Source organism: Microtus oregoni, unplaced genomic scaffold (genome assembly GCF_018167655.1).
Source record: "Microtus oregoni isolate MIOR12 unplaced genomic scaffold, Mior012 000005F_ref0000423, whole genome shotgun sequence".
Taxonomy (NCBI): domain Eukaryota; kingdom Metazoa; phylum Chordata; class Mammalia; order Rodentia; family Cricetidae; genus Microtus; species Microtus oregoni.
The window spans coordinates 10,146,908-10,291,086 of record NW_024543064.1 but is presented as its reverse complement, the minus strand read 5'-3'; the positions used below and the strand labels follow the sequence as shown (position 1 = coordinate 10,291,086).

The 144,179-nt window shown below is 45.1% G+C and overlaps 2 protein-coding genes across 12 annotated transcripts in view; both read right to left on the bottom strand.

Moving 5' to 3' along the window:
- Kazn (kazrin, periplakin interacting protein) overlaps nt 1–7,478 on the bottom strand; it is a 912,767-nt gene extending 905,289 nt beyond the window's left edge. For 3 of the 5 annotated variants that reach the window (XR_005974328.1, XM_041651457.1, XM_041651458.1), the window contains exon 1: nt 6,602–7,478. Coding sequence is in view for 3 of the 5 variants with exons in the window: in XM_041651457.1 (XP_041507391.1) it covers nt 6,602–6,692 (91 nt within the window). In the remaining 2 variants the exon portion in view is untranslated. The remainder of the gene's footprint in view (nt 1–6,601) is intronic. The other 2 variants (XR_005974329.1, XM_041651462.1) reach the window with 1 other exon arrangement.
- A 25,431-nt stretch (nt 7,479–32,909) lies between these two features.
- On the bottom strand, nt 32,910–138,637 carry Prdm2 (PR/SET domain 2). Of its 7 annotated transcripts, XM_041651272.1 has the most exons (10): nt 138,538–138,637; nt 115,830–115,903; nt 103,515–103,629; nt 101,911–102,014; nt 89,425–89,577; nt 83,602–83,728; nt 65,101–65,211; nt 55,888–60,292; nt 37,831–37,977; nt 32,910–34,826 (listed from the first exon to the last, which is right to left on the bottom strand). In XM_041651272.1, exons 2-9 carry the CDS (start codon nt 115,836–115,838, stop codon nt 37,854–37,856), a joined length of 5,148 nt encoding a protein of 1,715 aa, XP_041507206.1. In that variant the 5' UTR covers nt 115,839–115,903; nt 138,538–138,637; the 3' UTR covers nt 32,910–34,826; nt 37,831–37,853. The 7 variants fall into 7 exon arrangements, with proteins under 7 accessions (XP_041507206.1, XP_041507208.1, XP_041507209.1 ...); XM_041651274.1 differs by lacking the exon at nt 89,425–89,577; XM_041651275.1 differs by lacking the exon at nt 115,830–115,903 and having other exon boundaries at nt 138,538–138,631.
- Between the last annotated feature and the right edge of the window lie 5,542 nt (nt 138,638–144,179).

Genomic DNA, 144,179 nt, shown 5'->3' with positions numbered 1-144,179 from the left:
TGCATAGATCTAACTGAAGACCTGCTTCTGTCTTCTTGGTGGGCATCTGGCTCTAGCGTAGACATCGAAAGGATACCCCATATAGCTCAGCTGACCCAGAGTCAGGAGCTCTCCCTGCTGTCTGGAGTCCTGTGGTTTCCAAGGCTGATAGGACTGAGGTCAAGCAGAGACTCCAGAGATCCAGTATAGACTGTCCTTCTGAGACTCACTTCTCACGCTGTGTTCAAGATCAAGACTTCTGACTTGTTCTAGCCCCATGGATCACCTCCTCCCACTGTCTGCCCTGAACCATGTCACTTCTGTTGTCCCTTAGACTAGCAGAGACTGGTGGCCCAGCTTTCCCCTGGCTTCTCTTCACTCTCCTCCTCAATCCAGTCTTCTTGTCAAGCATCTTGCTGTGTCCTTACCATGGCTTGCTGAGAATGACTTCAGAAGATCAAAGGCAAGAATTTAAGGTTCCGAAAATCCCAGATTGCATACGGATCCCTGCTTGGTGGCTCAGCAGTCATCTTGGCTTTGGCTTTGTTCTCAGATGGAAACCCATTGGCGTGATCTTCACGTTAGTGACTCAGACCCAGGTTGTCCCCTGGACACGCTGCATTACTTCATGAGGGTTAAAAGGAAGACTATGTACGGACCTTGAGGAAGACACTGGCACAAAAGATGGGGGAAATGTGTGTCCCTTTGCAGTCAAAGCCTAGACACTGTGTCTGTTTTGTCTAGCTCCTACCTTGCAGGCTCACGACAATGGACAGGCATGGAATGGATTCAAAAGAAAGACATAGTCACAGACTGTACTAAAACCTGGGGTAGGTGACTCGCCAGGTCTGAATGTCCCTGCTGTGAGAGGTGGGGGACAAAAGGGGTGGACGGAATCCCAGTGCCACCTTGGGACAGAATTTTCACAGTGGTTAGAGTCTCACTTTGACAAGCTCCCCTACCTTAATGCTGACACCTTCAAGCCCCCTAATAACACTTACTGCTTGGCCGGTTGCCCTTGGTCACAGGGGAGCCCTCCTCACCCCTGTTTTGCCTATCAATTCCCATGTTAGGTTGAGTTTCACTCCAAAACCAGTCTCATTTCTAGGCACATGGTTGGGGGACTGTTTTCCCTCTAGTCTGTGAAACCTGCAACCACTCTTGTTTCCTTTGGGAAGAACTTTGGGTGCTCATCTGGCTGAGAGCTTTGCCCATACTGACGCTGTTGTCGGGGTAAAGTTTGGAAACACAAGCAAAGGAAAGCAAACCTAATTTTAGGAGCTACATCAGACAACGGGCCACACTGGGTCCATTAAAACAGTTCCTGCGAAAGGGATCAGCTAACCACGTCCAAAGGAGAGATCGATGGGGAGCCACGCCTACCAGAAAATGCACCTTCTGGGCCCCACTCCTCAGGGGACTTCCAGCATTAAGGAGGCTGACCCCAAGAAGGAAACTCGTAGTCACTTAATCCTTTTTTCAAAGATGAAGCCAAGGATGGTGTTGATGCCTGACTTTCCCCAACATGGACATTCTTCTTATGTTTCTGCCATACCCATCACTATTTGGTCAAATCTCAACCTTTCCCCTTGCCCTAGAGTGTTGCCATCAGAAACAAAGCGTAGGCTGAGCATGGTGGCACACATCTGCAATCCAGTCATATGGAAAGTGGAGAGAGGAGGATCAAGGGTTCAAGGCCAGCATCAGTCACAGAGAGTCTGAACTCAGCCTGGCTTCTATGAGATCCCATCTCAAAAAAAAAAAAAGAAAGAAAGAAACCAAAAGTGAGGAGATAGCAAAGCCAATATAGTGCTCGCCACACGAGCACAAGGAGCTGGGTTGAATCTCCACAGCCAATGTGAAAGTCCTACACACGGTGCTGTATGCTCATAAACTCAGTGTTGGGAGGCACAGCTAGGCGGATCCTAGGAGTTCACTGACAGTCTGACCTACTCTACCATCTGTGATCTCTAGATCAGTGAGTGTCTCTGTCTCAAAATCAAGGTAGATAGACCCTGAAGAAGAATGTACACAGGTACATACACCTGTACACACACACACACACACACACACACACACAGAGCAGGGGTGAGGAGGTCAACAGCCCTCAGTAAAAACACCCAAACACAGAGTCAGAGGCATGTCTGGTCACACACTCTGCAGGTCAGTGACCAGACACACAAGACACCAATGGCTCAGCCACACCAAATGAAGAAGACACTTTCTGTCTGTCCCATCAGACTTCCCCCAGCATCCTCGGTGCAATGTTAAAGAGCAATCAGAACGCAGACTGATGCTGGGTAATGATAGCCCACGCCCGATGGGAGTGAGGCCTTCTGCTCCCATCCGGAGGAGGCCAGGCAGGAAGGAGGGAACTTCCACCTACCACAGCTGAGTAGACATGCTAACCTCTCACCCACTGTAAGAGGCTCAGAGGAAACAGGAAAAGAACATCCCTGTGTGAGAGTTAGACATAATTGTCTCACACACACACACACACACACACACACACACACACCAAACCTAGCACCTTCGTGGGGTCAGGCATCAGGAGTGAGATGAAGGACCATGGTGAGGGGCAAAGGTACACAACAGCATCAAGCCCCCCTGCCCAAAGGTCCCCTCAACATCTTTGGCAAGACCTGACACAGTTCCAAGAATCTGCAGAAATGGTGTTTTATCTCTTTTGGTTCATATGGTGCTAGAGATGGAATCCTGGTCCCTGCGTGTGGTAGGCAAACACCCCATGACTGAACCGCCTCTCTAGCCCTTGACGCGGCCATTTTGAGCATACGATCTAGAATGAGGCTAACAGAGGTTTAAGTGCAAACTCATCCAATATCCAAACCTTAACTATTGACTGGGAAATAGGCTGTGAAGATGGGGCTCTAGCTCAGGGGCTATGGACCTGGACACATGTCTATATTTTCACGACGGCCTCCGCATCCATGTGACTGTTTCCTAAACCAGCAGTGTGATAATGGGCAGATGCAGAGGGTGTGAGGGAACAAAGGTAGCCTGCAACATCAAAGGTTTCCACAAGGAAGCACCAGTCAGAGCCAAGCTCCCAGGCCTGAGCAGGGTCTATGCCACTCTGTCACATCTGTTGCCCTACAGCCAGTGTCACAAGCTAGAGTCATCTGAAAAGAGGGAACCTCAATTGGGAGAATGCCTCCGTAAGATTGGACCACAGGTCCAATAAAAAGCCTGCAAGGCATTTTCTTAGTGATTGACGAGGGAGGGCCCAGCCCATGGTGGTCCTGGGTTCTATAAAAAAGCAAGCTGAGCAAGCCAATGAGGAACAAGTTAGTGAGCAGAACTCCTCTGTGGCCTCTGCATCAGCTCCTGCCTCCAGGTTCCATCCCTACTTGAGTTCCTGTCCCAGTTTCTTTCAGTGATGAACCATGGGTGTGGAAGAGTAGAGCAAATAAATCCTCTCCTCCCCAGGTTGCTTTTGGTCATAGTGTTTCATCACAGCAATAGTAACCCTGACTAAGACAGCAAGAGTCAGCAAAGTGCTTTTCTATGAAGAACTGGACAGTATTTTCAGTGGTAAAGACCACATGGTCTTGGTCACAGCTATTCAGCTCTACCACTGTAGCACAGAAGCAGCATGTACAGTATTTGAATGGGTATGTATGACTGTGTGTCAATAAAACTTTATTTACCAAAGGAAGTGTGGTGGGACAGATTTGGCCCTAGAGGTGCTGTATGCCAGTGTTTGCTCTAGAGTTTTGGAGTTTATAAAATTTATACAGCTAGCAACTACTGAACTGGAACTAAATGAATAAGAAGTCTATGTTCTTTCTACATGCAAGCCTGCCTTCATATAATGACTGGGGTTCACTGGGTCAGGATTATATGAGTCTCACTCAGGCCCAGTGTCACTTTTGTTGCCAAAAATCTACCCCCATCTCCAAAATCCTTGATGTTCACACACACACACACACATATGCACACACACACTTGTGCACACACACACTCGTGTACTCATGTGCGCACACACACACACACACACCATATCCTATTCACACACACACACCATATCCTATACACACACACACACACACACACACACACACACACACACCATATCCTATTATAGATCCTTACTACTTCATTCCAAGACACACCTTCTTCCCCTAAGCCTGACAGGAGTTACTTATGGTTGTCAACAGCTAACCAGCATCACCATCAGGGACATATCTTTTTGAGGTTACCATCACAGGCTTTAAGCATGTCTCCAAAGATTTCATTCCCAGCCGGGCGATGGTGGCGCATGCCTTTAATCCCAGCACTGGGAGGCAGAGGCAGGCGGATCTCTGTGAGTTCGAGACCAGCCTGGTCTACAGAGCTAGTTCCAGGACAGGCTCCAAAGCCACAGAGAAACCCTGTCTCGAAAAACCAAAGAACAACAACAACAAAAAAAAAAGATTTCATTCCCAAATGGCGTGGCTGTGAACCTGCAGGCTACCTTGAGTGTTTCCTTTGCCTGTGGGAATTGGTTAGGTTTTTTTTTTCTTCTTTTATTATGGAAAATAGTTTTCATCAAATAGAAGGAGGGTGGCCAGGAAATTGGCATAGTTAAGAAACCAGAGTGTCTCATTTCCTCAACATAACTTATTTTTACTGCCAGCCAGACCAGCATCCCCTGAGCCAGGACAATACCTCACCCTGTAGATACTGCAAGTCTTGGCACCATGGCGAGCACACGGGGAACACCTCAAGAATATATGGGGCTGACAGCTGCTGTTCCCTGGGGAACAGCCATGACTAACCCAGCTGCCAAGCTACGGAGTCGGCAAGTCGTTCGAACATACGTTCACATTCTCTTTTATGATACTGACTACAAATGGCTGGAGAGAAGTCAGGGCTTCTCTTTATCCCTTCCACCTCCTAATTTAGTGAGCTTCTTTGACTACAGGCTAACGATTCCTTCCTGTGTTCTTTCCGGGAGAGAGTCCTCCCTAGAGAGGACTAGCCACTGTTATTTTATCTTGCAGCGCTCTCTCGACATAAGGAGGTGGGGAGTTTGGGTGGTGTTTTATTTCTCTTTTTTTTTATTTTTTATTTATTTATTTATTTATTTTTGGTTTCACAAAGGAGACTGAGGATCTCATGGCCTGGTTTAGGTCAGGGTGCTTGAGAAGGAGGAAGGATAAAGCCCCAGGGGACCCAGGCACTTTAGAAATCTAATCAGCCTTACCCCAGCAACCTCAGAGAAGCAGGACAAGTCTCAGCCCTCCTGGAAGGAAGTCACCTTCCTAGATAAAATATTCCACAGACAGATGGAGGAATGGGAGTTTCTCAATCTCTGCCGTAGGGCAGACAGGAATGTTCAGCGTTTCTATTTCCTCCCATGGAGTTCACTGAGCCCTCCCTGCAGAGCAAGAAATCCACGCAAACCTATACAACGGTGCCCACCATGGACTAACTTATTTCACCTTTGCAACGACCCCATGCGAAGCTGCCTGGTATCCTCCACCCTACAGATGAGAAGACTGGGCACGGGGATGCTAGAGATCTTGTCTGAGGACAAGCAACTTACAACTTATAAAAGCAAAGCTGGAACTCCAACCTCGGTCGTCCAGCTCGAAGCCCGCACAGGCCACAAGTTGCTTCTCTGTGCATCCTGTCTTGGAAACGAGCAGGACTTTGACACCTCTCCCAAGCAGCACTCCTGAGAGCACAGGAGTCTCTCGGCCTGGGCGGAACAGGAAAGCCTGAGTCTAGTTGTTAGTTTTTGTACCTAGAGTGATATATCCCAGAGATGGATCATCCCAAGGTCCTGGGATCACCCATGAAAGTGTCCACATGACTCAGCCCGACTCCTAAGACAGTGGTCTTCCCAACATCTTCCTGAGACGCAAGGCAAAATACACAAATATACTTCAAACTCAGTTCTTTCCTCAATCAAAATATAAACAAATAGAAGCAGAGGAACAAGCACACGAGTTCTGATGTCGCACCTGAAGTATCATTTGTGGGCTCCCGCTCGGGGACCGTTCACACAGAGCCATCTACCCGTGCCCGACCTGAATTTGTGACCAATGCACACCTTAACAAGGTGGCTGGCATAGCTTGTGACTTCAGTGATGGCAACTCTCCCCTTCTTCTTAAAACACCAGACAGACCTATGAGCAAAGGCAGCCCGAGAGATCCCCTAGCGGAGTCAGGCGCCAGAGAAGATGCGATGTGGGCATTGAAGCCACTCCAACAGAGCCTCAGGCATGGCTGCTGCAGCACTTGGGATCAGAGGCAAGGGACAGAAAGGCAACTCGTCCAGGACTGACTGACAGTTGTCCCCAAAAGGTGGGTGCACTCAGCGCTCTACCTTATCTCTCTGGGCACAGCTCCCCTCCAGAGAAAACAAACAAAAAGAGAAACAGGGACTCTCGCTCATCATGCCCCCGGGGTAGCTTCAAATCTCAGAGTCAGGCCTAAAAAGTTAACCACTTAAAGTGACAAGTGTCAGCTATCACATCCCAGGTTAGTCTCACTCAGAATAACATGGAGAAAGATCAGACAGCTGTACATGCATGCGTGTGTACACACATACACACACACACAAACAGACCTCCACTACCAGAAGACTGCTTCCCATCCTCTGGCCACATCCTACCTGCTTCCATCAGCTGGCACTGCTGGCCGAAGACACGGGAGAAGGTTACCCGGCCCGTGGGGGAACTGGATGCTGTCAGCACGGTCTCCATGGCCGTAGGTCCTTGCTGTTGGTCTTGTGGCTGTGATGGGATGCTTGGTGTCCCACCAGCAGGATTTATCACAATCCCAAGAGCACTAGCAGATTTGGAGCCACTTGTCCCCTTCAAAAACAATGTCCTCCCCTCCAAAGTTTGCAAGGCGTCTTGCCCTCAGCACTCTGTTCTGTTTCTTGCAGTTTTTTCTCAGAGCCCAGCTAGGTGAGAAATGCTGATACCCTGAAGGTTCTGCAAGCCTGGGGAGCTGCAAGGCTTAGCTGTAGAGCCCAATTTAAGGTGCCCCGACTGGAGTTACTTCCTCTGTTCAGAAAAGGAGCCTGGATATGGATGGGCCTCTCCTGTGACTCGAGACAAATTGCTGCTCAGCCCTGGGCCACGCTGGCTAAAGAGGGCTCCAGTCCGGCTGCGTCCCAGCAACCAGTTACAAGCAAAACGCTGCCCAGGCTCCCTGGGGAGCTGGCCTCACAGGCGGCAGTCCTGGGCTCCTGAGTGCTGGCTGGATCTCCGTGGCTCCAGGGTCTTCTGGGTCCCAGGGACCGCTGCAGCCTGGGAAGATAGCAAGAGGTGTGCGCTGCAGCTTGAGCGGGCGCTCGGCAGCTGGGGGCCACCGTCGTCGCTGGCTCATCCTTCACTTCCCCAGATGCCTTTGCCGTTCAGTTCTCCGCAACCTGGCCTGGCAGTGGGAAGCCGCGGAACGACACATGCTGACAGAGCTCCTGCTGCATGCGACTTACTGCAGCGGGTGTCCCTAGCCCGTTTTGCTACCCCCTTTCCGTGGTGCAAAAGGGGCTGTTGCTTGGAGAGCTCCTGAATGTGGAGGGGAAGTGCTAACTCAGCCCAGCAGGCTCCAGGGCTGGAGTAACCTCTTCATGTCCACAGCCCAGGAAGCGCCAGACCTGGGACACGAGACTGCTCGCAATGGAATTCATAGGTCCATGAGAGGAGACCTGAGACATGCCATCCATTCCCAAGGACCCCGGAGGGAGAGAACAGAAAGAGGGGTGCCTCTCAGACACCCGAAGTCTTCCTGGGCTAGGAGCGGAATGTTCAGCCCCACTACTCCAAACAGACGGGCAGTTTGGAAAGAGGGGTGGGGAGAGGGAGAATACCTTTTACAGGATCACAACCACCACCTGGGTGGGCACTGGGTCTTAAAGTTGCCATCCCGTCGACCGACCACAAAATGTTTTAAAAGACACTGCACCCACCTCACTCTGATAGTTCAGTCAACTCCAGTACTGCTGGGATTGGCGCTGGCAGTCACCTGGTTGGGCGGAGACAGGAGCACCTGGAGCGGAGAGGAGCTCCAATCAGCCCCACCCCCACCCTACCCCAGTATGCAGTCATCTCTACACTAGTATCTGTTTTCTCCCAGAGAGGGCCAAAGCCTCTTCTGGAATGAAAAGTGCAGCTGCTTTTGTATACACAGGCCCTCTGACGGGAAGGAGCCTTTCCCATGTCAGCCCTTGGTTGGCAAAGGTGACTTAGCTAGGTGTTCGGGGTTACCTGGGAGCCAGAGGAAGCAATGAAATACGAATAGCCCAGATGAAGTCTGATTTCATGCCCATGCCTTTTTCTGTTTGTTGGTTTGGTTTTTGAGACAGGGTCTCACCGTGTAGAGCAGGCTGGCCTCTGCCTGCTAAGTGCAGGAGTAAAGGGGGGCCCCACCACTCCCAGCCTTGTCTTCAGGGGTCTTAAACGATTGACCGCCTCTTTTCCCGTTATAGACGAGGCTCTCTTTCGCATTATGAAATCACAGGACAACAGAGCTCGCTCTCTGTGACAGTGAGGGAGAGAGAGGGTCTAAGACAGCCACAGGCTGGGGTCAGAGGAAGAGTTAGACTTTGGTAGGAGGGGAAAGGGGCCACTTTCCGGGGACTAGAGTAACCATGGTGCTGTCTAGTACTCAAAGACATCAGGCTGTGCACTGTCCAGCTGGATAAATGGAGGCATTGTGAATAATTACCAGGGTAAGCCGCATGAGCCAGGACGCCTGGGTCTGCACGAGAGCTTCCCTAGCTGCCTGGGTCTTCCGTACCGAGGCATGGGATTTCACTACCCAAATATACATACAAATTTTAGCTCATGGAACGCTTCCAGGTACCGCAGAGTATCTGTGCTAGTTTGTTTTGGACTAATCCTGTGAAATTAATATTACCACACACCCATGTCTTTGACAGTAATTGCTCTTGGCACAGAGGAGCTGGGAAGTCCAACAGGTGTCATCCACGGGAGTTCATTGTTTTGCTTTGATCTTTCTTAATTACTAAACTCCCCCCCACCCAGCACTTCCCGGAAAGTGCTCAGGCCCTCTCAGCAAAGTTCCTGTTCAAGCTCTTGCCCATTCTTCTGGTCCTGTTCTGATCCTGGTTTTTCCCCTGTTTTACAAGAGTTCCCTTGTGAGTGCAGCACATTAAACGCTTACCTGTCCCTAGGCTTTGTCAATGTCCTCTCACTGCATTGCATCTACCTGCAGGTTTTTGCCGCTGGTATCCATTAGTGAGAAACAAGTGTGGACAGACTCACTGAGTTTTGGACTTACAGTCCAAAGACATTCTTCCTTACACCCGGGTCACAGAGCTAGCCTCTTTTGCAGTTTTACCTCTCATGATGTGATGGTCAATTTTAGTGATCATCTCAGCAAAATCTAGAAACGCCCTGGATGAGAGTCTCCCCGAGGGGCTGTCTAGATTGGGTTGGCCTTGTGGGCGTGTCTATGGGGAATTATCTTCATCACCTCAACTGAGGTGAGAAGATCCCACCCACACCATGGGTGGCGCCATTCCCTAGGCAGAAGAATCTGAACTGTATAGGAGTATGGAAAGGGTGCCATCTAGACAGCACAGTTGGTAAGGACACTTGTGCCTCAAAGCCTAACAACCCGAGTTCAGTTCCTGGGAAATGCATGGCGGGAGGAGAAAACCAAGCACCACGAGTTGTCTTCTGATCGCATTACGCCATGGCAGGTGCACATGCACACAGAGAAAAATAAAAACGAAAGTGAGAAAGGACATTGCAAAGGGGAGCAGAGTGTAGACGCGGAATACATTGATTCGTTGCCCTCTGCACTGGGGTGTAAATATGTTGTGACTAGCAGCTTCAGTTTCTTACCACTTTGATTCCCCTACCATGATGAACTGTAACCTGGGATTTGGCGCTGAACCTTTTCCCCTCCAAGGTGTTTTTTCCATGACATTTTGTCACAACAATGGGAAAAAAAAAACTAAGACACATACGGAGTGTTTTTAGTCTATGGGGGGGCCTACTTAGAGATCTGGTATTAAATAGTGGCAGGTTCTACCACCCCTAATATTATGAACCAATTTTCTTCAAACCATCTTTTTCTCTGCAATGGACTGAATGTGCCCTCCCTGCAGTGTTTTATATTAAAATCATAACAGCAAATATGAGGCTTCTAGAAGCTAGGGTACTGGGGAGGCCAATCAGATTCAGAGGGTGGGGTCCTTGTGAATGGGGTCAGTGCCCTTATAAAAAAGACACCAGAGATCTCCTTTGCTCTCTCCACCATGTGAACACAGTGAGAAGTAGGCCGTCTACCACCTTAGAAGAAGGGCCTCCCCGGAACCAGACCATGCTGGCACATTCAGCTCAGAGTTCCCATCGGAAGAATAGCAGGAAACAATTGTGGGTCTAAGCCACCCAGCCTGTGGTAGTTGACTGAGGCCCTACCGAGCCTGCCCCTCTGTGGCTTCAATATCATCATACAGCCCTATTTCAACAGATGTGGTATGACTTCTCTGCCATTCTATGGAGTTCAATACTGTGCTATCAATGCCAGCATTTTAAACCAACATTTCTGTGTATGTGTGCACATGTGTTCATGTGTGTACACATGTATTTTGTTTTTTCGTTTTGTTTGTTTGTTTGTTTGTTTCAAGACAGGGTTTCTCAGTAGCTATGGAGCCAGTCCTGGAACTCACCCTGTTGACCAGGCTGGTCTTGAACTCACAGAGATCTGCCTGCCTCTGCCTCCCAAGTGCTGGGATTAAAGGTGTGCACCACCACCACCACCCAGCTACATGCATGTTTGTTTATACACAGGGTTAATATCTGATGCCAGCCATTTGTTTTTTGAGACAGGATCTCTTCATTGACCCAGAATACAACTGTTCATCTGGTGTATGAATTCCATGTCTGCTGTTGCCATGATAAGATTCCCTGATAAAAGGCAACTTTGGGAAGAAGGGTCTAATTTTAGCTTACAGTCCAGAGGGGAGATAGTCCATCATAGCAGGGAAGACATGACAGCAGGAGCAGAAGACCTGCCTGAGAGTTAGGTGGTGATATTTTGTTTGTACTGGAATAAATAAAGCTTGCCTGGAGATCAGAGTGCAGAGCCAAGCCACTAGTTAGCCACAGGGCATCGGAGCTGGCTAAGAAGCAAGGAAGAGCTACCCCTATACCCCTATAGAAGGAGGAAGATTGTGCTAACAGAGAGGATCTTGGCACAATCAAGCCCTTTGTGACGGGCCAGTTTAAAATGCCATGTTACGCTGAGAAGGTTTGAAGGCCCACTTAGGACTTCTAAGGACTGTGCATTGGATCATGTCAGTGCACAGATCCACATTTCTACGCATTCCCTGGGCACCTTTTCAGTCCCATAAAATTCTAAATTGACTTTCCCTAAAGGGCTCTCTTGACCTTGCTTAGATTCAGCAACCCTTGAGAGCTAAGGACTGATTCCACAGGTCAAGGCAGGCTCAACAGGTCATCTGCTTTCATCTGCAACTCCTGGAAAGTGCGGAGAAGCAACTACAGCCCCGGAGCATGGACAGGGCAAGGTGGAGGGTCATCTAGAGTAATGCGATCCTGAGATTAGAATCAGCTATTTTATGATATTTCATTTCTCATAGGCGAAGAGTACTCTGTCAGTCTGCTCCAGGTGGGTAACAACACTGTGTGTTTATGGATATGTTTTAAATAAGGAAATTGTCATTGGGGATCATGGTTCTTAGAAGACCAAGGTGGAGCGGCTTCATCTGTGGCAGCCTTCATCCTTGTAGAGTGCCGGGAGGCGTAGGTCATCACATTAAGGTTTAGATATCAAATGTGTGCCGCCCCCACAAAAAGCTCATTCGCAGATTGAAGGCCTGTCTCATGGTGTCACTGAGAGATGATTGGTTCATGAAGATGCTAATATGTTCAATGCTCAACCTACTGTTGAGTTCATAGGTTGATGGGCTCTTAGGAGGTGGGGCCTAGTTAGAGGAAGTTGGTCACTGGGGGAGTGCCTTTGAAAGATTGTCTTGCCCTTCATCCATTCACAGACCTTGTTCCCTCCTCTCCTCTCTTCTTTTCTGTTGCCAGGAGGTCAGCATCTCTCTCCATCACCCTGTTTCGCCAGAGGCCTGAAAACAATGGGGCCAGCTGACCACACCTCCCAGCCTCTGGTAATTTGACCACAGACTAGAACCTCTAAAACCATGAGCCTAAATAGGCCTTTTCTCAAGTTGACCTGCATAGACCTGAGCCACATGTGGCAATGTGTCTCTCTGGTCTCTCTCCTCTTGTAGAGTGCCCAGTATCCCATCATGGGGACTCAACCCTCAGGACCTTTTCTAATCCTAGCCACATCCCAAAGACTTTCTTTGAACACCATAGTGAAATCAGGTTTTCATCCTCTTTCTCTCCTCATGATAAGAATTAAACTCTAACACAAGTTGGGGTGAGGTCAGGGGGCATGTAGCACATTCCAGACCTTTCCAGACCTTTGTGAGCACTAAAGAGAGGCTGCTGTACAGCAAGGCAACTGTACTATGAGCTCTACATTCCCATGTGGTAACAGATGCTCATGCACCTCTTCCCAGAGAGGAGATGTGGATTTAGAAAAATGCATGCGCTTTGCCAAGATTCCCCAACTGTGTTGCATGGCTGCGAGTTGGTCATTTACCTCCACGCCACATGGCTTTCCCACAAGCAACTGCCTGTTTCATTGAAAAGCTGTGTGACAGCCTAGCCACAGAGACCCCATCATGACTCTAGTTGTCTGGAAAATCACAATGATGAATGTCCCTTCAGATGTTTTATTAGCAAAATTCATATGCCATATCATTCTTCTAGTTAAAGTATATAGTTCCGTGGTTTTAGTATATGCACAACCAAGACACAGCTAGCATTAAGACACCGTGGAGGCGGGGGAAATGGTTCAGTCATAAAGTGATTGCTGCATGAAGACCTGAATTCAATCTCCAGCCTCCATGTGACAATCCAGGCATGGTGGCTGCCCTTGTAAGCCCAGAGCTGGAAGGTGGTAGCAGGTGGATCCCTGGAGTTCACTGGCTTGCTGGTATAGTTCAGTCAGCAAACCCCAGGTCCTACTAAGAGAACCTGTTTCCAAAAACAAGGTAGATGACTCCTGAGAAACAAAATACGAGGTTGACTTTGGCCTACACACACACACACACACACACACACACACACACACCCCTGCATACACAAGCGCATCTATGCACACACAAAATATGCTCAGACAAAAAAAGAAAACAATAGTCTTCTGTTCCTGCCCCCGACCCTCGGCTCCCTCCAAGCCTGAGAAGCTCTTACTTTTCCAGGTCTATTCACTTCCCTGATATGGATTTCCACATGAACAGAATTCCGTAATATGTACAGAATAATTATAAGCTTAATAATTATTAATAATTAATAATATTAATAATGATAATGTAATCAACTTCTATCTGTTTGACTTCCTCTGCTTAGCCCAGCATCCTCAAGGCTTACCCAAATTGGAGCATAGAGAAACACCTGACTCATTTTTATGAATAACTATAATCTATGTACGTGTGATGGTTTGAATGAGATCGGCCTCCATAGGCTCATACCTGGCTTAGTCCCCGTTTGGTGAAGTGTTCCGAAGGATTAGGAGATGTGGCTTTGAGGGAGGAAGTGTGTCACTAGGAGGTCAGTTCTGAGATTTAAAAACCCACACCCCTCCCTCCCTCCATCTCTGCCTGCTGCCCAGGGATTATGAAGTAAAACTCTCAACTACTTCTCCAGCACCGAGCCTGTCTAATGCAGCCAGGCTCCCTGCCATGATGATAATGAACTAAGCCTCTGAAACTGTCAGCCAGCCCCCGCCCCCAGGTGCTTTTTTTTTTTAGAAGAGCTGCCTTGGTCATGGTGTCTCTTCACAGCAACAGAACAGTGATTAAGACAGCATGCATGAACTTCTTTCTGAGTATCCTTTTGTGTGAGGATGGACATGCGGACATTCCACCAACTGACAGTCATGCTATTCATATAACATCATATCACTTATACATTATTCATGCTCTTGTGAACACTTACATCTACTTTTTGGAGCAGTCATTTCTTGTCATCTCCCTCGGGTATGTATCTAGGAGTGGACTCTCTAGGTCATGTGGTAATTCTATGTTTAGCTGCTTGGGGAACTGCCCACTTTCCAACGGCGTCATCGTTTTGCGTTCCTGCCAGCCGTGTGAGAGGGCTCGGATGTCTTCACAGCACTACCAAGGCAATGTCTTGATATGGGGCCAAGGACTAGGCTTAAAGGTAGCAGAGCCTGTGTGAATGGATGGATGGATGGATGAGTGGGCGAATTAGCATGCATGTACAGACATAAATAAACACATTCATAAGCGTTGAGAGAGCTGGAAGCAAGTGATTTTCTGTGTAGCAGGATGCCAAACCAGAAATGTGCACAATGCTAAGCTGGGAAGTTGGCCTTCTGACGGCAAACTTCCTTAGTTCCATCTCACACAAGAACCGGCAGTACTGAAGAGCAGACGGGGGAATGGGGAGAAGCACTGTGCCTACAGTCTCCAGCAACACCCCACCAAAGGTGTAACAGTCACCAAAAGAGAAAGGAGAGCTGGGGGTGAGGCCTCAAGCCTATACTCCCCATACACATCGGGGTATTAATATGTGTCAGTGCTTACAGGCTATATAAATTATGGTTATTCTCGATTATTATTTTATTCTATGCTAGTATGTTAATGTACTATAGTATTTTAAGTACATCTAGAAATAGAATACAGAACAAAAATAGCTTAGATATTGGAACAATGTAAATGATATCAGAATAGCCTAAGGTCCTTTCATTGTCCATTTTAAAAAGAAGGTATTAATTTATACAAACCCTTGGTAAGTCAGAGGCATACTTTAATCTCTTAGACATTGAACATTCTTTAAAAATTTGTAATCTTACCATGCTAATAGGAAAAATGAGTATAAAAAGAGTGTAAAAAATGTAAGGAAGAGAAAGCTGAATCACTAAGAAAGCTGGTATAGGGTCAGGCAGGGGTGGGCATCATTGTCAGCCAGCCTAGTGCACAGTGTTATGAAGCAGGAAGAAGAACACAAGTTCAAAGCCATCATGGGTTATGTAATAAGACCCTATTTCCAAAGATAGGATATGGGGTGGGGGTTAGAGAAGGAGAAGGAAGAAGTTGGGAAGGGTAGGGAGGGGTGAGGAAAGGTGAGGAGGGAAAGAGGAGGAAGAAGAAGGGAAGAGAGGAGAGGGAGGGAAAGAGGGGAGGAGAGGAGACTGAAGAGGAAAGGGGAGAGGAGAGGAGGGGAAGAGAGGACGGGGAGGGGAAGAGGGGGGGAGAGGAGACTGAAGAGGAAAGGGGAGAGGAGAGGAGGGGAAGAGAGGACGGGGAGGGGAAGAGGGGGGGAGAGGAGACTGAAGAGGAAAGGGGAGAGGAGAGGAGAGGAAGAGAGGACGGGGAGGGGAAGAGGGGGGGAGAGGAGACTGAAGAGGAAAGGGGAGAGGAGAGGAGGGGAAGAGAGGACGGGGAGGGGAAGAGGGGGGAGAGGAGACTGAAGAGGAAAGGGGAGAGGAGAGGAGGGGAAGAGAGGACGGGGAGGGGAAGAGGGGGGGAGAGGAGACTGAAGAGGAAAGGGGAGAGGAGTGGAGCAGGAAAGGAAAATTAGGGGAGGAGGAAGAAAGCTGTTCTATTGCTATCCGGTTGGCCAGAAGACAAACGGCAGCTGAGGCAGACTGAAGCACCCTTCTTCATAAAGAAACAACCCAACGAGCCTCAAAATGTGAAGCAAAACAGGAATGTATTACAAGGAAAATAAACACACAAGTGAAAAACAGAACTAACCAAAAACTAGACGATATGCTAAAACATTGAGCACAATTAGCACGTTGACAAGGGACATAGACAGATCATTTGTGACCACCGTTTCTTTTCTACAAAGAAAATGAAGAATGACGCCAAAAAAAAAAAAGAAGAAGAATAAAAGAAAATTGCTCATGTGCCAGACTAGTTCAAGTCTCAGAAGAGTTGTCAAAGGAATAAAGTACAAATTTCTGGGTTTTTAAAAGATTTATTTATTTCACTCTTATGTGTATGTGTGTCTGGCCTGCATGAATGTCTGGGCTCTATGTGAGCACAAATGCCTGCGGAGGCCGGGAGAGGGTGTAAGATCCTCAGGAACTGGAGTTACAGATTATTACAAACCACCATGCAGGTGCTAAGAATTGAATCCTGGTTCCTCTGGAAGAGCAGCCAATGCTCTTAAACCTCTGAGTCTCTCCAGCCCCAAAGGACAACTTTCTTAACCTAATAAAGAGTTCCACTAAGGAACACATCTTGATTGGTGATAAGTCAAGAGCCTCCACACAAGGGCAGAAGGAGGGTCAGTGGGAGAGATGAGACCCAAGGCTTGAAAGAGAAAAACGACCCCCAGCATTTGTTCTTGACATAATCATTGTAGAAAACTCACAAACTGGGAAGGTGGCTCAGAGTGTAAAACACCTGATATGTCAACATGAGGTCTGAGTTCACACCCCACATGTGAAAATCTGGGGGTAGCCATGTCCGCCTGTGGCCTCGGCACCAGGAGGCCGGCCACTGAACGCATACATAAGTGCAGATTCCCACACAGATACACACACCACCAACAGCAAAGTGAAGTGGTTACCCAAAGAGGCACAGATGGTAAGATGACAATAAGGGGTCTGGCAGCTGAGTCCCCATGACATTATGACAAAGATGCTACACCCAGTAGTGGGAGGGCTCCCTGCTGCTCAATCAGCTGGAAATCCTTATAGGAAGATGCGAAATCTGACTTCTCGGCCCTCACGACATAGACAAAAGTCAAAGTGGGTGACTTAAGGGTTCCCATGTGAAATCTAAGCCAAGCCTCTTGGCGATGATGGAAAACAGTTTTATGACGATGGAGCAGGCGACGACATCTTAAATAAAATATGAAAAGCACTGACCAAACAGAAAGACTAATAAGACCTCAAAGTTAAGAACTTCCTCTGAGGCTAGGGAGATGGGCTCAGCGGATAAAATGCCTATGTTATCCATAAGATAAAATAAGTAAGAGTGTGGAACTGAGTTCAAATCTCTAGCGTGCGCACACACACACATACACACGCAATGCCAAGCATGGTTGGTACACATCTGGAATTTCAACCCCAGGTAGGCAGAGTAGGAGGCTGCACCAAGCCCACCAGCCAGCCAACCTAACTATCAGTGAGACCCAGGTTCAGAGAGACACTGTCTCAAAAAACAGAGGGGGAAAGCAATCGGGGAAGACACCCCGTGGGAATTTCTAGCCTCAAATATGTATGCTACAGATGCCTTTCTACTCTCCTAATGTGGTCCCTTGATGATGAGATAAAACCGGAAACACCTATAACCAAGAAAAGATGCTGTCTGAGCTTTCTTTCTGTTACTGTAATAAAACACCCTGGCCAGAAGCAACTAGGGAAGGAAAGGGTTTGTTTGGTCTAGAACTCCCTTCATGACACAATCCATCATCGATGGAAGCCGAGTCAGGAACTCGGGGCAAGAACCTGGATTCAGAGATCATGTAGGAAAGCTGTTTACTGGCTCTCTCAGCCTCAGCCAGCTTTCTTACACAGCCCAGGACCACATTCCCAGGGAATGGTGGAACCCACTGGGCTTGGCCCCACTACAACAATGAACAATTAAGGCAGTTTCTTGCCAACTGCTTATGGGCCAATCTGGGCAATCCTTCCATTGAGGCTGTCTTCCCCAGTGACTCTAGGCTGTGTCGAGTTAACAGTTAATGCTAACGAGGACAGATGTGTACTCTTGTTACAGAAAGAATTCCTTCTGATCAGTAGGACAGGTAACTCTTACAGCACAGAGAAGAAACCTGGACAAGCACCTTGCAGAATGATGTGCCCCATCTGGTTCTGAGATGCTCGCCAGGGCCATGTTAAAGGCTCTTTCCACCACTTGGTGCTATTGGCTGGTGATGGGACCTTGAAGAGGTGGCCTAATGTGAGGTCTTGAAGTCCCTGGCATTGTGACCATAAAGGAGACTGTGAGACCTAGGTCTATTCCCTCCCCTCTCCCCTTTGCAATCTGTCCACAAGCTGAGCAGTTTTGTTCCATCGATCTCTCCTTTCATGGCAGGCTACCTCACAATAGGTCTGAAACAATGGGGTCAACCAATCATGAAGGTGCCTCCGAAGCCACAGCCGGGATAAAAACAGTCTCCTGATAAATAATTAACTACCTCAGGTCTTTTAATATGGGGATGGTAAGCTGGCTAACACATGGGTATTTAAAACAGACACTATGAAAGCAAATTAACGTAAGAATGGACTCTAAACAGGTACCCACCAGGATAGCAAGCATTCGAGATTGACATTGCCAGGTATTTGCAAAGGCGGAACACACTGGAACTCTATGTGGCTGGTGGAAATATACAGCAATCCCCTTAGGATACCGTGTGGCATTTAATGTTCAAGTTAGGCATCCCCCTATTTTGTGACCCTGTGTTCTAGCTTTAAGTGTCAGCCTGATCATAGTCCAGGGTCATCTGAGAGCCTCCGTTAAGGGACTGACCTGTGATCACGGCTGTGAGAATTGTCTGTGACAATTAATTGATGTAGGAGGGAGAAGCCCACTCTAGGTGGCATCATTCCTGGGTGTAGCCCTGAGCTGTATAAGAAGGGGCTGAGCACATGCCTTTGGGTGAGCCAGCAAGCAGCCTTCTTCCGCGTTTTCTGCCTCAACGCCTGCCCTGGCTTCCCTCAAGCATGGACTGGGATTTATAAAGCTGAAATAAACCCTTTCCTCCCCAAGTTGCTGTTAGTGAGTGTTTTATCACAGCAACGGAATGGAAGGAGAACACCGAGCAAGCCTTCTAGGTGTGTTCAGAAGAGAGCATGAGGACATCTGCCCAAGATTCCCGGAACCATTCATTATTCAGAGCGGCCTCAAGCCGGAAATGACGCAAAATCACTAGAGGTGCCCGATTCACTCCAGGTTGCCAGGGCTGACTTCCATGAGACTGTGAGGTCAAAATCACAGCTGAGAAACAGAAGGAGTTCATCAGAATCCAGAGGAAGGGCAAGAGCATGGCAGATAAAACGCACCTCCTCATATACCATGTTCCAGATGATAGGACAGCATGGAAATCACTGTGCCACGTGAGTCCGCCGTAAGCACTCACTCAAGTCCTGCCTGAGACCCAGTTCCTCCAGCCTTTAACCCCTCAGCATCGCAGCCTGAGAGAAACAACGGGAGCAGAGTGAGGTGTTGCTTTGCATTGGTCATGATGGTGAAGCACGCCCCCAGAAAGGGTCATCTGGCACCCAGTAGCTCAAGTAGGGAAAAGCACAAAAGGCCACGGGGCTCATGAAAGATGCATCCGGTACAGGTGTCTGCTTCCGGGCTAACAGCGTTAGCTGCTGTGTAGAGAGCAAACTGAGCAATTACCACTTTAATAGCACGCCAGGCGACACAGCCTGATCCCAGGGGGAGACCGGCTTATGTTTAGAAGTTCCCGTAGAGTCAAGTTCTGAATTCTGGCAGCCCTTGCAATCTTACCTCCTTGTCTGCTTAGAGCAGCCCTGGATTATGCCCGGGTAGTTACATTAAAACCTAGCGTAGTGACGTAAAAAATTCTGCAAATGAGTACACTACCATCATTTAGGTTTTTTTCCTATAGTCTGCATGTGGAGAGGTGTGAGTGTTGGGGAATGCTTGCCATTTTGTGTGTATTATAGTCACAGGCCAAGTTTCAGGAGTTGGATCTCTCCTTCCACCACGTGAGTTCTGGGGTGGAAGTCAGGTGGTCAGGCTTGGCAGCAACTGCTTTTACTCCCTAACACCTCAGTGGTCCCAAAATCTTAATTAAAGGCTGGGGACTGAGCATGGCTTGTCAGAGTATAGAGGGTTGAGCAACACCCCAACACACACACACACACACACACACACACACACACACACACACACACCAGGGACTGAAGAGATGGATCAGCAGTTAAGAGTGCTGGTTGCTCTTCCAGAGGACCTGGGTTCAATTCCCAGCACCCAGTTGAGTTGGTGGCTCACAACTGTCTGTAGCTCCAGTTCCAGGGAATCCAATATCCTCTTCTGGCCTCCTCAAATACTGCACCTGTGTGTTGTTTAGACATACACACAGGCAAAAGGCTTATGCACATAAATTAAAAATAAATACAAAAAATTATAATACCAAATATGGTGGTGAACGCTTATAATCAAGCACCTGCCTTTAATAGAGCAGAGATAGGTGGATCCCAAGGACTCACCGGAAAACCAGTTCCCAGCCAGTGAGATACCCTGGCTCAGAAAACAAAGTGGGAACCGAGGAGATGGCTCTGTGGGTAAAGGCACCTCCTGCCAACCTTGATGTCCCAAGTTCCTTTCCCCAGGGCCACATGCTGAAAAGAAAGAACCAACTCCTACATGTTGTCCCATGACCTTCACATGAGCATCCTGGCACATGTGTGCATGCACACAAGGAATAAGCAACTGCAATAAAAATAATCTTTTTTCAAATTAAGGTGGTAAAGGAAGTGGGGGGGGCATTTAATGGGAAAGACATTAGTTCCTTATACTGCAGCATACCGTGGGGACACATGTGTCTCAAAGCTCATAGCTCACTGCTACGTGAACTCTCCAAGTGGGAATGGGGCATTACTCAGTGGCTGACCTGCCCCACAGAGAGGTCAAGAACCGTCTCTTTTACTGTGTTTCCTTCAAAATTCCCTTGTGAAAACCCTAAACCCACCCTGTCTACCTTTGTGTGAGGCTATTTGGGGGGCAGGGTCTATCAGAAGACCATTAAGATTCATGAAGCCCTAAGAGTGGACCAGAGCCAACCATCTGACATCCTTATGAGAAGATGAAGAGGAGCAGAGGTGTCCCTGAACGAGACAAACATATGGAAGGGCACAGCAAGAGGTAATCACTGGCAAGCCAGAAAGAGCACTCCTCTGCAACTAGTCTTACCAACTCGGCTTTTCCTGGACTTCAGCCTCCAGATCACAGGGAGATACAGGCCTGTGGTGTATGCTGTCCAGTTAGAGGTGTTTGTCATGGCCCCAAAGAAGACTGACTGGCACAGTCAGCCATGCAAGCCCCTGACCTTAGAAGGACAGCCATGTCACAGAGAGCCAGTAACTTATCCCAGTTAAAGCAGAGTCCAGTTATGAATGAATCCCCTCTAAGCTGGGCCTGCCTGACCCCTACCTGCCACTGAAGACGACAGTCCTGGAAGGGTATTATTGTGGGATAATCTTTTTGTACACTGTGAAGATGTGTCTGATGTGGGAGTGTCATATATCAATCTGTTGATTTCATTGGTTAAGCAATAAAGAAACTGCTTGGCCCTGATAGGTTAAAACATAGGTGGGAGGAGTAAACAGAACAGAATGCTGGGAGGAAGAGGAAGTGAGCTCAGAGACGCCATGCTCCCCTCTCCCGGGCAGACACCGATAGCTCTGCTCTCTGAGGCAGACGGCGGCGATGCAGCCAGCCACCAGGTCAGACATGCTGAATCTTTCCTGGTAAGCGCACCTCATGGTGCTGCATAGATTATTAGAAATGGGTTAAGAGGCTGAAACTAATGGGCCAGGCAGTATTTAAAAGAATACAGTTTGTGTGTTGTTATTTCGGGGCATAAGCTAGCCAGGCGGCCAGGGTGCCAGGGACGCAGCCCCGCGGCTCATATTACTACATGTGTCTCCACCAAAGAAATTTCTGATTGGTTTAATAAAGAGCTGAGTGGCCAATAGTTAGGCAGGAGAGAATGGGTGGGACTTCCAGGCAGAGATAGAAACTCTGGGAAGATTCACTAGCTAGGCATGGAGGAAGTGGGACATAGAGTATGGAAGAGAGGTAATGAGCCACAGATTAATATAAATGGGTTAATTTAAGTTTTAAGAGGTAGTTGGAATCAAGCTTAAGATAAGGCCAAGCTTTCATAATTATTAAGTCTCTGTGTCATGATTTAGGAGCTGGCTGTCCAAAGTCTGGTTACAGAATCTTATGCCACTCACTGTAGACTGCTATATGTCTCCTGACCTGAGCTGGAATCACAGCAGCCTCAGATTCCCTCCTGGGCCTGTTTCCTCTAGACTTGGACTGTAAAGCAGCAAGGAGCCCAGTGCCTCCCTGAAAGGAGACAGGACGTCTCCCCAAGACTTTCATATGCCTCATTGTGGAGGGAAGGACCTCATGGAGACAAGGGAATCTGGGTGGGAGGAACACTGCATTAAAGGGAACGTTCATCCATCAATGCCCACCCTTGAAGCAGAGGTATTGGCGCTGCTCTCATTAGCCCAACCAGGGGCAACCCAGCTTGAGGCAATGAGGAATTCTTCCTTCCAAAGAGCTCCAGGCCGGTGCAGATTTTCACATGAACTAGAGCCAGCAATATGACACGCCAGAGCCGCCTGCCATCCCTTGAGGCACCCACAAGATCTACACTTGAAAGCGCTTTTTCCTCTTTCCCAATTTGAGCCCCCTCTTCCATCAGGATGACAAGTGACAAGGGCGGATTTTTCATGAGGCAGCGGCCTGGCCATCTTGGTCTTACTTCTTTTCCTAAATAATCAATCTACTGGGATCTCAGCTGCAATAAATGTCAGGTCATGATTTGTGACTAACGTCACTGCCAATTGGTTCTGGTGGCTCACGGCTGAGGCTGCTCCCACCTCGCTGCAGCAGAGAGAAATAAAATTCTCAAGGCCCTGGGGACATTTTTCTTCCTGTCACATCTCCACGGAGGAGGTTTGTGATTCCATTTAATCCCACTCCCTCATAGGAGAGAGCAGGTTAGTCAGGGCTGAGGATTTCCACGATGCTCAGTTGACCTTGAGATGTTCAAGGTCTCCAAACGGATGGAGAACACAGGGGCTCTGGTCTTAAGAAGGATAAATCCCTGGGGGAATGCTCTGTCGCTCTTAGAGACCACCAGGGAAGAGTTGGCAGTGTGGAGAAAGAGGAATTATGATGCCTTGGGGCCCCTGAACCTGCAGATGTCTTGTTTGTTTCCTCTTACTCCTTGGCACAGATAACCATGTTCCTCTTTATGTCATTCCGGCTTTTGCATTCTTTGTATAGTGCAGAGATCTGAACACAAGGCCTCCCCCACACCAGGCAAGCGCCCTCTAAGCTGAGCTACAGTCTCACCTACAGTCAATTTGTTTGATTTGTTTCGAGGTGTCTTCTCTGACCCTTGACTGGGGTGTGAACATTTCTCTGTGTCCTCACAGTTAATAGGATCTTGGGGCCTCACCCAACAGCATGTATGTCTGTTGGAGTCAGAGCAACTATTGGGTAGCTTTAACAAAGCGAGGACCAACGTCTACATAGACTCCAGAGCCCCACTGGAGACCCAGCTCTCTGTTCATGCACCTCTCTGTCACTTCAGCTCGACAAGATGCCTCAGAATATCTGTCCTGCAGACAGAGTTGTCCCATCTGCAGGTTTGTAAGTTGAAATCTTATTTGTCGAAACCCTGTATTTTAGTTAGTGATAAAAAACACCATGACCAAAAGCAACTTGGGGAGGAAAGGGTGTATTTCACTCACAGGTCCTTATAATATTTCATCAAAAGCAGTGAGGGCAGGAACTCAAGCAGGGCAGGAACCTGGAGGCAGCAACTGATGCAGAGGCCATGGAGGGGTGCTGCTAACTGGCTTGCTCCTTATCACTTGCTCAACCTGCTTTCTTATAGCACCCAGGACCAGCAATTCAGTAACAGCCCCACTCACAATGGGCTGGATCCTCTCACATGAATCACTAATTAATAAGATGCCCCACAGGCTTCCCTGCAGTCTGAGCTATGGAAGCATTTTCTTAATTGAGGCTCCCTCTTCTCGGATGACTTTAGCTTGTGTCAAGTTGACATAAAACTGGCAGCACCCCCTGCAAACTCTGACTCTATTTGGAGAGCAGGCATTTAAGGATGTCAGTAGGGCTGAAGGAGGCGATATGGATGGGTGTACCCTGACCCACAGGACTAGCGTATCCATGAGAAAAGACCAACCGCATTGTGATCACACACAGAGGTGACCATACAAGGATATGGGACCTAGGCAGTCATCTGCAAGGCCAAGGAGAGAAACCACAGGAGGACTCTACTCGCCATCACCTTGATGCTGGAATTCCAGCCAGCAGAACTGTGAAGCTTGTCACTTGGCAACCCACAGACTCCAGGGTCCAGGGTAAAAGCGGTCCACTAAAGCACCAGAAGTGGATGCTGAGGTAGAAGGAATTGGCTGGGCCATCTGGCAAAGCATCTTCTGAAGACTCAGGAGCTGACGTGCCTCATAGTAACAGGACAGGGTGAGGAGAAACAGGAAGCTTAGAACAAGTACCAAGAAGAAGAAGCAGGGGCAAGAGCAGTGTTTCGCCTGGTGGCAGAAATTCTAAGAATAGGAACACACGCAGGTTCCAGCATGTTTGTTCCAATCAGTAAAGACCACTTCTTTCTTCCCTCCCCCCAAGAGCCGTCTTCACCAGCTCAGCTGTGCCTTCTTGCAGCAAACCACCAGGAGCAGGACTGTGGACCATGAACATCCCATCCTAGAAGCAGGGGGTGGGTCATTGGACCCTTGCTTGAGATTCCAGCCACTCCTCCCCAGCCATTTGTTTAACTCTGTGAAGCTGTGATTCTTTGCCTGTCCAAAACACCTGATGGTCTAATAAAGACCTGAATGGCCAATAGCAAGGCAGGAGCAAGGATAGGTGGGGCTGGCAGGCAGAGAGTATAAATAGGAGGAGAACTCTGAGAATAAAGAGGAGCAAGAGAACAAGGAGAGGAGGACATCCGGGGCAGCCACACAGTCAGCCACAGAGTAAGAATGAACTAAGATATACAGAAGTGACAGAAAGGCAAAAGGCCGGAGGCAAAAGGTAGATGGGTTAATGAGTTAAGAAAACTGGCAAGAAACAAGCCAAGCTAAAGCTAAAGCCAGGTATTCATAACTAAGAATAAGCCTTCATGTGTGATTTATTTGGGAGCTGGGTGGTGAGCCCCACAAAAAGTCAAAAGAGGAAACCATCACACAGTAGAGTACCAATGAAAGCCTCCTTTCTCAGTTCCACAAGGCTGGCCCTGACCTGCTGCGTATTTGGCAAGGTTTGTCTGTAATTCCCATCAACATGATCATCCCACTTGGATACAGAGCACCAGGCTACAAGCAAGACAACATAGGAGTGTCCTGCCTGAGTTCATCTGAAAACTCAGAAAAAATCTGAACACTGCCCATAGTAGGATCTCCCATCACTAAAGAAACTGTAAAGGCAATGGCAGTCTAAGAGTTAGTTCACTGAGGGTCTTCTGTAGCTCAGGCTAGCCTTGATCTAGCCTTGTAGCCAAGGATGACCTAGAATTCCCGATTCCCCTGCCTCCACCTCCCTGGGCTAGAATCACAGTTGCACACTACCACATCTGGTCTATCTCTGCCCTTCTAGGACTGGAACCCACGACTTCATGCTTGCTAGGCAAGCACTCTAACAACTGAGGACATCCCTGCCCTGACAGTTTAAAAATCAGTATGGATACATCGCCACTAACAGTTTGTACCTGAGGCCAGGGTTGAAGTGCTTTTGTTTTTAAAAGAAAAATTTTCCAACAGCATGCTAATACAGATAAGGAAACAGAGGCACAGGAGGCACAATGGCACCCCAGGCCCACACATCAGTTGAGGGCACAGTTGTTGCTAGTGTTTATACCCAGAAAAACCTGGAGATTGGAGATTTCTTTATATTTTCTCTATTTTTTTTTTCAGTTAGTAATAACAAGCCCTCTCATTTAAATGGAAGCAGTGTTTTGGTAATGACACAGGAATTGACCCAGTGGCTTGGTGCTAGGGTGGGTTACGTGGGCGTTAGCAGGTAGGGCAGGTATAACTGAAGCCTGAGAAGTCACAGAGAGATGACCAGGTGGGCAGGCCGCACTCTTCTGGTCTCAGGATGGTCTTCTGTGCACCAACCCTGCTTCCGTCTCCTTGGTCGGCAGTCCTTCTTATAGTACTTAATAACACTCGGTTGTCGCAGAGCAGATGCTTCTAATGGCAGCTCTCAGGAACCCTCAGCAACAGCTGGATAGAAGCCACTCCTCAGCGTGTCCCTGCACAGGAAGGGAACTCACAGCTGGTGAAGCCCTTTCTTACCCGCAAATGGTTTTATTTTGCAACATCCTGCCAGCCATTGCCAAAACAGATCCTCTTTCTCATCCTTCTACCTAGGTCTTTGTATCAGATGGAGATTCAAAACCGAAATTAAACCCCACGCCTCAAGCAGGAGGCACAGCCACAATCCCGAGATGTAAGTGGCAGGTGTCAAGAGTCACTTGAATACTCTTTAAGAGTCCTAGGGCCCCACTTGACATCCAGTGACCTTCACATTCAAGGCAGGAGCTGCTTTTAAGAGCAGAGGAGAAACCGGCCCAGCTGCTGGGCTGAGGGCCAGCTGACCGTTGAGGACACACAGTCAACTATAGAAATCAAGCTGACCCAGAAAAGAGGGACAACATTAAGGGCGTTTAGACCTCTGCACGGGACTGCCACACAGGGAAACATGGGATGCCCAGGCACATTGGAACGTCACATAAACAGCTGTTATAGTGTAAGTGTGCCCTGTGTGATGTTAGGGGCATATTTGCATTGCAAAGTCTTTTCATGGTTTTCTAAAATTCACCCATCATTGGGCATCCTGTATCTTGTCTGGCAGCTGCTGTGGGAACTGTGAACTGTTTCTTTCTCTGGGAAGATACAGACAAATGTGTACTTCTGGGGCACCAACAGCAAACCCAAATACAATCCCACTGAAGTCCAACTTGGGAAACGAATGAGTTTATTGACTTTACTTACAGAACATAGGGGAGTGGTTCCTTAGAGAGGCATGTGTGGCCCCAAAGCAGCTGTTAGTATTTGAAAGTCTCACCCAACATAAACGGTGACTTTCCCAGAGCTGCCTTTATCTAGCCCCCCCACACACACCAAGCAGTCAACCTTCTGGTCTATACACACTAGCACCTCCCAAGACCTCAAGGCCATGTGCAATTTTGGACAGAATTACATACGGGAAGCTAGAAGGTACAAGAGGGAGTGATCAGAATCTCAAATGGGGGACCAGTGACCCTCCCCATACCCCTTGTTCTTGTGGTAATGCCAACAGTCAACAAGCCCAATCTCGGGGGTCTCTTGTGAAAGTCACAACTGTAACAAGGATGACAGTCGTTGCTCTCGGAGGACAGCCCTCTACGATAACAAAATACCTGCGAAGCAGCAACATTTATAATACAGCCAACCTCGGGCCGGGCGGTGGTGGCGCACGCCTTTAATCCCAGCACTCGGGAGGCAGAGGCAGGCGGATCTCTGGGAGTTCGAGACCAGCCTGGTCTACAAGAGCTAGTTCCAGGACAGGCTCCAAAACCACAGAGAAACCCTGTCTCGAAAAACCAAAAAACAATTCAGGAATAATACAGCCAACCTCATCTGGCTTTTGAACCAAAGGTGAGCATACAGAAAGTCTATACAGTAGCAAGGCCAAGGACAGAGGCCATGTACAGACGCAAGGACAGCAAGACCCAGCCCAGAGCCTTGATGAGCACTGGGCCAGATATTCTACCCAGCTTGGCAGCTGTAAACCAGTCATCTCCTCCTGTGCATTTAACAGCAGCACAACCAGGGCTTCTTTGAGGTCTCATGCTCGACACACACAGAGACCTTCCTGGCATCCTATGGTGGCTCAGAGGAACTACTAGGGCCAGAGGCTGCATCTGATAACAGGATACAGAGCCTATAGAGTTGATGTTTGAGAGAAGCTAAAGACTAGAAAATCCCAGCCGGACGGCGGTGGCGCCCGCCTTTGATCCCAGCACTCGGGAGGCAGAGGCAGGTGGATCTCTGTGAGTTTGAGGCCAACCTGGCCTACAAGAGCTAGTTCCAGGACAGGCTCTAAAGCTACAGAGAAACCCTGTCTTGAAAAACAAAACACAGACTAGAAAATCCCATCTGGGACCAGTTGCAAATAGGAGGCTACAGCCAGCCAAGTGGAGTAGGAGGGATCCTAGGGAGATTTAAGCTGAGAGCCATGTTGACTACTGAAGAAAAAAAATCATTAGCGGGAACAGAATTAGCTCACGCCATGGCAGAAGATTGCTTATCCATCCCTGTATATCTTAGTGAAACACAGCTCCTATGGCTGGGCTAGGAGGGCAAGGTACAAGTGGAAATTATTACTACTCAGACCAATAAACATACAGCAGCCAGACCACAACTGAGGGAGACAAGAAAGTTGCCTGGGGTGCAAATAGAAACATTCAGTTTCAGATTCCCTTGAGTTGGGAGGGTGAGATGGATCCGTGGGTAAGAAGTTTGCTGCCAAGCATGACGACCTGAGTTCAATTCCCAAGGCTCAAATGGTGGAGATAAGCAACCCCTTGTGCACAAAAGCACAAGATAAACAAATGTAAGAAGAACTATTTTAAAATAATTAATTTTCCTATGATTGCCACTTCTCACTCATAGCTCTTTCTGTGGAAGCTGAGTGGCAGTTGCCACCTGGCCAGGCATACTAGCACCAGCCTAAGCATCTCAGAAAACCTGCCCACATTCCCTGGCTGATTGTCAGAGTGTAAGGGACAGTCATAAAGGAGGAAGAGAAGGAAGATTTGATGTGGGATTCCCTTCTGTATACTGTGAATACCATTGGTTAATAAAGGAACTGCTTTGAGCCTATAGAAGAGCTATAGAGGAACAGAGCTAGGTGGGGAAAACTAAACTGAATGCTGGGAGAAAGGGGGCGGAGTCAGGGAGAGCCACTGCTGGACACAGACGCACTGAAAATTTGCTGGTAAGCCACAACCTGTGGTGATGCACAGATTAATGGAGAGGGGTTAAATTAAGATGTAAGAGTTAGCCAATAAGAAGCTGGGAACTTGGTGTGTTTATTGCATGCGACTGAACAAAGAGGCAGGTTAGCCAGTCCTGGTAGGGGTACATTGTAGGGAGCAGTTTCTGACTGCACTCATCCATGAAGAAGAAGCTGTGTATAGACCTTGGATTTAAAGAAACCCACCACAACCAAAAGCAACTTGAGGAGGATAGGGATTATTTCATCTTACAGCTTTGTACTCCATCGTCCAGGAAAGTTGGGACAGGAACCTGGACATAGGAACTGAAGTTTACTGGTTTGCTCCCTATGGCTTGCCCAGTCTGCTTTTTATACCATCCGGGACCACCTGCCCAGGGGTGGCACCTGTCAGTGGCTCCACCCACAATGGACTGAGCCCTCCCACATCAATCAAGAAAATGTCCCACAGATTTGCTCACAGACTAATCTGATGGGAATGTTTCCTCACTTGAGGTTCCTTCTTCCCAAATAACTCTAGCATGTGCCAAGTTGATAAGAAACCAGTCCACACACCATCTCTAAAGACACAGCAAACTCTTGGGGAAGAGACCCCGAGAAGCCTTGCTGCTTGGAGGAGACAGTTGCCGGTAGAGTTCTTAGACCTATCCAGCTGCCTGTAAGCAGTGCAAAGAGCCCCGGGCTTGCGGCTAAGTGAGCCATCACCCATGCTGGGGTGGGATTTTCGGAGATGCAGCTGCTCCTGTATCATCCTTGCTCCTGTAACCCCTCATTCATGCTCGTATTAGTAGCCTCATTAAAAGCCCATTAGTTCATCAGGAACAGCAATGGCTCAGCGCTTAATAACACCGGCTGCTCTTGTAGAGTACTGAGGTTCAAATCCCAGCACCCACGTGGCAACTCACAATCATCTGTGTCTCCAGTTTTAAGGGATCTGGTGCCCTCTCCTGGCCTCCCCAGGCTCTGCATTCATGTGGTGCACAGATGTACACAGATAAAACACCCACTTGCATAAAATAAAAAAAAAGGATCTTGACGCACCCTAAAATAAATAATATATATATATATAAACAACTCATTAGTTCACCAAGTTTGTTTAAATATAATCATTATTTTGTTCTGTCATGGGCTCCCTTTCTAGGATGAGTAAACTGTGTTGCATCTGTCCCTAGGGAAAAGTCTGTCACATAGCATTGCTATACCAAGAAATTGCTTCTGGTGCCCAATATGGAGATTGGTTGAGACTTATCAGCATCAGCCAGTGTTGCTGTGTCTCCTTCTCATCTAGGAAGCCCTGACAGTCAACTCCAAGCTCTCAAAACCAACAAGACAGGCTAAAGCTTTATCATGTCAAATGTCATCTTAATTAGGGTTCCTATTGCTGTGAAAAGACACCATGACCATGGCAACTCTAACAAAGAAAACATTTCATTGAGGGGGCCCACTTACAGCTTGAGAGGTTCAGTCCATCATCACCATGGTGGGGAGCACAGTGGTGTGCAGGCAGACATGGTGCTGGAGAGGTAGCTGAGAGTCCTACATCATCTTGCAGCCAACAGGAAGTCGACTGACACACTGGGCGGTATCCTGGGCATAGGAAACCTCAAAGCCCACCCCCACAGTGACACACTTCCTCCAACAAGGCCACACCCACTCCAACAAAGCCACACCTCCTGGTAGTGCCACTTTCTATGAGCTTATGGGGACCAGTTACATTCAAATCTCCATAACTGTTCTACTTTATCCTGCATAAAGTCTGCCAGCACGAAGTCTCCTGGCACGAAGCCTGCCAGCATTCTCCTTGCCACCACAACTGTGTGGCCCCAGAGTGAAGCTGATGTGGACTTAGGCATGAAGTCCAGGGTCAGGGGCTGAATGTATGAATTTCACATGAGGGGGTTCACCTTCACTTTCTCTTTGCTCCAGAGAGTAGGAGGTTGTATGTGGTGACCAACATCACATCTGGGTGGAAGTGGACATGGGATCAGGTCGAACCTGATTTCAAGGTATCTATGAGGTCTTCAGATGAGATTATCACTTCAGTCTTGGAGGATGTCCTCAGTCTGGCGGGGCTTGTCCAGTGTATGGGCAAATACATTGTCCATATTATTTAGACAAATCTATGTCTAAATAAAACAAAAGTGACCAGGAAGAACTCTGCCTGTCTTAGCATGAGCTATCAACCTGATCTAGTATAAACATTCTGCTTTTACAGAGTCTCCATTGAGTCGGTGGTTTTATGAGGCTAACCTGTGGACATGCGCACAAGCTATCCTCATAAATGACATAGGAGGGTCCCACCTACTGTGGGCCACATCGTTCCTGGACTGTATAAGAAAGCTATCTAAGCACGATCCTGCAAGTGAGCCAGCACTGTTTCTGTTGGCGCTTTAACAGATAACGCTTGCCTGGAGATGCACCAGAAGCTGGGGATTCGATGTGTTTATTGCATGCAGCTGAATGACAAGGCAGGTTAGCCAATCCTGGCAGGGGTACATTGTAGGGAGCGGTCTGACTGCGGTCACCCATGAAGAAGTGGTTGATACTTCCTGCATACACTGTCAACGTGGCTACTCAGACCAGGGAAAGGCCCTGCCATTCCCGGGAATCTAAGGCATTGTTGTCTTTGACATGGCTGCTCATGTCAACCACACATACATTCAGGATTTCATCCACAGCCCCTCTAGGCTTCATCTCCTCCCAAGTGCCCAGGATGATGGCTCTGTTTCTCTTTTAGACTGGATCGATCTCTTGTAGTCCAGGCTGGCCTTGAACTCACAGAGATCCCTCGTCTTCTGCCTCCCAAGTGCTGAGATTAAAGGTGTGTGCCACCACTGCCTGGCCTTTATAGCTAACTAGTGGCTAGCTCCGCACCCTGATCTTCAGACGAGCTTTGTTAAATCACAAACAAAACATCACCACAGCAGTTCTTCATGGTTCCTACACCAATTTCCATCAATGGGTTGTAGCCTAAAAGTTCAAGCCAAAAAACCCTATCCCACCAACTTGCTTTGAAACATGTGTTCGAACACAGCAACAGAAGGGAACTGGAATAGTACCCCCCCACACTTGAGGGGCTGATGTAGCTCACCTCCTCTCCTGCCCCAGTTCCCATAGGCACCCCCTGGTTCTCAGGCCCTTTGGACTCAGACTGAATGGCATCTCTGCAAGCTTCTCGACCACCCCCAGCTTGCAGACAGCAGATCGTGGTGCCTCCCTTTTACATATATGGAAACCTCCAATTTGCCCCATTTCTCTGGAGAACCCTGACGCAGCACTTCTGCCTTTTAAAAAGTAATCAAGTGAAAATATAGGACTCTCCTATCCTCAGGCAGATTTGTGCATCAGTGAAGATCTTTGCTCCTAACGCAATACCAAACATTGATCTGCGAACTTATGTAAGTCTATTGTATCCAAAACAAATTAGATCTCAATAAACAAAAAATTTTAAAATGTACTCTTAAAGGTATATTGGAGGGGCTGGTGAGATGGTTCAGGACTTAAGAGCATGAGTTGCTCTTGCAGAGGATCTGGGTTCATTTCCCAGTACCCACAGGTGGTTTACAACCATATGTAACTCCAGCTCTCTCTCTCTCTCTCTCTCTCTCTCTCTCTCTCTCTCTCTCTCTCACACACACACACACACACACACACACACACACAGGAGGAGGCTGTCCATTTCCCAGTACCCACAGGTGGTTTACATCCAGCGCTTTCTCTCTCTCTCTCTCTCTCTCTCTCTCTCTCTCTCTCACACACACACACACACACACACACACACACACACACACAGGAGGAGGCTGTCCATTTCCCAGTACCCACAGGTGGTTTACAACCATATGTAACTCCGACACACACACACACACACACACACACACACACACACACACAGGAGGAGGCTGTCCAGTCCTAGCACGATACGGGAACTTACAGTCCAGCAGAAGGATAAGGGACTTGGAGGCAGAGAAATCTTGCTTAGCACAAGGACACACCCACCAGCGGCCTCTATAAGCCTCTGATTTCTCTTGTTCCTAATTCAGAGTCTGCCCACCCCTGCTTCCCCAGCCCAGAGCAGGGAAAATGACCACGCCCACGCTTGTGTTTCACAATCGCTCTGCACTTTATTTGTTACGCTCTTCACATGGCAGATACAGAACCGTCTTCTGGTGTGACCTGGAACCGCGGTGGAAGACCTCCACTGACCAGGAAACACCACTCTTGACAAAACTTTCTCCTCGTTTTCCTGACAACCTGGGAAGTGTTGAAGGGTGACCCAGCACAATTTGCACAAGCAGAAAGACAGAGAGAGAGAGAGAAAATCCCCCATGAGCCAAGCAACATTTTCCAGAGTTTTCCAAAGTTTGGCTAAAAGCAGCTTGCAAGGCTTCGGGTTCGTGAGTTTTCCTGGCTGCCGGGAGAGCCTGAGATCCAGTCCGCGTGACCGGCTGGGGGGCATCTTGTGTCAGTGGGGTTAGCAACAGCCACGAGCCCATGCTTGCAAGGACTAACTGCAGGGTGTGGAAAAGGAAAAATTCCAGTAGAAGAAATAAAAGAGGGAAGAGCAGAGTTTAGCTGGGTGGGTAAACAGGAAAACTGTACCACTGGACAACGATGGATGTCTTTCTGCCCATGTGAGGGTCTCGAGGGAGACTCCTTCTCCTGGACCAGTCAGTCCCCTTACTGCAGCCGGTCGACTGATTAATTAAATAACACACGTTATAAAACTTTAAAAATGGAACATTTACAGTCGGGGCCATAAATACGTGCTTTGAAAAGTGTCTACATACATATTTACAGAGTTGTAAGATCAACCATAGTAGCCCTGAAAAAGAAAACCCCTTTCACGTATGACAACTCTCCCAAGTTCTGTCCTCCCACTTTGACATGGTGGGACCAGAATGGAGCTGAGGAAACAGCACCGAAATCGTCTCAGGCATCCTCTGCCCCAAAGGCACAAACCCCAAGGACCTCAGTGACCCAGGTCTGAACTCTGAACTCAGTCCCACGTTTCAGACTCCACCTGTCCACCAGAGCAGAGGGTCAGCAGGTGGTTTGATGGCATCTGAAGATCACCCATTCATAAACTCCCGCTTGGCTCTGTTTTCTTCACCTGTTCATGTTTTTCATTTCCCTTTTTATATTTTTTTCTTTGCTTCCCTTTGCAGCTAACTTGCACAGTTCAGATGCTAACAGCGTAGGAGGTCCTACCAAATGAGACAAAGACGGGCACAGGAGAGTCAGTCACCCCTCCACCTCGCAGTCCTTAACCACTGCTTCTCCTAATCAAGAGATGAGGTCTGAAAATGGGCAGAGTCTGCCTCCTGGGCACATGGGCTCTAGGGTTCCCTGCAGACACTTCAGAGCAGTGGACTCTAGAACTTCAAAGGAGGAAAAGACTTGAGAGCAGGCAGCTCCAGCTGCTCAGGGAGAAAGGGGGTTTCCGAGTGCGAGGGCCAAGGTTCAGGCTTAGCCCCGATGGATCTATATGCTATTTGCTATTGATTCCCAGAGACAGTGTGAGGAGAAGGTCGGTGAGGGAGGGGGCGGCATGAAGGGGAACTTGGCCTCCGAAAGGATCCCTCCCCACCCCTCAGGGCCAGACAGCTCAAGAAGCACAAAGCAGGGTGAAGGAACTCTTTAAAAAATTGCATAGAAGGAGATGCCCCTCCGGGCAGGATGGCTGCACCACAGAGTGTGGTTCTGGGCCAAGTCCAAGGATCATCTGGAGGACGACGTGACGGCTGCCGCCTTCCTGCTTCCAAGGCTGGGACCTTAGCCTGAAGACCACATGCATGTTCCGGCACACACACGTGGACACGCTCGCTCTCTCTCTCTCTCTCTCTCTCTCTCTCTCTCGCTCTCTCTCTCGCTCTCTCTCTCTCTCTCTCTCTCTCTATCTCTCTCGCTCTCTCGCTCTCTCTCTCTCTTGCTTTCACAGCTCGGAAGGTCAGTACTCTCTGCAGGGCAGAATGCTGGTCCCTTTGGCTTCACTGATTCCAGGTCACTTCGGGTGCTGAGGAGACACAAAGAGAACATGACAGCAGTGGCCACATACTCACTGCCTTCCAGGGCTGTTCATGGCTCCCCATCTGATTATTACACTAAGCAGTTTAATAAAGTATGAAAGACATATAGGTTTGATAAATTTTCATAGCATATATTGAGCATCATATGAAGATGCAGAATATGACGCCCAATCCACCCTGAGCCACCGTTTCAGGATATCTCCCCCCAGACAGCCATCATCCTGGTTTTTAACCACTTTAGATTGGTCTGCCCTTGCCTACCTCCCTGGCTTCCTTCTTTCCTTCCTTGTTGTGACACATTTGATTACACTGTGTAAAGATTCGGTCACTCTGGCCAGGTGGTGGTAGCACACGCCTTTAATCCCAGCACTTGGGAGACAGGCAGATGGATCTCTGTGAGTTTGAGGCCAGCCTGGTCTACAAAGCAAGTTCCAGGACAGCTAGGACTGTTACACAGAGAAACCCTGTCTCAAAAACAAAACAAAACAAACAAAATAACAGATGTCACTCTGATTGGTTTAATAAAAGCTGAAAGGTCAATAGCTAGACAGAATTTCCAGGCACGGAGAACACTGGGAAGAAGAAAAGCGGAGACAGCACGGGATGGAGAACAAGTTAGACACACAGGAAGAGGTAGCAGCCATGAGCCGTGGGGCAGCGCATAGATGAAAAGAGATGGGTTAATTTAAGTTACAAGAGCTATCGGCCAAGCTTTCATAATTAATAAGTCTCTGTGTTGTGATTTGGGAGCTGGCTGGTGGGACAGAGAAAGACTCTCGACAAATGGTGCCCAATGTGGGACACGTATTTTCACACCAGACCTGAAAAAAAAAAGGTTCCAAACACACAAAAAAGGAGCCAAATTTAACTTCGTACTCCCAGTCTCTCGTGCGGGCCGTGGTAAAGAGATGCATCTTCCAGCTGCTGCCTGTGGGTTGGAGCCACCAGTCTGTCATGAGCTAAGATGCATGATAATTTAAATTTTGCTCGTGCAAACAGAAAAGGTTACAGATACACAGCTAAGCAGATACAGGCAGGAAAATCACCTTTAAACGGGTTACAGTGTGTTCAAAAAATGTACATAGGCTTAAAAGAAAAGAAAGTGGGTATAGACAGTCTTGAAAATAGTTTATGAATAATAAGAAATTTTAGAAAATAAAATATTATAAAAGGATGAGCCACACAGAGAGTCTGGATCCTGTATGGTGTGGGGTTGATTTAAATGTCTTTGATGCTGACAAGCAAACAGCTGAGGGCACTGGGTTAGAAAAACTATCAAACACCAACCTATTTATTTTTAAAATGTCTTAACTTCAAAATGGAAGTCAAAAATATGCTACACTGGGGAAGAGGTTATGCTTTTGTTCTATAGAAAGTGAAAGGCTATGGACTCTTTCAAGGTTGATAGAGATCGGATTTGACTGGGGAAAGGCCCTGAAAATCCTGGCTGCAGACATCAAGAAAAAAAAAATGTAAAAAACAACAAGACAGGTGACTTCAGCTACTCACACAGAAAACAAACCCTCTATAACTGAACTGTGCGCCCTTAGTGCTGGGATTAAAGGTGTGAGTGTGTCAGCTACTCACACAGAAAACAAACCCTCTATAACTGAACTGTGCGCCCTTAGTGCTGGGATTAAAGGTGTGAGCCACCACCTGGATTTGTTTCTGTATTGATCTTCTGTAACCCAGGGTGGTCTTGAACTCCTAGATTCATCGCCTCTGTCTCCCAAAGCCTGGAATTAAAGGTGTGTGTCACCACTGCCTGACCGCTAGTGGCTTTAGCTTTGCCTCTGGTCTTCAGACATGATTTATTTATCAAAATACAAGTAATACAGCACTACAGTGGGGCTTCAGAGAGTGGCCTTTTCTCCTGCAGGGAGCAGCTCTCCCTCCCTGGGGCAGTCACCTACAGTCCACTGTCCATGGCGGAAGTCAGAGGACCACAGTTCTGATACACATTCTACCCTCAGCTTCCCTCTTGAAACAGGAGGGTGTTGACCCGTGTGTATCTTCCTGAGCTCAGATTCTGTGCCGTGGACTTTCAAACTTTCCTGCACCTGTGTCCGATAGTGTCCTACACTGAATCTCATCTCCCTGAAAGCCCTGTGGATAACCAAACCTATGCCATAGATCAGGACCTTTTGGGAACAATTAGGACCCCAGCATGTGAGGACATCATAAGAAGGAAGATACTGTCTACAATCAGAAGGAGGGTCCTCACCAGAACCCCGATGACAACCATCAGTCCTAAAGTTGTTTTTTGGCCTCCACACGCATGTGTACACGCACACACATGTACAATGCACACGGCTCTTTTCATTCCCCACCCTCCCGTATCTCCCACCCACCCCCTCCAAGTCCCTTTCCTATATTCGACAGTTTTTGTTTTGAGATCCAGAGAGTGTGACTGTGGGTTTGGAAGGCTCCACTAGAGAATTCCAATGGAGCTCACCAGTGGGTCCTCAACTGACAGTAGCGATTCCCCATTTGCAGAGCCTAGCAGTGACCGCAGCTTCCGCAGTGGGGTACACGGGCTGCAACCTCCCACCCATGGGTGAGTGTTGGCAGTCTGGTTTGGGCAAGCACATTTCCACTGACCTTATGGCTGGAACGAGTGTGCTACACAATTTTAAAATAAGCATCCTATTACCCGAGTCTGTTTGGGATGACAAAGCAAAATACCACCCAGGGGCAACTTCAACAGCGTTTGTCCCCCACCACTCTGGAGGCTGCAAGTCTCCATGCATACATATGGAAGTTAAAACTTGGAGAAATTGACAGTCAATGAATGGCAAGCTGGGGTTTGAACCTTGGTGGTCCAAGGTCTACACACTAAGCCATAAAACTCATGCCTGCAGAAGGCCCCATGCCAGCCTGGAGGGTCCTTGACATGCCATCTCCCCCACTCGCCCACCCAAGACCTACCTTGGAACCCACTCCCAGACCCAAGAGCAACCCAGACGGTGCCAGGGTGCCTCTGCCTCCTACCTGTCACAGAGCAGACAAAGTGCCTACTCTTTGAAGAAGGGTCCCTGGAACTGAGTTGCTGCTGCTGAGGTCTTGACCTTTCTGCATTGTCTGGTGATGTAGGGGGCTGCTGAGGAGGTGCATCGGGCTGCCAGGCGAAGACTGTAGCTGTATGGAAAGGAACAGCACGGGTCACATCAGGAACCAGCTGGGGTCTCTGGAATCACTGAAGGCACACAGATGTCCCTGCTGCCTGTATCTCCCAGGCCCAAGGATGATGGTCCTTCCTTTCATGCCAGGGGCGGGGTGATGGGGCTTCCTAATGGAAACGTAAGCCCCGGCCCCCTTGACATGGCAGAGCTTTGTGTGATACGGCAGCCTACTAATTGGAATTCGTTTTTTCTTTTTTTTTTCAAGAAAAGCTTTCTTTTGCTTCCCGCCTATTACTCCTCCTCCTCCTCGATGACTTGTGCTCAGTTGGGTTCCCGCCTTCTCTGGGAAACCTGCCCTCCTGGCCTCCTGTGAGTCCACCCCACCCTTCCCCCCTTGTGTCTCCCCAGGTTGTAGCACTCAGCACACTAAACAGTAGAATACAGGCGCTGTCTTCCTTCTGAGTACTAGGAGCCCAAGGTCACATCTTAGCTGCTCCCCCCCCCCCCGTTGGCTTAGCACAACATAGCAGGAATGGCTAGGTGTGCCTGTAACTCCAGCAACCCAGGAGGCTGAGGCAGGAGGCTGGTGAGATTAGGGCTAGCCTGACTTATATATAGCATATGGTGAAACTGTCTCAAAGTGAACGGATGGCTATAGGGTGCTCGCTTCGTGCCTGGGCGGTACTGGGCATTTCATGTAGACCAAGCATGCTGAGTCAGACCCTTACTATCTCAACGTCACAGAAGGGAAAACGGAGGCACAGGGAGCCTGCGGATCGTCAACTGTCTCTGTGGGCACAGAACACAGTGTGAGCAGGGACTGGGGAGATTGATGAGGTACAGACGGCGGAAGTGGGCAGGGCCAGCGCTTCTCTACTACTCCTGCTTGAAGCTGGCAGTACCTGGGGGGCGCAGGAGGTGAGAGCAGGGTTCACCCCGGAGCTGGCAAATAGGGGGGTGAGAGTCAGTATTCTTTAGCCAGGGTCTGGCTTTGGGAAATGTCTGGAGATTTTGGGGTTGTCATAACGGGAGGGGGCGCTGCAGTCTGCATATACTGGGCAATGCTCAGGATGTTATGAAACATCCCACAAAGCCCAGGGAAGCCGAGAGCTATGCAGCCAAAGACTAATACAGTAGCATCCCTAGCCACAAGGGATTTGCTCTAAGACACCCCATGCATGTTGGGCGCCGAGAACAGACAGTGCTGAGCCCAATACACACTCTGCTTGTTTCTGTACATACGTCTGTAGTAAAGTGTGACTTAAGAGACCAAATGAGCCAGGCCTGGTGGCTCATGCTTGCAACCCCACACATGGGAGCAGGAAAACCACATGAGTTTGGGGTCAGCCTGTGTAACATAGTCAGCTTAACAGCCTGGCTAGAATAAGAACTCTGAATGTTTTATTTCTCTTAATATCTCATTGCATGCTCAGCTTCCCTCTGAGAAGAAGCCTTGACAGCTCCTCTTTGGCACCTCTGTTGTCACTCTTTCTTATATATCTATCAAACATTTAAAACCAGCCCCTAGACTCTGAAATTCTGCAGGCCCCACCTCTCTCTCCTCCCAGGCAGCGGCAACCACAGCCATTTCCACAAGGGGGCGCACTTTCTCCCCAGTCCTGGGCATTCATTCACCCTGGTGTTTCTCAGCAGCCCACAGGAAGGGCCCTCTCTGTCATTACCCCCAAGTACATCTGGCCTAAAGGGAAGACAATTTCAGCCACATTCATATGGCCCCTATGAACCCCATATTCCTTCTCTCCTAGGAGTTAGGAAAAGCAAATGACTCTATATTCATCTTATAGATGAAAAAATGGACACAAGACACAAGGACAGGGGCTTTCTTGGGGTGGCAGGGCCCAGGCCTTGCATTCCCTGACTGCGGTGAACAACGGTAACCACCTCGACGTCTCCGGTGTCTCCCATGAGGACTGGGTAAGAGTTGTCTACAGGATAGACGCCTTGGTCCTGAGAGGTTGAATGCCCACGGTGTCTCTGGAACGACACTGTAGCGAGTTGGTCCGGTCGCTATGGATCTTATGAGTCTTGAGTCCAGCTGTAGGAAGCTACCAAAATTTACTCGGGGGTAAGCTTGGGAAGCTGAAGTCTGAACTTAGCTCTGACTCCACGCCTGTCACCTCTGACCTCGTCATCCTCCCCAGGTGACCTCATCCACATCCTCCTAGAGATGACCCCAGTGTCCAGGCCCAGACCACACCTGGATGTAGCCTGAGTCTCAGGATCAGGCACCATTTCCATGCAGAGGAGGCATTGCCTGAACATTTGAGAATCTCCTTAAAGTCAGGCCCTGACCTCTACTTGTGACACACCCCTCGTCTCTCTTTCTTGGTGACCAGTACTCTCTTGACATCCTGAGAGGCAGATCCATGGAGTCTTCCTGTCCCCTCTTCTGCTGCTGTCAGGGGTTCACTGTCCTCCCTCTGTCACCACCACAGACCACCTTTCCCTGGGTCTCCTGCAATGCTTCCTCTCAGGGCTTTCCGTGGCCACGATGCCTTCCCTCCAGCCTGCCTTCCCTCCAGCCTGCCTTCCCTCCAGCCTGCTCTGCTGTGATCTTTCCCCCAAAGGGCACACAGGTTATGACACCTCTTCAGGGCACCTACCCCTTGCGCCACTAATAGATGCAAATAACCTCCCAAGCATCCGGGCTGCTGCTCTACAGACATCCTGGGACCTAAAAAGGACCAGTTCCGTGTCCAAGGGAATTGGGTGCTAGGGCTCAGGCCTCAGGCTCCCAAAGGACCAGGTTCCTTCTCAGCGCCCAGGAATCCGTGTGAAAGACATCCAGGTAAGATGGACTGCACAGGAGCAGCGGAAGTGAGGTCAGAGGTGGGGCAAAGACGGTGAGAGGTGACGCTGGAACACACAGGAGTAGCCAGGAGCAAGGACAAGTCTCGGGCTGACAGCACCACATGAGCCCTGAGGGACTCAGTCTGCTTGTTTGTCCAGGGTGCCTCCAATGAGGTGACAGAGCCCCAGCGGTTGGTTGTCCTGGTGCTCAAGCAACACTGAGCCTTGGGAGCTAGGGAAGAGGTGAGGTCACAGAACCCAACCTTCTCCTCTCTGGTGCTTTCTCAGACACAAGGGAAAGCTGAAACCAAGGTGAAGGAAAGCTACAGCAAAAGCAAAAACTACAGAAATAAAATAAAACTCCAACAGGGGTGTGGCCCAGTCGGTAGAGTGCTTGCTTAGCTTGCTGGGAGCCATGGGTTCGAGTCCAGCACCACCTAAAACCCGATGCGCTGGTACAGGGCTGTCATCTCAGCACTCTGCTGGGGAGGCAAGACGCCCAGAGAGGGTCAAGGTCATCCTAAGCTACAGGAGTTCAAGGCTACCTTCAGTCACATGAGACCCCATCCCAAATAAATAAGTAGAAGATAGGCAATTCCATCAATAAATCATTAAAAAAGAAACCTTAAAATGGGCAAAAGACACCAAATCACTGAGCGAATGTCAACTATAAACATTGCTGAGTGGCATAGCAAAAGAACAGCATCTTCAGCACCTTCAGTGTCCAGATCTGGTGGTGTACACAAAGACCACTGTCCAGCACAGCAGGAGGCCTGGAAGCATAGGGTGTCACAGCCTGGCTCCCTGGGCTCATGTGCGCTATACATAACGCGCAAAGCAAACGAACACACAAGACTCCCAAGAACTTAGTGATCAAGTGATCACTGTGGACAGAAAAGAAGCCAAGGGGGGAGTCCTAGGGATGGTGGAGGGCGGGAGAGGGCCGCAGAGTAAAAGAGGAAGGCTTCAGATGTAGCTGTGTGTGAGCTGCCACACAGGGATCTCGGAGACACTTGGTCCTTACAGGGGGAAACGGCAAGTGCACCTGAAGTAAGGTGTGTCTAAAACACAGGCAGGTAAAGGGGAGCAGAGAGGAGGATCTTGTAGGCCCCAGGAAAATGAGAGCTTACTTGTCCGTGCCATGACAACTGTAGGTTTCCAGGGACAGAACTGGGGAGACCAGTTTCGAGGGACCTGATGCCACCCAGGCAGAAGAGATGGAGATATGGCCTTTTCGGACTGCTGGAGGCTGAGCTGTGAGAAGCGGCAGATTTGGACACGCTGAGGTCATGGCAGAGGGAGACATGGCCTCTGGCAATGCCAGGGTTGGACCCGGATATGAAGAGGCATGCAGTCTAGCTTAGCTCCAGAGTGGGATGTGTGCATCCTGCTGCATGGGGAGGGGACTCCAGGCACAGCCGGGACAGCTGGGAGCATATTCAACTGGAAATGCTGACCAGGCACCAGAGTGTGTCAGGTATGTGGCTGGCTGATCCAGGACCCAGATGAGAACATGCATCTCGAACTTGTCAGCACCTAGAGATGGAGGAGGAAAGGTCCAGGGGCCAAGGGTGCCATGGGATGTAGGAACAGCAGGAGTGAGCTGGGTCAAGGAATAAACTGTCTTGGGGACAGGCAGTTAACGGTGACCACCATTACGGTGTCACAACACCAAGCCCCAAACCCACCACGTGCTATCTCTCAGAGGCCAGTGTTAACCTTGGGAACAGGGATTCCACAGCTGGCGGAGATAAATGCCGGCCAGTGACTTCAAGAGAGGACTAGGGGGAAGCACATGTAGGCCCAGACTAGGTCATGGGAGCAGGGTGGGGACTTGGGTGGGAGCATGAGGGCATCTGCTGGGTTTCTGCCTGGCTTTCCCCTGGCTCTCACCTCTTATGCAGACTACATTGGGCCTCACTTCAGAGGTCTTACCCAACTCTATACCTGGCGTGGCACAGTTCACTGGGAAACCAGTACAGGATAGTCTCAGGGAGGCAAGGGAAGACAGGCCTGAGACTAAGCGGACATCCCCTGCAGACTGGACAAAGGAGCCATTAGTCACTTCCAGGAATGTCAGTCAGTTGGCATTGTAGGCCCCTCCCATTCACATAAAGCCTATTGGGCTGGGAGTCCAGAGATCGGGAACTGCAAGAACTATGCCCACACTCAGGCCTAGCTCTGCCTCTGAGGGCCTCCAAACGCTACCTCTCTCGCTCTCTCTGAGCCACAGGACACTCACCTACAAAATGAGTATTTCAAGCAGGGGTGGTGGTGGAAGAACATCCATGACCTACACACTGGGGGCGGGGGAGGGTGCTATTTTAGGTCCCTTGCAGGAGTTCCTTCAATCCCCTGTCCTGCAAGGCCGGGCTGCCATGATCTTGTTTTATGGGGTGGGGGTGGGGGGTAGAAGAGGTTCCACTTAGTGAAGGCACCGGCTGTCAAAGCTTACAGGGAAGCAACCAAGATTTGAACCAGAACCATGTTCTCCTAAGCCTATATGTACCCCTGATGCAGGCCTCACAGTGGTGGAGATGAAGTGTTCTTCGGTGTGGTGTTCCTCTTCCCTAGACATCACATGGAAACACTTGTTGGTGACAGCCCTTTGGATATGCGAGATATCGTTAGCACCTGTCTTTTAGAGATGAGCTTAGCCAACGATGTTTAAGATGAGGTCAGCACCAGGGACAAAGCAAGGCCCAACCCTTCACAGGATTTGCTGCTGTTGGTACAAAGGTTCTCATGAGCTTTGTGTGGCATCGGTGCTGGCTCCGGGACTCCAGAACTTGGCATCAGATGCCAGTGTTGAAGATGGTTCATCCCAAGAACAAGCCCAAGGCGGATCTTACAGAGCTGAGTAGCTCATGCAGGACTTTCTACTCCCGCCTCCATGGAGAAGCCCCATATCCCTGGCTGGCAGTGTCCCAGCCACAGGGCTGGCACCGTCATTGCAAAGGCACGCTTACCATGTGATTGCATGGGCATTAGTCAATGGGAAAGGAGCTGCCAAACAGCAAGGAAACTATGGGACGGGGGCCAGGTCCCGCCTTCGGCTTCTGTGCCTTTCCCCGAAGCCCTCACCCAGTCTGGCGCCAACCTCAACAGTTTAACCTGCTCCACACACTGGAGATGATGTGGCCTCAGGTCATCGGTCCCACCCTGGGCTGCTCCACCAGCTCACTGGGTGGAGGAGACCTTCCAGAAAGTCTCCTCCTGGCTGGGGACAGACGACCTGGCCCAGTTAGATGCTACTCAACTTGGAGAGCCAACAGTTTGCAGCTAGGTGGAAGTAGGTATAGAATGACACACCCCGGCCCCGCATGTGTCCTCCCTGATGCGCGCTTGCTAAAGGCATGCAGGGGGACTTGTTCCCTGGAGTTTAATATTCACCAAGAACTGTGAGATGGGTGTGCCAGTATTTAGGAGAAGGTGAGCACCTGGCCCAAAGAACAAGGACTGAAGCAGTATAGTCCTAAGGATGGCAGACAGCTCATTGTTTCCCCCATTTATCTGCCAACTAACTCACTGGCACTATGGGATGTAGCCGTGAGCAAAGATCAAACACTACACACATGAGAAGTTCTTCTCTAAGGAGATCAATCTACTCGGGGCCTCAAGAGGAAGAACATAGGGTTTAATTGTGTGTGTGTGTGTGTGTGTGTGTGTGTGTGCGCGCGCGCACGCGCGCACTCATTCGCACCTGAGAGCGTGCATGCAGCCTTAGGTGCCCTTTCTCTGGTGCTATCTACCTTGATTTTTTTTAAAACGGGATCTCTCCTTGGCCTGAACTCACTAAGGAGTCTTGGCTAGCTGGCCAGAAAACCCCTCTGCCTCCCGAGTGCTGGGACATAAGCAAGCAGCCACCTTGCACCTGTACTCGTGAACAATGCTACTTTCATTAATGACTCCTGGGAAGCAAACACTGGGGCTCAGGATTTACAGAAGCATCCAACTATAACCGTGGATTGCAGAGCGCTGGGGTGACACCACAGGCAAATGAGTCCCAACTGCGTCGTTCTGTCCACAGCTAGTGTCATAGCAAAGGGTCCTATTTTCTGGGAGCATTCCTACTGTCCCAGCACCTATGCTTCAACTCCTTAGGCAACAGGGGACACGTGACATCCAGTGACTGAGGAGACCTGTTTCATTCATCGGCGGCACCACGCTTTGATCCTGTCAGCTGCCTTATTATAGCAGCTCTGACTCGCAGGTGTGATGGGGACATCACTGGACTGTGGATTCAGGCTTTGGAAACATGTCCAAACACAGCCCAGTCAAGTGTGTACAGCATTGGAAGTCGACCAGAAGGTCCTTCCTTATTCTGGGTGAAAATCGGAAGACACAGGAGGAGTGGGATCCCCTGCAATGCATTCTGGGTGCCAGCGCTGGAAAGGAAGCCCATGATGCTAAGCGTCAGGACTAAGGTAGGCGATGATCCCAGTGTTGGGAGGACACAGCAGAAAACTGCAAGCCCATGTGGGTAGCTTAACTCCTGAGGCTTGCCTGAGGTCAAAACTTGCCTGTTAGAATTCAGGTCTGAAAAGAGCAAGTTCATGCACTAGGAATAAATACTGGTTCCGCTGCTAGTGGTCCCACAAATTGCCTAAGCCACACAACTGTCACCTACATTCAGAGGGCCTAGTTCAATCTTATGCAGACTCCTCAGCCTCAGCTGCCAGTCCAGGAGGGGGCGGCGGCTTGGCCCTACCTCAAGTGATGTGACATTTCTTTGACGCCTCTCTGAGGAGTGGATGGGGGTAGGGGGTGGGGTGGGAAGAAGATGGGGAGAGCAGGAAGACAGGAGGGAGAGGGAGCTGGGATTGGTATGTAAAATACTGTTTTAAAAATTAAAAAAAAAAAAAACAACAAAAATTCAGGTTCTGTGCTATGTACCACTGTGGACTGTGAAGGAAGAAGCCAAACTTACTGGTGCCTCTGAATTAACAAACAGTGCTACGCCGTTCTGCCAGCACAGTCTGATCAGCTGTTCCGGTTTGTATGCATGTACACGCGTAGGGAACACACATGGGTGCACGTGAAAGCCAGAGGACAGATTTGAGTGGCATCCTTAGTTAATTCTCATTGGTCTGGAGCTTGTCAGTTAGGTTAGAAAGAACGGCCACTAAGTCCTATGGAATCCACCTGTGTCTTAGGTTAGACTGAATGGCCACTCAGTCCTGCACCTGTGTCCGTTTCCCTGCAGGGTCTACGAATTGAGCTCAGGTCTTTGTGCTGAGCCTTCCTCCCAGCTCACACCACAAACCCTTACCCTCGGGAACTGCACACTGAGTGAGGCATTAACCCTTCGGCCAGGTTTGTCACCACATCGCTCTGGGAAGTACCCACGGCCTCTCACTGATCATTCCAACAGCTCCAAGAGTCACGTTTTAACCCAAAACCTCGGTAGTTTCATCAGGAGATCTTTGGGAAGTGGAGTAGTTCATGCTATAACCAGCCCTAACCACTTCTTTTTCTTCCATTATCCCACAAGTATTTTTTTTTTTTTTTTTTTTTTTGGTTTTTCGAGACAGGGTTTCTCTGTGGCTTTGGAGCCTGTCCTGGAACTAGCTCTGTAGACCAGGCTGGTCTCGAACTCACAGAGATCCGCCTGCCTCTGCCTCCCGAGTGCTGGGATTAAAGGCGTGCGCCACCATCGCCCGGCTATCCCACAAGTATTGAGTCTTTATAGGAGCTTGGGCTGGGGAGGCATGGCAAGGGGGGGTGCTGCACAAGCCAGCCCAAGGAATGATTCAAGTTCCTATTTCCTCCTCAGGAAAATGCAAAGGACAGACAGACGAGCCAGGGAATTCTAAGTTCTACCTCGGCTCTGACTTACTTTAGGAGAGTCCTGGACTTTGAAGCTGCCCCTGACTTACCAGTCACCAGTGGGCTATAAAGACGATGAGGAAATATCTGTAAAAGAGCCTGAACAATTCTCTATCCCAAAAGAGAGGGTCAAAGCAGAATGCAGAGTGAAAGCTGGGAGGAAAGTACATGAAGAGAAATAGATATCCTTTTAGGATAGAAGGGACTCACTCGGGAAGCCAATTCAAAGTCCCAGGGTGACGGTTCAGTATACTTAGAACTTTACATAAACTCCTCGGGGCCCTGGCACACAGTCAGAAATTAACGAGACTGGTCATACTCAGCAAAATACTACCCTCACCTAAGCAGGTGTCAGCCATAGCTCCGGATGTCATTCGGTACAACAGTTACTCCAACCACCACGCTTGGGTTCAAACCTAACGCCACTGAGGACAAACCACGTTAAAGACCTTCAGCAGCTTCCCCCCTCACAGAGTCCCTCAGTGACCATCACTATGGAAGATTGCTCAAGGGCATCCCACCCATTTCACAGGGAGTCAGTTCCTGAAATGTTGCCTGACAGTTATGTTACCTTGGTGGGTGTTAACAGTCACCAAGTTGCCTTCCTAGAAGTCTGTGTCACCTTCATTAACATTCACAGTTCATGGGTGGAGGCCTCACTCCACAGAGCAGGCAACCCAGACTTGGCCAGCAAATGCTCATTACTGACAGAACCAAGGGAAGCATAGTAATTCAGCTGGCTCCTCCAACTCCACCGAATCAGAAACAAGTTCTGGACAGTGACATGGGTATCAAGCCGTATCAGGCACAGCTATATAAATGAAGTGAATTTAATACAAAACAACCAGGTGGCTCCGCACTGCAGCCCAGCACAACAGCTTGGAGATCAAACTGCAAGCTGTGAAGTCCCCTTACACCAACGTGGGACAGGATTCAAATACTGTCATCTTTCCATCTGGGTTACCTGTAATGAGAACTCTGCTTCCCTCAGGTCCCACGAGAGCTCAGAGTGAGGTCCCACTATGAGGTACCCAGAAGAGTTGTCATACAACTCAACAGGACTGGCATACCCCAGTGGTCATCTTTAAGTCCTGGTCACAGGAATGCTCTCTGGCTCCACAGCAAGATACAGAATACAGCCGGACATCTGATGGCCTACACTGATCTTTTCTGATTAGCAGGAGCTAGGGGGAGGACATCCAGTCATCACATGGAAACAGAAGCCATCTGAAAACGCTCCTGCAGCCTAGCTGGGCTGGCGAGGGCTGGGCCTGATGACAGAGAGTGAGAAGAGGATGCTACAACAACAGAAACTAAAGCAACGAGGCTTAGAGAACATCATCCCAATAAGGAATACTTAAATGCATCCCCACAACCTAGTCAATCTGCTTTCCATGGAAACTGTCCCTAAGCACTGCATATGGAAGCCGACATACACTCTTGTTGCTAACCACATGTGCCTCAAAGTCTAGGATGCTATGAAGTGAGTCCTATTTAAAATTTACATTTATATCGATGCTAAGACTCAATAGATTATTAAAGTACAACTCCAAAAATACACAGTAAATGTCTGTCTAAACACTGATAGATTCCCGCTCATAATATAAACTTGCATGTCACAGTCCCAGACTCTGTGGCTACCCAAATGACATCAGTCTTGTTCCATCCATCCAACATCTCACCGAGACCCTATCACAGGACCCCTGAAGAAGCTGCTTCTTTGGCTGGCTCTCTGCTTTGGTTTGGTAGCTGAACACTAAAGTCTTCCATAAGATGTCTAGGCTTCTTGTAACATCTGCCTGGATTTCCTCTACATCAGAGGCTTGAAAATGACATCCAGCCAGCACAAGTGAGGCAGAAACCACAGTGCGCACAATATTACACAAGTATTTCCAAGACCCTCATGGCTCAAAATTAAATCTGATTTTTGGAATTGCATTAAGTAATTTAATGCAGTCACGTGAGCTTACCCCCATCTCTAGTCCTCAGGCTTAATCAGAAGTAAATGAAGCTCATAGAGACCCTTAAGGCCCTAGCACTCTATTAAAATGGAGAGGAGGGGTGCTGGTTCAGTTAGCACGACAGCCCACCACTGCTGGAGGAGCACCCCACACGCATGCACCCCTGTAATATGCATCAACACAGGCAAAACTCTCACACACAAGACATTCTTGAAATAATCTTTAAAACAATACCACAGGAAGATCTGACTGTGCATGTCAGACAGTTTGCTGAGGTGGGACGGGTCTAGACCAGCCGTCTTGGGGGTTAATACACAGCAGGCCATGGTCTGCTGGCAGTCCTGCGCCTGACCTAAGAATAACTATCCTGAAAAACCAATAGACAAGACAGGCAGACAGGTAGCTGTCAAACGCAAAGGGCATGGTGTAACAGACTTGTTTTTACATACATGAACTCGGTTCCTGCTCTCCAGTCAACCATTGAAGCAGAGGATAGCTCTGACTGCCTCCTCTGAAAGGAGCAGCAGGATGAGGGAGAAGGGGGCAGAACTAGAACTGCCAGCCAGGGCAGGCCTTCGGCCCTATCGTGGTCTATGTTTACTAACGCCCAAGTCTAGTGGAGAAGGTACCAGGATGGCTCCTGAGATCCTCAAGGGGAAAAGGGGAATGTGAAGGTAAGTGATGAGCAGCAGCTGTGAGGCGGAGGCCTGAGGCACAACCTCAAGGCTACGGCGTGCAGCAGTTCCTGCCTTCCTAACCACACCCACTCACAAACCCCAAGTTCTGTCCTAGAATTTTCTTCCTGTAGGACACTGTGTGCTTTTTATTTATAATTTTAAACACAGATGTCATCTTTACCCTCAACCTGGACCTTTCTACTATTTGGTATTTCATAGCACTGTACACTGAAGGTTCATGTGAGATTCCCCTCTGTATGCTAAGCTCACTGCCCCTGCTGAGTGGGCGTGGTTAGGACCAACTCCAGAAGGTCCTGGTATGCAACAAGGTCTGCGGCAGGAAGGCTCAAGGCACAGAGTGGCTTAAAAGGGTCCTCAGTCTGAGGAGGCTCCACACACCCAGTCCTGTGCCACCAGTGCTTTAAGTCCAGAGCTTAGGGCTCAGTGTCTTCTGGTGTGTATCCTACAGGATGGTCATATCCTGCATGTGGTTTAAATCCACAGACCCTAAAGGGATGAAGCTACACACTCAAACGTTTGTTTGTGGGCTGAAATTAGCCAGAACGTTTAAAGTAGAAACTGTCCAGCAATCCAGGACCTCATGGTCTACGCTGATGAGGGCTCGCTCTTCCAGTCTAGCATCAGGGAAGAAAAGCTGGGGCGGGTGTGTGTGTGGGGGGGGGGGGGGGGTCCTGCCAGAACTGGAAAGCCAACAGGCAAGACTGTTCTCCTCAGTCATCAGTCAGGTCCTTAGGGCACCTGCAATGTGGCCTGTGTATTCACATAATCCTCTCCATTTACTGTGTTCTGCATAAAGTCTCCTATAGACACCAATCTAGTCAAAGTGAGCAAACCTCACTACCCGACTGCACGCAACACATCCAAAGTGAGCTTGGACGTCATTAGCATTTAGATCTAAGTGTGAACATTTCCACTCCCCAGTCATCAGCACTCAGCAGCAAGCTGGTTGCTCCTTTCTCATCAATCAGCTTTGGGGACTATGACATAACACTCCAAATAGGAAGTATGACACCACAGGGAAGATCGCCAGGGAAAGACTCACAGAGGTCGCAAATTTTTGCTCTGCTTTTTGGGATAGGGTCTCACTATATAGCCTTGGCTGGCCAAGTAGTCCTCTCTAGTCTCTGCCTTTCGAATGTTGGGATCAATGATGCCACAGCACCACATCTTCCCAGTGTCAGAATTTCTGTTCATTCTGGTTGCTAACATACAGTGACACACCTAGACCAGGGCCTGGCACATTCTAAAGACGCAAAACCAAGCTAACTCTAGAAACTCTTGCCAGGAAGAACTTGCTACAATCCAGCTCACGACAGCCAGCACTAGATTTACCACCAGAAATGACGTGAGGTGCCTCTAGACAGTCAAAGGGACAGAAAGCTCTGGTCATTTAGCTTTTTAATGTTTAAAAGCTGTTTCAGTCTTTATGCAGACTACACAGAGGGTAAGTGGGACTGGAACGGAACAGCTCCTGCTTTATCAGATAGACATGGATGGCATGGCTTCTTGGGAACGCTTCCATTTGGCAATAGTACCCAAGGTTCCAGCACCTGTCAGAGCCAGGGACATCATGGAGATCAGAGCACATACCCCGCTGTTCTTTACTAGTGCGGGTAGGGCAGCATGCAGGTCAGCAACAGTCCACTCCTTGCTTTCTGCACAGTGAAAACTAAAATCCAGGAAACAGCACTCCCCCAAGGCTAAGTCACCAAACACTAGGAAAGGACAGGGTCCGATGAATGTAAGCTAAATGGACAGGGAGGGAGAGATGCTGCTTCTCAGGGTGCCTTCAAGATCTGGCTTCCTGGCAGGGCACTGCGGTACATCTGTGTGCTCTGGTGTACAGCGTTTACAAGAACAACTGCTGAAGGGCACGCTCCCCTCCTTCTCCCTGGGTTTGTTAGAGCCTGCCGGGTAGGTAGACAGGTTGTCAGGCCTGCGGTCCTCTCCCTAGAGGAAGGTCTGACAGTGGGCTCTAGGATACAAAGTGACAGAGTGTCTGGCTACTGGAAATGCCCCCTATACTTATGTTAAAGCCCCTGGAAGAAACACAAGCTTCTTTCATTCATGCCTGGGAAAACTATAAAAGTCAATCTGAAAATTAAAAAGCAGACAGCACAGATGCAGTTGAAATCTCAGGTAGCACCCTCAGTCCTTTGAACTGTTCTCACAATCTTGATCCAGCTACGTGTCTACCCTCTGAAAGGAAGCAACTGCAATTAACAGAACTCAGCTGATGCCGCAAAGACACGGGTGGGGAGAGGTCCCAGGCAATGGCTGACTACACAGATACACACCAAACAAGGTCCAAGTAGTCTGCTCCCCCTTATGGACAAAATACAGTCCTTTCACAAGTGTTTACAACGTGTTTATTGGTTACAATGATATAGAATGCATCATCCAATTTCCCCCTAGTTATCAGGTGTTTTAAATAACATGGAAAAAAAATCTTTCTTAGCCATCTAACAAGCAGAGGATGTATCCATTCTAAGAGGGCAAAATAGCAAACATCACTCTTGTATGTCTGTAATAAACTCTGTCAAGGCTACATTGGTTAAAAATCAATGAACAATCCCTTTTGTAGGTCAAATAGTAAATTTAATGTTTCCATTAGAATAGTCTTTATGGTACTCTGCAACAAGAAGCAATAAAATAACTAACAGCAAACTTCAGTACAGCAGACACTGTCCAGATTAACAATGTGAACAAAAATATAAGATGTAAATTACATTAATACAATTGAAGCACCCAAAACAATTTAAATAATTTTAAATATTTTATTTTTAAACGGCTACAAATGTTTTATACAGTATTTCAACATGAAGTCTCCTTAACAGAAATGTAACAAAATGGGAATGATAGTGAAAGGTTAAAGTGGCACAAATTCAAACAAGTATTAAACTACAAATTTTAAGAGGTAGATTACTTTTAAGGTTAAGTACAAAACACAGCATGAATAAAACGTAGCCATTTTCCACCAACTCAGTCATGAATCTGGGGGCATCAGGACTCATGGAGAAGTGGTAGTGATCCACTTCGGAAGGAAGAGGCCAACCTTGCTTTCAATCTACTGAGACTGAAGTGTAAGGCCTGGTGTGCTGACACAGACAGCTATACAGGCCTGGATGCTTTCCATACTAACACACTGCTACATAGCATCTCAAATCTAACAGTTCTAAACTGATGCCAGGCAGTGAGAGGAGAGATAAACAGGACACTAGCAGAGGCATAAAAAGGAGTCCATAGCCAATCTGGTTTCCTCTGCATTGTGCTAGCAATCTGCTTGTGATTTTTTTTTTTTAAAAAAAGGGCAAGGGTAGAGATCGGCTAAATGCCTCTCTGTGTAAAACACACGAAAGAAAGGCATCAAGGGGCCGGTGTGTAAGCAAGCATTTTGAGGTGAGTGCACCCGATCTGTTATCCCTGAAACTATGAGGACCACAGATGAAACAAGAGCACTTGCTTTGCAAGGTTCAGTTTGATCACTCCCTTATCTGTTCTCTGCCAGACTCAGAGCTGTGCTGCCAATCCGGTGACGAGGAAGGAGCCAGTCCAACTAGCCCATCTTACGGCACCCTTCTCTTTGGATCTCAATCCCCCGAGAGCCCAGTACACATGTGAGCACACCAAAGAGATGGATGTCTAACCCTAACCAGGGAAAGAAGCCTGCTGTTGTACAGCTTTCGAGTCAGCTTAAACTGGTCTTGCAAGCTGGGTAGAGTTCGAATCCTTTGCCGTAGTGCTTATCCTAAGTTGAGCATGTAATATAGTCAGTTAAGGTTTGTTTTGTGGGGGTGGGGGTTTTTCTACGGGAAGTTCCTAGAAAATAAGAAAACTGAAGATAAATGAGCACATTAAGACAACCTTATATGAACTGAGCATGTTAAAGAAAAAGGTGAAGTGACTCTAAGACAAATGTTGCCAAGACAGAAACACATACATGACTCTAATAGTTTTAGAAACACCACGCTGGCTCCCAAGATGTAGGGCTGTTTCCTACCCACAGTGGGTGAGGCTGTCAGGGGAGAGGGATACTTTGTTAACTCAGCACTTGGTATCTATCCCAAAGTTGCTTCTTTTCTAGCTTTCGAACTTCTGGACATTGGTAGTGGAGGATGGGGTGTTATGGAAAACGAAACATTGTTTAGATAGAGCAGCCCTTTGGATTACAGGGGGAGTACAGTAAAAGTCTGACTATTCTGGAAAGGAGTCCTCAAAGCATATCCAAAGGCAGCAGCAGGGCCCAGGCAGACTGTGCTACACACCCCGGGCAAGGCTCACCTGTTTTGTTTTGGTTTTGGGTGCATATGTGCACATGTGGTTTTGTTGTGAGAAAAGCATTTGGAGTACATGGCTTTTTACCCCCAGAACGGCATACCAGCTGGTGCTTCAGGAAGTGGTCAACTGATAATATGTGGATTCCTGTGTTCAACGCTGTGTTCTGGTTATGCATGTGGCTGGTGGCAGCCATGTCCATGAAAAACTAAAGAACCCTACACTGTCTTTCAAATAATTATGGTTTGCTGCAACTAACAAGCAGGCAGGAGTGAGTTGCAAGTTATGCAGAGCTGAGGACAGCAAATCACTGCCCACAGGAGCTCCATGAACAACAGTTGCTTGCATCATGGAGTCTCCTTTAAGTCAACTGAGAGAAACACTGGAACAGAGAACCACTGTCAGTAAATGTTCCTCCCTTGTCAGCATACAACACAAGCTTCTGAGAATGAACTCAGCCTAGCCTGTATGAGCCCTGAGTTAGAAGACAGCTGGTGTACATATGCCAGCAGCCAAGAATCCTACTGTTGTCTACATTTGCTATGGGATACTAATAACTAAACACACTCTGCATACACGCTCAGTCTTATGTCTAGACAGTCAACCATCATGTCCCATTGGACATTCGGTTTTTAATTGTCCAAAACAATTCACGAAGTTGTAGCCCCATGGTAAGTGCCTTGGATGATGCCCCCATTCTGCAAATCTGTCACCAGGGACATCTATTGCATCTCCTATGTTTTCATTAGCTGTTGCTTTAAGTGATACTTTTAAGTCAACTTTAACTCAGCAATGTAACTCTGTTAACTATCAGAATAGTTTAAAGTTTCCTGGACTACAGATACATCTGGGGGCAGCTTAGCCTTGAGGAGTCTTTACAATACCAGCGAGAGCGTGAGTGAACTTTATACTCACTCTCACCTTTTCACACATCTACTCCTGGAAAGTCTCAACAGGATCCAGTATGAAAGAGGAAAAGCTTTTAGAAAATACTAGAACAGGACATTCTAAAGCATCAACCACCTGGAGGTGTTCTTAAAGGTAACCCACAAAAATGATGGTTCAGTTATTTTCCGTTTGTGCAGAATTCCCAAGAACAGAGGCCAATAACAAGAAGAGCGTGCAGACAACTGAAAACAGTGCTTTCTATCCCCACAGCCAGCTCCACAATGCCACCTATGCACCAGTATGGTCAAAGATGACCAGATCTATAGCAACTAACACTCAGCATGTTTTGAAGTATCTTCAAAAAATTCCAATCATTCAGTCCTACAGTGAATTGTTGAAATCAGCCTTTGCTAGTACCCACTGTCTGGAGCTTTGTTTTGCTATGCTTCAAGGCACACGAGGACCAAGAACCATATGATCAGTCATACAGTGACAATGGAACTGCGTGCTTAGGTCTCTAAAACAAGTCATTCCACAGCTGTCCCTAATTTTCTCTGCTTCCAACACCCAGAATTATAGCCATGACAGCCCAGAATGAAGACAGGCCGCATATTAGGTGTCCAAGCATATGTCTTCTGATGGCCACTGACTGGAGACATTGGGACATTATTTGGGAATTCCAAGTGTATAGCAACTCAGCCTGAGAAGTCAATGTAACAGTTCAAACTAGGGCCACATCATCCTGTCTGTCCCTGAGAACCATTTCTAATACGGGGAGAACATGGAATAAGGCAGTAAGGTCAAGTGAGATGAAGTGAAACCTAATGTTACTGGGGAAGGCACTGAGCCTCAGGGCCACAGGGCCCTGCCTCCCTGCAATCTCAGTGCCGAGTCCACTCTTCTTGCCCATTAGAACCTTGACTGCTGGTCATACTAAGGCTGGAAGCAGAGGGCTGGAGGGGGAACATAAGGCATTTTTAAGATATATGGTATTTTATTTAAGCAATGTGGAACAAATTTAAATTTTAAACACTAGCAAATGGAAGCATTAATAATAAAGAGTCTTAGACATTAGCAACTATGCTTAAGTCACAAACTATTATAAGAGTGTACTGTGGTTGCTAATGGACTTGTGACCCACTTCACCCTAAGGAACCAACATGAGTGACATTAAACCACTGCCCAAGATATGAATTCAGAGAACCTTATCATTTCACACGGGGAAATGGGTTCAAGTTCCATCCACAAATTAAAGAAATGTACCACTTTGTGAGTACTAAGTCTGAAATAAAATGTATTTATTCATCTGTACAGCAGTCAAAGCAGCAAGGGTATACTACAAATTATGCAATTGCCACTTTGCTAAAAGGCTCGCGTCAACATTCTATAGGAGGGGAAACAAAACATCCTCCAGGCCGGCTACAGCTCTCCTGGCGGTCCTCACCTCCCCGAGTCTGGGCTTACCTCAAGTCCTTCAGCTCATGCCTGGCACTGCTGTCCTCTCTCCTGCTTTCACTCAGGTCCGCAGCAGCTGCCAGCTGAAGGCTTCTGGTGATTGGGCCCCCACTCCGCTCTCTAGACTTTACTACGAACCGGTCTGTTCTTTTCTTACTGGCCAGAGCAGTCTTGCTTTGTAGAACAGCTTTGTTCTTCTGCACTTTCAAGTGCAAGTTTCGGGAGGATTTGCTTGAGAGCTGAGCAGAATGACTCTTGGCAACAGCTTTGGATTTTTTGCCCTCAACATTAGTAACTTTGGCCATTCTTATAGGACTGGAGTTCCTCAAGGAAGAAGAACTTGCTTTTTTGGATTTGACTGAAGCTGCAAACTTGACATTCTGTCTGGATCTGAAGGATGAGGAGGGCAGTGAGGCTTGGGCAGGGCCTGAGCTCCGAGCTCTGGTCTTGCCCAAGGGTGCCTGTGTGCTCTGCATCTTAATCTCCGTGTCTGCGGTCCGTCTCCGGGGATTGCTGCTGTTGTTTCTGTCAATGCTGGCAGGTGATGCGTGACTACCTTTCTTAGACGAATGGGAAACTTTTCTTTTGGAAGGAGAGAGGGGTTTTTTAGGACAGCTGAAAGCAGCATGCTTATTCAGGCTGCCAATGTACGTGAACTCCCTGTCACAGTAAGGGCAGATATGCGAGGATACCTCAGCAGTGTCCTTCGGGTCTGTCTTCTGCTTTGCAGATCTGTTCTTCTGAAGGATCGCTTTCTGTACCAGCTGGTTTTTTTTCTTCAGTGCACTTAGCTTGAGCTTATTTGGAGACATTTTGCTGAGTTCAACATTGAAGCTCAGTCTCTTGGGCTGCCCCATCCGTCTGAAGGCATTTTTCCCAGGGTTGTCTAAAACCACCACTCCGTTTTTGGGTTGCACAGTTTGTTTCAGGGGCACTGGGTTTTTCTTAGGAGTGTACCTCTTCTTGTCACTTGCAGATGCACATGCCAGGATATGTTTATGCAGCTCAGGCATATTATCAACCCCCTTTCCACACTTTGTGCAGCGAATGGCAGTAGTGAATGTCTGTGGAATATTGTGGGTAGTGAAATTTGTGGCCGTTACGCCAATCCCCATGGGGTTTCGATGGTGGTACTGAAATGGAGGTGGTTTAAAGCTTGGGTAGTGCTGATTGAGACCAAGTCGAATGTCTGGATCTTTCGTCTTCATTCCAGAAGCCATTATTTTGATGGTTGTGTAAAGCTCTTCAGAGGAATCATTTAACTCCTCCTCTCTGGAAGTTTCCAAAGGCTCTTCTGGCAAATTCTGCATATGCTCCACACAGGCCTTGCTGGGGTCTGTGAAGTTCTGGGGTCTCAGGGTCCCACTTTCAAACTCGTGATGTGTGCACTCCTCATCTGGGTGGAGATCTCGTTGGTGCTGCTGTAAATTGCATAAGAAGGCAAATTCTTTCTTACATACAGAACACACGAAGATATTCCCAACTCCGTGAAGCAGAAGCCTATGCTCTGATAGATCAGTCTTCAGCTTAAAAAGTTGCACACAAAACTCACATTTGAAGGGCCATTCTTCAGCATGAACAGATAAATGCTTAGTTAGATCTTTAATGGAAAGAAAAGGTGATTCACAGACATTGCAAACAAAGCTTTTGCTGAATGTTTCATGGACAACACTCGGCCCACCCGTGGGCGGTGCCTCTTCCTTGGGTTTCAGACCTTCACTCTCTGACTCCTCCTGTTTAAAAGTTATTGCAGGGAGAAGTGCTTCCAGGTTGTCCCCAGAGGAAACCACAGACGACACTGCCGAGAGAGGCGGTGGTGAGGGGGATGTGGAGGAGCATGAAGAGGAAGAGAAGGAAGAGGATGAGGAGGAAGAGGAAGAAAGTGTTGGAGGACCAGGGGAAGCAGCAGACATGAGTGGCTCCACAGGAGGAATGGGAGAGGGTGAAGGGGACACTGTTGGGGAAAGAATTGGAAGGGGAGACTGGGCAGTGGCGTTGGAGAATGGAGAGGGACACTGCTGAGGTGATGCATCAGAAGAGGGAGTGGGGAGGGGAACATTTGGAAGGAGGGGAGGTGGTGGAGTGGCAACTGTTAACACAGGAGGGCAGGGGGGCGGGGAAGAAGGCTCTGTGGGGATCAAGAGAGGAGGCAGCTGACTCGAAGATATGGAGGCTGTCTGAAGAGAGGGTGATGAAGGGCCATCAACTTCAGGTGGGGACTCAACAGTAGGGGCTGAGCAACTCGAGTCAGGACCAAGTTCAGGATCTGGCTGCGTATCTAGGGATTTACAAGGACTTGGGCTCCTGGTCACCTCTGGTGTGGTTTCTGCAGGTAAGCTAACACCATTATATTCATTGAGAAGAACCTTTTGCAGCATGCAGGTGGTTGGTTTCTTCTTCTTTACGGCACCACACGCTGGTTGTGCTGAATGGTTCTCTTTGAATTCCTTGCCTTCAGCATCACAAGGCTTTTTATGCACACTGAGATCCAATACAGATTCCCATGGGACTGGAGTCTTGCTTGTACCCTCTGACTTCTGTTTGACTCCACTGGATAAATCCAATGGCTGTTGGTTGCACACACTGCTGAAAGGAGAACTGGCTGCCCATTCTTTTGTTAGTTTGTATTCGTCAAAGCAAGGAGGGCTTCCAGTGTCTCTCTCATCTCTCCCAGACAAGCTCCATGCTGGTGAGTCACTACGACTTTCTAATTTGGGTTTCTTGGAAGTCAGACTTGTGTCTGTCCATGCTGCTTTCCCATCACTTGGTTTCCCACCAAAGTCTCGAAGGGCAGGACTGTGCTGTGGAGAACTGGGTGGAGAGCTGGTGCGCCTCTTAAACCGACTCGAGGGCACAGGTAACATGGATGCAGGAGCAGATACACACACGGGACCCAACTTAGGGATCTCAGCTGCTGAAATCCCTGCAGGAGGAGTCAGTTTGTCCTGGGTCTGAAGGAGCTGCTTGAGCTTTGAAGACAAATAGACACCCTTCTCTTTATGGAAAGACACCACCTCTGTTGTTGATATGCTCAGAGGCAAACTTAAGGAACATGAGGGCGCTGTGGAGTCAGAATCTGCCTCAGTTTTAATTTTGGGGAGCACAGGTGGACTGGCAGTTCTCCGTTTCTTTGATTCACAATTTGTGCTACTGGGAGACTCTTTAGGAAGTTCATCGTTTACAGAGACCTGGGTACTCTTTATATTTTGAGTAATTTCTACCGCTACTGGAGCGAGCAGACAATCTATGCCATACAAGTGAGCAGAATTAGACTCCATCTCAATCACATCACAATTACTAGTGCTGTTGTTGGTTTGAATCTTACCATCAATATAGTAATTTAGGTTTTCAGAGATGTTGCTTGAAATGTCCATGATGTAAACATCATCAGCATCTCCTTCCTCCTCCGGCTCTGTGCTTGGTACATAAACATTCTGGGAAGGTGGTGCCTGCTCTGCTGGTGGGTGAGGCTCCTCCAGGAGTCCTCCTTTTCGACGGACACCTTTGGGAATCATGTGGCGTTCATGAACTCTGCGCTGATGTCGTCTCATATTGGTGTGAGTTCCAAATACCTTCTTGCAGTATTTGCATGGATGAAGTTCTTTAACTTCGCCGTTCTCTTCCACACTAGAAGAATTTACTATTTCCTGGGGAGCTTTTTCTGAGTTCAGTATCAGAGAATCTTGTCCAAGTTGAGGTGGACTTGACTCATCTTTAGAAGTGACATTATCTCCCTTGCCATCATCTAGGTCCTCTGAGGGCTGTAGTGTCATGCTGGGTCTCCTCTTTAACCCCGCTTCATGGCGACGTTCATGCCGCCTCCTGTTAATCTGTGTACCAAACGCTTTCCCACAGTACTTGCACTTGAAAGCATGATTGATTGTAGACATGTGGATGTGCATGTGACGCTCAAGCCCCTGCTTGGTTGCAAATTTTCGTTCACAATGCTGACATGGAAACATAAACGTCTCAAACACATCACCGTTGGCCTCCTCTTTCGTTCTGGGGATGTGAGGAAGAGGGGCCATGTCTGGAGAGTCTTCAGAAGTTTCATTTGAAATGCTCTGTGGTTCTTCTAATAAATCCTCTGGCTTTTCTTCACATCGTATTTCTGGCTCTTTTACAGAGCTTTCATTGGGTATGCTAGATTCTTCCTCCACATCTTCTTCCAACTCCTCTTCTTCCTCTTCCAATTCCTCCTCCTCCTCCACCTCCTCCTCCTCTTCTTCCTCTTCTTCCAGATCATTGATCTCACAATCTGTGACTTCTTGTTTCCCATCTGGCTCTGGCTGTGGTTCACAGGCAGGGAGAGGGGTGGCCACCTGTGGAACTGCATCCTGGTTGGTCACCTCGGGAAGAAGGGCTGGCTGTTCAGGTGCGGAAGCCAAAAGCCTCTCATCCTCTTCCTTCGGACCTAGGGAGCACAGGAGAGCAGAAGCACAGATATAAGACCACACTGGCTGCTGTGGGATCAACTCCTATGACTTTATTGCTGGGAGGCACTAAGATATGTCAGCAAGAACATCCCGTTTATAGGGGTGAGCTGGCTGCAAATCCCTTCCACTGACTTAACAAATGAAAGGGCCTGCTTAGGATGAGGAAACATTTGACACTTCAGGACAAGCAGATCCACAGGGTACTGAGCTTCTTTGTTTATAAAAACTATAGTGCCTACAACAGTATTGGAACAGTCGGTGTTAACTGTAAGGAAACTAGTTATAAATTAATTTCTCATGATTCAAAGAACCTGCTAAACCTATCAGGTTAGATTCTTGACACTGTACCTGAAGGATGGAACTAGAACTCATTCTAGAATGATAATAGTCAGTTCAAGGAAACTTCCTATCTCTTAGAAGCCTAATCCAATTGTTATGAATCAGGAGCACTTCACTAAAGAAAACAGCAATCTCCAAACACTTCTGGGTCTGTGTGCTCATTTCCACCTAAAGTAGACAGTCCAGAGGAGGGCTTGCTAATGAAGCCACAGTTGAAGAGACAAAGCAAACAAGCCACACAATCATCTGGCAGACAGAATGCATTGGGTAGAAGCAGCAGCAAATACATGAGCTCTAAATCATAATGGTACTAAGCAGCTTCAAGGTTGGGAATAGGCACCAGGAGATGAGACTAGAGGTAACCTAGGACCTAGAGATCATGAGAAGCTGGCCATTACCCCAGGTCAACAGGGAGGCGGTTCTAACGGAGAAGTCATATGGCTCCACTTTAAAGAGAATCCTATTGTTCACTAGAAGAAAATAGAAAACCTAGGTGGGCGAGGAAGGGGGTGGGCAAGAAGAGCTCTCTGCTCTAGGAGAGGTGCAGGATGGTGACATGCAGGTAGTAGGGTGAGGAAGGTGGTGGAATTAATCAGACCTGGGGTACATGGATTGTAAAAATGAAGCTGACAAAACGTGCTTATTGACTGGCTGTGGTGAGAAGCCAGAAGACTGCAGGAAACCGCGATAATCCTGCTCACATGTGGCAGAAACAAAGCATGAGTTTCCTTAGGATGAGCTAAAGTTTAGGTAATGTACGAAGTAGAATTTCATAGGAATCTCGAGGTCAACACAGAGGCTGGGGTACCTGCCTATACCCAAGTACTCAGGGGAAAATGGTTAATGAGCAGTGAACTTCAGACTAACTAGAAAGTGAACAGATAGGGAAGGACTATACCCCCAGACACTGAGTGGATGTGATGGCGAATGTCTTTGTCAGCCTGACCTATCAATCAGGGAAGAAGGAACATCAACTGGGAAAGTGCCTCCATTACATTAGCCTACAGACATATCTGTGAGGCATTTTTTTTGATTGATGGTTGATGTTGGAGGGTCCAGCCCACCGTGGGCAGTACAACCCCTGGGCATGTGGTCCCAGGCTGAATTAAAAAAAAAAAATGTAGCTGAATTTGAGACTTGAAGCAATTCAATAAGCCAGAGTTCCTCCTGCCTCGGCTTTTCTCATTAACGCGCCATAGAACATAAGCCAAATAAACTGGTTGTACCACCAAGTTTCTTTTGGTTGTTTTATCACAGCAACAGAACACAAAGTAGGATTGAGTGCTAAATGGCCTTTAGGCCAAGAAACAAGTCACAATAAGGAATGGTCCACTCAGTCCAGAGCTGCAGGATGCTGGGTAAATAAAGGACCAAAACTGGTATATGCCCCATTTGCCAACAGGGAGGTCTGGGGACCAAGAAAACAGCCACAGCAGAACAGTGAGGACAAATCCTCAAAGGGAAGGAAGGAAATGGAAAGACTACTAGGAGCTCTTTCAAGGTTTCTATAAAGGAAGAGGATGGGCTTGTAGGTGGAAGAGAACAGAAGACTCGTCCAGACCAGATCTTCTGCTACCGGGGTGAATGCTGGTAGCATGGTCCACAATGTCACCTGCCCAATAAGAAGGACCAACTGCTATGCTACTGAATTCAGCCTGTTCTCTCATGGTCACTCTCAGAATTCAGAAGACTGTAAAAGAGGCAGAGATATAATTTTTCTACACCAAGTAAACTGGCCAACTCAAGCTTCCTGACAGATCCCCATGAAGCATGCACAGTAGACAGCATGGGTCACCCCAGACTGTCAGGACCCTATGCCCTACCTCCCACACATATCCTAAGTTTACAGCAGGATAAAATTATTACCAAGGACAAGTTTTATTCTGGCAGAAACTACACACAGCAAGCAACGAACTATTCTACAATAAACTAATTGTCTATCTGGCATGAAGTGTGCTATGCAGGCTAAAGTCATCAAGGATGGAGAGGGAAAAGAATGGGATCATCAAAACGAAGGACAAAAAGCATCCAGTAAAGCACCTGAATGCAGGAAAGAGTCATTTGGGAAACTCAACTATGGGATGGATGAAGAGATGGACAAAAAGGCTTTTCTGAATACCGAAACTAAGGTGGGAAAGGTGCTGTTGGACCATAGGCTGAGACAGAGGCAGAAAAGAGCTGTCCAACTAAACTGTCAGGATGCAGCAGGCTGTCCACACAGAACCACTGGCGCGAGGAAATGCTCAAGGGTGGACAAGTGCTACAAGCTCTGCAAATACAGCAAATACAAAGGTAAGAGCACAAGTTCACCTAAGCACCTGGGCCTGGCCCTCTCATTATTTCCAAGAAACAGGGGTCCTACTTCTACCATCTGCTGCCTACCTCATTAGCAATAGGCTCCTGTTTCTAAATAGAAACCAGCCTTCTCTCCCGAAGACGCATTTCATATTTTCTGTGTGTTCTCAACAAGACGGGAGAGCCGTCAAAATGGTAACCTGTGTGTGGTTTCCTTCGTTTTAAAAGCTGTCTGCAATTAATCTGGTCTGACACTGCCTCAGCAGAGGTTCTCAACCTTCCTAATTCTTTGACTCTTTAATACAGTTCCTCATTTTGTGGTGACCCCTAACCATAAATTATTTCTTTGCTACTTCATAACTGTAACTTTGCTACTACTATGAATTGTAATGTAAATATCTAGTATGTAGATATCTGATATGTAACCTTCAGTGAGGTCCCACAGGTTGAGAACCACTGGTCTAAAGTAACAGGTGCACACTCTCAAGGTAGGCCCATAAAGCAGTATCTATGTCTTCTTGGTCTTTGAAACATAAGGGCTGGGAGACCTTGGGTCAGCAGCTGCACTAGGCAAAGAGATCCTCACACTGATCAGCAGTACCAAAAAATGAGCCTGAGCATCAAATGTCTTTCATGGTTTAATGGTACAACAAGAAACAGTAACTCTTACATTTTTCAAACTTTAAAATAAAAATTGTTTAGCATTATTTGTATTTTTCAAACAAATGTCTTAGCAAATTTGCTCTCAGAAGGCAAAAGTTAGATTTAAGACTGTAAAATGAACTCCTCTCACTTACCGCACTGTGTAGTGCATAAAGGGAGGTGTGGGGATAGAGGAAGTTCGCCTCTTTCTAGTTAGTTCCTTCTGGTTTAAAAATCACACTGACCTTCGACCTGACTCACTTGGCCGCCCTAAAGGTCACGTACACAACGAACCCAACCATTTCTGAGTTACAGAAAGGGCACAAAAACTGATTTTTTTTTTTTAGTGTTATCATCATCAACGGGGCAAATTAAGTGGCCATAAAAAGTATTCAAAATATTGATACTCCCCCCACATACACAAATATTTCTTGCAAGAGTCACAAGTCTATATTCTGAAATCTGTCTGTGTCATAATGAACAATCTTGGGCAAGCTCCTGTCTCTGTGAATTTGCCTGTAACTGAGACACATAAGATTCCCAAATATGGAAGCTCAGTTGTGGTGTAGGAAGTCCTTTTGTCTTTGTGTTGCAGGAATGCCATGGAGCTGCCAGAGTCAGACATGCTCAATCTTTCTTGGTAAGCCACTGCCACATGGGGATATACAGATTAATAGAAATGGGTTAAATCAAGATGTGAGAATTAGCCAATAAGAGGCTAGAACTAATAATGGGCCAAGCAGTGATTTAATTAATACAATTTCTGTATGGTTATCTTAGGGCTAAGCTAGCCGGGTGGCCAAGAAGAACAAGTGGGCCCTATCGGTGCAACACAACTGCATTGAGCAGGGAAAGCTGACTGCTATCATGAAAGATCTAGAATATCAATGCTCAGAGACGTCTATTGGGGAGGGATAACAGGATTCCGTGAAGAGAAACATAAAAGACATAAATCATGACCCAACTATACAAAATCTAAGGTATCTGATATTTGTAAGTAACTGTTTAATAAAAGACACACAAACATAAATAAGGTATATCATTAGGACAATTTCCTTAAATAAATAGTATCTGTGTAACCACTGAGCAGATCAGAATGTCACATTGCTAGTAACCTACAGCATCTTCATGGCTTGCCAGCCTAGCTTGTTATTACAGATTTGTTTTCAAAGCATTCAACACGCACACACACAATTTGTTTTGAAAAAAGTAAGTTTTTAGTCAGTCTCACTATATAGACTATATTGAGACCGGCCTGCTGCCTGTGCCTCTCTAGTGCTGGGATTAAAGGTTTGAGCTACTACATTCTTTATGAATGCAACTATGCAGCATGCCTTACTTCATTTTAAGGGGATAATAATTTTATTTTGAAGAAGATGTGGGGTATATAAAATTCAGTTTACTATACTTAAACTCAGATAGTTTTCTTGCTACTTGGGCCCTCTATAGTTCTTGAGATGAAAAGTTAGATGAGGAACACAGATACTACCAAGCTCTAGATCACTCTTACCTTCTGCAGACCCTCTCATGTTTGCAAAGATGGAATCTGGCTCACTTGCCTTCAGCTGCGCGGCCTGGGTTTTGATGCCTTTGTTTTTGTTCTCTTGGGATTTCTTCTTCCCTGAAACACAGCATATATCTATTTACTCATTCATTCACGACCACTCTGATCCTTGAACGATTATTAACTGAAGCAAAGTCAACTGTATTTACAGGCAATTCTAAAGAAAGCAATGGATGACTGACTATAAACACCATCAAATCCTGTCAGAGGAAAAAATTCGTAAGTTCTACATTTTTAGGCACTAGGTCCTTAGTTTCACAGCTGTGACAGCTATCAAATTAATGAACAATGTATTCTCAAATGTTACTAACAGCCAGGGTGTGGCGGCAGCATATGCCTTTACTTCCAAAACTTGGGAGGCAGAGGCAGGCAGATCTGATTTCAATGTCAGCCTGGTCTACAGAGCAAGTTCCAGAATAGCCAGAGCTACTCAGAGAAACCCTGGCTTGCCCCCTCCCCCCGCCAAGTTAATAAATATAAAAGAAACTTTAGAATCAATGAAGTTTGAAATCATATAATATGAGCAAAGGCATACTGGAGAGAAACAGTAAGGTATTACTTAGAACCTTTTGTTAGTTAAGATAGGATAAGCCGGAACTGCAGCTTCTACTTTACAAGTAAACATTTGTACTACATGATGAAGGATAAACATGGCTCCAACATCAAATGCAGAGGAATCAGGAATAACTTCAGCCAGCTTAGCCCGTATTTCATTACCATGGGGAGAGGCACACACAGTTCAGGAAATGCTAACTGCATTCTAAATGATCCCAAACCATAGAAGGCTAAATTAAAACATGGCATCTACTGAAAAGTTACAAGAAGGAACTGAATCCCCAAAGGAACACAGGTGAGACCACCGTAGGACTGACCCCAAACTGGTAGTCAGTCCAGGTGAGGGTCAAGCTCTTTCCCCAACACTTCCCTCTCTTCCAGCACTGTTCTCACTGTCCAGCCCCAAACCCCAGGGGAAAAAAAATGTTTTCTTGCTTTTCATAAACAAGCCTTCTACTACCTTTATATCCACCTCAGCTGAAGACAGACAGAAACCACCCATCATTGCAACACAGTGAAATCACATTCGACAGTCTCAACAACAGATGATCACAAGGGGAACGGTCAGCTAAAATGAAGACAACTGATAGCAGAAACTCAAAATGGCATAAAACAAAAGTACAGAAATCAACTATAATATAAAGTACTAACTAAAAAGATTTTGATAAAAATTTAATAGATAGAACAAGAAAACTACACGAAACAAGTCGTTTGTTCATCTTCAAAAGGAAAATCCTAAAATAAGTGCCTAAATCTTTAGCCAGTAAGAAAACAGGCTTGGCTTTGTTTTGTTTTGTTTGGGGGAGTCAGGTTGTTCTTGTAACTGTATGATTAGAAGTTCCTTACAGTATGCTCACATGTTCTTTTCCACCTGCAGCTGACATGGCTTGGAACACAAGCACACACGACCAGAAGAACCACCACTCTGGTGTGAACGGAAGTCAAAGGGCAGAGGATCATGGCAATGGTGACCCCATCTCCAGGTGAAGAATTATACTAATCAGCACCACACGAGGCAGACTCCCATCTCTACCTTACAGTGCTATAGCAGACACACAGGCACCTTCCACAGAGGGAGGGAGGCTCTTCGGACTCCCCGCTGGACTGACCTTACACTGTTAACTTCTGACAAAGGCTCTTGAAGGATCTGTGCTGAACAGAATCTGCACTCTTTCCCCTTTCAAGAGTTCATTATCCTCAATGTCTATGTCCTTCCTGTATGTGATGTTCAGTCTGAAAGAGTGAGATTAGTAACTCCAAGCAAAACGCATGCCACACACACAAACACAAATGACAATCTGACCATAGGATGCAGTAGAACTGCTCCACTGTCACAAGGCCAGCAGCAGAACCTTCAGAGAGTGCACTCAAAATTTAGGTACAGAGGTGTTTTTCTAAAAAGTACTACTAGTACTTAGTATAGTCAGTACTATCCCATGTCCTCAAGCAGGCTAAGAAATAGGTACAACCCTTTACTATAACTGTCTACAAGTTTTTAAACGGAGAACTGTAATTTCAACATGGCCTCTGCAATATGCTTCAGGGACATTAGAAATAAAGGCATACTGTAAAATTTACTACAAAAGCAGGAGTCAATCTGTTGACCAGAATACTTTGCCAAGGCAATTCAAAGATTTGACAACCCAAGTGCTGTTCCATGCCCAAGTAGCACAAGTAGAAATATGAAGCAAACCAGGCGTATGGAAAACATTAAATATGCTTCCATTATAATAGAACCTACAGTGTGATACATTCAAAATGTAGCTGTTTAAGTATGTGAAAGACAAATGCTATTTACATTGTATTCCCTGCCTTAAAAAAAAAACAAACACAAAACACCACTAAAACAGCTAGTTCATACACATGTCCATTTCTGGGCTCCTCATCAACAAGTTACTTTGTTTTCTACTCCCTGGTTATTCACCCTAAAGCCACAGCAGGACATGCAATCCATTGTGAGGACATACCACATGAGGACGAGCACCTCCTGAACCTTCTTCAGATGATGAACAAGAGCACACCACAGTCACAAACAGAGCAATTAGCCTGACTTCTCAAGCACAGCACAATGACACTCTCAGTCACAATTCTCTGAAGTACTCTGACCAGAGTACGTTTCACAGCACCTTGCAGGGGGGCAGGGGCACTCTACCCACAAGATTCAGCAACAATGCCCCCTTTCCCAGTGTGACAACCTAAAACTCAGACCACAGCAAAACCTCCCCTGTTCTCTGGAGGAGCTCTCTCAAATGTCAGAGTACTGGACTGTACCAATGGATTAGATTTGAGGTCACAACACACATACAGGAATCTGTGATCTAAAAAATTATGCAATTCTATAGATGAAAAATTATACCACCAAGGTAACTTAGTGAACAATGTGGCAACAGAAAATCTAGTAAGACTATCATTTATTCAGGGAGCTAGGACTAACATCTAAAGTTTCTCAATCAGAACCATTTATCAAGATACTTCTCCTGAGGTCCTCTGACTAGAAGAGATGAAGGGGCTACCAAAAAACCATATGCCTGTCCCATTAGAGTGCTATTTTATGAGAGAAACTGAAGGCTTGAACCCAGAGGAACAAATACATTTGTGACAAATTAATTCGGCTCCCACTTATTGTGAGAAACTGTTGTCACACACCAGCACTGTTGGACAGATGGGACCTGCCATGTTTCCTTAATCAGAGAAGTTCTCTCCAGGCACTGGGTTTCTGTCTGCTACATTAAAGAGATTACAAGAGAAAACACAGTAACTCATCAGAACTTCAAGGGGACAGAGGACTTGGAGCTTCTCTCTGAAGCAAAAGGTCCCACTGGGTGGTTGGCAAGTACACGAGTGCACTTACCAGGGGCTCCTGAAGGGTCCTACATGGCGCTACTGCCAGCTGGCTGCTCCACTTGGTCTAGACAAGAAAGATACAGGAAGGAAACATGAGGAAAGTGAAATGGAAATGGCTCCGAAGAATAGCATGAGGGACAATATCTGATGTGCTGAGGGGAAGGAAAGTGCACATAAAGAGGAAGAAAAAGAAGGCAAAGAGCAATTATCTACTACATCAAGTCTATCATATACAAAAAAAAAAAGTTAGTTGCTGAAGTTAGGATCAATGCATTAGGTTGTCGGGCCTGTATCATGCCTATGTTATGACACCATGCCCATTCCATCTAGGGGCCATTCTTCTAGAACTCAAAGTACCAACTCATGCCTCTAATATCATAGAGACACCCCTAAATCAGAGATGGGAGGTGTCTACCCAGGCCTTTCAACTACACACTCAAGAGCTAGAATTAGTGACGACAATCCCATTCAAAGTGCTCTTTGGGTCTCTTGCTGCCATCTCATAAGCTCAGTGATGGCTCAGTCAGCACATCCATCCCTAGCCTGATAGATGAAGCTCCTATACACTGAGCATAAGGGCAGCAGTTGGAAAGAAGCACTCTTCCATTTTCATTCTACCCTTACGTCACAAAGTATCAGTTAACCACACAGAACCCTGCTCGGAACCAGTATGATTCACCAAGGAAACAGGCGCTTCTAGTCAAACAGCTCCATATAAAGACACTCAACAGTTGTAATGGCTGCTTTCTTAGACAACAGACAGTCTTATACTGCTCGTACCCAGGGTGGGAGTTACAAAATCAAAACTGCTTAAGGCAGCACATGAATAATTTAACCTAAATCTGGCTTATGTTCTAACTATCTGAATAAACTAGACAAACAACAGGAAACTCTACAGAATGTTTCACTTAAAGATGTTTAATCAGCACAACAAGGAAGCACACCCTGTGTGCTGTCTCCTTACTGGGGAGCTAGCCATCTCTTCAGTATCAACAGAATTAAGACAGCACAGAGGCCATCCTCAGACTCTAATTTAGAGAGTCAGGACTGCCTGTGAGACTCTGAGGCTCAGTGAACACATCACAGGAGATGGGGGTGGGAGAAACTGAGCTGCTGTAGTAAAGGCGAGAACCACCATAACACCATGGAGCACAACTTCCCTAACCTCAAACGCAGCTCTAAACTTCACATTATTATATGAACTGCCTCAAGACACAACCCACCAAGTCAGTACCCAATCTGGAACTTCAAGTCCCATGCAATTTTCCCCTTCATCCTCTATGTTCCAGGAAGCCTGCTAATGACATTTTCTGGGTTCTAATTTCACATAAGACTCCTTCTGTATCTCAAGCAAATTAAAGCACTTACGTTTGTTATACTTTTTTTTAAATTTTTTACATTTCTATAAGAAAAAGCTAGCTGTGCACTGACTGAGGAACACTCAGGACATGGCTGAGATACAAGCTTAGGTCCCAAAAACCAGAAAAAAAGTTTACCTGAGAGAAAGCACCAAGTACATGCTCCAGTAAGACTGTTAAAGCTAAAACCCCCTTTGATTGTGTTAATAAGGTAGAAGAATAAATAGATAGAGGCAATGCTGAGACCTCAAATAGCCAGAGTTATTTAAGACAGTAGTGGGCAGGAAGCGACAAAGTATCAACCCTGTCTTACCCTGGAGGTGATTTAATAATGGTCTACAGTGGGTATGGAGACAGAGATACACTAGGAACACATAAGAAACTAAGTTTCTCCACAAAGGATCCCAGCCCACTGCAGTATCTGTGTACCTTTAGGCCACAAGTGACTCAAGGGAGAATCAGGAAATTGCATTGGCAGAACTGATGAGGACCAGTGTCTGAGACACTGTGCCTGCCCAGAAGGGCTTCTGCAAGTCACAAAGCATCACACCCTGGCCCTGGTACCAAAGTCAACAGTGGCCATGACATGCAGTCACCAGGGAAGAGGTCCTGTCAGTCATGATTATGCAAAGAAAAATTCATGAGTGGGTGACTTCCAAAATGAAATATACACAAAAGCAAAATTAACAAGATAGAATTAATATTTCTGTGAGTAAGACTGACATACATAATTTTTTTTTTTTTTTTTTTTTTTTTAGTTTTTCGAGACAGGGTTTCACTGTGGTTTTGGAGCCTGTCCTGGAACTAGCTCTTGTAGACCAAGCTGGCCTCGAACTCACAGAGATCCTCCCGCCTCTGCCTCCCAAGTGCTGGGATTAAAGGCGTGCGCCACCACCGCCCGGCTGACATACATAATTTTTAATCCTTTGGCAAACATTTCTACTTTTCATTTTGAACAAATCATCTATTTTCTCCCTCCTACTTGTATACCCAACAAAACTGTTCAGAATATAAACACATTCTTTGTTCTTTAGTTATTACACCTATCATTATCTAGTTGGAATATCCACACTGAAACGATCATGCCGAGTGCCCACTGATAGCAGAGAGGGTCCTGGACTTAGTCATCAGCTAGGATGAGAGTCATGTTAACTAGCTTTTATTTGCATTTTCTTAAACTTGGCAAGTAGGCCACTGGCTCCACTACATTTAGACAGAGGGCTACAGACACAGGATCCCTAACAGAAACACAAAATCTTTTCATCTCATGGCCCTATTATGGAGTAAGGCACTTTGTTCTAGCCCAACTGCAATAATAAAACACCATTATTGCTCAACCTGATCTTATCTCTGGCATGTCAGCAGTCATCAAGCCGCCTTCATGCCTGTCTGTTACCCTATCACAACTAAAGCACAGCACATCACTGCTTCAACAGGAATCTTGGCCATGTTCACCTCAACAAGACAAAGCATTGGGACACACGAGAATGTGTGTCACAGTTATTTTCAGATTATAGAATACATTGAAACTCAGTTCCAAACTTTTCCTATAGTTCTCTGATTCATTTAATAACACATATTCTCAGATGCATCAGGAAATCAGAGCAAGCTTGTTCTTTCTAAGTTTAAAAGGTCTTTTCTCTGCTTTCTCCTCACTTCATAAAGGTTCTAATGCAATGGCAGAGAGACAGTTTAATGATTTTCTTGGGTACTATTAGCTACAGGACACTATTAGAAGCCACAAAAAATACAGATATATTACTACTGAGAGATCTTCTATGAAGGAAGTTAGAGCCCTCCGCAAAAAGAACCTACTGATAACAAAAAGCCAAATGTGTAGAAAAGTTGTTCAAGAGTATTTGTAGTTCACTGAAAAGGGAAGGGATGGCTGGAGGAAGGAGGACAAAGGAGGGAAGGGAAGGAAGTAGGGGCTGTTGAAAAGACTCAGGAGACGAGGCAAGGCAAGGCAAGCAGCTCCAGAAGTAGCTCTAACAGGTTCCAGCACTGGTCTCGGGGATTATCCCACATCATCGTCAATAGATATTTCTTATTCTGCCAAATCAGGAGGGTAAAAGAGTGCTGGTACCAAGAATGGGAGGACAGCTAAGCCAGAGCTAGGTTTAGAGTGTGGGGGGGAGGGTGCTCTCCAGGACCAGCGCTAATGACTGAGGAAAAGGGTGTGTCTCATTCTCAACCCAGTTCCAAACATCGCCTGTTCCTAGGTCTTCAGCAAAAGAAACCCCAAACCTACATGAAAGTACTGCACCACAGCCCATGACCTGAGAAATAAGAAATAACACTGTTGCAAGCAAATGGGAATCACCTGGGTACAGGCTGGTGGTCTAACAAGCTGACACTAACACCAAGAGGAAGCAAGATCAAGCACACAGAGGAAGCCGCTCATAGACCCTGAGAACAGATCATCTGTAAAGGGGACCCACTCAACAAAACATGGAATTCCCCACACTTGGGAGTCTAAGCTACCAGCCTATGTTCCTTCTTATGCATCCTCTAGCAAACTTCTCCATCAGCCATTTGTTTTGTTCATTAGTTTTACACTGAACAGGAACCCAGCCTGATATAATTATGACCTGTACAAATCTAATGCAGCCGGAGAGAAAAAAGAATCCCATACTCGTTAATGCTCCATCAATGCATGCCAAGGTCCTACCAATATAAGATACAAGTACATTCTATCTTTATAAGTATAAGATACAAGTACAGTCTACACTTATGGACTTTATTACTCTTCTTTTGATCTTTTTTCCTAACTTGAACATCTGTTTTACAGTTATTAGTGTGCGCATGCATGTGTGTACACGATGTGTGTGGAAGTCTGAGGACAACTTTTGGGAGCTGGTGCTTTCTTTTCACCATGCGGTTCCAGAGATGGAACTAAAGTCATCAGCATTTTTTCTGCTGAGCCGCCTCTCTGGCCCTCAACCTAAGCTGTTTTGTTGTTGTTGTTTTTATTAAACATATTGAGTTCACTTTAGTGGTTTTTAATCCTTAGGGAAGGATATCTTGGACCCCTTTGAAAACCAGGTAAAACTGAAGGCCCCTCTCCCAAGTTAGTCACACTGGGCATAATCTCATTTTGTATCCACACTAAGGTCTGGGCCTCCTCTTACTGTAGTCAGGTTGTAAGTGCATGCAAGCACTGAGTATCCACAGAAGAACATGTATGTGTTCTCTAACTTCTCAGAACTGTCAGATCCATTTGCTTCCCTTAAACCAAACTTTATCAGTAACTTCTAAGAGAGTGGTTCTTTACATTCTTGCATTTCTCTAACTTCACACCCAGAAAGAGAACAAAGAAATTTGAAATGTTTCCATGGCTGTCTAATGATTTCTGGGAAATGTACCTAAACTTCATCCAAAATGTCTAATGCACTAAAATCTGGTTAAAATGCACAGCAGTTAGGAGTGGTATGAGCAAGGTAAAACAAAGAAAGAAGACAAGCCAAGGGGCTGGAGAGATGGCTCAGTGGTTAAGACCATTGCCTGCTGTTCCAAAGGTCTTGAGTTCAATTCCTGGCAACCACATGGTGGCTCACAACCATCTGTAATGAGGTCTGGTGCCCTCTTCTGGCCTGCAGACAGACTATTGTATACATAATAAATAAACAAACAAACAAATAAATATTTTTTTAAAAAAAGAAAGAAGACAAGCCAATGACAGCCAGGTATGTGCGATGTCAAATGCCACAGGTCCTCTGACCTCACTCACTAATTCCACATCTCCAAAGCAAAACCAAAGATTTTTTTTTTTTTTTTTGGTTTTTCGAGACAGGGTTTCTCTGTGGTTTTGGAGCCTGTCCTGGAACTAGCTCTTGTAGACCAGGCTGGTCTCGAACTCACAAAGATCCGCCTGCCTCTGCCTCCCAAGTGCTGGGATTAAAGGCGTGCGCCACCAACGCCCGGCTCAAAACCAAAGATTTTTAATGTCCATGTTTTAAAATGCTGCAACTTGACTTCTTAAGAGTTTTGCTGGTAAGCCCAAGGACTAACAGTCTCACACAATGACTCCTCCATTACTATGGAAAAAAAACAAAGATGCACAGCAACCAGCAAGGGAAGACGCATCCTCATCTATAGCTGTTGCTGTTTTGAGACAAGAGTCTCTCACTTTGCAGCCTAGGCTGGCTCAGGTGGCATGAGCTATCACAGCCAGTTCATCTCACCCCATTTTACAGAAAGGAAAACTAAAGACAAAAACTTGTAAAGCAACATTGTTTTTAAAGCAAGGAGTCGATTTGGCCTTCTAATTCCAAGGCTATGTACACTATTCTTATTGCAAAACAGTCTAAGCTTCACACATTTAACACCTGAGGTACAGAAGTTTGTAATTTTCCCTTCCCCCTCCACCTAACACACACACATAAAAAACACAAAACACACACTTTGGACTCAATTTGAAACAGGGTAAACTATGCTACTACAACTATCATATATACATATTATGTATATGAATAAGGTAATATACTACTACCTTAGCATAGTTTATATTTATCTTTAATTCCCTAATTTACAGTTTGATGCGATTGTAACTGCAAATAGATAACAAAGTTAAAACATTCAAACTCCACCTTGTCATCAAACATACTTATAACTCAAATAACAAGGAAAAGATACTTCCTGTGATAGTTCATGCAGCCACTGGTAAAATTCCTAATGATGAGTACACATGGAATTTTGGGTTCTTAAAAGGTCAAGCAACTGCAGCTAATGACAGCCTGATCCTCCTTTATGTGGTCTAGATGTGGGTGCCATTGTGAACTGCACAATCTAGTCTGTGGAAACAGAACAAGAGGCTGTCTCATATTAGAGAAATCACAAGAAAAACTGACCACCAGGGCACCCACAGTACAAACCTGTCCATTTAGGGAGAGTCTCCACACTAACCCCTGGCCCTGTCAGCACTTAACATCCTCACGGCAAAGGACCAGAGGAGCAGAGTGAAACTCTCATTCTTTGAGACTGGACTTAGCTTTTAGCAGCCAGTCACTCTATCCCACAGTAATCCTAAGATTAAAAGTATAAACAGCCACCAGGCCCAGAAAGGCATATTCTACACCTCAACCTGGCAAGAAAATGAAAGCCAAACCTGAGAAGCCAAACAGTAAAAACAAAAGGCCCAGAAATTGAATTGGTGTTCATCCTCAACTGTTCAACTACAACTTCAAACGCCTGTAATACTGTTCGTTCTTAGATCTAAATGCAGGCAAACAAACCAGTTTGCCTTCATTTTTTGTAGCATGTGATGTCAAGAAACCCACAAAAGACTGCAGTCCAAGAGGTGGGATTATAAACAAGGGAGGAAAGATTTTCCTTTTAACCAAAGCAGAGACAATCCTCTGCTTAACATGGAGCTCACTCATTAAATGTGAAACTGGTCTCGGTCAAGCCAACACCGTAGAACCAGTAGCACCAACTTGAAAATGTCCAAAGAAAGCAAAGACTCCATTCTCATTTCAGAAACCAGAGAATTTTTATATATCACACTTAAACAATATCATTGTTTCATCATAAAATTTCTTACCTCTGAAATTATATTTCTGTACATTCAAAACAAATGTTGTTTTGAATGCTGAGACATGTAAGACAACTCTCCATCAGCTGGTGAATAAAATTTCCATCAAGTACTCTGAAGCCAGAGCAGCAGCACACACTTTAACCCCAGCACTGTGGGGGATGAAGAGGATTTCAAGTTCAAGGCCAGTATGGGATACACTGTGAGCCAAAAGATCTTTTGAAATTTCCAGATCATAACCAGATTCACAAATAGTAAACAGCTACAATCACTGCTTCAGAGCCCTCAGAGTTCTCAATGTTCTCCTAGGGCTTAACATAGCACTGTTTCTTGACACTGTAGTGAAAACACTCCCTCAGATTTTCTGGAGAAGCAGAGAAAGGAAAGGTTTATGGTATTTGGAACCTGAATGCAAATATTAAGCTAAAGCTCTACTCTGCCCATCAGGCATGTTTGCCACTCTATAGGAGCAACTGAATATTCTCAGCCAAAGTTCCCCAACTCACATTTATCACATCGTATTCCAAATTAAAGATGGAAAAAAAAAGAGTCTCCTGTGTGGCAGGCCACAATGTGAGAAAGCAGTAGCCCAGCGGTATGGTAGAAGATTTCAGTGTGTCTAGGCCTGATCTGAGTCCACGCTCCAGTGCTCCAATCAAACAAAACACTATGCATACAGACACACTTACAAAATGAATCACATTTTTTTAAATTACTGGAGAATGGTGCACACTGTGATTTCAACATTGGGAGACAGGGGTAAAAAGAACTGGAGTTCAAGGCCAGCATGAATCAACAAGAAAATCATCTTAAAAACAAATTGAATCTACTGTGGAATAAACACAATAAAGAAATGAACTTCAGCACACCTTAAGAAAATTCAATTACCACTGCAGTTCATCCAGGCCTAATGGCACATGCCTAGAATCCCAGCACTTAGGAGGCGAGGCAGATCAGAAGTTTAAAATCCAGTCTAGATTACATGAGAAGTCCAGAAGAGGGAAGGCAGAGAGAGAGAAAAGAAAGAGTAAGGGGGTCATGTCCAGGAGAGGTTGGGGCAACTCTTCCTACTAAGTCCCCTTTCCTACAGAATGAGTCAAGCAGCTAGGACAGGAACGGCTGCATCAGCAAACCAGACTTCTGGAGATGCCACTTCAAATAGCTCACACTTGTTCCAAAAAGCCAAAGCAAAACACAAGAGAATACCCTTCACAAATAAACATTCAAACAAAACACAGAGAAAACGAGAACACTTAACTACATCCTAAGACAGGGAAGGAAACTAGCAAGCATCGCTTCCTTCTACTTCAGCCACACATCAGAGCTGCACTAAATCAGTTTCTAGATTTAGTTTTCAGACTGACTATTAAAGCAGGCTGATGATCCTTAAACTTCAACCTAAGGAAACATAAAGTACATATCAGTGCAAGGGGGACAAGACCTCCAGAATGTTGCAGAAGGATACTAAACATGGTTCTTCCTTGAACTGGTCAGTAACAGGAGGACAAAATGAGGGTCCCAGTCTGTTCCCCTCTGCCAACTCTATCCAAGAGGCAAGTAAGTGGACTGGACAGCAGGGTCTTACTCTGCTCTTGTGACTTCATGACTGATGCCAAGATAATACAAAATATTTAAAAATCCCATGCTGGCAAACACGCCAATAGAAGCAATCTGGAAATAGTCTTTACAGTTTAATTTTGGACACTCAAAAGAACGAAGGTAGTTCGACTCATAACCTCTCAGAGCTGAGATAACTCTGCCATGAGCTCTCATTCTAACTTTGCTTTCTATACCAAAGACGTTAAGTCAAGCACTGTCTTCTCATCTGGATTTGTACAGATAATAAGTAGCCCAGTTCAGCAAAGTCAACTGTTCACCATGAGCCTTTCCTATTCAGAAATGCTGAGGGTGAAAATTGGGCTTAGGCAAGACAGAGCCACAAACAGCCCAGGCACATCAGTTTCTTCAGTAAGAATAAAGATCCCTTTTTTTCAGGGTTACTGGTAATAACACATATGCAGCACCAAGCACAGAGCTAGAAAACAATAGTAGCTGCTGTCACCATCAGCGGCAGTACAAGTGATGCATCATATGGCATGGTATAGAAATGAGTGTCAAATCCTGACATATGTCTGTATCAAAACTCACCTAATAAGTTAATTCAACAGAGAATGTTTGCAAAGGATCAAATCTGTTTGGTCAGAACAACAAAAACAGCTGCTTTCAATATTATCCTTTTCACTTAGAGTAAGCACAAACTTACTTCCATACTACAAGCTCCCCTAAATTATTAATGTTAATAAAAATCAAACTCTGAACCTGTTTCTGGCAACATGAGCTACACATACGGAATCCAGTACCAGGCCAGGAAACCTGAAACACAGCTCTGCACAGTCTTCACTCAAAGACGTGCCTATTGGTGGCCAACACCCAAAGTGTGTTCTCTTCTCACTCAGCCAATTCCTGCCTTCTTTATTTTTATTTGTATGTATGTTTATTGAGACAGGGTCTCTATGTAGTCCTGGCAGTCCTGGAACTCTGTAGACCAGGCTGGCCTTGAACTCAGAGATTCATCATCAGTCTCTGCCTCCAGAGTGCTGGATTAAGGGCATACACTACTACAGCTCATTCCTGCTCTTCTTAGAAGCAACTTCAAATATAAAACCACACCCTCCTTTCTGCCATGCTTAGGAACACTGAGTTCACATATCTAAACACCATCTGTGTACTGGAATGAGAAACTGCCTAGGAAAAAAGCACAACTAGTTTTAAAACCAATTTAAAAATCAGTTATTTAAGTAAAGTACTTAGTGTTCATACTGGAGGTTTTAACATTCAGATTATAATCACATTTTTAAAAAACTAAACTAATTTAAACTCGTTACAAGATCTTTCTTATCTTTTAGAAAATGCAATTATAATCAACCCCTTTTTCTGTATTAGACAAATCACACCTTATAATTTACCTATAGACAAATCACAGCACACAGCACAGCTCCTAATATATTCAATCAGATGTCTCAAATAGTTTTTGATATATTAAGATTCTGGGTTGGAGAGCGAGATGGCTCAGCAGGTAAAGGCATTTGCTCCCAAGCCTGACAACCTGAGTTCAATTCCCTGACTCCTCTACAAAGTATTCTAATCTCCACCCCTATTTCACCTCCTGGGATGTGCACAGAGACACACACACACACACACAAACATAAAGAAAATGTACTTGTGAAGAACAGTTCAGAAAAGTCTGGTTATTCCACACAATTGTAAACAAGGTTATATATAACTAAAAATCAAAGGCACAGAAACAAATAGTTTTCAATATTTAGACTAAATCTCGAGTATCTCAGTAATGGTACAAGTAGAATTAGAAAAGGTAACAGAAGTTTTCTGCCTCCTGGTGGAAAGCTCAACTTAAACCATACTGAGCATTCAGACACAGACAACAGCAGCAAAAGTGGGCAAGACATATACTGCTAAGCAAAGGTATCTCAGGTAGATGAACGGCAGCCAGGGCTTCAGGAGACACAGATGTATAAGACCCACCATACACAAGACAGCCCGCTGAGCCCAACACGACAAACCTGAAGCCCTAAGCACATGAAGGAACACTGCCTCTGGCTCCCAGAAGTCCTGCTCCACACCTGTAAACAGGTGAGGGCCCAGTTAAGTCTATGAACATAATAAAAACTGCCTATAAGGCACTAGGAGGTTCAGGATTTAACCACCATAAGGCACCACAGCCAGAACTGTCACTCAGCTCCAAAGGAATCTGAAACAGAGCTGCCAATTGCTAGCATGGACCAAGAGATCACTTCGTAGAAGCCCATGTGTTCTCTGCTTTTATAACATGTACTCGTGAACACTAACTTCAAATCCTTTTTACTGCTGCCCATTTCATTTACAATAGCATGGACACCTCCCCACCCCACACCCCCACCCCTGCTCAAGCTGATATCCATCGGCAAAATAATCTCAAACAAGTCCACAACTCTTGCCTGAGAAATACCCATTCTTCATCTGGAGCTAGGACAAAGCACTCCACAAATGCAGTGTTAGAGACATCTCTGTTAGGGTACTCAGGAGTCTGCAAGTCTGTTCAGGAGGCTGGGTACCACCATCACACCCTTCCTTCTGCACATTTCCTACATGCCTCACAATGTCCTTCACAGGGAAAACTCAGGCCTTGCTCTTTCTCCAGACCCTTCCTGTGGAGATTAGGAAGCGCCAAAGGGCAGCCTCTGCTGAGCTGTATCAAGTCCACACACCAGGGCTAGCTTGCACTTGGTTGCAATCAGGGGAGACCAAGAACCTCACAGAGCATCTAATCATCTCCTGAATTCCCCCAGCCAACCCACACAGTGCCTGGCAAGAAAGAGGCCAATACAGCCATGTACAGAGCTGTGTTCCTCAATTCAACAAATTCTCACATGGGCCTCTATATAGGCACAAGCTTCCTCTGACCATATGCTGCTCCTCTGCCTACGGAGCCCACAGTGCCCAGAGCTTCACGTCACTTAGGACAGAGGTGCAGGAAGGCTCTGACAACAGCTGTGTCACACCACACCCACTTCTTATCCACACTGACGTTACTAGGCCTTGCTCATCAATAGCCAATGGTCTGTCACTCTGCGAGTGCAAGAACCTCTCTCATCTCTCATCACACCCCTATCTGGACTGAGTCTCTGCATATGGAGCTTTTCAGTTTCCTGACCTAACCTAACCTGAACTGTTCAGCATCTCTGGAGAAAGAATGTCAGATATGTTTGATTTCAAAACACTTGAGTATTCTTCATTATACCAAGAGTTTTCATTTGAATAACTCTATGTGGAGACAGATGAAGCCATTTCCTTAACACCGACCATAATTTAAATTTGGTAGTTGAAAGTCACCTAGATAACTAGATAATGTTATCAACTGGAGAACCGAATCTCCTGACATTAAGGACACATCCAGTGCAGCCTGCTATGGCTGTAGGATGTAGTCCTCTTCGCCATCCATCTCTGAGGTCCCATCCAAGGGACTTCTTGCTGCTATGAATAACTCTTCTGTGCTAACTTGCTGGGACAGTGAAGTCAGTGAGTTACAGAGGCCTTTAGTAAGGGCTAAAGGGGAGCGAGGCAGGGCCCAGTGAGGATAACGGGGAAGTATCCAGTACTTATGGCTAGTTTCTCTTAGGTGGTCACAACATCCACTTGCTGAAGAAGTCCTCACCAAGAAACCCACACCAGGATGTGGCACTCGCAGTTTCCAAGTGTCTTCAAGCTTCAGAAAGCATTCCCCCTCTCGTTAACCCGCTTGTTCTTCTCAGCACCAAGAGGTTAGGGCAGACACCTAGGTGTCTCATCTTTCCCATTCCTTCCACCAAGCCCATCTGGGGAATGCTCCTGTTGCTCCTTCAGGCAGGGCTTGACACACACTGCTACTGCAGTCAAGCCTCGGAAGAGCATTCACCAGAACTGCATTGAGTGCAGTGGCACAGTGCTTGCTTATTAACGCTACAAGACCCTGAGCTTCATCTCCTGCGCTACTAAATAAGCCAGGGAAAGGTTCGACAACAGTCATTACTTAAGGCTAGCAAACTGTTTCATTTCTCAGTCATGGATAGGGGACAGAAATCACGAAAGTGGTAAAAATTCTAAACATGGCTTTTGTTCTATTACATTACAGATTATACATTTCATAGTAAAACAGCCAGAGACAGCCAACACTTTCCCTCCCACTTTCTATCTGAAAGCTTTAAGCTATCCCAACCAAGGCATTTCTGACATTCAACATTACAGAGGCTGCTTAGGCATGTATGCAATTGAGCAGAAACACAGAACTGAGAACTTAAAACATTCCAGTTTTAAAAAAAAAAAAGTGACGATGGGGGAAATTGCAAGCTCCTTGGCCAGGGACAATATGAACTCTCTTCTTAAAGCACTGTGTACTGTTCTTTCTTTATACACTGGGTGTTTACTGGGGGCCAACCACCTGCCAACCAGCCAAGTGCTCATCACTGCCTTTCTGATGCACCCTCTTCCCAAGTCTAGGTGGCAAGCACCAACCAGAGAATGACTGCTGCCTTTGTGTTCATGAGGAACAGCACACAGCAAAGCCTAACGCACATTAGTGTCAGAAAGAGGGAAAGCATGGGCAGGGTTGCCAGTCTGTGATAGCCATGGGAACCAGGGCTTTCCTTACCCAGTACACCCAACAGTCCTATGATCCACCAACAATCTGATGAGTTCTGAAAGGGTCCTCATGCAACGCACAGATGTGGGCACAGAAGCTGTCATACAAAGAAGCTGGGGTCCAGAACTGTGAAGAATCCAGTCCTTTGTTTCAACGTCACTCTACCAGTCAGCTGTATGTCCCAAACAAGTAAGCAACACTGCCCCCGAATCAATTTACTCTGATTCTCTCTGACACCCTGCCAAAGAAGCTATTATTTAAATGTCTAAAGTCATACCGGGTTAACAATAAAAACTTCTGCCTTCAGGTCTTCTGAGCTGTGAAGTAGAAAGGTTTGATTCGCTGCTCTCAGGTCACATTCAGCAAACAGGCCTCTTCTGAAGTAAAGCCGCCCACAGCAGAGTGGCTGTATGTGCTGAGCATGAGCCTCGCTCACGTCTTTTAATTAAAGCTCAAGAAAGACTCAGTGAGCTGTCTGCTGTCCACGGACTACTAAACAATATAAAACCCAGCAATCTAGCCATGAAATGTGTACGTCTGTGTATTACTAACATAGGATTAGTTTCAAGTTTTTCCTCCACACTGAACTAACTGAACAGAACAGTACAGAATAACTAAAGGAAACAAATGACGAAACGGGGTCTGAACACACACCCAGTTCACCACAGAGCAAAGTGAGAATGCCATCAAATTACAGACCTGATTAAATGTCAGAATTAAGTTTAGTGGCACAGTAAAAAATCCCCAGGTCCCCTAATTTCTGAACTCCACACAAGTCATAGTTTATCTAAGAAGGCTGGTAACATGACTGTTGTTTACAAACAAAATGTACACTAAGTAGAAAAATAAGTTAAATAATGGAGAAGAGACAGAATGGTAAGCCTTGGCCCAACAAAATCTCAACACACATTTAAACACTTGGCGGAGGGCTGGAATTTTCTAGACTTTTATCATCTGACCCAGAATCAAAGTATTTAATGACCTAAAGCAGCAAGTAAATCACCGTCAATAGAAAAATGTAGTCAGTAAGCGGCCTACCAGCCATCCTCGGGTGTGAAATAGAAAGAATAGGAAATTTAAAAGTCACAATGAGCTCATCAAATATTGCTTGAGAGTTTTCCAAAACCACGTTTATGCTTTTATTTATAGCCTCACTCCCACACATACTTTGCAATGTTCTGGGAAAAGGACGAGCTTGTTCGGATTTAAAAAATTTACTAAGATCTAAGGGAAGAACAAAACACACACAAAAAAACCAACAAACAACAATTACAAAAACGAGACCCAAAGTTCTTGTTTTAGTAAAAACGACTGTACCGTGCCTTGGCCTGTTTTCAAACTAGGCTCAGTCAGAGTCTCAAATTCGCGTTAAAGTTTTTCGTAAAAATATTTCAGCGACGTATCTGCATGCCAGCTGGAAATATGATATACGCATCCAAACTATTTTCCTACCCACAAACTATCCCCTCCCTTTTATAAGTGTGACTACATTCTACCTTCTGTTCAAAACATCGTTTATCGCCAAACTGTAAAAACTGAGGTCACAGCAAGCCTCCTTAACTTCCACAAAGCCCAACGCATCCTGTGCGGCAGCTCACCGCCGTAGGCCCCCGGTGCACCCCATCTTTGTCTCTCCCAGGTCCGGCTCTCCCTTCCCGTCTCTCTCCTCTGCCGCGTCCTGCGCTGTCAGCGGAGCCGGAAGGCGCGGGCGGCCCTCCCTCGCAGCGCGGCGGGCCCGATTCCGGGAGCAGGGCCGGGCCCGCACTCGGCGGCAGCACGCGCACTTCCCGCCGCGCGGGCGCTCAGGCACAAGTTCGCAAACAGCCCGAGTGTCCCGAGATCGCCGTGATTCAGCAGCGGGCCGGGCGGGGACGGCGGGCCAAGCCCGGAAAAGGTCACCGCGACGCCAGGGGCGACGCCCGGCCTTCAGCTCGTGTGCCCGCGCGGGTGCGGCCCGGCCCAGCGGCGGTGGCGATTCCTACCTCTGCGGCTCTTAGGAGAGCTCCGCTTGCTCCGGGCGCTGGCTCGCTCTTCCTCAATCGCAGCTGCTATCTCGGGGTTGTCTTCCCCATTGTACCAGACCAGGAGCTCCTCGCCAGGCGCGATTGGCTGCAGGATAGACGAGACAAGATGCGAACCAATCAGAGAGGCGGTTGTTGGCGGGGGCGGCGCGGCGACCGCAAACAGCTGTCGGGAGGGCGCCGCCGCAGCGGGCGCGCACGGAGAGGAGGCGGGGTCAGGGAGCGCGCAGGGAGGAGGCGGGCCCTCGAGCGCGCGCCCGGGCAGGAGGCGGAGCCGAGGCCCGGGCTAGCAGAAAACTCCTTGGCTGGCAGGCAAGACACTCAGGGCAAACAGGAGGACCTAGTAGCTTGTCACGGAGGCTCGCAGGAGTGCGTGTACCGGCTGATCTGGGACTAGTAGTGCTCAGCCTCCACCAGCTGATCTGGGACTAGTAGTGCTCAGCCTCCACCACTAGATTCTTACAGCTAGCTCCAAGCCTCATGCCACCCACACAAGAGAAAAAAATAAAATACGAGACCATTTTGCCCATGAAATTCGAGTGGATGAGAAATTGAAAGAGTCATTAAGAAGCAAATAGCATAGAAAGGAGTTAGCACCAAAGGTTCTAATTCCAAGCACAAGTTAAGCAGGAACGCTCTGCACCTTAATCATGCACGCAACCGCTATTTATAATAACAGAAGCGCTGAGCTCAGGCAGAGCCCAACCTAGCATCCTCAGAGCAGTCACCTACTAGCTCAGGCCTGTGAAAACATTTCTAGTTACAGAATGCCTAAGAATACCTCCTAGGCATTATGCTCCTAAAACATTAAACTTTTCACAGTCGCTCCCACACCATCATCATCATACAACTACATCTAAAATATACCGAAGAAATATTTAGAGAAGTGAGTCCTGAGCAGGGCAGTGGTGGTGCACGCCTTTAATTCCAGCAAGCGGATCTCTCTGCGTTTTGAGGCCAGCCTGGTCTACAGAGCTAGTTCCAGGTCAGCCTCCAAAGCTACAGAGAAACCCTGTGTCTCAAGAAAATAAAGTGTGTGTGTGTGGGGGGGGGGTACTAAGCAGAATCAGGGAGGTGGCTTAGAGTTTTCATTCACTCTTGGGGACCCTATCTGCTTAGAAAGCTGAAGTAAAAAAAGCCCACCTCCAACCCACATGCTGACACAGACGATCCAAGGAAGACAACTGAAAGGGAATGTTCTGACAAAGGTAGGACCAGTGGAAAGAGGGATTATAATAATCCATATGGCAATCATCAACACGGATTGAACCAGACTAGACTCCCCAGTGGACCTAAGGGTAATAGGTGAAAGTCTGAAAAGTTCCATAACATTTGCCTCCTGTCAAAATCCTCTCTCCCCAAACGGCTACCAGTCACAAAGGGAAGAAATGTCTCTCCAATGAGTCAGCCAGACAGCACCTGCCTCCTGAGAGCATGCACAGAGAATAGGTCACTTCTGAGGTGCCCAGGAGGCATACGTGGGATCTAACCAGAAGACCAAATTGAGTCTCGACAGCACTAAAATGTTATCAAACAGTCTAAGAGTGATGGCTATTCTTGGTTGTCAGCTTGACTAACTGGTGAAGACCAAATTGAGTCTCCACAGCACTAAAATGTTATCAAACAGTCTGAGTGATGGCTATTCTTGGTTGTCAGCTTGACTAACTGGTGAAGACCAAATAGTAAAAACTCAGAGTCAGAAATTGGGGTTCAACCTCAAGATCCAAAAAGCAAAACAGCCAGCCACTGTCTCTTACCTCAACCTCGATCCTGCCTCCTGGAATCTCGAAATAAGACTGCATCTGACAGTCTTATATTCCTATCTATGACTGGGATTAAAGGTGTGCACCACCTGATTTCTATGTCAACTAGGGAGGCTACAGGATTAAAGGTGTGTGTTCCCATAACATGGTCCATAAGGCTGACTAGTGGGACTGTTTTACTTTCAGATCTTCAGGCAGTCTTTACTTATTTATTTATTAAGTAATTTAAATTTATTTATTTATTAAAATACATTTGAAATGCCCTGACAATCTGAAATGAACTATAATCCAGATATGGAGGGCACACTTATGATCTGGATCTTGAGCTGGAAGACAACATGTTTTTGATCTGGATCTTGAGCGGGAAGACACAAGCTTTTGATCTGGATCTTGTGGCTGGAAGACACAAGCTTTTGATCTGGATCTTGAGCAGGAAGACATAAGCTTTTGATCTGGATCTTGAGCCTGGAAGACACAAGCTTTTGATATGGATCTTGAGGCTGGAAGACACAAGCTTTTGATCTGGATCTTGAGCAGGAAGACACAAGCTTTTGATCTGGATCTAGAGCAGGAAGACACAAGCGTTTGATCCAGATCTTAAGGTGGAAGACACAAACTTTTGATCCTGATCTGGAGCAGGAAGACACAGCTTTTGATGCAGATCTTGAGGCTGGAAGACACAAGCTTTTGATCTGGATCTTGAGAAGGGATGACACACTCCTTTAATCCAGATCTTGAGGTGGGAAGACACACCTTTAATCTGAGCCACAACTTCTGCTGCTTGCCCATCCATTCCTTGACTGCATTAGAGCCTACTTCTTTGGGAGTCTAGCATCGACAGAAGACCTGATGAGACACCCAGCCTCAAAGGACTGAGCAACTGCTAGATTCTTGGACTTTCCATTCACAGCTAGCCATTGTTGGACTGAGCCTGTAAGTCAGTCCAATAAATTCATATTCTCTCTCTCTCTCTCTCTCTCTCTCTCTCTCTCTCACACACACACACACACACACACACACGAGAGAGAGAGAGAGAGAGAGAGAGAGAGAGAGAGATTCATTCCATACGTTGTATGGCTCTAGACAACCCTGACTAATACACCAAGCCTTAGAGTCAAATGAGAGCTAGAATTCTTTTCCTACAAGGACATGATTGCAACAACAGATACAATCTTGGCTGAGTGGACAGATCAGTTAATACAATATTGCCTAGGTGCTGGCTTCCTGATATGCCAGTGTACAGTGGCTATGTAAGAGTTTGATGTAGTGGCATTTCAATTGTATTTTAATAAGTAAGTTTACCTGGGAATCAGGAGAGTAAAATCAGCCACACTGGTCAGCCTTACAGCCAGGCAGTGGTAACACACACCTTTAATCCCAGTAGCAACACTAGTTGCCATAGAAACTGAGCAGTGCGTGCCTTTAATCCCAGTGGTGCACACCTTTATTTCCAGAACTAGAGAGGATTATAAAATGGGAGAAAAAAGTTCTCAGACACAGTCTCATCCTGAGATTCCTGGCGGCAGGATCACCATTTAGGCTGGCTGCTTTGTTTTTCCAATCTTCAGATTGAACCCCAATTTTTCTCTCTGAGTTTTTATTAATCGTGATTCAGTTTGGTCCTGAAGTTTTTGCGCGTTTGTTTGGTTGGGTTGTTTGTTTGATTGTTTTGAAACAATAGGCTGACCTTGAACTCTCTAGGTAGACCAGGTTGGCTTTGAACTCAGAGATCCACCTGCCTTTACCTCCCAAGCACTGAAATTAAAGGTGTGTCACTTAGCCCCTGTTTTTGTTTTAAAGAGGAAATTCCATCAGAGATGTCAGTTTAAAAACAAAATGATCCCTTCCTTCCACAAGGTTCTAGTTTAGATAGCAAGCATGGCTTTGGTTACTGTCTACAGAATTCCCACTATTTCAAAATATTCAAGTTGTTTAAAATAAAAGAACCAGTCACTGTTTACTTTTTTCCTCCAAAAATAGCTAAAATTTGCTACTTTACTGTTTTTGAACCAATATCTCATATCCTTTTTTGCATCAGCTAAACTTAACCAAAAACCCTAATTTAAAAAAATCTATTAATGAGCTAAAACAGCCATCACAAATGCCTTTTGGCACTTTGATAAGCTAATCTGTTTTGTTTGCTTTTCAAAATTCAAACTGTTAGCCAGGCGGTGGTGGCGCATGCCTTTAATCCCAGCACTCGGGAGGCAGAGGCAGGCGGATCTCTGGGAGTTCGAGGCCAGCCTGGTCTAGAAGAGCTAGTTCCAGGACAGGAACCAAAAGCTACGGAGAAACCCTGTCTCGAAAAATCAAAAAAAAAAAAATTCAAACTGTTTTTAGAGCATATAAATTTTAGCTCGTTTCTCTTTTATGCAATGTATCTATGAAATGGTATTAAATGCTACTTGAAATAATTAGGATTCTAGAAAATATAAAAGCAAATCTTTAAAGTAAAAGGGAAAGAGTGAGGACAAATGTATACTTACCATGATCTTCAGTCAGCCACCACGAAACACTCGGGCCTCCAAAGACAAGAGCACCTGTCCCTAGCTCCTGTCTCCCTTTTCATTGATTTGTGGGTGTCAGCAGAGCTACCTGTACTTCACGATGGATGAGCTAAACATCTGCACAGGGGTGGATGTCAAGCTCAGTGCCTTGGGTTTGAACCCAACACCAACAGATGGAGAGGGTGAGAATCAGTACCAACTCCTTATATAGAAGGACACTCATGTCCACTCAAGTTAAAAATACAACTTAGAATCCGTGTACTGCAAATCAAACTAAAAAAATTAAAAAAAAACAACTTAAACACATTGATAGACAATAAGTATTGAAGAGAAACCTGGTTTGTTCAGTACACACAGCTTTCAACACCATCAGTTACTGAGATAGGGCTACATGCTAACAGACACTCTCTTACAAAAGAGAAAAACAATATTTTTAATATTTTTCTGTACTCCTTAGCATTTTCAAGATTTCATACAACAAATTCCCACGCAATTCATTTACAAGGCCTGCCTCAGAGAACGGTGAATCTTGGAAAACACTGGTGATCACTGCTGAGGGACCCAAAAGGCCGCAAGTGACTGAAAAGCTATTTGTTCATTACAGCAATTTGGACAGAGGTATTTATTACAAAAGACAACCATCATCTGTCTTTCTACCCCAAAATTCCATTCTAGAACATTCCATGCATGGAATGTAGCTTTGTCTGCTACAGAAACATGACCTGTGAAAACAAGAGAGGAAGAGAGAGTCCTACTCACCGCAGAAACGTGCGAAGATAAAAAGCACCCTAGTAGTAAGAACCCACATGTGCTGGGTGCCCTCGTTACCAGCTCTGAGCACAACTGTCCTCTTAATCTCAATAACTAATGTCCCCAAGAAATACTTGGCAGGAGGAAGAAATATATCCTAAATTCTATCCTAAATACAAGCAAAGGAAAGGGGAAGCTAACCCAAAGCTTCACGTGCACTAAACACTATGAGTGTGCTTTCTCTTAACACACACCACCACGGTACTGATACTACACAGTAGGAGACATCTGCCAGACAGTCTCCAATGCATCTGGGCCAGAGGAGGAAAAGGGGAGCAGCTGCCATAGATAATCAGCGTATCAAAAAAGATGCAAGCTGGGCAGTGGTGGCGCACGCTTTTAATCCCAGCATTCGGGAGGCAGAGGCAGGCGGATCTCTGGGAGTTCGAGGCCAGCCTGGTCTACAAGAGCTAGTTCCAGGACAGGAACCAAAAAGCTACGGAGAAACCTTGTCTCAAAAAACCAAAAAAAAAAAGAAAGATGCAGTCTATAATTACTCAACACAATCTTCCTGCCCTACTTCCCTGACATATGCTAGATCTCAGCAACCATGTGATTAACACAGAGCCTTGGGTGTGTGGACGAGCCACTTCAAACGCCATCCATTCCAGGTCTGCAGAGCTGTTCTTGTCAGTCACAGCTAGACCACACTGAGAGAAATGCACACAGAGTAGCCAGGAGTAGATTAACAGCAACACCGTTACCTTTAAGGTTTTATAGTAAATGGCTCTGTTGATTTCCAGTGGAAATAAATTCTGCTCTTCACCTGAGCAAGCCCAGTTCACATAGCGCAGCCAGTTGCCCTTCTCCGGGTCAGTGGCGTCAATGCACATCCACCCCAGGTTTGGGTAGTACACCTATGGACAGACAAGAATGAGCTCGTATTAGGACAGGAGTGCCTAAAAAGTCTCATCTTCAACTTTCCAGACATCTGTTTTTACTGTATGCAAGCACTCTGCAGCATTTCAGAGAAACAAGATAGAGAACCAATCCTCAAAAACACAGGGAGGAAACAGAGCTGTGAAATCTTTTCATTCTTTAGGTTCCCCCCCCCCCAAATATAATTGATCTACAAATATTTCCTGTACATGAAAACAGGTTACAACTACATGCTCTCAAATGTGACTTAGCAAAATGCCTTCTCAGATATTCTGTCAGTTCAACCTAGGCCCGTACAGCTAGACTACACAGTTCCGAAGTCTTCTTTCTGTCATGATTTACAGGGACTTCGCAAACGAGCACACGTAGTGAATCAGCTTGGAAGTGACAAGCTATGATGGTTTTATCAACCTCACTGTCCTTCAACACCTACACCATCCAGCACATGTATCAGAACTAAGGTCCAGCGAACATGTTTGTAAGGTTCTGGGATGCTGCAGACAAGTACCAGAAAACCCAGGACACCGGATCTACTTTCTTAGGAAGCTTCCCTGAACTTCCATCCATGCTTGCTCCTCCCCTGTGATGCTGCCAATAAACACTTAGCCGGTCATGCCTTCATTTTAAAGAACATCAACTCTGCAAGGAGTTTGACATTCATATGTGCACATATGTGCATTTATTCTTCCAAGTGCCTGAGTAGACACTGAACCAGAACTACAAATAGGAGTTCTTTTTAGGAAGAAAAGAAGGATTCTGGGTGTCTCTCTTTTCCCCACACACCTGACTCATTCCATTCATTCCTTTCTTCCTCTCCCATCACATTAATCCCTTTTAGTTAGGTCAACGCTCCTGCTCTCCACTGATGGCTGGGAGGCTGACTTCCTGATCAAGCCTGGGCCCTTGAGACTGAGGCTCTAAGTCTGTTTCTCGCCTTCCAAGACACTGACACTACTAAGCTACACTCTCTGTGTCAGATCTCCCTTACTAATTTTCCCCTTCCACATGTGGAAATCAGGGCTTGAAGGTAAAACAGCCTTCCTTTCTAAATCACTTGACTGGAGGAAAGACAGTCTTAGGCCCAGGCTTGTTTGACCTCCATTTGTGGCTGTTTCCCTGACTACCTGACCACCCTAGGTTAGACTACAGGCTCTTCTCTTCCCACCAGCACCCCAGCCTCCTTCAGTTCTTCTAAAGGTGGACAGATATACATACATACACTCTTTGCTTTTCAAAACAGAACACTCCTCAAATGGTATGTTATGAAGAGACAGTCAAAAAATTGTTAAACACAATACATAAAACAACAAAAGCTGCTTTCCAATGTTTGAGAGTGATGATCGTCCCACCTGCCGGCACAATCAAAGAGATAAGTGAAGTGAATGATCAATGAACACCACCAATCCTCTGGTCAGGCCGCTGACTTGCACGGGGATTATTATTCCCTTTGCCCCCAGGCTCAGAGATAGTCTTTTTCTCTCTCTTATTTTGGATGTATATCGGTAAACATCAGGATCCTACTGGGTCACCACCAATACATTGGCAGTATCACCAGGTATCAATGTGACGACAGAGACAGCAGCAGCTGCCAGGGAAACACACCAAATGGAAAGTAAAGGTGGCAGCTTGACTATCCATCTGCTTTTATAACAACTCAGGCACTGCTGAAACTTCCTGAATCTTCAGTCAATGTAAACCTCTGTAAAAATAAAGTGTTCCAGGTGAGTGAATTCTTTATTTATATATTCCTCATTGTATCTCAATGGAAATAGGGACTGTTCTAAGTGCAATGATATTCATAAAGAAAAGAGTTCCATAGAGATAGATGAATATAACAGAGGGGATTGGGGAAGGGTATATGGGGGGGGGGGGGGGGGGCTTTGTTTAGTTTTTTTTCTTTGTTTTCTGAGAGAAGGTCTCACTCTATAGTGTCAGACATATACAAATACATTGCTGACTGAACAAGTCACATTGAAAGAATGAACTATTTATTTTTAGCCTAAACATAAAAATATATGAAGAGAAGATAATCTAAAACTAAAGGTAAGAAAATGTCATTAATGCTTTTCTTTGAGAAAATGGGCTAATTCAGTATTCTCTTCTTTCGTTTGTCTGAACTTTCTGCCTCTCCTCTACTGGAATAGCATTTACACTGGGGTGGGGATAGAGGAAATGGGCAAAATACTAACTGTCCTGAAGATCTACATCTGCATCTGCATGAAGTGCCCAAGGTCTGCTGGATGCCAAAGGAAATGGTGGCACAAACCTTTAATCCCAGCACTCATCGTTTGGGATACAGAAGCAGGCAGATGTCTGTGAATTGGCTGCCAGCCTGGTCTACATGATAAGTTCCAGGGCTTTATAAGACAGGCTACATAGACCCTGTCTTAAATAACATTGAAAAGGTGTGCAATGTTCTTATCACTGAGCTTTAGTTTGTTAGTGGGGAACTAAGATGAGAATATGGTTTGATATAATTCCCATGTTTGCTCATCAAACATCCATTTCTAATCACATTAAATTCAGCGATTGACAGAAATATCTCTAAATTTTGCTTAACTACTAATTGCTAAGCTAAAGAAGTGCAACTTATCCTCAGACAATGGTAGTGGAAGGGCAGGGACAACCGATTATGATCACTTCCTCCATCAATCACAAGGCAGGCAACCCTCCTTCCCTAGTTCAAACCCAACAAGAGACACTGAAGAAGTCTATTTCCACATCTCCATAACGACTACAAAATAGGCTCACCTGATTCCAAAGAGGAATAGCACACAGAATTAAAAGCTTTATCCTGATGCAATCCATAAAGCAGCCTCCTCTACCACGCAAGGGTACTGGAGTACACCTGTCACGTTCAGCCCTCATCCCGCAAGGATGACACGACCACCGGAGCTCTTCTCACTGCAGTTTTATTCCAGGACTTTTTACACTTCTCTCTCTTTTCCTTCCTCTCTCTTTCCTTCCTCTCTCCTTTTTTCCTCTCTCTCTGGGCAAACCTCTCCCAGCCCTTAAGTAGGCATGGGCTGCCAATCCCGGATTGCCAGGTGGGCACTGCCCATAGGCCCACGCATATGCAAGCAGCTGATGATCATTGCGTGATCAGGCATAAGTCAGACTTTAGCCATAGGAGTTGATTATCATCTCCATCAGGTGTGGCTCTATGCTGCTCGCTACATACACCCTCATAAGAACAGCTTGAACAAACTGACTTCCATCCCACACCCCATCCCTCGACTCGAGAAGAGGACTGCAGAAAGCATCGTGTGCCAACTCTGGGTAAGCTGGCTGTTTTACAAATTATTTTTGTTCCATCTTTGTAAGGGTCTACAGAATAATCTATAGATATTATGCCTTTGACATTTAAGTTTTTATATGTGTGTATGTGTTTGTATTTATAGGGAAGGTGTAGGCTGTGCACGAGTGCTTGTGCCCAAGGAAGCTAGAAAGTGTCAGGTCCCCTGGAGCTGGAGTTAATGGAACAGAATCTAAGTCCTCTGCAACAGCAATATGTATTCTCAACCACTGAACCATCTCTCCAGACCCTATGAAATGTTATTAAGTCCCTTTTTTATATATATATGAAGAAGTAGTAGATGGGCAATTTTAGTAGAATAGCCAAACCACTAAAAATACTGCCAGGACTCAAACTTGATCATCTCATTTCTTCCTTACATCCAAATGAAACCGATAAGAAGACAGGGAGCAGGGAAGGAGTTTTACCTCAAACCCCTCTTTATAATCCTTCTTCTGATGGCTAGGGTGTAACTCATGGTAAAGTGCTTATCCAGGAGGCTGCCCCTGCTGTCACCTCCAGCAGCACTACACAAAAGCACACAGCTTTCTTCCTACTCCTGACTCCTCTAGGTCAGGGTTGTGAAAGCCATTCCTGTTTCTCATTGAGCAGACAGGGTGCTAACTCTTCTTCAAGGACAGCATAAATGTCCTGTAACTTAATTAAGTTCTATTTAATTCAGTCATTTAAAAAATAGTTTTAAAATAATCAAAATTCAAATGCAGTACACATGCCCCTTTGAATATGACACACTCAAAGTTGCATCTCTATGCCATTTAGGAAAAAGAATTTGCAAAGAACAAACCACATTGTATCTTCCTTAATTATTCATTACTCGGTAAGCATACTGGTTAATGTTGGAAGTATAGGACAAAACTTTGATTCACTTTATGAAACATAACATCACTTAAACTCTCAATTGTTCACCTACAACATCCTAACTCATAATAATAACAATAATAATAATAACAATAGCAAATTGCCACAGACATCACAGGCTAAAACTGAGACAAGGCAATGACAAACTCTCATGCTGGGTCAACTCTAATATCAAGTTGAGTATTACACTTGATTAAACCAGCTCTCTAACATTACAGCCTACAATGACAAAACCATGTCCCTGGGCTATTGTTTGGACTTCCCTACAGTGTAGGTACCAAGCATTGCTAACACTTCACAACCAAGACAGACCCTCTCTAGGAGGCCAGGTACTCACATCAGGAGCCCCAGTCTGCCTATACTGTCAGAGGCTCCTTTCCATGCCTCTGTATCTTCCCTGAGGATTCATTGCTGAACATCAGTAGGAAGATCTACACCAGCGATTCTCAACCTGTGGGTCAAGACCCCTTTGGGGGTCAAATGACCTTTTCACAGGGATCGCCTAATACCATCAGAAAACACAGATATTTACATTATGATTCATCATAATAGCAAACTTACAGTTATGAAGTAGCAATGAAATAATTTTATGGTTGGGACATTCATACACCACACACGAGGAACTGTATTAAAGGGAGGCAGTATTAGGAAGGTAGAGAAACACTGCTCTAAACAAGCTACAATTTTTAGAAATGATTTTATCCTTTACAAGATCAAATGTTTTTCTTCACTGCTTAGGTTCAAACCGTCTTACTGAGAATAATCTCAGCAACTCATTTATAAATATCATTGAACCTGCAAATAAAGCTATGAAGACAAAAAAGAGAAAGGTAACCTCAGTTTGTATGAAAAGGTAATAATAAATGTATCTTTGCAAGTCTTAAAGGATTTTACTAATACTACCCACAAAAATACCATATCTTTGTGACATCTTCAGCCCCCAGTGGCACTTCAGTGACAGAGCTGGCTGCCTGCAGGTTTCATTAAGGATAAGCAGACTGCTACCCTGTAGAAGAAACTTTCTGGGAGCTACAGACTAAATGGATCATTGCTATCATCTGCTCCATGCCTCATATTACTTTAGAAGCTCAAGGGCTTCTAAAATGTTCTAAACATTTGACAATAGAGAGCAAGTCTAACAGGTGGTGGCACATCTTAACAGAAAAGGCCCACTCGTCAGAGGACAATTCCAAGCATACAGGCTATCTGTACTGGCAAGTCTAAAACAGAAATGTAACAACAGTTGGCTTCTCAGGTCCTCAAAGCCCAGCCGCTGTCCATCCCGTCTGAGCATGCTTACGTGACTGACCCTCTTTTGAAATTACTGGGAATAGGTCTCAGTTATACAACTGCATAAATGTTTGTGGGAAATCCTCCAATAACAGATGCTCTACAAAATATAAACTGCTTCCCAGCAAGTCCCTAATCAAATTCTAGTGGGTAGGCAAAATAGTTTATTCTTGTTCTTAAATCAGAATTTCTACCCATGACCATGGATGTGTAAGAATTCCATAAACCACTAGAAGTGGCAGCAATCTTTCCCAGTATGCAGTTCCACACTTTCTGGGGAGGCTTGCAAGAGGGTGGGTGGTCTGGCTGTACCTCCTCTATGGGGTGCTACTGAGAAATAATGGACCTTTGAAATGTGGGGTCTGGTGGAAGGTCCTTAGGCCACAGGAACCATAACCTCAGAAGGGACTATGTGGGGCCGTGCCTAGCCTTCTGTTTCTGCTTCAGTCTGAGAAAGAAAACTTGGGCTCCTACGTGTACTCCTGTCAGGATATGCCACTGTCACCAATGGCCCAAGCTACATGACCACTTAATTTTGGATGGTTACACAAAGAACTGTGAGCCAAAACCAAACCTTTCTATACTTCAGATAACCTGCCTCTATCATCCTGTCATAGTGATGACACACAAGGTTCCATACCACAAAATACTCTTGTCTGCGGCCTTTGCTATAGGAAGAATACTGACAACAATCCAAGTGCTTAGTTTGGTTTTGACTCCAGGTTAAACAGTTTGAGGGCCTCAAGCAAGCCCCTTGGTATCCAGACCTATCATCTACTTACTTGTACTCCTGACCAACAACCTCTGAGACAAAGCCAAGAGTTTATAAAGCGTGTGTATAAGCCAAGATCAACACACAGGAAAGGCTTGACAGAGAGACATTAAATGAACTTCCACCGGGGGTGGGGCTACACCACACCAAGCTGCTAATCTAAGTAATAGTTAACCTGTTTGAAAAGATTACTTAATCCTCTGTACTTCAACACCCTCATTTATCTTGAAACTCCTGAAACAGCACGATTCATGACTGGCTCTGCTGTTACTACAAAAGCCATCTCTATAGTTGGAGTAGCAAGTTCTGCACACGGCTATAACCCAGTCTCAGTAAACCTGAAACATTACACAGCTCCACACTCACCCCTCTGGCTTCTTCTCCACACAGCCAAGAAACAGCAAACTCTCTATAAAGAGTAACGTGAAGAAAGTATTTGGGAGAGCAGGAAAGATGGCTCCGTAGTTAAAGAGCACCAACTGCTCTTCCAGAAGACCCACGTTCAATTCCTAGCAACCACATAGTGGCTCACAACTGTCTGTAACTCCTGTTCCAGAAGATCCGACAGCCTCCTCTGGCCTCCGCAGACACTGTACAAATGTGGTGCCGAGACACATATGGAAGCAAAACACCCATACATTTTTTAAGTATTTTTGACCTTACAGGTCATACAGCCTGTTGCCACTGTTCGACTCACCAAATGAATGTGGCTGTGCATAAATAAAACTTTCCTCATGAATTGAAACTTCAAATTCATAATATCTTCATGTGCCACAAAGTTTGAATCCGTAAAGGTGCTTCTTAGTCTTGGAGCTTTAAAACACAGACTATAGGCTGGGATCTAAAGACAACCTTTCCTACAGTTGCCCTGACAGAATTCTCTAGCTAGACAACAGCAATGAACATGACTAGGACTTGCTGAAAACAGACTCTGCAGAATCTGCTGGCAGCTTCCAAGTGACAGCCAAGTACAAGAAAGGACACCGGAATCGGCAGCCATCACTTCAAGTGACATCCAATTACAAGGACACAACAAGCACTGTCCCCACTCACACACCAACATGAATTTTATTCGCAATGCTGGGAACTCATAAAAAGAGGGCTTGCTTCTTTTAAAAAAAACTATAGTAAAATCTTGGAGCTATGCAGAGAGCATTTATGTATCTATTACAATTGATAAGCTCTTCTACTTCTTCCCTCTGTCCTCTAGACTCAAAATTTTTTGTATTAATTTTTTAAAACTTTTTTTTAAGATTTATTATGTATGTAGTGTTCTGCTGCCTATATTCTGCCTGCATGCCAGAAGAAGGCACCAGGTCTTATTACAGATGATGGTGAGCCATCATGTGGTTGCTGGGAATTGAACTCAGGACCTCTGGAATAACAGTGCTCTTAACCTCTGAGCCATCCCTCCAGCCCTAGACTCAAGAAGATCAAAACACAAATAGAAGTAGTGATTGTTCACTTAAAAGAATAGTTTGAGGTTTTGGCTATTGTTTTGTTTTGGCTTTTGTTGTTGTTATTTTTGGTTTTTTGGAGGGTTTCTCTGTAGCTTTGGAGCCTGTCCTGGAAATAGCTCTTATAACCCAGGCTGGCCTTGAATTCACAGAGATCTGCCTGACTCTGCCTCCCCAGTGCTGGGATTAAAGACATGCGCCACCTCCACCCAGCAAGAATAGATATTCTTAAAGCGATTAAAAAAAAAATACTGGGTTTCAAAGCCCTAGAAAAAAAAAAAACTCTTGCTGATTATACAAATCACTACAATCTTTCTAAGGGCTTCAGGGCAAAACTGACCAAAAATGTATAGAAATTTACATAACATTTGACTTCATATTTACACTTCTAGGAATATATCTTCAGAAAAATATCAGACAAGTCAGCATATTGCATCCATAGTGAGTTTACGCTTTGAAGGACTGTACATACTCAGCAAAAGATTAAAGCTATCTAAATATCCAAAACAAGGTAAACTGTGGATGGTATACAGACAGAATTATGAGCAGCCACAGAAGAAATGGCCTAGGCCGCGTACTTGACAGACACATCCTTGGGACGTTGGTAGGAAGCAAGCATATGGCATTCCTATAATACACGGTGCAAGGACAGGAACTAGTGTGAAAAACAAGGATGGCAGAGGCCTTAGGCAGAGAAAAAAGAGACTGCACCACACAAGGGTGTGACCAAAATAAGTTCTTTAATTTAGTAAATTTTAAATGTAGAATTAAAAGAATGCTCATAGAGATGTCTGGGTACTGGGAGTTTAAGTGAATTTTAATTTTTGGTGAGCTTTTTCTGTACTGTCCATACTATTATAGTTTGTGGTAAACATAGTTTTGTGTTGGTGTTGTTTTAATTACATTTATTTGTGTGTGTATGTATGTAAAGGCAGAGATCAACTGGGGAAGTCAGTTTTCTCCTTCCACCACGTGGGTTCAGTGATGGAACTCATGTCATCAGGTTTGGTGGCAGTACCTTCACATAATGAGACATCTTGTTGACCTTGTTTAAAATTTTAAGACTTATATGCTGGGTTGGGTGGCACATATCTTTAATCCCTGTACTGAAGGAGCAGTGGCAGGAAGATCTCTATACGTTCAAATCCAACCTGGTCTACCTAGCAAGTTTCAGGACAGCCAGGCTATATAGATCATTTCAGAAGAAAACATTTTTTAAATACTCATTAGAAAATATATACCAAGAAAAAGTTAACACAAACTATGAACATTATATGATAACAGCCCTAGGATGCAGGTTTAGTAAAAATAACCAGTGTCTCACTCTAGGGGAAAGGCTGATGGTTGGAAAATCTGCAGTTACGCAGAGGTAGGGTTCTACAGACAGAGTAGGAATGGCCCCCAAATGCACATACTGTGTACAGACACAGACTTAATGGGATGTCCAGATTCTGGCAGCTCTGGCTCTCTGAATGGAGAAACACAAGTTCTAAAAGAGTTTGAGGCCACAACTTCCATCTCTGGCTCTGTCTTGATCTGTAATGCTTTCCAGCAATGCTATAATAGATTAATAAGTCCCTCACCACGTATGTACAGCTCTTTGATCTTAGACTTCTTGGCTTTCACAATAAGCTTAGGGACTCTACCCTGGCTATGGTATTTTATCAGAGCAGCACAAACCAAGGCAGAAATGATCTCCACCTTCCAATCAATTTTCTCTGAATCTAACACTGTTCTAAAAACTTAAAGTTATATAATTAATAGTTAGCTCGTGCCTGTATTACCAGCACTTAGGAGGTTAATGCAGGAGGAATTTGAGTTTTTGACTAATCTACAAGCAAGGCTCTATTTCAAAACAATACAAGTAAAATTTTAAAAAATCTATTTTTAAAGGATTATTAGAATAATTTTTACTCAGATAATTGCAAAAACACTGTTTATTAGCAGCAATATGAGCCTAAACTTGAAAGATTTTTTTATCAGCTAGGCATATAGTAGGCCATGCTTGTAAACCTAGCACATGGGAGGTAGAGGTAAAAGGATCCTAGTTCAAAGTCAACCTAGACTACAAAGCAAGGTTCTGCCTTTAAAGGGAAGGACAGTTTTTTAAAATCAGGAATGGTTTCAAAATTCTGATATTGCACAACACACCAGGTGGTCAAGAGAAGTGTCCCAGGCAGTCCAGCATGTCAGGTCCCCAGGGTCCTGCTAGTGGCAGATCAAAGCATGCTGGCTTTTCTGTAGGAACCTGCTCCATGCACTCACCCTGAGCATCACACTCTTCTGCATTTAAAGGAATGTGAATGCTTTCAGTGAAGCTTGAGGATTTATGAAGTCAGACAGTCAAGGGCTCAAGAAAGGCAATTAACACTTCGTCTTAGGTTAGCACACAATGGTGAACTAGTTGGTGTAAAATTCTACTGCTTCGATGTTCTAAAAAGGTCTTAAGGGGCTGTGATGGAAGAAAAACACCAAGATGGAGCTCTGATGATAAACTCTTTCTGTGACATTAGGAGATTTTCTGATGCAAATCTGAGGATAAGACTAGGGTTAGAATCAATTAATAGTAAATAGTTTACCTTGATTTTCAACTTATTTATGAGAAATATGCCCATTATAAGTGATATTCCTGATACCTTGCCATATGTGAGGGTATACACCTGTCAACTATATTCTAACATTTTTTTTTTAATGAAAAACCTTTCAGATGTGAGAATAAGTGAATAAGATCCTGACTTTTCTTCCTTGCAAGGAAAAGTCAATCTTCACAAGAACAAGATGGTAAACTTGAAGCTGACTAAGAGGAAGTGGTACTTCCATGATGGGTTAAACACTAAAGCATGTGCGTGTAGAGAACCTTACATTATTAGCACGAAGACGATGTGTGTCTAGAGGAAAAGGAGACCCTAGAATCTCATGGTTGAAAGTGACTCTCAAGCCACACTAGGTGTGAATTTCAGTGCAGATGGTAACTCCCATAAGACATGGGTGATGGTTCATACAGCCGTGTCCAACTGTTACAGCGCAGAGAAGATGCCATGACTTCACTAAGCAGCAATGGCATTTATTCTACTCGCTCTGTATATACAGGACGTCGAGTAAGCATGTGACTCCCTGATACTCCCCACTATGATTAATGCTATCAAAGTCAAGCACTCCTGTTAGCTTCCTTTGGAACCTTTTAAAATTAAAACTGTGATTTATTTGAGAGCAATCTTATACAGGCAACACATTGTTAATGACACAAGTACTATCCTTAATAATGAAGACTTTTTGTGACCAGACAGTTTTCTACAATTACAAATTTCTTTCAACTCTAGTCAGATTCTTTGGGTAAATCCTTGTTTCCTAAAGCCCCCAGGGTTCACTGTCAGACACTATCACAGACAACAGACTCACAAAGACACAAACACAAAATGATTAAACTGTCAGATCAAGCTCTAACCTTTCCAGCCTTAAAAGGCCCCCTTGCACTGAGCTTCCTGGGAGGATGTGGCCACACATTTGACTGTCAACAAGAATAAAACAGATGGGATTCCTTCTCTTTCAAAATGAAGCTTGTAAAGGAGTCATGCCCTGAGGGGCTTCCCCAGGGCACTGACCTGAGATCCCATACAAACCCCAGAACTCGATCAACACATGCAGTCACAAGCACCTTAATGAAGTGTTTTTAGTGACTGATTTTTTCAACAGAAAACTTCACAGCCCATAGGTTAAGAAAGTCAGGAAGCTGATGGAGAAGCAGGACCTGGCCCAGGCAATCCGGAAGAACATGTGTAATTGTCCCACTGTTCCCCTGTCCCACTGTTCCCCAGAGACATGGCTCTGACTACATCTGCCCCATTCAGGCCTAGGGCTGCAGAGCAAGGGCAGCTCCTCTTTTTCTGGAAGCTTCTATTAAAAGGCAGCCACTGCCCTGCTTTGTCCTCCAGGGCTGTTGAAAAAATATGAAGTAGAATGAAAACCTTTTACAAAATTAAGAGTTCAGGGCTATAAAGACAATTCAGTAGTTAAGAGCACCAGCTGCTCTTCCAGAGGACCTGGGTTCAATTCCCAGCACTCACATAGAACTCACAGCCATCTGTAGCTCCATTTTCACGGTATCCAACACCCTTAAACTTGCAAGCAAAAACATCAATGCACATAAAATAAATATATCATTAAAAAAATTTAAAATTAAAAAAAACTAAAAAAAAAATTTTAAATTCAATGTAAGTGTGTCACATGCTATATGTTTACAGTATTTCAGGGACATAGAAACTACTCTCTGATATACAGAAAGGAATCTAATATGTTCTTGGCAGCCTATGAAGTGTATTTTGTGGTTATATCCATGTCATTTGTAAAGTGACAGGCCACCACACAGAAAGTCAAGGTCTTAGGGTGCAAGGTAAAATGCCCTGGATAAGGAATACAAAAAGTAAATGTGACACTTACAATCAAGAACATCCAAGCAGCTTCAAACTACACACACATATGCAAATAAGTCACCAAAAAATTAATATTGTCATTTAAAAAGATTTTTAAAGAACATACTAAAACATATGTTTTAAGTTTAAGATGTAAAATTATATGAGAACAGGTAGCAGCCTCTTTAAAATGTTTGAAAGTCTCTTACCTCCCACATGTACACATTATTCCTAACCTGAGATCGTTTCTTCTTATCACCAACAAATGGCCCAAACTTTTTCCCTTTTAAAATTGGTTTAGTGGCCCAGACACCTAGAAAAACAAAACCAGTATTTTTTATAATAGTAGTTATTTTAAATATTGGAAGCATTAATGTCATTCAACTTTACAAAACAATTAAAGCAAGGATGCCTAAGAGCAAGATAACTATGAGTAAGTTCAGTCAAACCGAATAGAGTCCTCCAGGGGATTCTGGGTTTCCTTCTGTAGCTCCTCGGTTTTCTCTAACTAGTCTGTAAAAAATCTGCATTGTTTTATCATTTTTAAAAGTTCATATTAACTTTTATATGTAAAATAGACCATATATAGTATAATTACAAAACTTGAAAACTAACATAAGGAAAAAGAAATGGAATAAAACTACAAAAACTTAAATTCTTCATAGTCTGCCTATAGGTTTCAAACTGACCCTACTAAAGACAAGCTCTTCTTATAGTGGTTAGGACTTGGTTTTTATTAATAAACACTTTCAAGGCTGATCTGCCTAGTTAGATTGGAAAATCCTTCCCTCTCACTAGTTTCATGAAACATAGCTCATGGGATAACTTGCTTTCAGAGTTTCAGTCCACACACATGCTCACCCGTGGCGTCCCTTGGGATTATTTCCATCACTTAGTCACCTATCATAAACACACAGATAGGATAAAGACACAGTCAATGGAATGACTGGAGCCCAGGAGTCAAGAGAAGCACACATTCTGGACAGGGTCCTTCATTTCTAGAAGGAGAGGTGGAGGCTAGTCCTGTGGTGTGTGACTAGGACGTATACTCTCCACTCCCACTAAGTCAGCTTGGAACTGCACCTGTGAACACTAACAACCCGTTGGCTGAGCTGTGAGATAACCACTTTTGCTCAAACAAAATAAAATAAAATCCCCAATGCTCACTAAGCAAATTTCCAATGAGAATTAGAGAAAGTGCTTGCCAGGTCACACACACTGACTGAGCATCAGAAGAGCATCTAAAAGACAAACAGGAGGGTGGAAGCGTGATCTACTCAAGAGTACATTCTTACAAGATTTTAACAACCTACTCTCAGCCTTCTCTCTAAAACTATCTATGTAAATCACAAAACAAAAATCAAATACATACAAGCTTGTGTATTCAACAAGAAACTCTAGCCAGTTTATGTTGTTTATTCAGATATCTCTAGAGGGTTCCTAAGTATAAAAATGTGGGTAAAGCAACAGGGATATATATATATATTTTTCTGGTTTTTTGAAACAAGGCTCCTCTGCATAGCCCTGGATGTCCAGAAACTCACTCTGTAGACCAGGCCAGCCTGGAACTCACAGAGATCCACCAGCCTCTGCCCCCCGAGTGCTGGGACTAAAGGTGTGCAGCACCACAACCCTGATGGTTTCCTTTTCTAACCCAAGTCCATCCTGGAATCTGATGTGGAAAGTCATATACATCACAGAATTTAAGGGTCAACCTTTCCTTTATTGGAGTAACATTTATCTAACACGATCCCTGCTCCCAAAGGAAGCAGCCTACTCTTTGCTGCCTGACTCCTCTGATGAGCATACTCACCGATTCGGGTCTTGTCAACAGCAGACGGTAAAAGCCTCACTTCCTCGGGAAGTCCTCGCAGCACGTGTTCAGGTACCTCAGCCAGAGTCTCAGTGGCGGCCACAGACTCCGTATTCTGTAAGTCAAACGGAAGAAGGATCATAGGAAAAGGAAAAAAAAAAAAACAGTAGTGCTTTTTGTTTTGTTCTGCATTGCTTTTTAGTTTCTCATCCAACAAGCAAATGATGAAAACTAACTAGAACTGTGTGTACAAAGCAGACTGGGACAGGCCGTTCAGCAGCTCTGGAGCTACTCTGCCACTCACTGAGTCTCATAATGAAACCCCAGCAACCTGTAAACCGGAATCTATCTTGCTCCAGCCACCTATATCCAGTTTCAAAATATGTAAATCCTTAGCAATGCACTGCTCTTTAACCTCGAACAGAATCAGGCAGCAAAGTACAGCTTACCCCTGTTTCTAAATCAAAGGCTACCTACAGTATACCACAACCCTAAAAGAATAATTTTGGCACACTCCATGAAGACCACTTAACCAATTAGATGCTGCCCCCTCCTGAATCCCTCCAGCAACTTGAACAGCTTGGACATTCCACAGAGAGTGACGGTTTACTGTTAACACTCACTTCAAGTGGGGCTGGGGCTTTCCAAGAAGAAGCAATGGCTGATATTAGAAGTCACTAGACACCAAAGGCATAACATCTCAGAGTTGACAGGAAATGAAGAATGTTATACAATTACCTCTCAAATTTTAGACTGGAATTCATGAGAATCATAAGAAATAAGATTAGTATTAGATATTTATGTAAAGAATAAGGGACTGATGTCAATGAGAAGAACAAGGATATATCTTTTAGAATAACTTGCAATTTAATCAAATCATAGAAAACTAAAAAGATTAATTTCCCACAACAAAGCAGCATTTGTAATTCTTCTTTGTTTGCTTGTTTGTTTGCTTGTTTTTTGAGACAGGGTCTCTCAGTGTAGCCTAGGCTGTCCCAGAATTCAGTATGTTGACCAAGCTGGCTCTAAACTCAAGAGATCCACCGTCTCTCATTTCCAAGTGCTGGGGTTAGGGCCACCACCACAAGACCTGAAGCATGGTATTGCATGCCTTTAATCCCAGCACTGGAAAGCAGAAACAAGAGTGTCTCTGTGAGTTCAAAGCCAGTCTGGTCTACATACCGAGTTCCAGAATAGCCAGAACTACATAATAATGTAACAGAGACACCCTTTCTCAAAAACAACAAAATGTTAGGTACCAAGCTCCCCTATCCAAAAAAAAAAAAAAGTCATCCAAACTCAAAACTCCTGGAGTTTCAATTTAAAAAGAATGGGCTGTTTTAACAAAAATCTATTTCAGTGTTCATGGACTACTCTCTCTGGCCTGCTTGGAGCCAGAAAGCCCAAGAGGGTACCCACAGATGGGTCACCTGCAGGGCAAGGCCAAGCTACCAGTGTGCTTGCTTCAGAAGCACAGATACTTTGCTCTGCTCTGACTTAGATCCTCTTCAACAAATCACCCAACACACTTTCTAAAACTGGAAGTTTCAAACTGCCCCAGAAAACAGACTCCTGTACCTCTAATGAGCTAAAAATACGAATAAACTTAGCAGACATTTTTCACTTCTACATATGGTATTTCCATTTAAAAAATGTTTTAATCTATAAGCTGGGCATTTGGAAAAATTAATAAGCTTTTTGCCGAAGGGAGAAAAATACTGACCTGACAGTATCCTATAGTGTGATTTTTTTCTAAGGCTCCAATAAACTAAATAATACCAATAAATACCAGCCAGAATCAGTGGGTGCAGCTGGCCACTTAGAATAACCAATGAGAGCCCTTCTTCCCTCTCTAGCTGTGGTCCACCTATCCTCCCCAAGAGGTAACCCATTCACACACACACAGCACACACACACACACACACATATATATGTACACTCACACACACACACACCGAGGAAACTAAGGCTTAGGAAAGTGGCCTAAGTTGCTCACAGTTGACTCTGAACCCTGGTCTAACTTTGAAACCCAAATTCATAGTCACTGTGGGTTTCCATCAATACTTATGGGAACCATCTACGATCCTCTGCCCCACAATTTCCAGACTCATGGGAACAGCCACAGGAGTATTGCCTAAGGCAGGGATGGTCTCCCATAGGAAATGTGTCAGTTCAATGGAGATGTGTACTAAAACTCCTGAACTACTTGTGAATATAAAGGGTCTCAGCAGAGCTGCCAGAGGTTAAGCCTGTTCCGGGTCAACCCATTACCTGGAGTGTGTCAAATGTTTTGGTTTGGTTTTGGTTTTGCTAAACAGCAAAACTCAAACTGGCTGGACTCAAACTCAAGATCTTTCTGCCTCAGCCCTGGAAGTACTGGGATTACAAGGATGAGCTGCCACAACCAGAGGACCTACGTTCTTAATGTGGGCTCATTTTCAAGAAGCTCTCTCTGCTGTCCACTGTAGTTTTCTTCAATGAAAATAAGATTCAACTAAATTCACAGCAAAACACTCCAGAGCCTGTCAATCATGGCTTCCCCTTTCCATCTGCCTAACTGCTGGAACATCTTCATGGCTGCAAATTGCTCAGCACATTCTTAGATTCTCAAGAAATGGCTTAAGACGTAGAAGGCAAGCTCCACCACCTCCACTTGCCTTTTTTCCTTTAAAGTCCTCAGGCAATTTTTCCTACTTGTCTATCGTGTTACTGTGCATCCCAACACTGGCTTTGTGTTGACTGTAGATACAGGGGGTGTCTCTCTCGTTTCCAATGGGAGACGCGAAATGCTTGTTTGTGTCTGTTAAGAAAGTATCTGATTCTTTGTAAGATAACTAATGTAACATCTTTAAAAAATATTTATGTGTATGTTTGCCTGCATGTATGCACATGTACCTCATGGGTGCTTTGTGCCCAGAGGCCAAAAGAAGATGCCAGATCCTTTAGAACTAGAGTTACAAAAAGTTGTGAGTTGCCATGTGGGTGCTGGAACCCAAACCCAGACCCTCCCCAAGAGCAGCTGTGAACTCCTGAGCCACTTCTCCACCAGCACCACCCCACCTCTCTTCGGAGGGACAGAACTAAACCAGCAGAGTCATCTCTCAGGATACATTTCTCCATGTATGTGGGAATGTCTTCAATTTGTGATAGATACTCAACCCACACCCCTCTCGTAACAAAATCCCAAAATGCTCGAGTTCCTTATATAAACAGCACAAACTTTGTGTGTATGACCTCCACACAGCCTCTCATATACTTGAAACGCACCCAGTATAAGTCAAGCACTACGTAAATAGATGTTAAACCTTATTATTTAGAGAACACAGGAAAGAAAAGTCTATACTTGTTAAATTCAGAGGCAAGTTTGCCTTTCACATATTTTCAACCTGAACTTTGTAAAGTAAGTTAGTAAGTTACCGAGTCTTAACTATTTCATTGATTTCTGTTGTCTAATGCCCTCAACTTTCTACTACCTCAAATCAAAGAGGGCCAATTTCATGCTGGCACTGTGCTGGTTGGCAAGGAAACAATGACTAATAGCACCAATCAAGACCTCCATCTCATGAAGTTCACCCATCGGGGAACCTCTGTTCCCACTGCCTAACCAAGAAACCTTAAAGATGTGATGGTCCATATCTGACCTTACTGGGAACTGTGAAGAACCACATGCTTTCTCCTGCCATCTGTCCCTTGACCCTAGATGTCTTTCTCATGCTAGATGGATGGGAACCTGAGAGAGGATAAGATACACTGTTCCCTCTGAGCAAATATGTGCTCGGTGTTATATGAAGGTCCCTTCATTTCGTCACTGTAACAACCACAGTCAAAGTGAACTCAACAAACACTACTCCAGGACAGTTCAAGCACAAAATGTCTCACTCACTCACTGTGCTACAACCTGAAAAAAGAAAAAGAAAGAAAGAAAGAAACTTTTATGACCCATATTTTACAGAAGAAAGTGAAAATTGCCCATAGTCACAGACAGTGTGTGGCAGAACTAAGTGATCCAAGCCAGACACAGTCAGACTAGGGTGGGCCACAGGGCAGTCATAAAGAATCACTTCCACACTACACAGTATGATATTGCAATCAGATAAAACCCAGATGGTCCCTATTGCTCCAACCTTTCTGGGGTTCACAAAGTCAGATCTACTGTTATAATGACACCAAAAAAATCATCTGTCATTTTTACCCTAAGGTGTGGAGAGTGAAATATTCTGTAGGCTGTGACTGTGATGAAATCATCATTCTAACAAATGTGGGAATTCTTAATCCCTCAAGCTTTTCTGATCTGTGACTAGACCCTGTATTCTAAAATTATACCAAACCAATCAAAGTTTTGATATTCTACTAGAGCTGTGTGCATGCTACCCCTGGAGAAGCTGAGGAAGAAGACAAGGGATGATGCAGCATTCCAACGTGCTGTTGCTAACCTCTGAGAGACCAAACCAGAACACTCTGGGATGTGGTGCAGTGCTTCACAGTCCTAAGCACAGTGATCTGCCGTCAGTGTTGCAGTCAGACCCAGGAGGGACCAGAAAGCAACAGAACAGTCTCCCCCTTCACTGTCAAGCCCAGGGGGGGACCCACACACAACAGTAGAACTAGTACCTAAAGGTCCCAATTTGCATTTGTACTGCTGACCTGTGCACTTCAGCCAGGCTTCTTCGAGCCTTGCTCCACTCCCTCCCCTGCAGGACTTCCCACGGCTGGCATTTAGCAAGTCCTTACTGGCTGGTGTATTAATCAAGAGCAGGTTCCTGGTGTCTGGCCCAGGAGAGGAAACACAAAGAAGTGAGGGTCATGAACAAATAAGCAAAGGTCTAGCTTCAACGCCCAAGAGATCTGTGATAGTCTGAATGCACTTGGCCCCCATAAACTCATAGGGAGTGGCACTATTGAGAAGCAAGTCCTTGTTGAAGTAGGTGTGGCCTTGTTAAATGAAGTATGTCACTGTGGGGGCAGGCTCTCAGGTCTCTTGTTTAAACTTCACTCAGTGTAGGTCTCTCAGTTACTTCTCCAGCACCATGTCTGCTTGTACACTGCCATGTCCCACCATGATGATAATGGACTAAACCTCTGTACTGTAAGCTACCACTTCAATTAAATGCTTTCCTTTATAAGAGTTACCATGGTCAAGGTGTCTCTTCACAGCAATAGAAACCCTGAGTAAGACAAGGTCTGAGACACAAAGGGATAGATGAAGACTACATGGATCCCTGGGAGTGCAGAAGAGGCTTCATGGGAAGCAGAGAACTCGAGATGCCATTATCCCAGAGTGAAGCAAACGTAAGGGAGAAGTGGATGCTTGTGTCAGAAGTCACAGCAGAGGTAGAGGGATCCCTGAGCTTATGTCAGCAGAGCGGGAAGGAATTCTAGTAAGGAATGTGGGCTATGAACAGTATGACTGTGACTTTGAAGTCCACGGTATCTGAGGCTCTTATCCATGGCACAGCCTCTGCTGCCCTGAAGCCTGAAATGGTAAGGCCATCTCCACTTGGCCCACACATGCACAGCGAATGTTCAGTGGGTCAATGAAGTAGGGCAGGCCTGACCTGTCTGAGGCCCACAGGCTTATGTGAAACATGAAGGTATCTCCATCAATATTAACAACAGCAAGACTCATAAACCGAGTTGGGGATGTGGTTCACTGGTAAAGCTCATGTTTAGCATGGGTAGGGTCCTAGGTTTGATCACTAATTATGTGTCCACTCCCTCCCTACGTTATACACACACACCTCATACAAATTCAAGGTCCTGCCCCCCTGGAGCCAAGGTTTAAATTGCCAGTTTTAAACTATTTCCATCAAGGCTAGCAAACAGGCTACAGCTGGACTGTCAGATGGGGTTTATCTGGTCTACTGAATGCTTTAAAGGCAAAAAAGAAACAAATAAACAAAAATCTCATAATTCTGGGGGGCGGGGGAGGTCCCATCTTGCCCTGGCCCCTGACAAACAGCAGGCATAGCCTCTATGTTCTTTCCCCTCTGAATCAGGGGATCTGTCTTAAGGCAGGCCTTCATACTGCTACTACTCCTAGGCCTCCATTCTTCCAACCAAGCAGAGTGCCCTGAAGCCCAGCTTATTCATGAAGAGAAAACAGCCGGCTCTGAGCACTCCTTCTGGGCTCCTATCAGTTTATGTCGGGTACTCACAGGACACAAGGTCGGTGGAAAAGCTGTCAGAATTACAGCCCATGAGGTTGCTGTAATGGAACAAGCAAAGGTCTGAGCTCAAGTTGGCAATGAGAGGGATCAGAGGTATTAGAGGGCCAGCAAGACAACTCAGCAAGGAAAAGCAGTTGCCATGCAAGCATGATGAGCTGAGTTCAAATCCCAGAAACCACAGTGGAAAGAGAGAACAGACTCCCCAAAGTCCTCTGATGGCCTGGAACATATGTGCCCCCCAAGCACACATTACACACGCATACCAAGTAATGATAAGTGAAGATTTAAACTAACAACAACAGAGGCACTAGAAGGCAGAAGCAGTGTAGCTGCTGGCTGAAGTAGCAGTAATCATTTACCCAGTGTTCCCACTTCCCAGGCAGCAGCCTTACACTAATCTACTTACCACTGACTGTAACCGCAGGTCCATCCTTACCCATCAGGTAGCAAGCTAAAACCAAGAAGTCAGGCAGGTCACAGAGGGAGTGGCGTTCAGAGCTGAGCATGGGTAATGACTAAAGACCACAACGATGAAGTACAGTGAAACTGAGCTACCCTTGTCTACCACATCATCCACGTCCAAATAACACAAAAAAGCAAAATTTTCCAATTACCTAAAGAAACACAATCCAAATTGTTGGGTTACCCCCTGCCCCGGTTTTCAGATAATCTAATAGTTTCATTCAAAAACCACACTCATGTTTTATAAAAACTGCTATCTAGCAGAACACAGGATTTAAAATGAGATTTAAGTACCATCATTAGAATATAAATTTCTGAAACTATACATTTATTTAGGTCTTCCTCATGGACGTCTTTTTAAGGCTGAAGATTAAATTTGTATTTATAATTATTAACATTTGTCTCACATGCTAAGAGACTAATTTTAGTGTTAGAACAAAGAGGGAAGAAGATAATGAAAACGAAAGCAAGACGCCACCACAGAGCTAACCACCTGGTAGACTCAGACCTATGCGCAGACTTGGCTAAATACTCAGATGGTCTCAAAAAAACTGCAAAGGAAATGAAGCCGCAATGCAGGCAACCACCTGGACAGATTGCAAAAGCATCAGAACATAAACACAGAACACGTTTTGTTTGACTACATGTCTGTGACACTCGAGAACAGGATTAACCACTCCATGGAGACACAGAGCTGATCAGGAGCTGCTAGGGTAAAGGACTAATCGGCAAGAGAAGCCTGGAGAAAGAGAATGTCCTGGAGCCAGGAAATGGCCATAACTCCATGAGTGCAGATGTGTGTCAAATGGATACACTATGCTATACACAAGTCACACCTGGGGAGAAAATCTAGAGAAAAAAATGGCCCAAGAGTCTCATTTAATATCAAACAATTTAAAATTTAAGCTCAGAGATAAATACCTGAGGTAAAACGTTAATGAGATACTGGGAAAACAGGAGAGCAGTAACAGCACACAACTGCAACGGAAACCTACGGCAAACATCAAAGGGCTCAACTAACACTGCAGAGGACAGTAATGCAGAGGACAAACATCAGCAGCCCTAAATTTTAAAAAGGATGAAGATGATAGGAAAATATTTTAAAGCACAAAATAGTATCAGACTTTAAAAACTGAACAAATGGAATAAACACCATGTGTATAATAAAGAAAACCTAAAAGAGGAAATCCAAGTATGCTTATTAACACCATGCAAGAACACAGTGACCAGGGGTTGGGAGAGCTGGCCCAGTCAGCAGTCAAGAACAGCCTTCTTTGTAACCCAGAGAGCTTCCTCTAACTCTGCCTGCCATGCTTCCTCCCAGGCACTTGCTGCTGCGATTGTCACACTTCTTTCCCTATCCACTGGAAACTGCCTTGCCTGTCTTTCTGCATATAAACTGCAGAAGCTCATCTACTTGGTTCACTGTGGTGCCCACAGCATGCTGGGAAGTATTCTGTGCATGAGAACAAGCAAACACCCAGGACAGCAAGAAGATAAAGGGAACTGCAGATGGCTTAGAACAGTGCCCAGAGCTGAATGTGTGATGCTGAGCGGGCACAGCTTCTTTGTTGTTTTACTGGTTTTTAAAACTAGCGCAGAGAGCTAAATTGTCCTGGTTAACAGCAGTAGCATACGTAGGTCACTGCTTAGAACAGGGAGACGCTGTGACTATAATAATTATATTGCCAATAGAGTCACTATATTGCAAATATTAATAATAATTTGAGCTATGCAAAAACTCCGGGGGAGGGGGCTTGTAACTCAGTAAATTAGTAAGCCTCCACTGTCCGTTGTTCTTGTGTAACTATAGCAGCATAGCACCAGACTGACCCACAGGGTTTGTAGAAAAGACAAGTAAGCAGGAGCTATGCTAAGCCACTGAGCTGGGGAGCTGTTTGCTACCTCTGCACAGCCAAGAGTATTCTGGCTGCTATAGTAGCAGGCTTTACATCTGAAGGGATGCTGACTGGAAGCTCCTTTTCTCCCTGGAATGGCCATCTCTCTGACCATCAATGTCTTTAGAAATAAAATGGGAATTCTAATGCCTGCATGGGGTGTTTTACAAATACTGTATTAACAGGAGAATCTGCGTGCATTTTCTGTTTGCTTTTGTTTTGGGTTTTTGCTTATTTGTTTATTTTGTTTTGTTTTTTGAGACAGGGTTTCTCTTTGTATCAGCCCTGGCTGTCCTGGAACTAACTCTCTTTGTGACCAGGCTGGCCACAAACTCACAAAGATTCACCTACCTGCCTCTGCCTCTCAAGAGCTACGATTAAAGGCATGTGCCACCATGCCCGGCATAAACATTCTTAACAGAGTACTTGGAAAGTGTGCTAAGAAAGAGTGCTTGGAAAGGCACAAAGTGGAATTAAAACTCTACAGCATGTCTAACTTAGGCTCCTTTGAGCCTATTTACATTGTTCCAGTAAACAACCTAGGAACCAGGAGAACATCACAGAGATGATCTCCAGTTTACAACAGTTTGAAATACAAAAGACAAAGTTGTAATTTCTTAGGCTTTACAGTGAGTTTAGCAGGATGTTACCATACTGAAAGCCCAGGAGCAACTGTGGAGGGTTTGTGTAGAATGTCAGTGAGGATCCAAAAAACGGAGAAAATAAAAAATGAGGGCGAACGTGACCCTGACTGCCAGCCAGGCACAACTGTGAGGAGGAACAAGGACTCACCTGCATGGCAAGCTGTGCTCCCTCTCAAGATGAAAGAGATGACAAGAGAGTAAATACTAAACGAGAAACAGGGACAAGGAAGAAACATAAAGAACTCATGTTCTGGGACATGTGGAGCCCCATAAATGGCTTCAGATGGAGAGCCTAGCAAACTACCTCTCTAGGAGGGACTTGGGACACACCAACACAACAGGGTGACGGGGATGTGTACAATATGGACAGGCTTTGGACTCTGTTGCTCCTCCTAAAGGATTCTCATAAACAACGTGGCCCTAGTCAGATTATCCCTGTGTCTCAAATAGCTCGTTCATGGGAGAAAAATGAGTCTGTGCTAATGTCTCTGAGATCACAGCCATTATGAGAAGCTTTGACTGCTGAAACACAACAGAGAGGCGCCAGTCATTTCCTAGAGGGAAAATTCCAACCAATCATAAAATAACTTTAGATTTTAGTTATAAATCAGTCTTGTTCGAGTTCAAACTTTTCCTGAATGTTATTGTACAGTTATTTGGAAAAATTTAGTACAATCTAATTGACAATGATAGTGATAAATGCAAAAACAAAAGCCATAAACTATCTGAATAATTGTAATCTTTATTATACTAACAATAGTGGAAAATACTAATGAACATAATATTTTAGCATAATAAAGAAAATTAATTTCTTTAAAATGCTAAAAGTTTTAGCCAGGAAAAGTAGAAAGGTTTTATAATCCAAATAAAACCTTTCTCACTGCCAGTCCATTTAAATTACACACAAATCTGAAATCTGCTGGCCATTAGAACACACATGAATCCTTTCCTCCTGATACCTGGCACTTGGCATCAAAGGAAGCCCTGTATAGATCTATTATTAAAACGTGTCAAATATAAAATGAGACTGTTAAAGAGCCAAAAACCAAAATGGTTATTGTTACAACTCTTCTGGAATAGTGTGCACACTCTTTGTTTGACACAATTGGGACATTAAAACAAAATGCAAAGTACCAGAAAATAATAATAATACGGCCCAAGCACACTGATACCTTACTAACTCAGTAGGGAACGAAAATCAATGCACGATTCAGCCTAAGCCTAACCGTCAGCTCTCAGATGAATGAACACAGAACACAGCAAGAACAAAGTCCACCTTGGAAAGTCACCAGCACTCTAGGCCAGGACTGACTCCTCTAACAAGCCCCAGACCGCAGAAAAGCCACTGCCTTTGAGTGACCAGGTTCACATTAAGAATCAATCTTAAAATAATAAATAAATGAAATGCATACATAAATGTACCTCTGATGCATGAGGTATATATTCCCTACCCCCTCACCATTTCAAATATAATCTGCCTTCAAAGGCATGTCAGTAAATCTTCAACTATTACTGTAATAGAGACCATGTGCCCATGTGCTCACCGGACTCGTGTTTATGAGGTATAGCCCTCTATATTCAAATAAACGTATTTCTGATAATGAAGCAATAAAAAGAAATCAAAATGATCCACTCCAACAGTTTCACCTCTCTCAATGCAACACAGGACAGAATGTATTAAACCCCATCACCTCACAAAATGATATTTGTGGTTTCTAATTAGAAGCACCTGGAAATGGCAAACAGGTGTCTAAAGCTTCAATTGCTAAGACACAAACTGGTTTCAAGTCTTGAGAGTTTTAAGCTGTGAAGTAAAAAATATTTACACACTTTACATCTTTGCTTTTCATCTCTTTAAAAGTTGCTTATGAAAAATGTAAAGAGAATGTTTCTGACAACCATAAATTATTTATTTATTTCTTTTTGAGATGAGGGTCTCTCTATTTTATAATTCTTGCTGTCCTAAACTTGCTCTGCAGCCCAGCCTAGCTTCTAACTCATACAGATCCACCTGCCTCTATCTCCCAAGTGCTGGGATTAAAGAAATGCTTACAAAAAAATTTGGGAGAATATTTCTGGCATTCATAAATGTCTGCAACTGTGAGAATGAGACAAAAAAATAAGACTAGGGCTGGAGAGATGGCTCAGTGGTTAAGAGCGCTGACTGCTCTTCCAGAGGACCCGGGTTCAATTCCCAGCACCCACATGGCAGCTCACAACTGTCTAAAGATCCAGTTGCAGGGGATCTGACACCTTCACACCAATGCACATAAAATAAAGTTAAATAAACCATAAAAAAATTAAAAAAAATAAGACTATTGCTCTAGAATGCTTTAAAACCACAAAGCTAGCACTACCTATCAGAACACCCTTTAGGTTACAGAAATATCCAGAGCAGAATAGTTTAATCTCCCAGCAATCACATACCCTCCTGCAAGAGAAAAGCATCTTACATTTCAGTATCTGTCTTCTGTATTATATACAAAGGACTTTCGAGGACAAATACTTGAAAGTTTCTGTTTGATCAGCTGTAGTCTCTAAAAATGATTTTTTAAATATTTATTTATTATGTATACAATATTCTGTCTGTATGTATCTCTGTAGGCCAGAAGAGGGCACCAGACCTCATTACAGATGGTTGTGAGCCACCATGTGGTTGCTCAGGACCTTTGGAAGGACAGGCAATGCTCTTAACCACTGAGCCATCTCTCCAGCCCCTCTAAAAATGATGTTTAATCTTGGAAAACTATAAAATAAAAAGTTCAGAAAATAAAAAGCTTAATATACACACACACACACACACACACACACACACACACACATATATATATATCAAACAAAGACACACTGAACCTTCACAGTGAATGTGGCAGAAGAGAGGTTAAAAAAGAAAGTCTGAGCTAAAGTTCCTAAGAGTTAGTCTCCCTCAGGAACCAAAGAAACACCAACCCACACCAAGCAATGCACAACACATGCCATGCCACACACAAACTCACAAGCAGTGGACAAATAATGGTGTTAGAAACAAACACAAACATCCAAGGGGAAGGAATGAGGGTGTGTGTGTGTTTCTATGTTTTAAAATCAATAGCTGGACTAACATCTAGGTCATGAATTTGTATAAATTTTTATTATTAAACTCACCTGATACATTTTCAGTTCCTGTTGTGTTCTGTAAAGACACACACAACAAAGAAACTTCTTTGATTACATGAGCCCTAAAAAGAAAAACAGACAATTGTAATATGCACCTGCCTACAAGTTTACAGTGATTTAAAACCACATATGAACTATAGAGTGTGCTCCAAGAGCTAGTCATAAAGCAACCCCTGCCAGTCAACCTCAGTCCATACTGACAACTAACTTCTCGGATTCATTATCATAATAAATACATTTCTGGCACTGATGAAATGGCTCAGAGGTTAAGAGCCCTGGCTGTTCTTCCAGAGGTCCTGAGTTCAATTCCCAGCGACCACATGGTGGCTCACAACCATCTGTAATGAGATCTGGTGCCCTCTTCTGTCCCATAGGGATACATGCAGGCAGAATATTGTATAATAGATAGATAGATAGATAGATAGATAGATAAAATACATTTCTCACTAAACCTTACTAGGGCTTCACTGTACTCTACAAACAAAGCAGAACCATCAGAATGACATCATATTTTTGGTTAAGAATTGCATCACTCCCAAGGAGAAATAAATTGGCTTTGTTAATAGTCAGAGGCACAAAGCCTAGAGGAGTAAGTGGCAAGCAACTCAGGCGTCCTTCTTTTGCTTCAGTATTTGCTGCACGCAAACACAATTAGACTCCATTACTCTGTTTTTCAAGCTCCTGAAGCAGAAAGGTGGACTGACTAAAAAGGGCCACATGAAATTCTCTTCAAAGGGAAGAATAAAAAGCAGGCAGTATCATGCAAAGTTTTTAAAAGAGGTCTGGAAAGAACTATAATTATGCCTCGCTACAGTGTTGTGTTTGACACAGTCACGGCATAGAGAGACATGACAACACAAGCTCTTCTGTAAATACAGATGGCACACAGTTACACACCTCTTACACTAGTACAGTCAACAACTGCTGCCTCGTGGTGAGCACTGGTCTCAGCCACGCCGTACCAGTACATTTATGACATTCAAAAATAAAACTGCCCAATAATACAATGTCAGATCATACCCTTAAGTGGTGTGTGACTGCATTCACTTCTAAATAATAATCTACTAGCCAAGTGTGGTGTCACACTGTAATTCCAGCACTTGAAAAAGTGGAGACAGGAGGACTTGGGAGTTCAAGGTCAGCCTGAGCTACATTAACACTACTTTAAAACTATATTACATTATCTTTTTAAAAGTCTATGCAGATGGTTCTTTCTATATAATGTATGCTCATGTAGGCCTGGTGGCTCATGACTGTAATCCCAGAACTTGAAAACTAGCGGCAGGAAAATCAGGAGTTCAAGGCTACCCTGAGCTACATTACATTAGATAGTATCCCTCCCCAAAAAAATTAATTTGTTAGAGATTTTAAAATAAATTAAAAGTATATAGATATAGATACAATGTATGTTCCAAGTCGGTTAGTGCCATTCACGTACACAAATCCTGGCACTTTCAGCAGCCCTTCCACTGTAGCATTGTTGATGTCCCCAGTAAAGTACATACATACACACGCACCATGACATGTAGTTCTCTTATTTTCTCATGCACTTCCTTGATCCACAGTATATATATGGTAATTGTCTGATCTGACTGGCAATCATACAAGGGTATGTGATGTAAAGCACACACCAGAATGGACAGATAAACGCCTGCCCCATCAGAAGCAATGGTGTTTTAATGGGCTCCATTCTTGGCAGGTTCTCTAGGATGAGCTGACTTTCTGTCCTTTCCTTGAGCTGCTGGACCATACTCACCTGATGACATTTAACCATGAGGTATTATATTTAAATCTGGCCCTGCTCATCAATTAATTTTATGTATATTGTACCCCAGGAATGCATTCCGTCTTGTTACACAGGTCAGTGGCCAAGCCAATATAAACTCTCCGTATATTTGATAGAGAAAATGTCAAGGTAAATGAAGGGCAACCCATGCTGTCAGTTCCTTCAAAGAAGTAGTTCTCAACCTTCTAATGTTGTGACCCTTTAATATAGTTTCTCGCCTTGTGGTAACCCCAACCAGAAAGTTATTTTGTTGTGACTTCATAATGCTAATTTTGCTAGTATTATGAATCGCAATGTGTTTTTTAAGGTCTTAGGCGACCCACATGAAAGGGTGAGTCACCTCCCAAAAGGGTCTTGACCCACAGGTTGAGAATCACTGCGTTCAAGTTTAACACTTAGCATGTTTCTCACAGATATTCAATATGACCTCTCCCAGGATACATACAATACAGTAAGCAGAACTAATCCTATTTTTTTTTATTTTATTTTTTTGGTTTTTTGAGACAGGGTTTCTCTATAGCTTTGGAGCCTGTCCTGGAACCCCCTTTGTAGACCAGGCTGGCCTCGAACTCACAGAGATCTGCCTGTCTCTGCCTCCCGAGTGCTGGGATTAAAGGCGTGAGCCACCACCGCCCAGCTAGAACTAACCCTATTGCCTGAGACTGAATCTGCTATTCTGAATAGTGGCTCTGGGGTATGAAGAGTTACTAATTGTCTCTTAGACATGCATACCTGGCCTCCATAGAAGGTTTACTGGCAACTATCAGATCCTCTAGGCCTGTGTGCCATCTTATGCTCCGGTTTCTCTTATCTTCTTCAAGCTTTTATATGTGAGTTTATGAATATGGCCATGGGAGATGTGTGGAAGGACTGGACTTCCATGCCACTTCCCTCAGGTTGGTTTTTCCTTCTCTGAAGACTCAACAGCATTACTGTAACAATTACATACAGAGCTTCTTCCAGGAACAGCGGCCCCTGCTGCCTTCACATACTTATACTCTGATGATCTGTTTGGAGGGAAGCACTGGCATCTTCAGCTAACAAGACCTAGCTTTGGGCTGACTGAGAAAACTCGGTCATGCTATGCAAACCTGGTTTCTTCTACTACTTAATGGTATGGTGCTTGCTACTATTCGATTTTGTTTGGGTTTGTGTTGCAATTTAACAGTTTTACTGGGCTATTCATGTATCATGTAACTAGCTCAATTACAACACACAGATCAAAGTATTTCCAGACTGAAGAGATGATGCCTCAGTAATTAAAAGTACTTGTTGCTTTTGCAAAGGATCCAATTTCCACTCCAAATACCTAATAGCGGCTCACAACCTTCTGTAACTCAAGAAATCCAACACCCCCTTCTGACCTCTGCAGGCATCAGGCATGCACATACATGTATGTATGTACACAGACATACATGCAGACAAAACATTCAACCACATAAAAAGAAATAAATCTTCAAAGAGAGAGAAGGGGGAGGGAAGAGTGTGTGTGTGTGTGTGTGTGTGTGTGTGTGTGTGTGTGTGTGTTTGCCATGCTGACAGAGTTGTGCAACCATCACCACAATCACTCATGGGACATTTTCGTCAGCACAAAAGGAAACCTTAGCAATGACAACATCCACCCCTAACTTTTTCTCCTCAGCATGCAGCACTCAGCAACATCTAAACCACTTCTTGTCATAAAGATTTGCCAATTCTGAACACTGTACTTTGTAAAGAGAAAAAATGACAATGAAAGACCTTGGTGGGATTTATTTTAAGTTCCAGAAATTAGGCAGCACTTCATTTCATACAAGAGAATAAGTATGTCTTACTAGCCTGTCACTCCTCCCACCTTGAGCACTGACAATGTGTCAGGCACTGCTCATGGGCCATAAACAGGGAACGTTCCTAACCTCTAAGGGAGAGGCCCACAATGAGCAAATACAGAAAATACCTGCAATATGAAGAAAGTGCTATACAAAAAAAGCAAGGAGAGGTTTGTCAAGAAGATGGATCACAGTCTCCTGTCTCTACACCTGCCAACCCGAAAAGCTGGTCTAGGGATAGGAAGAAGAGCTGTGACCGAGAAGGTAAAAGAAGGAAGAGAATGGGCACCAAGAAAGCTAGAGTGAGCTGAAAGTCTTCAGTTGGCAGATCTGGGTGTTTGGGCACTAAGATGAACAGCCTACAGTGGCAATGTCAGGCAAAGGACAATGCTGGTTTGGCGTGGTGGATAAGGAAAAAGAAGAGGCTGGATCCTGGGTACAACTGTAAACTAGAGCCTCTAACTTCAGCTGCCAGAGTAGCAAGAGATGAACTATGAAAGAAAGAGTAAGTTGGGATGAAACTTAGGTCCCTATCCTCCCAAAACTGTGGGTGGGAGGGTACTGCTTCCTAGGGTCCCCTTCCCATCTGTTTTGCAGCTGGTTTTCCCTATCTATTTCACATTTTTCTTCTTTCCTTTCCCTCAGTCTTTGTTGCTAGCTCACAGGCACAACCCAAACAGAAGTTATCTGCTATCTGACACTCGACCAGGTAAGACAGTGCAGCACTTAAAACATTTCATTCTTAATAAGTGGCAACTTTTTCTAATGGGAAAAAAAAAACCTACTATGTAACTCGAATTGTTACATGATGAAGCATATTCTAAGACTTCCCACACTACCTGCTTCCTCCTTGTCCAAACAAAAGCCCATTTGATGTGGGATTCCCCTCTGTATGCTATGGATATGTCTTATTATCATTGGTTAATGAATAAAACTGTTTCAGACAATGGCTTAGCAGAGCAAAGCCAGGCAAGAAATCTGAACAGAGATATAGAGAGAAAGCAGGTAGAGACAAGGAGATGCCATGTAGCTGCCAAAGGAGAAAAACCCAGAACCTTTCTGGTAAGTCACAGCCTCGTGGCAATCCACAGATTAACAGAAATGGGTTAATTCAAGGTGTAAGAGAAATATGCTTGGGTCATTGGCCGAACAGTGTTGTAATTAATATAGCTTCAGTGTGTTTATTTGGGTCCAGGAGGCCAAGAAAAAAAGAGCAGCCTCCATCTACAAATGGAGTCCATATATTTGGGGCTAATATGCATGGCCAGCAACACACTTCGGGTTCCGGTGTGTGCCCACTCAGGGTTAGGAGGGAAGTAGCTGAGAGCATGCCTGCCACTAAGCACCCCTGCCTGGGCAAGCAGCTGAATTGGGTCTGCTAGGTGTACACAGGCATAAATGCATGGTGGATTCCCTCTACCATACACAAAGACACGTCCAGGCCATGCAGCACACTACATGATAGATTTAGCTTTTACTCCGACAAAAAGAGTTTATGTGCTGCATGTTCCTTTCCAGAGTTGAGGTGATGAGCGTGGCTCCTACCCAGTGGTCCCAGAGCTGATGTATGGTACCTCTATTGAAAGGCTGAGGGAGGCAGAGTCAGCATCCAGGACCACTGCAACCACACTTCTTACCATTTTAAAATGCTCCTTGTCAGAAAAGATGTGCAATAAAGACAGATTCAGACAAAATTAACCTCTGAATGGGTCATAGACTTGGGAGAGAGAAGAAAAAGAGTATAGAAAGGAGTAAAGAAAAATAAGCTATGTAAAGATGGAAAATATACAAAGTCTGGAATATGTATATTATTGTGTTTTCTTTGAATTTTTGACTACAGAGACACATTTGATTCTAGGAGTTGCTAAGTTAAACCAACATAAAGGTATCTTGACTGCAAAATTTAAGTCTAAGGGTATGTTGCTTTGGAAAAGAGGTTCTGCTTTTGTTTCCACAAAAGATGAGAACCTGTAGATTCCTTCCAGGCTAATGTGATTTGATGGAACAAGACCCCCTGAAAGTTCTCTGTAAATCCTAAAAATACTTTGCTCAACAAAAGGCAGGAAGCAGTTTAGAGAAAATTACACCCAAATTTCCAAAATGATTGTTTATAAATGTTTTATTTGTTTTCATTTAAAGGGGAATATTATATAGAGATAAGTACTTTACATTGGTATGGACTTTGGTGTATTGATACAAATTTAAGGTCAATTTAGTTATATGCATATTTCTACTCTTCTTTAAGGCATTGTATTTGTACAGCTCATTTAAAAATGCAATATATAATTTAAAAATACAGCTTAGTAAATAGTAATTTATAATAAACTCTTAGTCATGTTAGGTTTTCCAGATATGCAGAGATATATTTCAGTTAGATAAATAATCTTCAATGCTTCAAAGACCTACAGAATTGGCATTTAAAATGTTTTAAGAACTTAGACTTTTCTGGACAGTGAGACATGTCTGCTTTTGGCAGCACAAATTACTTCAAGAGGAAGATGAGCATCGAAAAGGGTCCTTATGGAGTTTGTTAGCCATTTGGGCAAGAAACTGCTCTTGCCTGGACTGTTTAATTACGGTGTGCTGTATAAACTGGACATGCAGGACCCACAAAAAATGACTGCTGAACTTTCCAAAAGATGGGATGGTCCTTCAGTGTTCCCACTTCACAGAAAAAATTGCCAGATATTCTGCAGGATACAGAAGAAAGTGACAAACTAACTAACAAGATAAACCAAATTTTCTGCTTCATGGAAAAGTCTGCCAGATACTATGGACCAATAGGCTAAAGATGGATGCCCCAATGTGACAGAAGAACTTTGGGTGACTGTCCAGTCAGCAAGATGTCTCTTTGTCAATTCTAGAGTTTTGAAAGTGTTTGAAAAGTAAACACTTCCTGTTTACTTAGGTAATATTAAATCCTTCTGGGGTCATTGAAGAGTTGAAGACATATAGTTTTCTTTGTTATGACAAAAGATAAATTAGACATGGGGCTGGAGAGATGGCTCAGCAATTAAGAGCATTGCCTGCTCTTCCAAAGGTCCTGAGTTCAATTCCCAGCAACCACATGGTGGCTCACAACCATTTGTAATGGGGTCTGGTGCCCTCTTCTGGCCTGAAGGCATACACACAGACAGAATATTGTATACATAATAAATAATAAATAAATATTAAAAAAAAGATAAATTAGACATAAAACTTTTGACTCACAAAGATAGGATAAAGTATTTTCCTTAATTTGCCAAATGTAACTGGACTAAATATTGTAGCTATAATTCTTGCTTGATAACTGTTTTGTATATGTAATTTTACAATGTTAAAGTTAAAACCTTTTTAATTAGACAGGAAAGCGGAGATGATGTGGGATGTCCTTCTGTATATGTGGTTGTTTTATTGGTTGATGAATAAAGCTGGTTTTGGTCAATGGCTTAGCAGAGTAAAGCCGGGCAGGAAATCTGAATAGAGATAGAGAGAGAGAGTACATGGAGTCAAGGAGATGTCACGTAGCTACCGAGGAAACAAGAAGTAACAAACCACAAGCCTCGTGGTAAAACATAAAATAATAGAAATGGGTTAATTTAAGATGTAAGAGTTAGTTAATAAGAAGCCCAAGCTAATAGGCCAAACAGTGTTATAATTAACAGAGTTTCTGTGAGATTATTCAGGTCTGAGCGGCCATGAAACAAAAGAGCAGTATCCACCTACACCCACTGATCATTTCTTGTTGGAAAATATAAGGATCTTAACACCTTTTATTAAAAGTTCACTACATACTTATGTTCAAGGGACTGCCTTCTCTGTCACTTCTAATCCTAAAACCGCTAAAAAACACATCCTTTTTTTTTCTTTTTCCCTCCGGATTCCCAACATGATAAATTACATACCTAAAACTTCAAAACCCAGGGAGATGGATCTGTAGGTAAAGGCACTTACTGCCAAGCCTGACCTCAGTTCAATTCCTAGAACACATGTGAACAGAAAGACCCAATCCCTCCAGTTGTCTTGACCTACACACACACACACACACACACACACACAGAGGCATGCATGCACCCACACATAAATATACACAAATAACATAAATAAGCGTACCTTTTTAAAACAACATTGTGCAGTATCAAGGCTATTACAAGCCCAACAGACTACCCAGCTGATTTTTTAGTATATGTATGTATGTGGTGTGTGTGTCAGGGGTGTACACACATGTTCACATGTGAGGGGCACAGCTGTGTGCAAGTGTCTGTAAACTTGTGTGCACGTTTATGCAGAGGCCAATGGGTTGACATCAGGTATCTCCTCATTTGCTCTCCACTTTATTTACTCAGTCAGGATCTCTCACTGGGCCCAGAACTTGCTGACTCAGCTAGTCTACATAGCTGGTTACCCTGGGATCCCACTCGACTGCCTGAATGCTGAGATTATAGACAGGGAAGCCACTATTTGTATATGGGTGCTGGGAATCCAAACTCCAGTCCTTACATGTTTGCAGAGAGTGTTTTATCCACTGATGCCATCTCCCCAGCCTTCCTGTTTTTCTAGGTTAAATTCTCTCTAAAATATGCTAAAGTAAAGGCATGTACAGTAGTGTGTGCCTGTCACCCTAGCTACACAGGAAACCAGGTAGGAGGATCACTCTTGAGTCTAGAAGGTAAAGACAAGCTTGAACAACCTAGCAAGACCCTATCTCTAACAACACCAAAAGGGAGACTTGGGCAGTCTCTCTACAAGTATCACTGTGTACTGAACTGAACAGCCCCTGGCCTGAGCCTGTCTTTCATTATAGGTATTTAGCACTACCCTGGCCCATCAATGCCAGGGGTGCCACAATCATTTTCACAACTTAAAACCTGCATACCTTCCCAAACACAAGCTAAGGAGCTGAGAACAAGGGTCTGTAGGAATCACGTGACTAGTGGAATAGAAGCACATGTGCTATCTGTAGCAATGACAAAGTCCAAACACTACTCTGAAGTAACTTTCTTAAGGATCCACCAGCACTGCTCAAAAACCCCAAAGCCCTGGCAGTACTTTGACCTTAGCACTGGCTGGGAAAGCGCCACTTCCACATTCCCGCTTAGCTAATGTCCGGCATCTCAAAGGCAAAGTTTATCCACAAGAGATCCACAATGGATCCTGTCAGTGCAGAGGCAGGGAAGAATCTTCTCACACATCTTCAAAACCATTCCAGCACAGGGTGGTGGTGGCACACACTTTAAATCCCAGCACTTGGGAGGTAGAGGCAGGTGGATCTCTGTGAGTTCAAGGCCAGCCTGGTCTACAGAGCAAGTTTCAGAACAGTCAGAGTGTGTTTTTGAGACACAGAGAAACCATGTCTCAAAAAAAAAAAAAAAAAAAAAAACAAAAAATCCAGCAAATGCTTTTTTGTAACTTTTTTAAGATTTAGTTTGTATGTATGTACACCATACGAATGCCTGGTGCCCACAGAGGTTAGAAGCAGGCACTGGATATTTCCTGCAAGTGGAGTTAGAGCAGGTTGTGAGCTACCACGTAGGTGCTGGGAACCAACTCCTGTCCTTCATAAGAACAAGTGCGCTGAACTGCTGAGCCAGCTCTCCAGGCCCGCAAATTCTTTTTTAATACTAAAAGCTTCAGTGTTTCTGACTTTCTACATACTACTACATACTGAAAAGAGGTAGAAAAAGTACAGTAGACAGATGCCGTAGTCTGAGCCTGTGAATCAGTCAGTCACAAATAGCAGGGACCACTGAAAAGGCACACACTTCAGCTCCACCTTGTGTTTCTAAAGTTCTAATCACATGCATGCACTTATTTCCTTCTTAGATTTATTTATTTTGCTTTAGGAATATGGGTGTTCTGTCTGAATAAATAAATGTGTGTACATATATATATATATATATATATATATATATATTCATACATCATGTAGGTACCTGGTGTCCACAGAGATCAGAAAAAAATGTCCAATCCTTTAAAGCTGGAGTTACGGATGGTTGTGAGCCACCACCATACGGGTGTTGGGAGCTAAATCTGGGTCCTCTGAAAAAGCAACAAGTGATATTGATCACCAAACCATCTCTCCAGCAACTGTTTTAAAAACAGTATCTGGTCTGGGCTACAAGAGACAAGATACATATTTAAAAAAAAACAAAAAACAAAAAACCTATCCTCTTACTTCTGCCATTGGAGAATTGGGACTATAGCGTATGCTGCCCTGCCTAGCTTATAAAGTGCTAGGGATAAAACCCAGGACTTCCGGCATGCTAGGCAAAGAACTTGAACACATCCAACTATACTTTTCAAAGTACTACTTTCAAATTCCAGAGGAAATCATCTTTACCAATATTAACTTGTTAATATATAAAGGTGACTTGAGTATTAAGGTTCAGTAGCAAAAAAACTAAACTAAAAATTACTGGTCTCTCACAGTAACAAAACAATCTGAACAACTGGCAACACGTTCCAGAGACCTGAAAACGGAGTGATAAGTGACATTCCAGCCCCTGGGTGTGCACAGACCCATAGGCACTCAGCGTCTTCTGCAACAGAGCAGAGTCTACCTAAGGACAGACACACCAGCACAAACCAAACATGTGACACTGCTTATGCTAACTTTGTGCACATCTGCAAACTTAGGAGTTTTACAAAGCTAGAGGAAAAGCAATCATTTTTAAAAACTCAAAGTCTAGAAGAAAGGAAAAATGATGAAAGTGTGTTCACTCACAAATCCCTCATTGTAGTTATTTCTGGGTCGCTTTAGCTCTTTGGTTCTTATTTGAAAACTACTGTAATTTCAAGGCTGTCACTTTTAAATTGCATTCATTTACTGCATGTGTGTGCTTGCCACTGTGTGCATGTAGGGGTCAGAGGACAACCTGCGGGAGTCAGTAGATTCTTTCCTTCCAGAAACTTCCAGGGACCAAAGTTCAGTCATCTGGCTTGCTGGCAAATGCCCTTACTTGCTAGGCCATCTCACTGGCCTAATTTTTCCCACATTGTAACATCAAGAATCAGTAGCAATTACTGAGTTGTAAGACTCCGGAAGCTCTTAGACAAAGAATAAAACAGACATCAGCATAGGAGCCAGCATGCTGTGCCAGAGTTAGACCAAAATGCAATGAAGACAGATGAGGTACAAGGAACTAAAACACTGTTAGAGCTAGGCTAGAACTGCAATAAACACAGACAAGGTAGGACAAGGGAAAGGTCTGGAAACAGCATTTTGTGAAAGGAGTCTCACAAGTCTAATAATAACAAATTATTATAAAAATAGTCTAATCACTACAAAGTAAGCATCATGGCAGCAAACAATATGGAGACGGAGCTTTCAGCCTAGCAGATTTCCTAACTGGTTTACTCTGACCAAAACACTCTCATAACCCAGAAACTTAAAAATGAAAAATTAAAATCATGCTGACTTCTCAAAACCAGATTTTATCAATTTACAAACACCACCAGAATCGTCAGGATCCCTACCAGGAGGGTGGCACCAGCAGGCCACGACGGAAACAGGCACTGCTCACACTACACCTGCTCAGAAAAAAACACGTCCATCTTCCTTTCCCAAAATAATATAATTTCACAAATCACTTAAGTTTCACCCTAAAAATACAAAGCCCCAATTTTTCCTTGAAGAGAGAAATTATATGAGTGGCTTGTCGATGGCATGTTTGCAGAGCATGTGCAAAGCTGCAGTGCTGCCAAAACAGAGAAGAAAATGCAGGCAGTATTACCAGGTTACATAAACTGCAGCAGGAACTATACTGAAATGTGTAGCGCTTTAAGAACAGGGAGACCTGTGTGTTTGTGTGTAGATCACGAAAGCAGGAAGACTGAGCAAAATCTGACTCACTGGGTGTGGCCTCTGCTGAAACCTGTCTCTCCCCCTCCCCAGGACTTCCACCCAATACCAAAGAGAGAGGTGGTAGAGATCACAGAGACAGCAGCAGATCCCTTGCTCAGCCTACAGAGGCTCAGGGACAGGCTGGTAACAGAGAGCCCTCAAATGTTCTCACACTGCAGTACACTGATTTCCATCACGTGGCCCAGAGCACCAGCAACTGCCCCAGGCTCCAGATCCCTCAATGTGCACAGCAGAGAATTCTGAGACACAAACCTGATTTAGGACGTGGGGTTTAGAGAGCTGATACAGGTGAACACCGTTTCCATGCAGCAGACTGAAAACCCCGGCCTCCTCTTCCCAGAGCCACAGACACAAATGAGAAAATGGGGCTGATTAAGAGCTCTGTTGAAAATATGTAAGTTACAGAGCTCTGAGGTCAACAGCCCTCGACTCTAGAGGGCCTTAAACAATTAAACACCATCATATTAAAATGTCAAGTAAGAGACCAGTTGACATCCTAAGAAAGTAATATAAATCTGCATTTAGACTGCAGGCACCCAGGGGCTTTCCAACCAAATGGAATTTTTTACTCTACAACAGTGGTTCTCATCCGGTAGGGTAATGACCCCTTTGGGGGTTAAATGACCCCTTCACCGTGGTGACCTAAGACCATCCAAAAACACAAATACTTATATTACAATACATAACAGTAGCAAAATTACAGTTATGAAGTAGCAACAAAAAATAATTTTATGGTGGGGTCACCACAACATGAGGAACTGTATTAAAGGGTGGCAGCATTTCATATGAAGGTTGAGAACCGCTGCTTTAAAACAAAAGGGGCTGGATAAATGACTCAACTGAAAAAGTACTTGCTGAATAAGTATGGGAACCTCAGTTCAATTCTTAGCACTCTTGTAAAAAAGCCAGGTGCCACAGCACACATACTTACAATCCAGTGCCGACACATGAGGGGCCTGGGTACTTGCTGGCCAGCCTGCCTCCTCGATCAGCAAGCTCCTGTAAGTGAGAGACCTTCTCTCGAAATATAAAGTGGGCTGAGGAAATGGCTCAATGAGTAAAATACTTACTTGTCATGCAGATGTGAGGACCTGAGTTTGAATTCCTAGAACCCATTTAAAAGTTGGGCACAATAGCTAGCACGCTTGTCTGTAATCCCTGCTCAGAGACAGGGCATGGAGATAGATTGAGTCCTGGGAAGCTCACGAGCCAGCTAGCCTGGCATACACAGCAACGAATAAGAAATCCTGCCTCAGACAAGGTAGAAGGTGAGGACCAACACCAAAGTTGTCCTCTCACTTCCTTCTGTGCCCACGTGCATACACTCACGAACACAAGCGTGCATGCACGCACACACACACACACACAAACACAAATAAAAAATAAAGAAAGTAGGTAAAAGCAATTACAAGATGTGCTGGGGTAAAGATGGTGCAGAAAATGTGGGCATGACCAACTGATGACTGGCCCAGCTGGAGATACTTATCCTAAGAGGAAGCTTACCCTAGAGACCTAGGAGAGAACCAAATACAACTGGCAAAAGTCAATGAAATGATTCCTGATGATATTCTGCTATATTCATAGACTGGTGCCTCAGTCAACTGTTCTCAGAGGCTTACCCAGCAACCGATGGAAACACAAGTAGAGACCCACAGACAAATAGTAGAGGGAACTTGAGGAATCCTGTGAGAGGGGAAAATGGATTGTAGGAGCCAGCAGGATCAAGAGCACACAAGTAAATTCACTGGATCTACTCACCTGGCTCACAGGGGCTCAAAGAGACTGAATCAACACCAACCAGGAAGCCTGCACGGGACTGACCTGGGCCCTCTGCATATATGCTACAGCAGTGTAGCTTGATCTCGGCGGGAGACTCCTAAGTGAGAGCAGGGCTGTCTCTGATTCCACTACCTGCTTTTAAGACCCACCCCTCCCACCAGATTGCTTCATTTGGCCTTAAGAGAATAGGAGGTTCCTAGTCTCACCGTAGCTTGATATACCATGCCTGGCTGATATCCATGGGAGGCTCACCAGTATCTGAAGAGAAACAGAGGATGGGGGGAGGGGCGCTGAGAGGAAAACAGGTAGGGAGAACTTTGGAGTACTTGCCTAGCATGTATGAAATAATGGGTCCAAACCCCAGCACTGTAGAGGGGAAAAAGGTCCTAGCACCCATTAACAGAGCTAAGCTTAGAGATAAATGTTGGCCATTGTAGATTATCATCTGCCGTGGAGAGTAAAGACATCTATTAGTATTCTCCCTTATTCCCTTCATCATATACCTAGGGCAGACGTCATTGGACATGGGATTTCCTCCGCCATGGGTCTCAAGCCTACTATACTATGAGTTATCTTATCTCTCGCTGTAGCCGCAGATATCCCCTCACTGGACCAAGAACAAGATCAGTGTCAATTTTCCTGGGAGAAATAATCCTATCCCACCAAAACATCCTTGAACCAAAATTTTCCTTATTTTAACGACTAATTGTCAAAAAAAAAAAACAAACAAACAAAACTGCATGGGCTGGAGAGATGGCTCAGTGGTTAAGAGCATTGCCTGCTCTTCCAAAGGTTCTAAGTTCAATTCCCAGCAACCACATGGTGGCTCACAACCATCTGTAATGAGGTCTGGTGCCCTCTTCTGGCCTGCAGACATACACACAGACAGAATATTGTATACATAATAAATAAATAAATATTTTAAAAAAAAATTAAAAAAAAACTGCAGATGTAAAGATCAGCACAGAGGCGGGAACGGGGCAGGAGCACTTGTGCTTTCTGCTCAAACCCTGTGCTCTGCCTGGGGGCCACTACAAATCCAGAGTTACAAGGGTCCAACCAAAGAACTGCGACCCACTGCTGACTGCACATTCTGCAAAACGGCACCAGCATAAAGAAGTTTCAACTAAAAGATTCCTGACATTTTGTTAGTTGTATAAAAAGTTGTAATTATTGGAAAAGGAAGTAAAATCTTCACAAACCCTCAAAAGACAAGCTTCATGAAGTGTAGTAATAAGGGCAGCGGGGCTGCATCCCCAGCACCCCGGCAGCCTGGCTAGCTTATGCTCCAAAATAACAACACACAAACTGTATTCATTTAAACACTGCTTGGCCCTTTAGCTCTAGCCCTTACTGGCTAATTCTGATATCCCGATCAACCCATCTCTAATAATCTGTGAGCACCGGTCTTACCGGGAAAGGTTCAGCATGTCTAACCTGGCGGCTTGCTTCATCGGCGTGCGTCTGCCCGGGAGAGCGGAGCATGGCATCTCTCTGAGGCATCTGCTCCCGAGAGGAGAGTTGTGGAGTCTGAGCTCACTTCCTCTTCCTCCCAGCGTTCTGTTCTGTTTACTCCTCCCACCTATCTTCTAACCAATGAGGGCCAAGCAGTTTCTTTTTATTTAACCAATGACCTTCCTCCATCATTTCCCCTTTTTCGGTTTAAACAAAAAAAAAAAAAAGAGGAAGTAAGCGCAGACTCCACAGCTCTCCTCTCGGGAGCAGACGCCTCAGAGAGACGCCATGCTCCCCGCTCCAGGGAAGATGCACGCAATTGAAGCTCCGACCAAGGATGAACATAGGCTAGAATCTTCCCGGTAAACGCACCTAGCTGTGCTACATAGAATATTAGAAATGGGCTAGTCCAGGTGTGAGAGTTAGCCGAGAAGAGGCTAGATAGAAATGGGCCAAGCAGTTATTAAAAGAATACAGTGTCCGTGTAATTATTTCGGGGCATAAGCTAGCCAAGCAGGCAGCTGGGGTGCTGGGGTTGCAGCCCCACCGCCCCTAATTACTACAATGAAGAATGTCTAAAGTGAGTCTAACTCATTCCAGTTACCCTACAAAGTCTCAGCTGATTGCCTCGAGTGACTTTTCCCACGAGAATTCCCAATACAGCACTGCCTTTATAGTTAAACACTGAAGAGTAAGAGATATTCAGGACTCCCGCTAAGAGTTGCAACATGAACATGGTGAGTATGTCACCCCAGTGCAAATTTAACTCAGAGACTCCCAAAGGTTTCATCTTCTCACGCTTCGGAGGCAGCTTGCAGCTCTCAAGGTTTTTCCACACACTGCGCAACACAAGAAAACTAATCGTGTACAGAACTCAGACCCACAATGGGTTTCCTGAGACTCCAGGTGAGAAGCCGAGAACTGTGACCTACACCGGCCACTGCTGCTGCTGGCACTGTGCTTGATCATGCTGCTGGCCACATGGACATCACAGGATTCATGTCACTTCAGTGAGGGATTTTTCATTTAGGACAGGAGCTAGTTTGTATAATCTGAGGTTTGGGGTTTATACTGTAAATGAGCAACCACTGTTCTCAAGACCACTTAAAAACAGTAGCAATACCTTCGGTCTACAAAGTGAATACAATGATCTACAGTTTAAGAATTGAATACACAGGAGTTGTTTTTGTTGTTGTTACTCTTTTAAGATAGGTACATTTCCTCAAAATAACTTACCAGGCTGGCCTTGAACTCACAAAGAGCCACCTGCCTCTGCCTCCCAAGTGCTGGATTAAAGGCCATCACCAGCTGGCAATAGTTCTCAATTCAACATAAAAGTAAATGTCTAGGAGTTGATGATAAAAACATGAAATCTCTTGATATTGGTCGGCTATGTTCAGTAAAATAGTGCCCTGCATGCAAAGGTACAGAAAGAAAGAACAAAAAAGATGAGGACAGTTCTAGGGGGCTTTGCATTCCAGGGCAAATCTGAACTTGACCTTGTGGTACGCATCCTAGTTTGCTTTCTGTTGCTGATCAAAAGCAACTTGGGGACAAAAGGAGTCATTCCATCTTACGCTTCTGCCCATCACTGAGAGAAGTGAGGATAGGAACTTAAACAGAGATCATGTAGGCAAGCTACTTACTGCCTTGCTCAGCCTGCTTTCTTATACAACCCAGGACCACCCTCGCAGGGCTGACACTGTCCACAGTGGACTGGACCCTCCCACATCAATTAACAATCAAGAGAGTCCCCACAGACATGCCCACACAACAGTCTGGCAGAGATACTTTCTCAGATGACATTCCCAGATGTCCCTAGCTTGAGTCAAGGCAACAAAAAACAACCCAGCACAGTAGGGCTCTCCAGATACTGTTGCCCTCTCAGCCTGCTCCCAAGCCCTGGAGGTCTGTCTGCAGGCTAAGTCAGAAGCGGGATTGCTGAAAAGCAAAGGCCACGTCACCTGGAGGAGGACAGATGGTCTCAGAACAGTCTGTTAGGAAGGCCTTATTTACCTGGGAGGAGCGACGGAGCCTTTCTGACTGAGGAGACACCATAAACAAAATACAGTCTGGTATTTAAGGAAAATTTACACAAAGAGACCAAAGCTAATAAGCTAGTAGAGCCTGAATCACACAAGATAACTGAAAAGACACACACACAAAAGTCTCCACACTACAGTTTACAGGAAACAAGAGATGGCAGAAATAATCTAGAGTGTGGAAAGAAGGTGACTAACAGGGAGGCTGTGAAGACACTGAAAAACACAGCAGTCGGGAACAGGGATGGACTGAAACGGAAAGTGCTGAGGGTGAGCTCCATGTCGGCATCTGATGCTCCCAAGAGGGCAGGCATTCCCAAAGAAAGCTACACCCGTCAGAGGAGAAAACTGGTCTCCTTGCAGACTGGCATGGAGGTCAGAGATAGAGTTGCAGAGATTTTTAGTCTCACTGGGGTGCCTCGAGAAAGAGGACTGCCAAGAGAGAAAATGTCCGTAGGGAGAAGACATGGATTTGACTCTGTGGGAAGCATGGAGATGAGTGAACAGTTGCCTCTTGTGCTACGTCCGGTGTGTGTGTGTGTGTGTGTGTGTGTGTGTGTGTGTAGGGTGGGGGTTCGAAAAGCCTAAGGACAATTTTCTCAACAACGTCATATTATCTCTCAAGACACACTGCACTGGAATATCTAAGGAAAATGTTGGTTTTCAAAAGCAATAATGTTGGTTTTTCAAAAACAATAAACTTCTTGCATCTTTTAAAGTGTTCTTTTTTTTTGGGGGGGGGGGGTGGTTCGAGACAGGGTTTCTCTGTAGCTTTGGAGCCTGGCCTGGAACTAGCTCTTGTAGACCAGATTGGCCTCAAACAGAGATATGCCTGCCTCTTCCTCCCGAGTGCTGGGATTAAAGGTCCGGGTTTTAAAGTGTTCTTATATCACAGTGTGTGTGTGTGTGTGTGTGTGTGTGTGTATGTGTGTAGGCATCACAGGTTAAAGGACAACCCCTGGGTTAATCCTTTCTACTACTGGGTCCTGGAGCCTTAACATGCTGAGCCATCTTACTGGCCCTGCTTGCGGATTCTTTACCTATTCAGCTCAAAATATCCCGGGGGGGGGGGGGGTATTATCTGTCCCCCACTTTGCAAACATTAAGAAGAGAAAAGAAAGCTGGGCTGGGGTGGTGCACACCTTTAATCCCAATACTTGGGAAGCAGAAGCAGGCGTATCTCTATGAGTTCGAGGCCAGCCTGGCCTGTAAGAGCTAGCTAGCTCCAAGACAGGTTCCAAAGCTACAGAGAAAACAGAGCTATATGCAGACAATATCCCCATATCTTCTAATGTGGGAACAGGGCTTCACAATTAAGCATCTAAATTTACCTCCAAGAGCCTTCCTTTTCAAAACCTCTATCTTGCAAGCCAAGACTTGTCGAATTATGGCAAAGTCTTTAAGCCTCAGAGAACCAATTTAAATGTCATTTTTATGGTCTCCAAAATATGCTTAATATACATTGTCTGAAAACAGTCTTAAGAAACATACAGAATCCCAGCACTCAGGAGGTAGGGGCAGGCGGATCTCTGTGAATTCGAGACCAGCCTGGTCTACAGAGCTAGTTCCAGGACAGGCTCCAAAGCCACAGAGAAACCCTGTCTCGAAAAAAAAAAAAAAAAAAAGAAAAGAAACATACAGAATTCATGCTCAAGTACATACAGGTTTGGGAAACCTCACAATTCTTTTCCAATTTTGAAAGTATCATTTAAATTAATTTCCCATGAGACACTCTTAGAAAACCTACATGTAAGTACATATAAAATATGTAGGTTTTACCAATTTCCAGATGGGCTGCCCACAGTAATCAAGCTAACGTTTCCATTTAGCTTTACATATTTCAGACACACTGTGCCAAGAAGTAATTCAGCTCTTTTAAAGCAAAGCTTAATATGATTTATTGCAAGGATTACAAAATATTCTTTTCACCAAAATAGTTGGAAAATATAGATTCAATAAAACTTTTTTATTGCACATTCCAGGGGCAAGAAATGAGAACATAGTATAGGTATGACATGAACCAAGATCCGAAGAACTACTACTTACATAGTATAATTAAGGAAAAAATAAGCATTTATCATTGTAGTAACCAGGCGGACTATATACAATGCCTCTAACTCATTCTTGAAGGAGGTGGAGAAGAAGACCATTCCCTTTAAGAAAAAATACTTAAATGATACATGTATTCACTGCACTGGAATTTTTCATATATTTCTGTAATTCAGAAAAACCATTCATTACTAATTACAGCTCCAAAGGCAGGGTTTTTTTCATATATTTTATTTAATGGTGCATTCTGATTAAATATCATTTCACCACCAAAAATAAATAAATAAAAGAGAACCACAAGCAATACAATTTTGACTTAGAATGATTAAGAATAAAGATTTGGAGACATATTTTCTCCCCCAGTGGAAAGTGCATTAATGACACATTTCCCATGAAGATCAATTCCCTATTATTAAAATGTAATGCACTGGTGTCAGGTAAGCATTCCAAAAGAAAGCTTTCCTTCCTTAGGACAAGTTTCTGTGCATAACCCACACTGGTTGGGGTTTTTTTGGTTTTTTGTTTGTTTGTTTTTAAGGAAAGGAAAAAAAGGAGATTTTAGAAAAAGCACAATTTGGCTTTCATTATCAATCTTCAAGGAGTTGCTTCAAGTCTCATTTTCTAGAAGAAAAGAGTTATTTCTGTGCTATTCAGCATAATAGACCAAATGCTTAAATTATTCACCATCCATCAACTCTATGCAAATTTATTTAAATTTCATAATAATTTAATCTGCATACTGGGACTGCCAACCCCATGTCATGAAAACTTCATAATCTCCAGGCTATCTCACACTACCATATCTCTTGCCACAAAACGATGCCAATATTCAACTGCAGAGAGTGAGCTGCTCTGTAGTCACAAAAGATGATGCTAAAAGGAATTTGGATAGGAAGCCCATTCCCTCCTTCAAGGTATAAACCACAGCATCTATTCTTAGAGCTCTTTGAGAAGCCTTAACTGCTGCCATGATTCAACCACCCAGCAAAGGAACTGTCAGTCAATGAGGTAGTTGAGAATCGTGCAATTTTTGTCTCCCCAATGGACACCTGGCAATGTCTGGTGACTTATTTCATGGCTTGTCACAACTGAGGGAGGAACCACTGGCACTTTATGGGGTAGGTTTGCTGCTAAGCATTCCATCATGGACAAGAGAGATACCTCCAACAAAGACACAGTAAAAAACACAGTCCAAATGTCAACAGTACAGTAGCTGAAAAATAAAGTTTTATTGGAACTAAATATGCTATCCCTACTAACAGACTCAGTAGCTTTCCCCAGCCTGCTCTATGAAAACCATGTTTTATAGTTCTAACTAAAAATTCCTAACTTCAAAAGGCAAGCATGAGGCCATGACACCAGGCACTGTAATTGCTGATGGCCAGCACACAAATTATGAAGGAACTAAATACATGTCAGCAGGAGCAGAAGCCACGCTCAGCAGGTACTTTCCCCTTCACACCCAGAAGTCCCTGTAGATGATCTCTACATGCAGGTTTGACATATCCTCCTCAATGTCCACATACTCTGTCGTTTTCTAGAGGATGCTGCAGATTTGCTGCCGGGCTTTCTTCCCCTGGTACATGTATTAAAACTAACATGGAGCTAGTCAAAAGACAGTAAATAATCCAAGGTGCTTTCTACTCTGGCAACTGTGATTTAACAGACCCTGAAAGGTGTCTGAGTCAGATCTAAACTTGAAAAGATAGCAGCATTCTGAAGAAATAGTCCCATGAATAAATAAGTAACCAATGTAAAATAATCATCAAAAGAAACTGTGTGCACATGCATGTGAGCTACACAGATGCGGCAGAGATAACGGGGAGCTGAAATGGACTGTTACTTCTTAGGAAGGTAGCTGAAGCAAAAAACGTGTAGACAGATGCTAAAAAGCAGATTTTTTTCAGTTTTCACATCTTAGGTAACTACAGAATTTTAAAGTTCATCATAGAGAGAAAACATACAAATTTTAATGAAAAGAAAATGTCAGGCTTTAGAAGCCTTACAGATCAATGTGGAATTGGTTGATAAGTGACAGCCCGTCCACATATCAGACAGCCATTAAACATCAAAATGAAGAACAGTTAAAGACAGATACGCACTTACAACAGCATCATGGAAGCCAAGCTACATCAATACACACAACATATCAATTCTGTATAAAATGTAATACAGACGCGAATGCTTCTATAAATGAATATGTGTGCATAAAGAAATGCAAGCAGGCACACCATGAGGGGCTGGTGACAATCTGCTACAATGTTAACAATGGCTATCTGTGGATGCGGAAGGTTATGTCTGGTTTCTATTCCTTCTTTGTGCTTTTCTCTGTTTTCCAACTGTCTTACAGTGAGACTACTTTGCTGTTTTGTGCTTACAGATCCAATACATTATTACAAAGTTGCCCCTTAGTATCTTGAGCACTGTGTAAAAACACAAAACAAACCCAAATGAAGCCAGCTCTTCCATCAACAAACAGCAAACATTGAGCATTGTCGTTCTATCCCTGGGTCTAGGAACTTTCCTAAGTGCATCAACGGCCTAAAACAAAATAATAGATCCCTAAAATAACACCAAATGCAATCGGGTGTTGCTTCCAACAATGGGTTTACAGCTCTATTCCCAGGGCTTGAAAGAAAGGGGACTTACAAAATGATCTATAAAGGTCTTCAAAGCTAAGCTGAAATTTCACATGGGAAAGATTTTTTTTTTAAAAATCGAATAAGGTGTTTGTAAGAAAGCCTGGAAGGTAGCAGCTACATTCGGTCTCAAAAACAGAACTCTACAGAGAAGAAAACAACATAATGACTCTTAGTTCCTCCTTAATATCTGGATGCAAACTTCCTATCCCTTTTTTAATACCACCGTGGGCAGGACGGATGATACCGTAGTCTGCGCTATAGTAGGTAAAAGAACCATTGGTAAATTCCTTTTGCTGTAAAATGTTACTTTAAACAATAATCCCGAAGTAAACAAAAACTTTGAGATACATCTTAAGTCATGCTCTGGAGACATTTTGTTCCAGACAGAAACATTCCAGGGTCTTGCTAAAGGGTTCTAAGGGCAAGGCACTGGGATTCAGCAAAAAGGCAAGTGCATAGGTCAAATACACCCAAACCCTCAAAATATGAAACATGGGGGGTGGGAGGAACCCCATTTCTCCAGGTGCAAATTCTAACTTCGTAGTAAGGGACAACGGGGCTTCCCGGTTCTCGGTGGGATTGTTCCCAATGCTCAAGAGGTCCGACCCAACGGTACCAGGCCGTGGGCTAGTGCTTCACGCGTGGATCGTGGAAGAACACTGACCTGTTAGGTGAATTTCGTGTCTCACTTGTCATCCTCAGTCAGAGACATGGTAGACCGATCTTTTGACTAACCGAAATCAGTCACACGTATGTTAGTGCACACCTGTGACACACGCACATACGCACCAGTGGGTCGATGGGAAACACTCACGGGGACCACTGCCAGGTTCACGCCACACAGAAACTATACGGGAAAACACAAAGGCTCGAGGCACAGAACCAAGTCGGGGGATGCTGATGCGCCCAGACACTCGGGCGGGACACAAAAGAGGAGAGCCGAGCTCACAGCCCCGCCGATGGGGACCGCCCGGGGCCCACGTGCGGACCCCGCCAAGCCCGCAAGCCACGCACCCCGACTCTGCCGCGCCGCCACAAAGCGGACCCCAAACTTGTCAGCGGGGGACTCGAGAGCCGCAGGGCGGGAGCCGCGCGGCGCCGCCCGCAGGCGTCGGTCAGCTTTCGCCACCGGTCCCCAGCGGTTCCGTGGGAGCTCGGAGGGGGCGCGTCAGCCCGCCCCGCAGCCCCCTTAGCGCCCGGCCCGGTCGCCCCCGCCGCGGTGGCCCACGCTCCTCACCGACACCGAGCGGCGTCCCCGGAGGCCCGCCCGCCCAAGTTCCGCCGCCCCTCACCAGAAAGCGACGTGCCAGCGCCTCAGCGAGCCCAGAGACGACGCCGCCGCCGCCGTCGCTCCGGCGTCCGCGGCCCCGCCGCTGCCATCTTGGCTCCGGCCCGGAAGTGACGTCGCGGGGCGCCCGCCGCCCCGACACCGACCCGAAGCGGAGCTCGTGGCTCGCGACCCCTCTGGGCCCCGACAGGGCTCCGCGGCGTGACCCTGACGGGCTGTGTTGGCCTGGCTGTCAATCATTGGTTTACTGTGGACCCCAGAGCGTCACCCTCGGAGAGAAGCCCGCGTCGCCATTGCTGGGCCAGGCTGACCACGGAAGAGTTATAGCTGCTCCTCAGAGAATCCAGCACCCTTCACATGGTCAGGGCTGCTGGGCACGGTGGCGCACACTTTAATGCCAAAATTCATTGAGACAGAAGCAGGCAGATTTCTGTGAATTCAAGGCCAGGCTGAGCTGCATAGTGACATCCAGGACCACACCATGAGCTCGCTCATGTCTCAGGCAAAATAAGAGCAGAAGAAAGGGTCCACTGTGAAGGCCATTCATTATACCTGTCGGGCAAATAGACCACTTCGGTTGTGTGCAAAGGAGCAGGGCAGCCACATGCACTAAAATGAAACTCCCGCAAGGCAGATGCAACTGGGTGGCTGCGTTCATCCCTTACCAGGGGGCATTTGTCAGCCATGGACCTGGGTCGATGCCAGGGAGCTGTGACACCTCAACCCTTGCCCTTGGAAACTAAGTCAATATTTACAGACAAGGTAGCAAACAGATGTCTGGACTGTGGTGATGGAAATAGACTGGGTCGAACTAGAGATCGCTTCTGCACATTCCCCAGAAAAGATGTCTGACAAGAACCCAGCTGCCTGCCTATCGATCTAAAGTTGTGGAAAGATGCAGCCAGAGGTGAAGGATACAGGTGTCGCATCTAACCTCTTCCTAACCTCTTCCTGCCTAGCTATTTGGCCATTCAGCTCTTTGTTACACCAGCCACAGCAAATACATCTCACACCGTGTGCAAATATCCCACCACACAGACAAGTTCATGAAATGTACTTGGAATTTAGAAAACATGTCATTCAACATGGATCTTGGCATACGCTGACTGTAAATAAGGGCAATGTAGCTGACCGTTTCATCAGTATTATTGACAAGTGAAGATAATGTTCCATGTCAAGGTCTTGAAAACGACTGGGTCACCATAGAGACCATGGAAAAGGGAAATAAAACATCAAGGGTTTGCTTATTTCACTCTTCAAGGAAGAGTTTGTAAACCTAAAAAAAAAAATGTGTGTGAGCATGTCACTAGAGTATATAGGATTGTGATAGGAGTCACCACTGGACTCTTTACTTGGTTAATGCCTTACAACTTAACCCATGCATCAAAACCATCTGAGTCATCTTCTGTGGGAGTAAAAGGGAGACCAGCATCTTATCCACCACCAAACTGCCACAGAAGTCATCATTTTAGAAGAAAACCTATATGCCATGGCCAAAAGGAAAATAGGGGACTATCAAGTCAAAAGTGACATGGTAAAACCAGGGAGCATCATTCCAGGAGAAGGCCGACAAAGAAGTCAGTGGCTGTCCTTTCTGTCTTTAATCTAAAATGACGATATTATTTTTTTCCCTGGGGCTACTGTTTCAGATTTGATGTCTTAAAACAACGGAAATTTAATCTTTTACAAATGTAGAGGCTGGAGTTCAAAATCAGTATCAGTAGGCCAAAGCTAAAGTGTCAGCAGTACCATACTTCCTCTGAGGCCACTAGAGGAGACCGTTTCCTTCTTCTAGCTTCTGGAGACTGCCAACACTCCTTGGCTTGTGACCATGGCACCCAACACTTCAAGGCCAGCGTCTTCACACTCTCTGCTCTGCCTTCGTGTCACTTTCTCTTTTGTAGGTAGTCCGATTTCCCTCTGCTCTTCCTTTAAAAGAAGACCAACAGTTGCCCTGGGGATCCCCAGATAAGACACAGTTAACCTCTTCGTTGCTTAGTCATAGGCACAGAAGTTCCGTACAAGGCAATGCTTGAAAATTCCCGGGATTTAGATGCAGTGTGATGTGAAGGGATGATTATTTAGTCTACCACACTGAGTGTATCTTAGGTATTTCTAAATCAGCCATCATGCACTTTTGATTTGCGTATTCTGTTTGGACATGTTTCAATTCTTTAACCTGTGATACTTTTCAGACTGAATAATACTATTGAATCAAAAAAAAATGCTATCGAGAATGTAGCTTAATTTCATTAGTGATGATTTCCTGTGTGGTATGTTAAGTACTGTCGTTTTCCTCTTTGAAATGGTGAAATGTGTTGCCCATGAATGAGAGAAGGAATTGAGACACCTCCATCACAACTTGTAAAAACCTGAAGCGGTCCTGTAGCGCCAGTGCCACTACAAGACAGTACACAAACCGGGGACTGGGCTGGAGACTTAAAATCACATAGGCAGAGACACACAGAGAGAGACACGGACACGGGTCATCCTTGATACGAGAATGCCAATGCCCACTGTATTGTGCTCAGGGATTCTTGGCCACGTCCAGCTCTGGAAATCTTTCAGCTGCAGGCCCTCCAGCCTGCCATCAAGGTCTCCTGCTCAGAGCAGCTGTAGGCATAGGTGTTTTGCTCAGTTCACTTCAGCAGGCAAAGGGTCCAGGTAGGCAAAGAAAGTCGGAGGGCCAGAGATCTACAGCTCCCAACAGCAACTCACGCCTGTGTGTTAGGAGATGGAAGTGTGAGATGCACTCGCTATCAAAATCTGCAACCGGAACGAAACGTCATGCTGTGCAAGCCACCTGGCCCAGCTCTGCTCAGATTTTGACCTTGTGCATTAACACAGCAATGCTGCTCACGGCTCAACTTCAGGGCAGGATCTCAAAGACCAGAACAATGCCTACACACAAAATAGATCGTTTTTTATAAGGGCTTAAATGGCGTCTCCCTGACTCTCGACATGAATGGACTGAAGCAGATACGTATTAGCCCAGACATTGTATGTTTCTTTTAAAAGCATGTGGTTATAATTAGAACCACAGCAATATTTACAGAATGCCCCCTCCCAAAAGATTAAAACTTTTATAGCTAAGGTCAGAGAATTCAAACTACTCTTCAGCAGCAGTGCGAGTGAACGTCAGACTCCCCGAATGCTGACAGCCCTTGCTCTCTGCTAGGCTCTGCCACTCTGCACGACTCATCTCCTGCTCATCAGAGCCAGGTGTGATGAGCTCATGGCCAGCTGTGGGAACTAAGACCAACAGCGATGAAGACATGGCCCAGCTACTAAAAGAGACCAAGGGGGCTGGAGAGATGGCTCAGAGGTTAAGAGCACTCACTGCTCTTCCAAAGGTCCTGAGTTCAATTCCCAGCACCCACATGGCAGCTCACAACTTTCTGATGGATGCTGTCATCTCATGTGCAGATGTAAGGGTATACAAAGTATTCATCTACGTAAGTAAAACAATGTAAGAAATGAGACCAAGTTTTTAACTTGGACAGTTTGACTCCGTAGGAAGCGACCATCTCATCCGTGGTGCCTGTATATGTGCATAGACACACACTTGAGAGTTAGACCAACAGTCATTGTGTGATAGCACACACACACACACACACACACACACACACACACACACATATATATGCTCTCAAGCATTAATTCTAGTGTAAATGTTGTCATGGTGGCCAATCGAGCCACAGTTATCAGCTGTCATCGCATTCAAGAGAACCATGACTTGGAGTAAGTAGGTAAAGGGAACAGTGTGTCTATGTGTGCATAGAGAGAGCTAGGCCTGATGACAGAAGCCTCCCACCCTATCTGTTTGGGAGGCTGAAGCAGGAAGATCCTGACAGTTCAAGTGCTTGTTAGGTTCCTGAGTAAGTACAAGGACAGACTGGGCAATCTAGTGAGCCCCTACCTAGCAAGTTCAAGGTCCTAGGTTCAATCACCAGTGTGGGAAAGAATGAAACAGAAGCTGCATAAAAAAGATGGCGCACATCCTAAATATTGCCCCCCCCACAAACTGTCAGGCAAGAACAGCACTGAAAAGATCAAAGGTGCCATCATAGTAAGTAGCCCCAACAATGAGGAACCTGCCTCATAACCTTGCTTGTTCACATAATGCACTGTTCACCTTAAAAACAACAAAATGGAAACAAAACAAAGTCTTTTTTCTTTTGACGACACGTTATTTTTCAACAGGAAGCAGTTCCTCCTTGGTTTGGTCCCTTTGTCCTTCTTTCTTTTCCTCCATCCCTCTGCACATCATTCACCCAAGGAAGCAATGACATCTTAATCACATGAGCAACCAAAAGATGTAAATCTTATTTTCTTGATTATCCTTAGATAAACACGAATAAAGTTAGCCAGGTGATGGTGGCACACACCTTTAATGCCAGCACTCAGGAGGCAATGACAGGCAGATCTCTGAGTTCAAGATCAGCCTGGTCTACAGAACAAGTTCCAGGACAACCAGGGCTACACTGAGACACCCTGTCTCAGGAAAAAAAAAAAATGAAGTTCAAAACTAGACATTAGACATCCTGGGGACAAAAGCTGTATTTTCTTGTCCGACAAACACTTGGAACAACACTGTCTCCTAAGAAACCTGCTGCGGCCCCACAATTCAGCTGCTGCTCACAGTAGTGAGACTGAGCTATAAGCAGGGGAAGGAAGTCACCTGTACTGAGTGCCTTCTGTTGACACTGTGTCTTCAGCCTTAACACAGTATTAACTCCTGCAGTTTACGGAAGACGCTGAAGCTGAGCTCGTCATAGCCAGACAGCTGGTATCAAGTCAGAGACCGAGTCAGAGACCAAGTCAAGGAACTGTGTGGCGTCCACTGCTCATGCTGCTTCCAGTCCTCAAGGTGCACCAGGGCTCGGGGGACCAGACACCGTCCCAGCTCTGCAAGAATGGGGAAGCCGGGCTAGAGGACTGGACTGAGAAAAGCAGCTTACAACGTAGTCAGAGCTTAGAACTGCAAAGCCTGCTCTTGCCGGGCCCTTCAGGACTGACTCTCCACACTGTTTGGGGGGGGGGGGGTGGCTTTACGTGTGTATGTGTGTGGTATGTATGTGTCCTTGCATGTGTGAGTTCACGTATGTGCTTGTGGAAGCCAAAGGCTGACATCAGATGTCTTTCTTGATTGCTCTCCACTTTATTAACTAAGGCAGAGTGTCTCACTGAACCGGAAGCTCATAGATCCAGCTAGTCTCGTTAGTTAGAAGGTAACCTTGGGATCCCCTGTCTCAACCTCCAGGGCACTGGAATTTTTGGTGAGCGGCTACCCTCACCCACCACTTCCATGCATGCTGGGGATCCAAACTCTCATTTTTTCAACGTCTACAGCAAGTTCTTTATCCTTTGAGTCATCGTTCCTGCCTGCCACAGGTGTTTTGTTTTATTTTGTTTTGTTTGAGACAGGCTCCTTTTGCCCAAGCTGACCTCGACCTTGCCAAGTGACTGGAGATAACCTTGAGAACTGCTACCACTCCTGCCTCTGCTTCCTGGAATTCTAGGCATGTGCGACCATACCCAAACCCACAGGCAGGCCCTCTCCCCTGCGAAAAATTAAACAGTATTTTTTAAAAAGAAGAAAAAGAGGGCTAGAAAGATGGCTCCGCAGTTTAGAGCACTGGGTTT

What these genes read in the sequence shown, in the direction of transcription:
- Prdm2 (XM_041651272.1), bottom strand. An exon ending in TTTACTATAAAACCTTAAAG is followed by an intron (nt 83,729 to 89,424) that starts GTAACGGTGTTG and finishes TCTATCCTGCAG; the next exon opens with CCAATCGCGCCTGGCGAGGA. An exon ending in CATGAGAGGGTCTGCAGAAG is followed by an intron (nt 60,293 to 65,100) that starts GTAAGAGTGATC and finishes TGTGCTCCCTAG; the next exon opens with GTCCGAAGGAAGAGGATGAG.